The 105,488-nt window shown below is 41.2% G+C and overlaps 4 protein-coding genes across 7 annotated transcripts; 2 read left to right on the top strand and 2 right to left on the bottom strand.

Annotated features, from left to right (window-relative positions):
• Positions 1 to 2,365: 2,365 nt before the first annotated feature.
• hip1 (huntingtin interacting protein 1) lies at positions 2,366 to 43,320 on the bottom strand. 3 transcript variants are annotated; one of them, XM_026319840.1, is made up of 32 exons: positions 43,188 to 43,320; positions 42,967 to 43,089; positions 25,623 to 25,686; positions 24,901 to 25,043; positions 24,645 to 24,701; positions 22,764 to 22,844; positions 21,512 to 21,588; positions 20,646 to 20,707; positions 19,371 to 19,511; positions 18,308 to 18,365; positions 18,013 to 18,088; positions 17,029 to 17,172; positions 16,387 to 16,484; positions 15,665 to 15,737; positions 15,391 to 15,574; positions 14,974 to 15,083; positions 14,680 to 14,796; positions 14,207 to 14,308; positions 12,216 to 12,410; positions 11,892 to 12,039; positions 11,507 to 11,593; positions 10,899 to 11,006; positions 9,780 to 9,916; positions 9,447 to 9,557; positions 9,233 to 9,291; positions 7,683 to 7,776; positions 6,907 to 7,007; positions 6,553 to 6,658; positions 6,202 to 6,325; positions 5,993 to 6,054; positions 5,197 to 5,314; positions 2,366 to 5,095 (listed from the first exon to the last, which is right to left on the bottom strand). In XM_026319840.1, exons 2-32 carry the CDS (start codon positions 43,081 to 43,083, stop codon positions 5,085 to 5,087), a joined length of 3,165 nt encoding a protein of 1,054 aa, XP_026175625.1. In that variant the 5' UTR covers positions 43,084 to 43,089; positions 43,188 to 43,320; the 3' UTR covers positions 2,366 to 5,084. The 3 variants fall into 3 exon arrangements, with proteins under 3 accessions (XP_026175625.1, XP_026175634.1, XP_026175644.1); XM_026319849.1 differs by having other exon boundaries at positions 14,974 to 15,062; XM_026319859.1 differs by lacking the exons at positions 42,967 to 43,089; positions 43,188 to 43,320 and adding an exon at positions 35,457 to 35,975.
• Positions 43,321 to 45,068: 1,748 nt separating this feature from the next.
• Positions 45,069 to 47,477, top strand: bcl7bb (BAF chromatin remodeling complex subunit BCL7B b). The gene is made up of 6 exons (XM_026292523.1): positions 45,069 to 45,218; positions 45,695 to 45,770; positions 45,862 to 45,949; positions 46,111 to 46,269; positions 46,624 to 46,727; positions 46,852 to 47,477. Exons 1-6 carry the CDS (start codon positions 45,106 to 45,108, stop codon positions 46,921 to 46,923), a joined length of 612 nt encoding a protein of 203 aa, XP_026148308.1. The 5' UTR covers positions 45,069 to 45,105; the 3' UTR covers positions 46,924 to 47,477.
• A 1,090-nt stretch (positions 47,478 to 48,567) lies between these two features.
• baz1b (bromodomain adjacent to zinc finger domain, 1B) lies at positions 48,568 to 61,741 on the top strand. 2 transcript variants are annotated; one of them, XM_026327420.1, is made up of 21 exons: positions 48,568 to 48,686; positions 49,854 to 49,970; positions 50,973 to 51,117; positions 51,400 to 51,592; positions 51,705 to 51,826; positions 52,036 to 52,233; positions 52,313 to 52,501; positions 52,612 to 53,932; positions 54,203 to 54,364; positions 54,522 to 54,660; positions 54,759 to 54,886; positions 55,097 to 55,208; positions 55,332 to 55,430; positions 55,682 to 55,859; positions 56,073 to 56,258; positions 56,367 to 56,514; positions 57,191 to 57,338; positions 57,637 to 57,752; positions 58,504 to 58,643; positions 58,808 to 58,914; positions 59,182 to 61,741. In XM_026327420.1, exons 1-21 carry the CDS (start codon positions 48,568 to 48,570, stop codon positions 59,888 to 59,890), a joined length of 4,776 nt encoding a protein of 1,591 aa, XP_026183205.1. In that variant the 3' UTR covers positions 59,891 to 61,741. The 2 variants fall into 2 exon arrangements, with proteins under 2 accessions (XP_026183205.1, XP_026183196.1); XM_026327411.1 differs by having other exon boundaries at positions 54,759 to 54,916.
• A 16,456-nt stretch (positions 61,742 to 78,197) lies between these two features.
• fzd9b (frizzled class receptor 9b) lies at positions 78,198 to 80,923 on the bottom strand. The gene has a single exon (XM_026299216.1). The coding sequence runs from the start codon at positions 80,484 to 80,486 to the stop codon at positions 78,729 to 78,731; it is 1,758 nt and encodes a 585-aa protein (XP_026155001.1). The 5' UTR covers positions 80,487 to 80,923; the 3' UTR covers positions 78,198 to 78,728.
• Positions 80,924 to 105,488: the final 24,565 nt, after the last annotated feature.

The raw sequence follows: 105,488 nt of genomic DNA, 5'->3' as shown, positions 1-105,488 counted from the left end.
CGCATTACCCATATGAGAGAACAGCAGCAGGGAGCAAAACAACTCAGCACCACTGCATAGTGGGCCAAATTTAAATCAGACCAGAGGTAAACGCTTCACTGCTCAACAAAGAGATACCAAGAAACTGACAAAAATGCAGGGGACAAGAAATAACTTTGGAGGGTTCTGCCTGTGAAAGTCACAGAAATCTGTTGGTCAGTTTTAGGGTAAATATGAGTTAGACAATAACAATAGGTCCAATAAACTATAGACACTATTTTTAAATGTAACATGCTCTCAATCAAACAAGCAAAACTTTTTTTTTTGATAACCAATTAATAATTTGTCATAATTTAAGCAAAAAGTAGTCAAAAGTTTGATGATTACTAGGAAGAGTTTTTCAGTTTTTAGTCTTGTTTTAAACTATTTTTAGTCTGGACTACTGATCAAATACAAAACAAGTGAAAGACATCTGAAGACAGGGCCTGCATATACATGGCACACCCACATGGGTCCTTTCACTTAACTTGCCTGATTACATCTCTTGTGTGGGTGTAGAGACGGACTTCTCCCTCATGCTTTGTTGCACCTGTTATTATTCTTATTGGTTCAATGAAATTCAGCTCAGCTCTGTCCACCTTCAGCTGCAGCAGCCAACGTAGCTGAAAACCAATGATTTATATCAGGGGCCGTTTTTAGCAACTGAGAAGTCAAAAGACCATTAAAATATCTGGCACAGTCAAAATTCAGTTGTGGGTATCTTAAAGGAGTTTCCCCTTTCAAGTCAATGAACAATTCCTACTAGTCAAAATGTCACTGCAGAAATAATTGTCTGTCCATCCTTCATAGCCACACAATAATTTACAAATAGTTTCACTGTTAACCATCCTGTTGTCATCAGGTCAATTTAACCCATTTTCAGAAGTTAGTATGTGATAACTTTGGTTTTCTTCCATATAATGAACTAAAGATGACATGCATGGTTCCCTACTATAAGTGTAAAATATATGTTAATATGTTGGAAACAAGTTTCACTGAAAAGGTGAAACTAAAAAATTGGAAGAAAACCAAAATTATCACATATTAACTTTTGAAAAAGGGTCAAATTGACCCGAAGAAAACAGGAGGGTTAAGACTTTCAGCAGCGTGTGAACTTTTTAAAATTGTTTTTACCAAACAATTTAAGCCCCACAGTCAATTTGCATTTGGCAGAAAATCTTCTAACGAGTTTGAAACCAGACGTTGTGTCTGTAATATTTTCACCTTTTGGCTATAAACTTCTTGTCCTACACAGTTTAATATGCTACCTTTCTCATTTACCTTCATTTCTATCTTAGACTGGATGTTCCACCGCAGCGTTTCATGCTTCTTTGGCCGTAATGTGTGCACCTTCCTCCCGCTCCGTCCTTCATGTGCGTCGCTACATTACTGCTCCTCTCTCCGACGCTGTGATTAGTTCCGCTCTGCTCCAAGACCAGTCCATGACCTTAGAGTTGGAACTTAGTGTGAACCTTTGAATATCTGGCGCAGGCCTCAAAATATTTTGGGCCGAAGCTCTGAATGATTATGTCTAACCACTGGTTTATGTCAGTGACACCTGATTGTGGTTTCTGAGCCTGCTGTTGTTATTCAAAGCACTACTGCTCTTTTGGTCCAGAGTCCTGCAGATTTATGATTGTTGCTGACAGTTAACCAAATGACAGCCAGATGTGGATGTCAGGGGTAAACACCTGTCCAGTTTGAAATAAGATACATGACTTCATTCAGCAAAGGCCCCTTATGTGTATGTGTGTGTGTGTGTGTGTGTGTGTGTGTGTGTGTGTGTGTGTGTGATTTCATTTCTTTCCAGTGCAGGAGAAGCATTAGCAGTTAGCAGACTTTGTGAAAAGTTCATTTGCTTGTCTCTAATTTGAGTGTGATGCCAACAAAGCACTTTAAACTGCATGAGTCAGGGCTCTTACTGGAAAAGAATATACCTCCCAAAAATCAATTAGGTGCATTAGGATTTTAGCTGCGCTCCAATGAAGATGTGAGGTTATTGCTCTTGTAAAAGCTAACACACAGCCCACTTTTCTTCCACTCTCTCTCTCACACACAAGTATCCTATTGTTTGCACTGGAAACATTGATACAAATCTACATTATTATCTTCACCCAAAAAGGATGAAATTCAATTATTTAATGAATTTCCTCAAGTTTTTTTCCACGAATGTTGCATGAGCAGACAACTGGTTAACAAAATGGATGTCAGAGATCGTTGTTCTATATCCAATTTATCTAAGAGCAACGCTGGCTTATATAAAAAGTCAATGTGAAGTGTTTCATCGTCTACCACTTCATAATCACAACTGCTTCATGGAAGAAAAAAAAAAACAGTCAAGCTTTGGTCTGTATTAACGAGTTGAAATATTTATTTTAAAACTTGAAAAAATAAAAACAACCCACCAACATAGTTTTAGTATATCATACAAAGACATATTTCAATGTTGCTATGTGAGTATTCGTTTCTCTTTGACTACAGTGTGAGGCAGTTTGAAAGGCTGGCTGAGCTGGTAAGACAACAGACTCCAGAAAGGAGACAGACAGAGATAGAGAGGTTAATAAAACAATATTTGGGCAAAAACACAACCAAATATCACTCAAGGTGCATTCAACTTTCAAGACACTTGAAATACCATAAAGAGAGGCTTATCCAATCTTTCATGGCAGTATTTTTTATTTCATATTTATTATTCTAATGAGATCAGCTAATGTTTTGCCCAGGTTTTGAAGAAGTGACAGAATACAGCCAAAATCGGTATTACACAAAGACCCTATACAGCATACAGTACTGCAAATAATCCTTGTAGTTGTTTTCCACCTAGTTGGGACAGCAGAAGGGTTTTGTTATTTCCTCATCTGCTGCTCTAAGTTGTTCAAACACATTTTCTTTTTCTTTATTAAAGATTATTGGCAAATACTCTGACCAGCGTCTTCCCCAATGTCACAAGACTTTTGAGATACACAGCTGTAGCGGAGTGTCAAAACTGAGTATGTTAGGACACAAAGAAAAACAAACTCCAAGAGAAACATCCTCACCATCATCAAACATGAAGAAAAATAAGTTGTTGGGTTCAAAACAGATGCCTGTTTATCTCATAGGTAACACCAAGGCATGGTCAGTCTTCTCAGAGTCCACTGGCAACACGGTGAAAGTCAGTTCATCAATCTCAGTAATATGTTGTTAAATAACAACCTCTTACAGGAGGAAATGATTTATTATTAGTGATGTGTGGTTTCAATTCAATTAAAATGAATCTGTGCTTGGAAAGATGCAAAACCCAGCGCCACTAAATGCTTTTAGGTTGAAAGAGAGCAAAAGATTATTTCCAACAACAGAAGGCCTGTAGTTTATATACACAGCTACTTGGTCTTGAGGAAGCTTTTGAAAATACTGCAGTCTGTGTACTGCATACTTCAGAGTCTACTGTGGTCCTGGCAATACAAATCATTTGTGAAGGATTTATAAAACTGCACAAACATCAACTCTGCAGGGTATCTGAAGAGGCAGGATCATGTAATAAACAAGGGGAATCTAAAATATCATACTGACAAAAGGTTTGTGCAGTGGGTCGGCTGTGAAAATCTAACATCTAAGTTTGATTTGAAAATAGTAAATTCTGAAGAGTTTACATTTGCTTCTTCTGCAGATTTATCTGTTTAAGCAGCACCCTAAAAGGATTATCATCTTCACCAGGAGCCCGGCCGGTTTGCTGGCTGGGTCATTAAACTTCCAGGAGAAACAGATACACGGTGCGTGTCAGAAGACAACACCATCAAGGCGGTTTATTATGTGTCTGGATCCCAGCTCCACCTCAAAAGCTGCTGCTGCTTCTGTGACAGGTTTGTTTGTGGTGCTGCTGTACCACTGACAGACATTGCTAGACATGCTCACCAAAAATATGCACCAATGTAGGGTCTTCACCTTTATTAAACAACTTTGTATTTGTTGTCAGATTTAAACTGTTGTTGCAAATGAAAAAAAAAACGTATTACAGAAAAGACAATGTAGACAAACCCCAAAGATTTGTGCATTTGTCTACAGTAGAAACAGAGGGTAACCTCTCGCTATCCCCCTTTTCTAGTTTACCCATTAAAAAGGGGCTATCACAAAATATAAACCTCATGTTGTTAGTGTTTGGGCAACACTTCTCTACTCATCAGACCACCCCATGATGCACTGCTGCCTCTGACCTCTGACGATGTAGCGCGAGGTAGTCAGCAGTCTCAAAGCTCACGGGGAGAAGACTGTTTAGAGAAGAAAAACTGTGCTATTTTCACCTTGTGAAACTACCCTCCAACTGGAGCAGTTTTAAGTGTTTCCATTCAAGCGCCTGTTAAAATAAAAACTAAAATAAAAAAAGGGGGACTCGGCTCAAGTTAACAGTCACAGTCGTTACAATAGTGAGGAGGTGAAAGGCAGAAAGTCCAGTGAACCAGCTGGTGAAGCGGTACGGACTTAATAAGGTGAGAACTCACAGTGAGAAAAGAATAGGAAGAAACTAAGATGAAAGGGTGTCAAGCTGCACCGACACAGAGCCGCTTAAGCTCCCACAGCTCATAATGCAGAACAAAAACACTCAGTTTAGCAGGAGAACATGCATGCCATCTATGTTACACAGAAAGAGATGATTTTGGAGCTGGGATATTATTTCTGCTGAGAGTTTGACCCTTGTGCAGTGCATCCGTGGATGTCTTGAGTAGAACTTGTGCTCATAGTGTCCGTGCTGTGACTCCTCAACAGAGCACCGTTATTAAAAGCCAGGGAAGAGGAAGAAGAAGAAAACAATAAATACACTGCAAATCAAGAACTTCATTGCTGCTTTTCACCAACATAGTCCTGGGGAAGCAATTGGTCCAGTTCTTCTTTCCTCAGATGGCTCCCCCATCGTTGAGCCCTTGGTGCTTGGAGCTTCGGACACGAGTGGAGAAGCAGGTTTAGAAAAGAAGCACCTTTTCATTTGGCTTAGATAACAAACAAAGAAGAGAAGAGAAAAAGAGACTGAAAAGTGAGTGTATAAATAGAAAGCGGCAGACAGAAGACAGTCTTCTGGTGGGGGATGGGTCTCAACCTGTGCCTGTGGTGCAGGAGGAGAAGACAACTTTTAGTCATTGTTTACATTGTCTTTCCAATTCTTTTGGGTACATTCAATGTACAGTGACTGTCTTTAGTCCTCACCCTCCTCTTCCTCGCCCCAGCCTTCTGCTACACCAGCCAGCTCGTAATGCTTCTTCCTCAGCTCACCAAGCCGCTCTCGCTCCTTCTGAAGACGAGTCTCCAGCTCCAGAACCAGGACCTTAAAGAACACAGACATCAGGAGAGGAAAAACATACACTTGTTAATGATGGAAGTCAAACTAATTGGATTCAAACATGAGCTATTGATCACTTTGAGAAATAACTCTCATTAATTCCTTCTTGATCATATTCCGCATCAAGTTTGTGATTTCCCTGTGATTTATATCCGAAATGTAGTCCAGACTAGATCAAGTTAAATTACATTAGATGGACCAGCGGTAAATAACATTTTTGCCTGTTTTTTATTTCCTTGTATTTCCTTTCTATGTAAAACCAACTCAACAGTGGCTACTTACACAAATTTCAGTCAAACTCCTAAAAATACACTGAATCATATTCAAAGAGGAGCCCTCTCTTCATTTACAACAAAGGGCTGAGTGTATGAGCAAGTCCAGACCTTTCTGTGTTTTTCTTTGAGTGAGGAGGAAACAGACACAGAACACATTTCAAATGAGTTTCCTATAATTCAGTTTCTCAGTGGATGAAAAACAATGCACCTTCAGAGTCCATGGGCCAATGGAAAGTGAGTTCTTTCCCCTAATGAAAGCCACCTTGTCAGAAAACGTTTTGTGAATAAAGAATTTTGCTTAATTTGAAACATGATTTAAACTCACGACTCAGCTATGGGGCTTGTTGAGAATGAATGTTTTGTTTCTGTTCCGTATCGGGCTGCTTACCTGTGCATCCATTTCTTGTCGTTTGATCTGTGTGAGAGTCATGCTGGAGAAATCCATTGTATCTGTGCACAAACAACAATTCATGTTCAAACATACTGAGTTTTAATTAGAACTTTCAGCCCCCTCAAGACCTCTCTTACAGTCAGTGTCAGAAAAGATAACAACTGGATATTCTATATTATGATCACTCTAACTTTCCAGTCTCCCACCTTTCTCTTCAATCTGGGATTTCCCAGACTTGGTGGAGGCCACGACCGCTGCAGTCGCCTGGGTGACGCCCCGGGATGCCTGCTGGAGACGGTGCAGATTGGTGCTGTCTTTGTCTGCCTTTACCTGAACAAAAAAAAAAGAGATTACCTTTGACACTAGACCCCGAGTGTATTATCTCAGCAAATACCAAACAATCTGTGCAGTCATTGTTTTGCCATTTCGTTTATGAAAAACATGTGTACACATAAGATGTAATCACAAAAATCACAAAAGTCCCACTTTTTTGTGTGTGTGTGTGTGTGTGTGTGTGTTTGGGGGGGGGGGGGGGGGGCTGTATATTCGTTTCTCACCTTGGAAGCAGCCACTAGCTGTGCTGTACTGGCAGCTATTTCACGTGAACACACCATCAACTCCTCAAACTTCCCTTTACCCTGCACCACCAGATCAGCTGCATCTCTGGAACGAAACATGCAAAATAAACTCAGGAGATCACTAAGTTGTTGGCTGAAGACTTTGTGGTCTATGAACGACTTTCTATGCTTAAAAACTGATTTACTGTTTTCTTTGTTCTTTATGTATCTCTTTGAAAAGATTCAGTAACGCCAGCTGATTGCACTACACTCATCTTTAGCTACATCTATGAACAGAAGCACTTTCACGCTGTGTGGTGAGTAGGAAACACTCGCGGCAGGACTGGTACTTACACCATGACAGTGGCGCCCCAGCCCACTGCTTTGGAGGCAGAGATCAGTCCCTCGGTCCAGCGGGAGTTCTTGGCATAAAATTCCTTCATGGATGCTGCCCCCTGGTGGCAGAAAAGAGGAAATATATATAAAATTTGAAATACAGGTAAAACAAAGTCACAGGCATGCAACAAATTAATAATTATAAATGATACATTGATTAAATCGATTATTATTTTTATATATCACATTTGTATATATTACAATTATTATGCAAATTATTTTTTTCATTCAACAAACCAAGACCTTAAGCTGTCAGAAACAATGAAAAACGCTCATTACAGAGTCAAAGGAGACACATTCAGATGTCTTGTTTTGTCTACCTGCCAGTTTAAAACCAAAAGAGATGCAGTTTAATTTAAATGGAAAAGAACAAAATTCTCACAGCAGAGCAGCTGGACTAACCACTACCAACTACTCTATTGCACTGGGTTATTATACTGCAAGGAGCACCTAATAATAGATATCAAGGTATTTTTTCATAGCTGCAAATTCCGTATAGCTGCATATTCAGCATTTTAATTTGAAAAATAAAAAAATCAGTACAGATCTCCTGTGAAACATTACTGAATATGAAACTTAGCCATTATGATTCACCATAAAGTTGTAGATTTTAATCATTTTGCAGACGTTTGATGTTATAATTAAAGAAATGGTGCAAATTAGCCATAATCTAATGAGAAGTGTTTTGTCTCTGTTTGGACAGAAAGAAAAACGAAAACTGCAGTATATCTTACTCTGCCACTCTCCACAATGTCCCTTTGCAGATCTTTAGATGACAGAACGAGCTCCTTGATCGCCTGCATCAGCTCCGTGCAGGAGGCCAAGATCCTGCAGGGGGCAACAGAGCAGAGGACACGTACACTGACATACTGTACTTACGCACTGATCCCTCTATTATGTCGACAACATTATGAAGTCTGTTCAGTGATGAGCCTGCAAACCTAGTCTGCTCAGGTCATGAGATGTTCATTTAAAAAAAAAAAAAAAAAAAGTTCCCATAGCTGCTTTATTTTGAAAGCTGGAGCTCAAAAAAAAAAATCGGCCTACACAGTCTTAGGAAACAATTTTGCTGGGTTATTGCATGGCGGATGCACCACTGACCTAAATTCTAATACCGCATTTGCAGCTACAATATTTGTTTCTTTTCATAGTAATCTTGCACAACAGTGGTACGGCAGTTGGTGAGAAAACAACTCTTTCGACATTTACAATGAAGTGAGTAGGAGAAATGAGAGAACTAGCACTTTAACTGGCTTAATTTCTACACAAAGAGAATCTTTACAAACACTACAACATATCTCTTCACATTTCAAAATTAAAGTATACAAACCTAATTACTAGATGATATACACAGTCATATATATGAGGTGAAAGTAGCAGCACTGAATGAACATCTAAACCCTAAAGAGCTGGAGCAGTGTAGTGCAGTGAGTGTAGTGCAGATTTATGTGCATACAACAAATCACTGTGATGGTAACGTTTGGAGCAGAGATCCAAGCTTCTGTCCTGTAATGTAATACAGAGATTTTGGAACTTCCTGGAGCTGTTACAAGCTCAATGTAAATAAACCCTTTTAGTGTCAGAAGTCTAGAGTATGATATTTGATTGTGCTGCTGAGTGCAAAGGAATGACATTAACAATATTAAACCTAAAGATTCTATGGTGGAGAGACTCAGCAAAAAAAAAAAAAAAAAAGCCAAGCCAAACCAGATTCAAAGGTCAGTGTTTGTGCAGGCTTTGTGGCTGAACTGATCATTTGCACATCAGCCCTCAGTGTCTGACTGTACTGAAACACTGTGTGACTGTTGAAAAGCATCTGTTTCCTTCTCCACTGCACTGCCTTTTTTACATCAATTACATGTTGTGGTTATCTTATCCACAAACAAATAACTGGAAGCTTGGCTTACTGGTTTTTAAAATAACATCAGCTCCTCAATCAGCCACTTTCACAAATGGATGGTGCTGTTTTAACTGTAGCCACTGACAATTTTCCTTAAGTTACATTTTTTCCTTAATGCTAATACAATTTACTGCTATGAAGGTAGAGGAAAGACATAGACAAAGAAAGTTGAAATATTTGTTGGTCAACTCTATTTTGATTTCAGGAAAATGTAATATTCTTGTAAGAGTAATGTGGGAGATTTCTGCACTTCCCTTAATCATTTAGAGGTAAGAGGAGACCCATTCAAACCCATGACTAACTGTAAGTGACGCTACAGTAACAAAAAATGATTGTAATCTGTTTTTCTGCAACTCTTAAACCCAACATTAACCTGAGTTTTACCTCTCATTGACCTCCATCTTGATTCCTGTGTCAACTGCTCGGGACTTGTTGAGCATTTCCTGTTGGGATCCACAGAGACAGAATCACTTTGAAGTAAATACTGCTGAAAAGTGAAGCGGGGCAGTGTTTTCATGCAGCATGCCAAGAACTGCACACTAACACACATCTGCCGAGAGATGACCACTGCTAAACACACACACACACAGTTACGCACCTCTATCCTGGCAGCTGCTGACTCCACAGCAGCGGAAGTGGCAGCCATTTCCTGCTCCACAAGATCTCCCAGCTCTCCCTGCTGTAGCTCCAAACCCCGAGGACGCAGTTTCTGAAAAACAAAAAAAAAAGTGACTAAAGTCAGTAAAGATTTTTGTTTTTTACACACACAATAAGAAACTATTTTAACCTTTTACTAGAGTCTAGATCCTGTAAAAACATCATCACGTGGCAACTGTAGGGGCAGTGCGACTCGTTTTGTCTCTCAGTACCATAGTTCACAGCATCAGATTATAATGATATAATATAATAATATCAAGTATGAAGTGTGGACCTCTGCAGTGGCCAGGATGGCTTCCAGGGCTGCCTTCAGCTTGCTGTTGTCTGTTGCAGCCAAATTGTCCTGCTGCTTCATCTGCCCCAGCAGAGCCAGAGCTTCAGCCCCACACACCTTCACACACTCTGACAGGGCTGTTAGAGACAAAGACAAAGACAGGGAGGAAGCATCTGTTATCGCCCAAATAACAGTTTTGAAATTCTACAAACACATGCTGAAAACATCAAGTCACAAAACACAAAAATAACACATTTTTAAAGCTCTTATAATAACACAATCAATGATATTATGCACAGTCCATTTTCAAAATAAATCCCATATTTGCCTTCTGATCACTGATGTGTAACAGTGTCACTAGTGGCTGCAGCTGCACTGTTAATGAAATGCTCCCTCCAAGCAGAGTGCCAACTAAGAGCTGAAACAGGCACTCCAGTGCTCTCCATTGATTACAGCTACAGATGCAGCTGAAGTTGGACCCAGTTTCAAGTCTACATCTGTGTTTTTTGGGGGTTTTTTAGTTGCTGTAATAAGAACTCTGACCAGAGCTCCAGTCTATTTTGGCATGTTTAGACTTGCCCAGGCTGCTAACATCTCCCCAGAGAACAAATTCTTCAACCATTACTTATGTTTGAAGTCAGTAATTTTGTCCTATCTGCTACATATTTGGCTAAAATTCTGCACTGAAAACATGAGCTATTTCTTATCTCAATGCAAATACTGCAGCAGGACATTTCTGATACACAGACTGATACAAGATGTCAAGACAAACTCATGAGGACATTATTTTTAATGCTGCAATAAACATATATTGCACTTAAATATATAGACGTGAGATTTAAATTCTCATTGGGAACTATTACTGTTCACATGCAACACACTGGGTGACATGAGCTACTCACAGACATGTCAGAACATTTTCATGCCCAGGCTGACTGACTCACCCATAGAATAATAGCAAGAGAGAACTGGAGCATACAACCTATTCTGTTCTCTCGCTCTCTCTAACACACACACACACACACACACACACACACACACACACACACACACACACACACACACACACACACACACACACACACACACACACACACACACACACACACACAAACCTACCATCAGCTTGTTCCACAGGCACCATGTGGGAGGTAGCACTGCCCTGAACGATGGTGTCGGCCACCAGGTGGCCACACTGGGTCACTGCTCGTACCAGCTCAGACACACCTAGACACAGAGATTGTTACAAACAATTGCAAATCTATAGAAATGCACAGCCAACAGACACCTGCACACACAGCAGAAACACATACGCATATACAACTTTGGTCACCTTATTTCTATTGCTGTTTTGGAAAGTTGACATTTTACCTTACAACAACTGTTTTAGCATTTAAGACAGTTTGCTGAGAACAGTAGCTATGTTTTTACTAAAAAATGCAGAACTACAAGAACCCAAACTTGTTTTTCAGTTGAGAATTGCATTAAAATATTTAATTCATCACAGCCTGGTTCCTCATATCAGCCTTTACCCGCCACGTTTTCATGATTCATATTTATCATTAATATAGTTAAATTGAGTCCAGTAACAAGCCATCGTCAACTTGAGCAGTGACCCAATAAGACAAAATTGGCTGCAAATGCTCTTTAAAAATTTCAAAGTCTTTGGTTGTTAAGCAAAACCACATATAATGCATTGGTTACAAAGGTAGAATGAGTCATTTCACCTGTGCTGTCTGCTATGAAGGCCTCTCTGGCAGAATGGAGCCGGTCCAGACAGTCTAAAGAGGCCTGGCATCTGGATGCTAAGTAGTCTGTATAGATTTATTTAAACACACACACACACACACACACACACACACACACACCCACACCCACACCCACACCCACACCCACACCCACACCCACACCCACACACACACCACACACACACACACACACACACACACACACACACACACACACACACACAAAGACAAGGCAATGAGATGAGAGGTAAGGCATGCAAGCACACACAGTAGACTTACCAATACATGTTCCTTCACTGAATAACAGCAGCATAATCCTGTTTTATTACAGAGTTGTTATAGAATTAAAACATTAGCTCCTGACCTGCAGAGCTGGTGCAGCTGATGTGTGCCGGGTCGTCTATCTGAGACAGTGAGTCCTGGATGATTTTCTCTGCCTCTTCCACAGCTCCCTGCAGACTGGACCAGCGAGCTGCAACCAGCTGGCTCTCCAAAGCCTGCTCCCTGCTCTCCTGTGGACACAATTACACACGGACATGGTTGAGCTAAAAGGAAGAATTAAGATATTCATTGGACACACCAGGTTTCATTGGTTTTATCACTTGGTACTGAAAAGTCTGCTTGATGTATTACAGCTAATTAAAGGTGCTCATTAAGAAATCTAATTAAAGAAGTTACAGCCCTTCACCTTCTCATTAAGCTGATTCTGTAGGGCTTCTGCAGTCTTCACCCCGCTTTCTCTCTCTGTCGCCAGTGAGCTTTGGACTCTCTCTAACTCGTTCCCACGGGCCACCAGCTCTGCCTCCACCTTCGTCAAGGACTGCACCAGGTCGGCTTTCTCAGACGCCAGGGTGGCCAGCTGAGTGCTCAGCGCTGCACTCGACTGCATGGAGGAAAAAACAATTTGTAGCAATAAACAAACAAACAAAAAAGACAAAACAAAAGATGATGATTTCAAAGCACAATTAACAGGGCTGGATAATTTGAGGGTTTCAGGACATGTGAGGATGTGGAATGGAAAACACTATCTTCAAACATTATGGAGAGGCAGATGGCCTCCAGAGAGGTTTGGGTTGAGGTCAAGCTTATAATCAAAGTCATACTAAGAAGTTGTGGTCATGCAACTTGGCTGCAATGCAACAGTCATGAATTATGGTGAAACAGTGAAGTTACATCAGATCTTGCATACTGGATTATTGACTGTCCTCACTTTGTAAGCATGACTCAAACAATGAGGTGTGTGCACAAAAACATTTTGAAACTGCATGACAGGAGCTAGTGAGGGCTGGACACTGGAAGTATGTGACAAGTGCGATAAAATGTGAGCTGCTGTGTAAAATGGATGAAGGAGATTAGAGAGACGGAGGAGGACAGAAAGACTGACAGAGTTGATAAGTAGGAGCAACAAAAATATGACAACGGGAGTGGGAGGCTGAGTAACAGATGAGATGCTCAGGGAATGGTGAATGTATAGAGAAACATCTGAGATCAGGACCCTGGGGAGAGACAATCAGTCACTGGGGTTGGCAGGGTTAATAGCTACTGTCAGAAACACATTTTACCACAAAAAATAAATGAATAAACCTTATACTTAGGATGAGATGATCTACTAATGTACATTAACATCAGCGTTTATTCAAGCAGTTGTTTCAATGGGATTTTACTGCTTCCGTTTTCATTCTGGACTTTTTTTTTTAAAATAAATGGCTTCAGTCGACTATTATAAACATCAGCTTGGAACCTGTAAGCTCCAATTGGCTCAGTCGTGAAGAGATGACAAACACAGGAAGGAGACTGGATTAGGAAAAAAGTAGAGGAGGAACAGTTTTGCTTCTATTTTAACAATGTTCCCAACTATGAAAGCCAATTCATTCAATCACTGATGTCAAAGAAGTGTATTAGCATATCAATCCTGCCAGAAACTGGATGAGATAATGGTTTCTGTAGAAGAACAGTTGGTGACTAAGAGGGACGATAAATGGGGGGAGTGACTGTGTGAATGACAGACAGGGATTTTGAAGTGAAAAGAAGCACAGAAACAGTTTTCTAAGTGTTTTAAGGAGTGTGAGTGTGACAGAGAATGGAAAATGTTGTTCGATGATGATGTTTCACTGCAGAGACTCATTGATAGAAGCTCAGCTGCCAACATCATAGTCAGGATCCAGGATCTAGTGCTACCACTTAAAATCAGAATTTACAACAGTGTAAAAAAAATTGTCCTCGACATGTCTGATCCAGGATTCAGAATGATATTATCTGTGTCTTTTGTTCTGGGATTATTAATACGTTAAAAAAGCCACTTCTCAAAATTAAATGTGTTTCTGAGAACAAGTCTAAGGAAGAGTCAGTTAATGTGATCAACCTTTGAGAGTTGCTGGAGGCGTGCACCAAAGATGTAACTACCACTGTAAAAGTGGAGTGCAAGTGAAATAATCAAATAATTGATAACTAGAGTGAGCCTGATGTCAGCAGCCCATTAATAGATTTTATCTAGACTGTGCCCCTTTAGGATTGACCACATCTGTATGTTTCATGTCCTCCATGAAACTTTGGACCTATATATTTTTAAAGGCACACAATTTGGGTTTTGTGTTATCGATTGGTTCAGTAAATGTTCACAGTGATTCTGGGCTCTTTCGATCCTGCTGTGTAAGGAATAACATTTGAGAGGTGTGTGACCTGTTGTGATGAGGCCATGGTGGTCTTCAGGGAGTCCAGTTCCACCTGGCTGGACACCAGCTGCTTCTGGAGCTCCTGAAGCTCCTCCAGTTGTCCCCGCTCCTGAAGAACAAAAGTCAAAATCTCAGCTCACACCAGCTTCATCTCTCAACATTTCTCAGCTCTGACACACGACTGAAGTTTACAGCTTTGGACAGTTTTAAAATACATAACCAAATGAATCAATTTCTCTAAGCAAGTTGGTGTGTGAGTTATTCTGTAACCAGATGACGCCACTGGGCGGCTGCAAAAATCAAATTTTAAGTTAATTATTTTCCTCACTGTCAAAGCTCTGCATACATCCTACTGTAATATAGTTTGAATCTTCTGCCACATCACTGTTGGATGCCCAGTAAATTATTTGGCTTCCAAACACTGAGTTGAATGCATGTGGCTACATCACTGCAGAGTAATCAAGACATTTATTTCCTCACCTGTCTGTCTGCAGCTTCCTGGGCAGCCTTCACCTTCTCTTGCATCTCTCTCCTCACTGCTTCCACTTCATCCTGAGCCGCCCGAGCTACTGTCATCTGCCGGGTCACCTCTGCATTCTGCACACACAGAGACGCAGACACACAGAGAAACAGACCAAAATAATTAGAACAGAGGCTGGATCCTCAGATTGGGGGAAACAGAAGAGACAGTAAGAGCTAGCACTTCATTTAAATTTTATTGTTGGGTACAAGGGTGCAGAGAAGGATTTAAAAAACACTTTGTGTCTTGCTCACCTTCCGTAACAGGTCCGCATGACCTTGGACCAGCTCTGTGTACTTCTCCTTCAGTTTGGTGTACCGCTGCTCATTGGCCTGTGCTTTTCCTAGTGTCAAACACATAAAGCCAGAAACCAACAAAAACACTTCAGCAGATGAGGCAATACCATGAGGGGTACATGGATGTGCATGTAACAAATTTTATTTTTCAGTTTACTTGAGCTTTGACTCACTCTAAACAAATTTTGCAGGTTTTCTCTTGTGTTATTTTCATCATCCATTAGTTTTGGTAACTTAAGTAATTTGAATTTCCAGAGGAGATAACCTCTCCTTTAAAGCATCTTTAAATACAACTTATCATTTATTGTTTCACCTAAAAAACGTTTTCCAGTCTATATTTCTTAGTAAAGTCTTTATTGTGCATTATCGCATTACTTTCTATCTCTGTCAGACTCCGCTGCTCCTTTTCCGTGTCCTCCCTGGCCCTCCGCAGGTCGTCCAGCTCAGCCTTCAGGAACTCGCTCTCTCCCACCGCCTGCAGCCTCAGGTGGCTCTGCTCGGCGAGCTCTGCCTCCAGCTCGCTGACACGCCCCCTCAGCGCCTGACACAACCGACTGCTCTGGTGGTACATGGAGACAGCAAGGGAATGAAGCAAGGAAAAAAGTAGTAACGATGGAAAAAGATGAATATGGCCCCACCCTGCTGTTACCTCTAGTCTGAAAGACTCCAGCTCTTCTTTCAGGGCCTGGATCTCCCTTGTCAGCTGGTCAATCAGACGGTCTCTGGAGGAAATGAACAAAATATCCCTCATTAAACAAATAAAAAAATAAACAGTATTGTCACTCATGACTGTCATCACTGAGCTTCTGTTTGATGCACTCTTCAATATATACAACACAACTGTAATTAAAGCAAATAATCACATTTGTGCTGTGAATTTTAACTTGGAGCAGATTCAAGATTTAGCCATGTTTTGTAAATAAATAGTTCTCAGGCAAAAAACAGTCTTTTAATAAATTCATTCTTAAATGGCATCTGAAGGAGATTTAAGAAAATATGTGGCGTTCACCATTTCCTCTAACTTGGAATTATCTTTTAGGTACAAAGAAAATTCAAAAATTGAGTCACATATTAGTCACAGACCTCTTCACTTTAGAAACTTATCTTTTTTTAGCATCTAACTTTTTGTAGCCTGGACCTCTTACTCTCTGTCAGAGCACTATGCTGCTCACTGACTGATATATTAGCATTTTCTTATTATCCTGGCTTTTGGCTATAACTACTGACTGAGATCTATAACAAGTTTGTGCAGTTAAGAGAGTTTGTGAGTACGTGATGGTGTAATTGGATAAACAGTCAAGTGTATGGAGACTAATAATAGAATAACTTGGTGAATTTTAGATTATGACAGCTATAATCATACAGCCTTACTTGTCGTCCTTGCGCATGCCGTTCTGGCTGTTGAAGTTGAAGGGATCTACAGCAGCAGAGGTGCCAAACAAATCGTCAAACTTGGTCTCCACAGCGGCCTGTGTGTTTGAAACAAGAGCATTTACAAAAAATAAGAAAAAGAAGTATCATGGGAATTTTGAAGTTGGCAGCATCGTGATCTTATGAAACAGTCATAACTGTTTCAAATCTACTGTCTGGGATTTACAGCTAAAAAAAAAAAAACAAAAAAACTTTCCAATGCAGAATTTGTGATCCAGGTGTTTTGCAGCTGGACTGTTGGTCCATGATGCCATTCATTAGTCCATTATCTTGTGTTCACAAGTCATTGTTATTTTTTCCTCTTCCTTCAACAACCAGCTTTGTGAACGTTAATATCATTAACACCATGGCATGCCAGTACTAATATAAACCAGATGCTTGGAGTAATTTCCCCAAGAATGAGAAAAATATGTGGTTGTCATAGAAGAGTCTTCCAGTGAACCAGGCTATTTCCAGTTTCATCTCCTCTGGTTTTCCTTCTCCCACAAACACAACATCCTTAAAATTCTGATTGCCTATTACAGCAGCACACAGATGGATCACATTTAAGAAGATACCAGTCAGGGCTACTTGTTTATGTACCGGCAGCACAGGGATGTCTGTGTCCACCAGGTCGTCTGTCTCCACCACGTGCTCTGACTCCGGGGACGACGACTCTGCGGGGATCACGACTACAGGGCTGATGTGCTCTGACAGAGCTGATGCACGCAGGAAGTTCGGAGGGTTCTGAAAATTCAGAAAACACAAATTGAATCACATTATTTTAAAATAGTTTTTGTTTTGGGTTTTCACAGAATTAGGAGAAGGATGTGATCAAAGCAGCTAGAAATGTCCCAAAATGTCTTCACCCTTTGAAAATCACATTCTTTAGGTTTAAGCAACAAAAAGTACATAGATGTGTATTTTTCCTATTTAGGTCTAAATTAAATAAATATCTGGTGCCTACATCCCACATGAAAACCGGGTTAACCATTTGAGTTGTGTCAGGAATTTAGTGTCTATAGAAACTTGTCAGAGTGAGGTTTAACATGCTCAGTATGATTACATACAAGAATAAAGACAAAAGCTTTAAAGAGTGAAAAGAAAAAATGTCATTTGGAAACGTAAATTTGTTTAGTTAGAACAAAGAGCAGATGAGTGCAGATTCAAAGATGTGTAACATATGTTTTTATATGAGCTGTAGTGCAAAGAGATCCGAGCACATTTACTTTGAGCTGAAAGAGCAACATGTCTTATTTCTCATTTCTATTTTGTCTACATAATGAACATACAGTGTATATGCTGCTACAGCCTGAGCATGTCGGTTAAAACAAAGGAGGGTTGATCCAAGCTGAGAAGTTGATATAAAAAGAAAGAGAGATAAAAAGATGCTCTAAGATGCTGTCAATACTTGATCACCAATTAATAGCTGCTTTATAGTCTATAAAAAAACAAAACATCCCAAACATCTCTAGTGGAATTTAAAAATTGCTGGACAGAAACCTGAAACAACTGAGATGGATCAACTTGAGGCTTAGATGTGATTGAAATGTGGAAAATGTAGGAATTAGTGATGGCAGCCCTCACCTCAGGCAACTGTGGAATCTGAATCAGCCTCTTGAAATACTGCAAGTTACTGGAGCGATAAAACAGACTCTTTAACCTGAGAAAGAGAGATAAGGACAGGCAGAAGGAAGAGTAGAGAGATAAAAAAAAAATCAGAGTGAGAAAGTTCAGACAGAGAAGAAGTGTTTGACATTGAAAATCCATTCAACATGGTGCTAAGAGCTTAGTCATCGAGGTCACACTCAGTCAGAGGGTACAGTGAAGCTGTGACCGACAGTTTTCTGTCTGTGCGTGCGACTGCAAGTGAACTTCATACTTCTTAAATTGCTCCTGGAAGCGATCTCTGTGGCCCTGGAGAGTGTCTGCTGGAAGGCCTGCAGGAACACACAAAACACCAAGACTCATGACGAGAACACCAAACCTGTTCAGGTATATTATGGGATTTGTGCATGACTATATGAAAACTGGCAAGTTAAACCCTTAAAAATCTCCAAAGTCTGCACTTATCTAAAACTGAAAAAAGTCCTAAACCTGAACCACATGTATTTTGAGTTTAACCAGTCGGTCTTTGAAAGTCCAAGGATCTGGAAAAATTCTTTAACTCAGAAAAGAGCATGTTAGTTTTGAATCTTTAAAGAAAAGTGGGACCAATTTGATGTATCCGTGCACATTACATTTTTTTCAAATCTGAGGATACTTAGGATTAATATTTTCTATAATAACTCTTTCAGTTCCAGGAATACATATACTGACTGCAACTTCAGTAATGTTGTTGAATTAAAAGTTATATATAATAGATTCATCGCTTTTTAGTAAAAATGACAAATGTGTGTTTGCTGCTGATTTTGGTTGGATAAGAGAAGGAATTTAAGATTGTGACTGTGGGAAATTGTAGTGGGCATTTGTCACTATTTTTGACGTTGTACAGACTAAATAAATAACTCTGAATATAACCAGCAGATTCATAAATATAATTCATCAGCAGCTGCAGTCGCACTGCTGACCCTGCTAAATTTGTTGGACTTCATGGTCTCTGGTGTTTTTAATCTTGGGTCACACCTTGTAAATTCAATTTACACATACAAAGTCTTTTTAAACTGTTTAACAGGCTACTGACTGTCTTAATAACCAAATCACACAAATGTGCACCTCGCTCATTAATAGCTTTGAAATAGGTGATTTACAAGGAGCTTGTGCAATAAAGAGATTTTGTTAAAATAGGTGGCATTGCACTTACAAATCACTAGATCGCTAAAATTGAGGTTTTCCAATAAGCGCTGAAATGCAGAACATTTGCAACAAAAACAGTGAAGCTTGTAGTTGTGTAGTTTAACGAACAGGTGTGTGTGTGTGTGTGTGTGTGTGTGTGTGTCACTCACAAGAGTGCAGCTTAAACAGCAGCTTGACAGTGTAGTCATAGAGGTGACTGCAGTCCAGGATGACTTGGATGAGGGGGGCCAGGCGACACTGACCAGCCGCCGTCACTGACACCGACCGTGACATGTCCAGAGAGCTGAATACTGGGAGGGGGGCGAGAGAAGCACACACTGGATCAATAGATGTAATCACATGATCAGTGTATCGCACACACACAAACACACACATCAGTAACTATTTATGTAAACTCATTTCATTGCCTTGGCCACAAAAATGAATAAAAGTGCCTGAAAGCAGCACACAGCTCAGTCTTGTGAAGGCAAGGAACAGGTTGAAAGTAGAGTGGAGAGGGAGCAGCAACCTGAAACACTAACAGGATTGTCTGACTCCCTCTCTGCCGCCATCATTACGCCCCTCTTTCATTTCCCTGCCGCCCTGCTCACAAACATCCCCAAAGCCAGGCCCTGAGAGCCTCTGTGCACTGCAGAGGCGTGGTTTCCTGCACAGCAAGAAAACACACACAGAAAAATACACAAACAAACACACACCCCAGGACTGGCCTCTTTACCCCTTGATGACGTAATGCTTTTAAATAAGCCAGACCAAAAAAGGCTCTGACATTTGGGTGTGAGGTATCACAGATTAGTGTGTTGTGAGGTTTTTTGTATGTAAAATTGAATATCTGTTCAGAGAAAACACAAAGTTTATAAAAATATCAAGACTTAAGAGGAAAAGTTTGTCATTCTGCCCTGAACATTAATGTAAGGATATGGTTTTGACTGATGTCTTTATTTGTCTAGAAAGAAGAAAAGGAGGCATAGGGGAGAAAATACCATCACCAGGATGCAGAACAAAGTGCATGACAAATAGAAACCAGAATTTAATTTCCTCCTGTTCATTTATGAATGGGAGTGTGTGCACTTTTTCCAGTATCGTCTGAGCACATCCCACTTGTCTATTTTTAGCTAGGTCATACTTTAAGTGATATTAACCCAGGATGACTCACCCAGACAACAGCAGGGCTATGTTACAGTATGTAACTACTAACAGCCTCGCAGCAGGGGCAGAAGAGGTGTAGCTTTAATGACACTGTCGATATCATCAGTTCACATCTGTCTGCCAAAGTGTCTATTCCTGTACAGCACATAGATCAGCCCCACTGCGTCTTCCTGTCTGTTAGACCGTGAACCTGTGTGCATCAATCTGTGTGTGCGAGGGCTGGCTCTGATAAGCACAGCTGATTGCACATAAAATCCAGTCAGGCCAGAAACACTTACCGCCCAGGAAGAGGTTGAGCTCACACTCCAGGTAGTCAAACATCTCTACCGTCAGCTGGAAGCTAGAAGGGGCGAGACAGTAATTCCCATTTTACAGGCTTTTAGCAAATACACACAGATCAAATGTCAAGGGTACCAGGTGGTAATTTCCCTGTTTACGCACACTTTCTCTTTTTTAATTGCAGATGAGTGTTTTCCTGTTCCTGAGCACCAGGACGCTCACGCTTACACTAAAATAGTATTTATGACAAAGGAGAGATTTCCTTCCTGCATTGTGATTAGCCAAGTCATGTTTAAACCTGGACTAAAATATTAGATACTTTCATTGCTCCAGGCTTTGGAAAAATAGAAGATCTGAGAAAGAAAAATCACATGTTGATTTAACTCCACCCAATCCAAAAACACTGGAAAGCACTGGCACAGACGTGTTAAAGCAGGTATCTTGTTAAACAAATGAACAAAACTAAACAATTTACAGGGGAGTTTAAAAAACAGAATCATGTGTCAAACCCAGTACTGTGCTTTCATTATACTAGCATGTTATTCTTATTAATATTAATTCATGATTATTCTATATTAGATGTTTTGTCCAAACCTTTTAATTCCATGACAGCATGAAGGAAAGGCCTTATATGATTATTAAAATCATTTAAATCCAAAAACATCCCACTATGAATAGTTTCATTTGGCATCTTCATGTCACCACTGATTAAAATATTCATGCAGTATTTATTTATTCATTTATTTCACACTTATTTCCCATAGCTGAGACGTCACTGAAATACATTGACATGAATATCCTGGGGCCCAGACAGCACAGTGGCCCTGTGATAACAATAACAACAACAACAGCACGAAACACTCACAAGTTGTTAACGTCGTTCTCTCCGGCCTCCTCTAGCTGTCTATTGGACATCTGCAGGTTGCCAGGGAAACGAGGGTTCTGGAGAGAAAGTGACAGGAGGAAGGTTTAAATGTTCAGCCGTGTGTTGACGTGAGACGACGTGCAGGATCTGATGCTTATAACTAAAGATATGTTAATTAAATTGGTATTTAACCAATGCAAAAGTATGGTGACCTTATTCAAGTGCTGCATTGTCATAAATACTATTTTATATCCATCCATCCATTATCTACACCCACTTATTCCTTAACCAGGGTCACAGGGATCTGCTGGAGCCTATCCCAGGTAGTTCAGTGGGTTAGGACAGTGAATTGAATTGTTGCAGGATCTGATGCTTATAACTAAAGATATGTTAATTAAATTGGTATTTAACCAATGCAAAAGTATGGTGACCTTATTCAAGTGCTGCATTGTCATAAATACTATTTTATATCCATCCATCCATTATCTACACCCACTTATTCCTTAACCAGGGTCACAGGGATCTGCTGGAGCCTATCCCAGGTAGTTCAGTGGGTTAGGACAGTGAATTGAATTGTTATTTCAAATTTGAACATTTGCTTAAATGTGAAAAATTGTCAACTGGCTGCTGGATTTATCTAAAACTGTAGCATAACAACAGGTTCAAATTATTATTAACCTGTTTCTCTGCTTCCTGTGAGATTTACTGGCCAATGACAGGAGCTGATGTAATGACATTTCTTCTAATAGACGCCACAGAGGAAAAAAAAACAAAAAAAGAGCGACAAGTGAAAACACAATCTGGATCTTTAAACATACAAACTGATTTTGTTTCTGAAATAATGCTAAAATATTATTTATGTTACTGAAATATATTGTGTATATATAATATATATACTGTCTGAGTTTAACAGTTATTCTTATTAAAGTAGATGAAAGGTATTATATGTCAAAGTGTCACATTACTCCTCATTCTCAGGCTTCATCTTGCCAAACTGACTTCAGCCTTAAGCAACACAACAACTAACCACATCTTCCTGTGATAAGATCAACACCGCCTTTTGGTCTCTCCACAGCAGTCTCATAAAGAGACTACATTACAGATTCTTGAGAAGCCATTAGCGTAAAAGCCAGAATTCTCTATGAAGCCGGCCCCCCACAGAGACACACTGGCACTAAAAGGAGAGTCTGAGACAAAGATAATGAGTGATGAGGGAGACTGGTGCTGCATTTTATAGGCCAGGTCAACTCACTTTGATGTGAAACTCCATTTTGGTGATGAGCAGTTTGAGGTAGATGCTGCACAGCTTCCCATAGCCTTCACTCAGGTGGCCCTTGGGGACAGACAGCAGGGAAAAGAGGGTGAAAAGAGACATTAGGAGAGAGGAGGAGAGACATGACCAAAGGTAGAAAATTCACTTTAATCCTCTTGGAAGTCATGCTGGTCTGCTGGTTAAAGAAGACACAAATCATTTGGTATTCTGAGGGAATTCATTGTGGCTGAAAGCGTACAATAACATTTTCATACTGGAGAGCTAAACTGCACCACAGCAACCACAACACTCCAGGGTCCTGACTGAAAAACAATGGCTGAGTCTGAGTAGGTACAGTTCACTTCAGCCTGTGTGGAAACGTCCCTGTTCTCAGAGTGAGGACAATGTTGAATAGCTTTAGTAATTTGGCCAATCGTGTCTTATTTCCTTTTTCTTCAAGCCTGGGAGTGGAGCAGGTGATGACAAAACAGGAAACAAGGGCCACAGCCTCTGTCACACCAACCGAATTTCCTGTATCCTCCTGCCTGATGACTTCAGCAGAAAATGAGTAATAAAAAAAATAGAGGCATCCACCTGTCAGTGTCGCTTCAGACATAACTGAAGAGTGACTGTTCACAAGTTCTATTCATACAAGTTTACACAATAAACCTGGGAATTTCTTTTCTGCCTGCATCAGTGCTATGGAGAGACCTGGGCTCACCTAGATCAATGCATGTAATTACCAGTGAGACCTATCTATGCAGTAAGCATTTCTCCACTAATACTCACATTTCAGCTCAGGCACCTTAAACACAAGTGAGAGCAGGAAGCTACAGACCTGTTTAAGTAATATTACTGTCTCTTAGCCTCAGAGCTGACGTGTTGTGAACACTGACAATCACAGGTCACTCAGCCCCTTTACTCTCGACAACATCAGGCTGATCAGAAACAATCACATTTAAATGCCTGTGAACAAAATACAAGCTTCGTCTTATTCAGAATTACTATTAAATTTTAATGGTAAGTAACTAAAATTGCTGTTGTAATTATGGCCAAAACATTAATCATAGTGTCAGGAGTGGAGTTTGCCCTCTGCTGTCGAATGTCCCATTTGGACAGGGCTTTGGGGTGGTAATAAAAGTTGTTGTTATTGATTGACTCACTGGGGCTGGTTCTGAAGTGGTAATTATACAGCTGTAATTTAATTATTAACATGGATAGTTGCAAAACTACATCTTAAGTAGTGCTCAAGTGTTTCTTTCTGATGGTTGCTTGGGCTTACAGTTGATTTTACATTTACATGAAAATGATTAGTCCTTGCAGCAGTAGGTAACACATTTGGCAGAATTACCAACTGTGATATTACAATAGCACCAATCTATGAACTTGAAATGTTTACCTTTACTTGTACTTCCATTTAAGTTTACTTTTTAGTCCATCAGGTTATTTCTGTTTTTCTACATCTTCATAACCACAGGTCACTATAAGATTAGATACTTATTGATATCTGAATCTTATTTGTGCTGATAGAACATAGTACATGACTGTGCAGAGTGTGCCCTGCTTTAGCAGTGTATCATACACTGATGTTTTGACACCTGTGTGTAGGTTTGATTATTACGCATCAGATCTGCTGATGTAGACACATGTAAACATCTTGTGGTGCTGACATGAGTATCTCCTGTATTTACTGATTCACCTTTTAAAGATGAACATGTTTTACTGGGTGACATCAAATCACTGAATTGTGTTATATCATCACTGTGAAATACTGTGCAGCCACCAGTAAAGATGACTGGCTATGAAAAGATTCGATTTCTTGTGACCCGTGACTCCATGCTATGATATGAGTCCAAAATATAATAATCTCTATGTCCTTACCCACATTCTGCTCATATCAGTTAAATCAGCCTTGTTCCTCATGGAGTCCTTTATCACCTGGAGGGATGACATGAGAAATAGAAGAGGGAGACCAAGCAGGGAAGAGTGTTAATACAAAGATCAGGTGTAATACTAAAGTGGTGAGTTTCCTGTGGGTAACAAGTCTTCTGGATTCACTTGCTTTACAATGAATAGACTGAGACGACGCCATGGTGGACCTGCTAAGAAGCTGTGCAGCTGTGTCATCATTACGTACGTTTGGATGTCCGTCTCGCAGCAGCTTGTGGAAGACGTGGCAGAACTTCCAGCAGAGAACCGCATTGCTGGAGAGTGGAAGCCGGTTGACGGCTGCCCAGAAAGTGTGAGCACCTTTTTCATGATGGGTCCCCAAGATACAGGGTGACATGGACAGTCAAGGATCCCACTGTCATACTGCAGTGATACACATTATTCTGTGGCATTAGTCAGGCTTTTGACTAACATTACAATTTATTATCTCTTTATTTGTCTCTTACCTCTCACCCTTTCTTTCTGTACTTCTATTACTACTTGTCTGGACATCCATTATGTCACTCTGACTCTCACCCAAAGAACCTGATTTATTTAATATCAGTTTCAACTATTTAGTACTGAGATTTTATGCCCATACTGCCAAAGGTTTTTCTGCTTATTTTCTGCAAAAAAACAAACAACTCATGCAGTTTAAACCGAGTCGTCATGTTGGCAGCTCAGAGATTTTGGTAATTACTAATAAAAACAAGAACAAAACACAAAAGAGGTGTTGACTATGCACAGGGGTCCCTCTAAGTAAGCAAAGCAAAGTCACATGGAGATTGCAGAGCTATAAATTTGTTTTCATCTTGCACTAACATAACCCTCCAACTTGCACGCACACACACCACACACACACGGAAACAAGAATAAACACACTTTTCCTCCTCACGCAAACACACACACAGACCAACAATGTGAGGATATTCCTGGCATGCTTCTCTTTGACAGCGACCTCCTGTGTGTTGATGGCCTTATTGATGCTGACAGCCTGTGAAACAGAGGAAAGGAAGGGCAGAGGAGAACAGGGTAGAGAGAAAGAGAGAGAGAAAATAAAAATCAGCACCAGAACTTTGTTCCTACTTCTTACAGTTAAAAAAAAAAAAAAAACGTAAAACTTGGAGTGTCAAATGTTTTATTGTAAAAGTTGACACCCATTCACCTTTTAGAAAGTTGCTTCTCTCTTTTCTAACCCCCTGAGGGAGAGGAAGCAGGAATGTTCTTAGTAAAGGGTGACTGACCCATTTTCTGTAGAGTTGGTATTCAACACAGCAGCTAAGAGGTTGGAGCTCCTCTCTGCTTCTTAGGAGCTTGACGGCCTCAGAGGCAAACAACTGCCATCACATCTTTCTCTGTACAAGCCACACCGGCACAACCCTGTCACTCCAAATATGAAATAAGTTCTTGAGAGAACTGAGCATTTTCCAAGGGTAGAAGTTTGTACACACAGTCAGCATTATGTCTGTAAGCAGGTAGCCTAAATAAAAAAGCATGTGGATGACCAGGGGAATATCTGTCTGCGCTGTAAAATCTGTTGAGGAATTTTGGACAGTCTTAAACTAAACCCCTTCCAACTTCAGCTCAAAATATTATTACACAAGCACTAGGGATGTTACACGGGCTTTTCACTCATATAGACAAAAATACTGTGGACAGGCGCATTGTTGGATTCATAGAGATATGCCTATTCTACAATTTGGCTTTAACAGGCTAACATACATCCAGTTCTCGGTATCGGTTTTTACTTTTCAGCTTGTAGTAGCAGTCCCTTTCACTGCTCAGTTTATCATATTACAAATAGCTACAAGTGGAACCACAAAAGTCTTTATAACTTTTTCCATATATACATATGGACAAAGTCATTAAGATTCATGCTCTGCAGGGAAATGAATAACTCAATCAAAACAGGCGTTTAATATCTCAAAACCATTGTCAGACTCATGGTAGTCCTTGAATAAAAGTCAGCAGATCGATGTGTCCCCTGGAGATCATGAGCGTTTGTACGAAATTTCATAATAATTCACCCAGTAGTTGTTGAGATATTTCAATCTGGACCAAAGTTTTGAACTGGTCAGACAGAAAGATGTAGATGAGATAAATATGGAAACACGTTTAAGCCATTTCAGACGGTTTTCAAAACAAGGTGATCTGGGGCAGCATCTGGCTGACATATCACATTACATATGAGAAGGAAAAAAAATTCATATGTCTAAATCCCTGAGCTCAAAAAAAGGACCTGAAACACCAACAGTTTTAAAAAAATAAATGCAAGCATGCATTTTGTCACTTTCACTGGCAAGGGTGCCGTGGTGGCTGGGGTCAGGAGAGGACAGGAGGCCCGTTTCATAATCTCACTTCCCACAGATGTCCTGAGTCTCTCCTCCTCTTACAGTATGTCAGCCGTCGGTACTGGAAGTTGACTATGAGGAACCGCTGGAGGAAGAGGAGGAGCTGGGATGGGACAACTTGGGAGCGCAGGTCACTGAGACAAGACAAACCCAACACAGTCTACCCAACCTGATATGTCTAGGAACTAAATCCTGACAATATTTTATTTATAGGTGTGATCTCTTAAAACACACAGTCCAGAACAAAAAAGTTGGGATTAGACCATCTGGTTAAAAATGCCTCAACTAAACAACAGCAGACAACAGAATGCACCTTTCACACACCAGCCCTGTGTAATCTGAATGACATGTCATCACCAGTTCGAACAAACTGGCAAACACGAGTTTTGTGTTCACAAAAATCTAATTTGCAAGTGAGGTTTGGATTAAGCCACAGGAGTAATTCACTGAAGCACACAGGGTGTGAGAAAAGGAGAAAGCAGATCCGGAGGGGCGCAAAGGTTTCAGCAGTCGAAACATGTCTGACTCTAAATTTAACATTATCCACTGGTCTGTGCTCAGGTTGTTATCCTGCAGATGACAAGGACACACCACAGCGTGTGGTAAAGATAATGCCTGGCCGTGCCTTTGCTCCTGTCATTAAACATGCACGATGTTGATTAAACTGGAGCTACGAGTCCAACACCTGTCCTGCTGCATCAACAGCACAACCTGAGCCAAGACTCTGCTGTATGTGTGTATGTGTGTGTGTGTGTGTGTGTGTGTGTGTGTGTGTGTGTGTGTGTGTGTCAGTGCTATAAAGGTCAAACACAGCAAGACTGTGCTCTCCGGGCTGAGCAGAAGAGACCTTAAGTAAGTCAAGCCTGCGGTTTTTCCCCTGATGAAGACCACAATGGAAAGTTCACTGAATTAAATTTAAGCATCTGCTTAGTAAGACCTCACACCTTTATTTAGCAATAATGTCCAGGGTTTGTCAACAGAATAAACTATTTTGATAAAATGTCATTCAGCCACTCTGGAGATATGAGTTGTAGCAAGATGCCTGTAAGCACAGGTACAGTTGTGCTCGTGAGTTTGGCACAATATGAGAAATATTGGCCATTTTTTGCAAAATGTGTCTGCCTATTAAAAATCATAAAGACAGCTGCAATTACTGACGCTACTATCTGTCTATCTGCATAACTTGCGCACAGCTTTGTAAATTTATAAAACCAAGGCCAGAGTTTGAATAAAGTTCTTAAAATGTATATGAACAAGCTTAATTTTCATCTCTAGCACATAAAGCATGGCAGGACTTTTCATTACAACGGTTGTCCTTTCTAACAAAATAAATACTTTGTTCTCCCAACACAGATGTTTTTATAAAAGAGGTTCAGTCTGAATATAAGATTCAGTGTGTAGCTTAGCCCAAACATTTTGTTTACACTCCGGCCACAGCTGCCTTGCATTAGCAAATAAGGCAGTGGCTTTTTGTCATTTCCTGTTACTGTCCTGGTTGTTGACATGATCTTGTGCTATCAGTACAAGTGCCACTACAGCAAAGATGATACTTGAACTTTAACTGAAGCAATGCTTCAGCTTTGATATCAGGTGGTGTTACATTTAGATCAGTTGCGTGGATCTCGTCATTTTGCTTCTCCCTTTCTCTCTGTCACTCACACAAAAATCAAGGGATGATTGAGAAAGTCCTAATGCAACTGGTTCCCACATGAGGATGACCCAATTAGCCCACAGGGAGACTTTGTACTTTGTGTGCTTCAGTTGAATGAAAGTGCCAGCTGCCTGGGTCTCCTGGCACCGGTGACTTGCTGGCATCAATGCATCAATGGCCTATTGGCTCCTTGTAGAGCGGACCAGCTGACGAAGTCAAATGATGAGAAATTAAATCTGAGGTGAGAAGTGAATGATTGTGAGGATAAAGAGCAAAGATCAGGGAGGAGGGAGTCCTCATTAGATTGGTTAATGTGGACAGAAACCTACGTCACTGTGTCCACAGGGGGGTAACCTCAACTCCCTTCCTCTGCAATTCCTCCCTCATACTTTCCTTTCATCCTCCCCTCATTTAGAATAAAACTATATTTAAGTTATAATAAGAAATCACTCAATTACTAACCAGCTGAAGATAAAACTACTATTTTCATCTTGGTATCTAAAGAAACATCTTTTTTTTCCCAGAGCTATGCTTTTGAACAAAGTGTTATTGATATAGTGTTGAAAGCATGTTAAGTTAGGCTTGGCAGCCCCACATGGGGGCTTCTGTGGAAAGCAGGGCATTGATATGCTGATCGTAGCCTTGCTGTGTCCACTGAAGGCCCAGTGCACAGCGCCCTAGGAGAGAGAGAGAGAGAGGGAGAGGAAGCATCTTCTGCCTGCTAAATGAAACAGCCTTCACCTATTGACTCACTTCCCCATCTTTTGCCTCACTTCTCTGAGCAACTTCTCTGACCGATTCGCAAGAGCCAGTGACTAACGCATGCCTTCGCAATTCGATTTCCACGTTAGTCCCGGAAATATGTCATCACATCACTGTCACTCAGTGATGGCAGCAGAGACAAAACGACGCTCGTGAATATTTTTTGATTCTGCTGTGGCGCATTTTATGCGAACATCAATAACCAGCAGCCAGTAGTTTTCAATCATGAGAAAATGAAAACCTCAGTAGAGTCAAATGAAAGGGTGCAGAGAAACACTTGTTCTCACCGGATTTAAATTCTCATGCTTGATGAAATGCAGGAAGTATCCTTGTGTGACCCTGATGGTTTAGTACGGCAGTGGACTGATGAATCTTAGTTACAGTGCTATGATTATCTAACCCCAGTCATTTAGGTCTAGAAGGGCAGAGCTGGGAGCAGCCATGATAGACTGAGCAGATTCTCACATTTATCAGATTATCGTTTCTGCTCTTCACACAATAGCCCAAAGTATCCAAGCCTCTTTATCAGGCAACACACTTATGAGCATGAAACAAGCAGAGGTCAATAATGTACAAGCCACGTGGCCTTCAAATGTATTTGGACCAGAGCTAAAACAATTCTACTATTAAACAATCAGTTAGGTGATAGAAAATAAAAGGGTTTTGGTAATAGACTGATCATTTCTGCTGTAATCCAAGCAAAACCATTTAAATGTGGGGATTTAACAGTTTTAGCTGATAAATTGTTATAAAGTTATCGCCCTCAGTAATGAGAAATTCTGATATCAAAAAAAGGAAAAAAATAAAATAAAAATACAAAAATACAATATGGAACAAGTAAGGTAATGGACTTTCAAAGTTCTTGAGCGCCCAAGTTCACATCCTCATTTAGATGATTTAAAAATGGCCCCCAGTATTTTAACATTAGAGCTTTTTGTTGGGCTTTTTTGAGTCATTTATAATGACTCACATAAAAGACACCGGTGTCCACAATATAAAAATGCAGTCCTTCTCAGTAAACTCTCTATATAACAGAAGTCTAAACAGGATAGAGAGCCCAGTCGGTGTATCCAGTGCTGATTCACTGTTGTCAAACATTTCACCCCATGAAAACCAGGATGCTGCAAGCTTATTAGCATTTAGCACTATGAATGGATCCAAGTGTTTTTGCCTTTTAAAACCTGAGAGTTATGTTGTGAGTGCCGTGACTTTAATCAAACACGTCTCTCTCATCAGACCACCTATTGCCTTTGAAAAGTCACCAAATGGGAACAAGAAAATTGCATTTTCTCTTAAGTGTTCTTCACAGTCATATCTGACTCCATCTGTCGATAAATAATTCTAGTTTCCAAAGCTACAGAGAACACATAAAAATCCTTCACACTTTTTCTTCTGATTCTGTGTGAATGAATGGTGGGTCATAACGGAGGCAGGTGGCTGTTGCTGAGACTTGTCTATCTGCTGTAGGGGAGGGGGGGAGGGGGCACACAAACAGAAAACATGACTGTCTGTGAATGCGGTGGAGGTTTGGTCATCTTGGCTGATGCACTGAGGGAGTGGAGGTGGTGTTGATGGGAAGGGAAGGGTTACAGAACCCAGTCAGGATTCCTGTCTTGGCACACCCTGTACTGCCCATTTCCTGCCTGCCTGCAGAAAAATGCCAAGCTCCCTCACTACCAGCTAAAGACCTTGCTTGATCAACCCAGTCAGTCAGACTGAACGCTTCATTGGTTCTACCACTCTCACATTTCCTGCCAGATGTTTCTAGGTGTCTTTCAAGAAAAATTCCTCTTTATAACAACATAGGTCTTACTTTCACATCTCTAAGAAAAAAGTGTACTTGAAAAAGTACCTGCTGAGATCTGTAAAACACTTGAAATGTGAGACAATGAAGATGAGCAGTCAGATAATCATATACTGTATACTGTAAATAAGCCAAAGTTTACCCAAATTACCTAGAACACTTCACTTGGATGTTAAACTGGATATAAAACAGTTAATTTTATTTAAGGCACAAGCCACGAGAAACCAAAGGGCCACCACAACAATAAAATGAAAGCACAGAATTTGAACCCACTATGAATGTAATAACAGATATGAAGTAAACAACTCATTAAATAGGTTCTTAAATTTGCATTCAATTGAACTTGTTAGACAATTCATTCATGACATGAGACAATAAATGTAGATCTAACATTCACTTCCTTTTAGCCTGTTTTTGGTCTCTACCAATTCGTGAAGGAAATGTTGGCCTTTTAAGCTGCTAAATGCTGCACTATGTTCGCCAGCTAGTTACACACTGTGTTATTGACTGTGCTGGACAGACACTATACAGTATCTTTGTCAGAGTGTTTTTGCTGAAAGCAGCTTCCTGCTGTTGAAACAATGCTAATGGTATCCAAACAGCAAAGTTGCAGCACAGAAAACCAAAACAACGAGCTGAAAGAAGCTAAAATTCTACAAAGAGCTGAAGAGAACTGCAGGGTCAGGTGACAAGCAATCTCTTGCACATCCACACAACAATTTGGTCCATTTGTTAACATAAAAATATAAATGATCACAGCTTTAATGTTTTCTGACTAAGGTCAAGGTTTACACAGTCGAACACAACCAAGGGCTTCTATGATTTCAGTATTACTTGTATTATTCTAAAGGAAAGTCTGCCTGGCTAAAAATACATGACCATTTCTGTGAAAATACACAACCTTCTCATGGTTCAATTTTCATGGCCAAAAATAAACACTTGAAACCAAAAGCTCGTTTACCAGAGTGCATTTCACAGAAGTACACACACTACCTCACCATAGATTACAACAGCATGAAAAGGCAGTTTATTTTTTTTACCAACACATTCAAAAATCAGATAAGTGGAAAAATATTTTGGGTCCACACAGTTTTCCAAAAGTAACTCCACCCAATTCAAAAGGTCACTCTTCTGAACAGAGTCCTCTGTGCTGCTTGTTTAAGGACTGTTTTATGTGTTTCATCTGACATGAACATCCGCTCCCATACAACAGTCACTCCACACCTCTTGAAAAGGAGACTGGCTGGCACTGACAAGAGGAAGGTAGTGAAAATGCTGGTCTTTTTTAGAACAGCTATTTTTCCTGCACACAGGCAAAGACCAAGCTGTGAGGACAAAATTTAGAAGCTCACAAGCTGTAGAGGCTTCAGTGGAGGGAATTGAGGCAGTCTACATTTTCACTGCACCATTACCAGCACAATATTCAGAATTCTATGCAGAAGTGACATTAAGACCCCCATCAATGTTGCCTCAGCATAGTCAGCCTAATGCCAATCAACAGAATGAAGACTGATGGGCTGAAATACCTTGTCTGTAACATACAAACCTTTCAGGCTGTGACTGGCTGCTTGTTTTCTGCAAAATGCACTGAGCATCTTCTATCCTATTAATAACAGGTCATTTGCAGGTGCTATTAGCCCAGTAGGAGGCCTATTAAAAAGCATGAAAACATAGACCTTCAGTATATTTAGTGTGCCCCCTCTGAGCACCAGGCTTCTGTTACTGAGGGCAGAGGTGGAAGGTGGCATTCAGTTAAAGACACACACATACATATATATGCTGAAGGCTGGGCTCCAGCATAATTAAACTCTGCATTCCCATGGCAGGTTTATGGGCCTCTCCTAATAAATCAGTTTTCTGCAGCCTGGTGTGAAGGAACCTCAGACCTGAAGCTGAACGTCCTGCAGGACCTGTGATGTCATGAAGACACATAAAAGAAACATCTGCAGAGCTCAGCGAGGGTCCTCAGCCCACTTGCTCATTACTCCTCAACACTGAACATGCGTGAACATCAGAGTTTGTATGTGTGTGTTTTCCTGAAGGACTTCAGGAAGCCCTATGCAATGATCTGACACCAACTAATCCACCCCACAAAACTCTTGTAGTAAAACCACCAAACTTTGTTCAGGAAATCATTTGGTGTGCATGCGAGTCTCCTTAAAGACATTAATGAAGTTATGTGGGGGCAAAAATAGGCATGTTGTTAGGGGATGACACAGTCCTCCATACATGTATGTGCTTTGAGGTTTAGAAACAGTTTGGCACTTAATCCCATAACAAACATTAATACCTGCTATTTTTAGATATGTGGAAGATGCAAATCAGTGGACATTTTCATATATTTTAGCCATAATAATGCATTTCTATTTGTTTCATGTAGAGCTGCATAAAAATTATGGTTCAAATGAACCTGCTGATCATTTTCTCTATAAACTGATCAATTATTTGGTTTAAATAGCTTAAATAACAGTCCACCACTTACACGTTTCATTCACTTCAAGATTTTTGTGTTTTAGCTTAAAAAATGACTAAAATAATTATCTGACCTTTAAAACAATTGTTGATTTATTGACTTATCATTTAAACTTTAGTTATATGCCAGTTTTTAATGATAGTATTCAACGCTTTGCTTGTTTCTACAACTTTTCTGAGAAAAACCATAACAGCCAGTTTAATTGTAGAAATGCAAGCAAGGCGCCAGAGACAGTGACCTGAAGTGCACAACATGTAATGTCCTTGGTTTAATTCTGGCTGGTGAAATTTCTTGCATTTATGCCCTTCACTTATCTCATATTTCTAAAAGTGTCAACATCATTATGGATCTTGCACAGTCAGTCCAAATGGGTCCATTAAGCTCAACTGTGCATCACCAACTTTTATACAGTGTGGGAATTTAGGCTGCTTCCTGGGAATCTCTCTGCACTTTGTTTTCATACCACTGTCTCACTAGATGCCAAAAAACCAAAACATGGTGGTTAAAAAAAAAAAAAAGGAAGGAATCAGCCCATGAGAAGAGGCATCAAGAGGAGTGCAACTGAATGGAGATCCACTGCAGGAGTATTTTCATCACTACACCTACGCCATGTCTGTGCTATGTGCCCCGACTGACTTCATGTGGGCTGCTGAGATTTATTTCAGAGATGAGAATGACTTTCCTCTTTCAGCATCTGAAAAATTGCCCGGATCCGGCGCCTCTTCACATATACGTGTATCATTATTTTCTTTATAAAATCCTCAAAGTATTTCCTCCACAAACTTCTCTTCTTTTTGCTGAAGATCTTTGAGAAAAAGGGCTCTGGGTTTGTTTTCACCCACCATCCCCCACGCCTACACAAGGGCTAAAAGTATACCCATCCATCCATGTTGGCACTCAAAGGCCGGTCTTGTTGCTTTGGCTTATGTGCACCTGCTCCAGTAGACTCTGGACACATAGACTGTCTGTTAGCCTCTATCAGACTCTGAGTCAAAGGAAAACAAATGCACACAAGATATGTGAAAGTTTCTTTGCCTTTCAAATGTGTAATAAAGTCCATGCTGTTCAGTTATTTGTTACTGGCTGCCTGAATCTGTGTAATTCAATGGTACTGGCACATCAACACGTTGAGTGCCTTTAGGTTAGTCTCCAACAGACATCAAGACAGTGTGTAATTGACATGCATGGCACATTTTAGCTGTGCTCTGCTGAACCTTTTCCACCAACCTGCAGCTGAAGACCCAAACGTGATCCAAAAGCCAAAAACAGACCCGATGAAAGCCACAAAACCAGATGTGTTACTTTTCTGTCCTTAGTCAACAGCTGGTTTAATACACCAGTGTGACTGAGGGGACACCTGTGAGTCTTTCCCTGATTATTTCCACTAAACGTACATGACTTTAAACTGATCTTCCTCTTCCTGTGTCTCTGTCTGCAAAACGCTGGAATAAAGCCTGACTGCTCAGAACCTTCATGCCTTCTTCCTCACAGCAAAAAAAAACAAACTTCCCACGGACCCATGTATCTGCAGTATCGGCACAACAACAAGTCCCTGCTTGCATTAAGCACAACTTGCATGTATTCGCGCAAACAGCCCTGGTGTATGTGTTTTGGACACCACCACCCCCCCATCTACAAAAAACAGCATGCAAACCCCTCGGTCTGTCTGTTGCTGTTATGTTTTATTTACATAAAGAAAACAAAGCAGTTCTTCAGCACTTACAATTTTACTTAGATCCATGATCGTCCAAACAAAACCGCTGCGTGAGGGTCCTCGGAGCCGGAGAGGAGATCCGCTGCTTTTATCCCAGCGCGGAGTAATTAGTGACGGGAAAACGACTGAGGAAACAAATGCATTTGGGAGGAGAAGGAGAGGTGGAGCGGTCCGTTAGCTCAACATTTGTCCCGATTTGGTATTAAAAGCTCCCCTATCCCTCCTTCCTTCCTTCCGCGTCCCTTCTCCTGTCTCTGCGATCCCTACGTGTTCCCTTATCGGCGAGGACTTCCAGCATCCGAGCGCCGAGAACCGAGGCAGTCTGTGGGGAGAGCCCGGGCTGGACTACCGCTGGGCATACACGCTCATTCCGCCTCACAGTGAAATCCCTGGCTTACATATGGATGTATCAGCCCACATAGTGGCTAAAGACCAAGACAGTGGGCTACCTTTATTTTGCAAATAGCCCGCTCTCTTGGTAGACAATGGTAGCATGGAGCCTGCAGAGTGGGATGGCTCAAACCCAGTGGTTCTCAAGATGGGGTCCGGGGACCGCCAGGGGTCCTGTATGAGGGGAGGTGGAGGGGTGTTCAGGAAATGAGAAAACAAATCAATCTCCACTAATGCTCATTTCATTAGAGGTTAGCAGAGATAGAGAGATGCAGAGCTGCAACCTCGGATTAAATTCATCATAGATTTGTTTGTTTTTTTAAATTAAATACATTATTTTAAAAAAGAAACTCGCAAACTCCAAGGTGACACCTTCAAATATGCTGTTTTGTCTGAGCAACAGTCTAAAAACTCAAATATACTGAGTTTTCTATGGTCTAAAACAGACAAGCAACAAATTAGTACACTGGACAGGCTGAAATCAGAATATTTGCCAGCTCTTTCTTGAAAAATGCCTAAAACTCACAATTAACTGACAATCACCTGGTCCACCTGACCAGGAGAAAATCAAGTCTTCAGCTCAGGGTGATGATTTCAGTGTTGTACCTGATTAAAAGGTGAGTGTGGGAGCCCCCTACACCCCCTTTGAATCCTGCTCAGTGCTCCTTCAGATACCACATACACAACATGTGATCCTGACCACATGCACCCACTGTACAACACCATTAAAAACACTAAACACATTCATTTAACACAACTTTCTAAACCATGGTTCAGTGATTTTGTAAACATACATGTTAAAGGATGAGGCCTATTTCAGAGGTGAATTATCTTATTATCTTATTCTCCATTCTGTCTGCAGTGATAATGTGATTTTGGAAAACAAACAAAGCCTTGGAAAAAAAGTTTCTAAGGTGAAAAAAGGAAAAAGCTTCTTCCACAAGAGCAATTCTAGGTAACTGATGCCCCCATCTGGTTTCTCTGAGACTCTCAGCTACAGTCATTTCCATTCAAGGCAATACAATTGTGCTAATGTTTGGCATTAACCTGCTGCATAGAAAGGACAAGATTTAAAGTTTAAAAGTTTTAAGATTAAACATTTTCTCAGAAGACATTCTGACATTACACGTAAGGGGAAGCACGTGTAAATAATTGTTTTGGTTAGTGTTGGATAAAATCTTACATGTTGGTTCACAGTAAAGTGTTTTCTGGCAGACAGGTCTATGGGTTCAGTTGTTTTATGTTGCACCATGTTGTTTCGCTTCATTACGCACTGTATTCACTATACATGGTTGACACCACAATAAAATGCCCTTGAACCCTTAAACAAATAAATAGGCCCAATTTGTCACTGTTATATTTAAGTTTAAAACTGATCACAACACATTTAATTAGAAAGAAATGTACTTAATGTCTACAATGTTACTTAAATATATACATTTTTTTATATTAATTAGTGTAATGAATAAATACACCAGCCACTGTTGTTTACATGTCCTGGCATTTTTGTTTTCCAGTGTCATTACAATCTATGATGACACTTAATTATTCCTTGACTTATTTAGTTGAAACAGGCAGTGAATGTGGACACAGCCACAGACAAAGAGGTGCCTCACATTTTTCTCCCACCTCCTCAAAACCCTTGAAGGGGTGGAAAGTTTGTAATCATCACCCACATCATCAATGCTTTCTCTAGCATGAAAGAAACAGTGGATGCCTTCATCTACAAGATACACAGAAGACTGACGTCAATATACATATTCCAGGCCTATTTTTAAAAAAAAGATACTGCATGAAGGTTGGTGTGGAGGAGAACATGAACAGTACAGATCAGGGGTTGACTGACACTGCTATAACAAACTTTCACAAACTTTATTTCACAAATCCATTAAAACAGATTAATACCAATGAATACAATAATCTTATCCATCATCTATGAAAAGGGACTCCCCAGAAGCTTTATGCCAGTAAAGATTGTGTCTGTGTGAATCAACTGTAAAATGCCCAAATATCTTCATATGTTTCTTATGTAAATTGGTGTATCTCAGGGTAGTAATGCTGCTGTTGTCATGTACATCTTATCTGAAACAATAAACCCACATGATCCAATTTTTTAAATCTGGGCCACAGTTTTAAAAAGGCATTTCTATATACTGAAAGGACAACAGCTGACCAACTGAGGCCAGGCCAGCCACAATAATCAATATTCTTCTCATTATACCACTGGGACTGCACATTATACCTCTAGGCTGCTCAACATAAACAGTCTGTCTCCAGACAATGCCAGCTCTTTTCTAACAAGTCTCTTCACTTCCTGGTACGGCATGGGCCCTTTGCCAAGGGCAGCCTAACAGAGCATTTCACATACAACACTCCGTCTCTGTCAGCTTTGTGATTCAGCCACTCTTCATAAAGTTTATCCACCTGGAATAAAGGACATTTCTGAGTTCTTGTTTTAAACAAGAAGTATACAATTGTTGTTTTGTCAAAATACACAAAGAGGTGAAAATGAACACTGTGATTCTTCTAATCCTCTACAAAGAGCAAAGTGCAATATAATATGAGCAGGTTGTTGTGTCTAGTATGACCTCCTCTACACAATGTTTTCATTTCACTGAGTATCTTCAAGCCTCAAGTATTACACAACTTTAAGTCTATCAATAGCTCAGAGATCTGTTATAAAACAAAAATATGACTCTAATCCTAAATTCACAGACTTTTAAGTGCAGGATTACTGACCACTGATATCATAAACTACATTTTGGTATTAGGTATAACTGCAAAAAAGGTATTTTCAGTAAAAACCAACAAAGTCTTTTGAATCATTTCCGTTGAGTTGCAAGGTCTAAACATGGCCTGTGTTGAGCAAACAGGGTGAAACATGGAGGTTAAAGTCTAACCTAGATGTGTCTTCCTCTGCCTCAAGACTGAGTCCGAAGTTACAACATGTACTAAAATTACTGTCTCCCACCACATATAGCATGTTGTTCTAAGCTTGGAGTTTAGGGTGTGTACATAACTGTGTGAGAGGTGACAGAGGGTACTATCATCTGGCCCAGGCTTGCAGAGAAAGTTTAGGCTCTGACATATATCAGACTACAATATTATAAAAGGTGAGCTACTGTTTGTCCCATTTGTGCTTATTATAGCTATGAATAAGCTTTCACTTTCATTCTGAATTGGTGTATTTAGTATGTGGGTGTATAACTCAGACCTGTTGGTTATACATTTTTTGTTAAGTTGATGTGACTATGTCATGTTAATTGTTTTGCAAGTGTGTCTTAGCAATTAATCATTTTAAGGAAGTAATCAGAAACTAACAAAATAAACTACTATTGTCTTTTACACTGTAGATCAGAAGCAGTTTAATGAAGTGATTATCAGTTTGATTATTGTGTCTAACTTTATTGACTACTAATATAATTGGTATAACAAAATATGTGTAGAATGTAACAGCTGAGGACTGTATTGTATGTGGATGATTATTTTAAAAGAGGCATGAGGCTCTTCCTGCTGAAACAGGCTCATTAGCATACCACATGCTAACACCGATGATGTAGGTTTCAGTTTGACTTTTGACCTCTGCATGAGAAACAAAAAGCAACACTCCGTCTCTGTCTCTCTCCCCTTCCGCTTTACTGTGCTGTAAAACACAGTAGAGGACTCCGAAACAATCTGTAAATCAGAGCCATTGTTATTGCCACCAGGAACTCATCGGTGCACTTTGTTCCACTTACTGACCTGTCATTCATGTCCAGCTTTATTATTCTACAGCCAGTCGGTGCAATGAGGCCACAAACCACCGCCTGCTGTTTCTGCTGCCTCAGTGCTTTTAATAGTCTCGCTTTCATGCTTGCATGCTGGTCTGTGTGTGCAGATGTATGCGGATAAATCCCTCCATAATTTCCCGGAGTTTTGAATTGTAGGATGTAAAAAAAGCCAAAGCAGACTCAAGACAATGAGCAAGGAGGAGAAAACAACAAGGCAAAGAGAAAGACCAAGGACAAAGAAGAAAGAAAGGCAGGGTGATTGAAAAATGCCCTGCTAAGTGCTGCTGGTGCCCGAGGGCCATGGCCACACTCCTCCTTTAAATTCCACAGCACTAAAACAGGGTGCAGGAGGACAAGGGGTGTCCTTCAGTGCATGTCACACATACTGTACAACACTAATTCACAAACAGGGGCACATATACCCGGGGACTATGTCTGAAGTGGTCAGTATGTGGAAAAATTAAGAGTAGCTTGATTTCATTGCTGAAAGTAATAGAAATCAATAAAGAAAACTGTGATTAAATAATTGAAATAGCTAAGAACAAAGAATAACAGTTGAAGGAGCTACAAGTGAAGGACAAACCTTTGAAATTGTTGGCAGCATTAACGTTATCCATTAATGTAATGGATAAACAGAAAAACAGCCAGAAATAATGGATAAAAAGTTGAAAATGATGGGGGTGGGTGATGGACAAACTGAACTAAGTAAAAATTAATGATCCATCTTCCCCAGGTGGCAGAAGAACCAAACTTGACCAATCCAACCACAATATTGACAGTTGGTTTAAATAAATAGGGCTGTTACAGACTGCTTTATGCAGAGACACTGACATGCACTCAAAATACAGATACAAAACATGAGTGACCTCATTGTGGACAAAAAAACGAGGAATGGAGGTGTAGGCTGGCAGGCAGTCTAATTTTAAGGCCTTAATTATGTAACACACTATGCGGTGTCACTCAAAGCCCCAGAAGGTTTCCAGAAACACTAATTATGGTTCATATCGCTCCACAGATTACTATATACATCAGCTTTCAAATGAAAAACCTCTTCTGGCCTCTAACAGCTCGGAGACTGTTTTGTAATCCAGGAGAGAATGGGCACCTCTGACATTTTGGAGTCTTAAGATTACAAAATATGTAATGTTGAGTACTAACTTGTTATTTACTTGTTGGCTTTCTTGCTGCTGTTGTAAACACAACGAAAACACCAAACCGTGCAATGATGTTTGAGACAAACACACTATAGATTAAATTCCCCTCTAAACACTAAATTAAAGAGCCAGCTGCTATTATGAGACTAAACATGTCATTAAAAGCAGGCGCTGTGTGCGATCTGGCTGCCCTGGCTCATTCTTTTTATAACCTAGTGCTGATACTATGACAGAGAGGATTTTGAACACACCCTGTTGTTTACCCAACTCAAAAGAGAGAGATAGGCCAGCACTTCTCAGAATCAACGTTTTCCACAACTATGGCTTTAAAGACAAGGCAGGAAACCCTGCGGTCTGCAGTGCACAGTCCTCATATTCATATGAATGAAACAGTGGAATACAGAAATAAGGTTTCATGCTGAATGTATGTGGGATGACATATAAGATAATCTATAGCGTGTTTATGATGGGAAAAGACAGACAGTTTTCTGTAGAAGAGGTGAAAGCCAGGCACCCAGCATATTTAGGCAGCTTTAGAGCACAACAGATCAGATCAGATTATCTCTCACTGATCTCCTGTAAAGCAGACAGCACATTCATTGATTCCTGCGCTGCCTGCCACAGCTCTGGCTCCTCAGTTAAAAACCAACCAAAAAAAGAAAAAAAAAGAAAAAGACCCATGTGGCATGTCAACAAAGGTAACAAACCCCCATTAATGACTTAAGAACTTCATAAACCCCTGAGGAACTGCTTTACACAGGAAAAACTGGCACCATTACTGAAAAAGATATGAAAAACGAAAACAGTTTGATGTGTCATGTTGGAGTCTAGTCATGTTGGAACACTGATAACTAATAGCAAATCAAACTTGGGTTTGTTCTGTCTTGCATGAATATTTTCACCCTCCTTAATGACAGCAGGGAGGTGATCATCCACAAAGCTTTGTTTACATGATCTGAGATAATCGACGACTTTAACAAGGTAGATGCATAAAAGTGCCAAAACACTGCATTCAAACACATTCCTTTTTACTCTAAATGCCACAACACATGATATCTGGACTCCATGCCATGACAAGGCATGGGAAGAAAATATGTGCATGTATTATGTTATGACGTTGGAGGCCATTTTGCCTTGACACATTTCCAGAGGGTGTGTTCTCAGGAGCCTGACAGTGACCTAGTGACCAGACTTGGTTCAGGATACATAAAGCACGCCCACACAGAGCGTCTAATCCATGCTGCTACTGTCCCAGAGTGACAGGAGCGCAAACTGTACGCAACACTCTGGACGCACAATCACCAAATAACCGACGTGTACATTTAACCTTACTGTCCAGTGCATCAGTTGCTGTAAATGGGAGACGCACTTTGCAGGACTACCATGACAGTTGAGCTGCCTTGATTCATCTGACCTACTTTCTCCCCCCTTCCCTCCTCTGTGCCTGGTGTGGGGAGAGGGGAGGGAAGACCACCAGGCAGGAAGCAGAGGGTTTCACAGCGTAACAGCAGCCTACATACATATGATCACTGGGAGAGCACTTTCTACAAAGTCAGATGAAGCTACGCAGCATCAAAACTAAGCAAACAAAACCTACACAGTCCTTGTCTGCTTTTCCTTAAAATAATGCAGGACTCAATTATCAGATCTAATCAAACCATCATCATCATCATTAGCAGCTGCAGCAGCACTGATTCCGCTCAGTCTACAGGCCCAGAGAGACTCTGGCAGTCTGTCATACAGCACTTCACCCTCCCTCATCTCTGGCTTGTCCTGCAGATAGGCTAAACAGCACAGTTATCTGAATTCAAAAGGCCATTGACCTACATTTCAACAGCTCTTTTGTTGTACGTGGTATCTGCTGATCACAGACAAAAATTAGGGAAAGTATAACATAAAACAACCCATAGTCTAAATCAAGTAAATACACGGTGTGATTGGAGTACCAACCAAGATTTACCAAAAAATAATAAATACATAAAAACATTCAAATATGTGGTTGTTTGTCATTTGTATGGATCCTGGGTGTCCACCTTCACTTCAGTCAAAATCTCACAATGCACTGTTTCATTTAGGAGCTGACAGGGAACAGCCTGTGTTGCCTATTATCCTCCCACGTTACAAAGCGGCTCTCAGCCAGGACCTTCATCCCACGCTTTTATTAAACTAATGTTATTTCATCAATGTGACCCTCTGTCTTAGTACCTGCCCTCTCTCGAATGTTTCCCTCTCCAGCTCCAGGCTGTTGGCACCTCCGGTCCGTCGGATCACTTTGGGAATAGCGTTGGGTACTTGCTGCATGGAGCTTTTCACTCGGTCCATTGTCGTCTGTGACAGAAACACACACAGCAGCGAAAGAAAAAGCAAAGTTTCAGCCGATAACCAGGCCAGGCTGTAAAAAACATAAGAACAGAAGCTGCACTAACTATGGCGGGCAGCAGTCCATGCTGTGCTGGACTCGTCGCCCCCTTCACTGGATCATTTGGCCTTTCTGTGCAACAGCCCAGTTCCTGACAGCAGCAGCCTGAACGGCACCAGTGTGCAGGCAGCTGGGCTTAGAGGAAGGGGCGACTTCCGCTTTCAAAATAAAGCGAGCTATGTGCTGCGTTATGTAGGCTTAAATGATACATTTATTGACGGACCTGACTGCGCGTTTTCAAGACCTCAGAGCTCACACCGCCAGCATCACTTCTATAGTCCTACATAGGCCTGGTTTATATTAACTCCCAAATTAATTTGCAGAGGACGTGATGCTTTGCCCGTTTCCTTTTTGGTTCTAGTGCATTTGATCTACAAACAATTTACACAACTCACACTGTTTGTCTATAAACTACTACGATGCATTGCTGCACAAAACGCACGCTCTCTGTGGAAAACCTTTATGCATTGACCTCGGAAGAACACCAAGATGCCATGAATATGAAGACACTGGTCTGCAGGATGCTGGTATGTGTTGCTGTGATTTGGATATTTTCCCTGGCAGCTTCCCTCCCACTCCTCTCAGCGATGTCAGCCACTGGCTGAAGCTGCAGCAGAGCCCGCCCACACCAACAGCAATGCTCTGATTCTGATTTTACAGCCTTCTCCAAAAACTATACCAGTCTCACTATCCTCTTATCAACCAATGTGAAATACAGGAGTGTTACTGCCACTTGAGCTGCACTGGTCAATGGGGCAATGCAGCCAAAATAATGCTCAGTCTCTCATGAAGAACATAATTTCAAAAATTAGGTAAATATTGTCGTTTAAAGTTTAAATCAATTTAATATCATTTATTGTAATTGGGAGCTTCAGAAAAATCCATGCAGTCAGATTGCAGGAATGTAGGAACGAGGACCCCTTCTTGTCAACCTGATCACTACCAGCATCACTTGTCCAGGTCTGATCAATAGTACATATGTTATAAAGTATTGATTATAAAGTATTGATTTCCATGGCAAATCAGTCATATCATGCAACGTCTTTGTTCCCTTTATTACACCACACACAAGGGTTTTGTCAACTACACACTCCACCTGGATCAGTTTCGGTAGAGTGGGCAGTGAAGTGAGCTGACGGGATTATTGCTATCACACTAGTAATTACTGCTATCACACTAATAAATCAGTATCGCAATAGGCTGCGCTCTTTGGTCACTAGGCACAGGAGGAAGCTTTTCGCACTGCATGGCTCATGGCTACCCTCTGCTGGTCAAACATGGCCTCCAGAAATCAAAACTACTATACATCTAATCAAACTGTCAGTACAACATAAAATTTTAGTTAAAAGTTTAGCACTGAAAAGCACGAGAACTAATTGAAGGTTTTCACTGTAGTAACGCACAATAAAAAAACGAAACACAGTCATAAACTTCAATCTGTTTTTATAACCCTGATATATCTTTAAATCCAGTTTATGATTACAGTTAAACAAATACACTGACACTATTTTACCATTGTAGTTGGTTGGGGGTGGAGCTAGCCTATTGCTTTACATGCAGATAGGTAATGCAGTGGTTCTCAACCTGAGGGATCAGGCCCTCATGAAAATCTCAAGATAAATCAGGTGTGGGTGAAAGATGATTATTTTGTAGAGAGGGAGAAACGTAAAAGTTCAGATTCAAAAATTTGCATTAATTTCCCACCCATATGGGTATAGGTATGTATAGGTATGCAGGTATGCATACCTATACAACGCACCTGACCGTGTATATATATTATATATATATATATATATAATGCGTCAACGTATTATTAAGGGTGAAGCAAAAAATCAAAAAGAAAAAAAAAGGATTGTGAAGTCTCGCGAGATTCACTGCAACGGAGGACTAGAGCTTGGGCTTGAAGTTTTCAGATGCATCTGTAGATGAATCATAACAGCATCAAGATGTCGGGACGATCAGGCCGAGCTGAGACCCGAAGTCGGGCTAAAGATGACATTAAAAAGGTCCTGGCGGCCATCGAGAAAGTGCGGAAATGGTATGTAGTTCCCTCTGGGGGACAATATGGAGGATAATGTAGTAGAAGACCGTAGCGTGAAATCTGCTGCGTCGCTCAACAAACTTCAGTCGGAAAAGTTAGATGATTGACGGGGCTGCTGACCAATCATTGCTCAGGATTGACAGGCGAGGCGGGGCTAGCCGACTTTTTCCGCCGAGAGCAGTCAATATGGCTACAGTCTCACATGAAGCGCGCTCGGTTGTGGACGACTGTCTTGTTGGTCCTTGTTAGGGGCAAAAATAAACACCCTGGCAACTATTCTCGTTTCTTACATGCCTGTGTAATGTTAACAATACTCATATGTTTGATTAGCTTTCAAATCCACTGTGTACATGGAAGACATGAGCCTGAATACTGTGTACATGCTACATGATTTGTGCTATTAAAGCAGATAATATGGTGTTATAACTGAACTGTGCTCTTTTCTAAAAGTAGTCTAATTCATTTATTCCCAGGGAGAAGAAATGGGTCACAGTTGGAGACACATCTTTACGTATATTCAAATGGGTGCCAGTAACAGAAACAAAGCAGGTGGGGTCCTGTATCATGTGAAAATTCAATATTGTTGTTTATTTTTTACTTGTCTGAATCCCCTGTGTGACTCTCCACTTTCTGTTATCAGATCTATCGCACCAAATCCACAGGTGGAGACGTTAGAGGACTGAAAGATGTGGTCTTGGAAAACACAAATTCTTTACTGGATTTCACTGGTAAGTTGTGTGGCTACTTTTACTATAACCACTAAGCATAATAGGCACAACGATGTGTATATGTCAAAAAGCCAGGATACAAAATATTATGGGAATAAAAACAAAATGATGCAAGTGGTGTCATCTGATGTTCTGTATAACTCCTGTACCTCTCTGTACAGATGAAAACAGCAACCAGAGCTTTCTGTCAGATGTTTATCAGCCTAAACTGGATAACAGTAGCAGCACCTCCAGCTCGCAGCAGGTCAGCCCTCCACATACCTCAAGCCTCCGTACTGAAGACTCTCAGCCTCCAATGCTCGGCCAGGAGATTGTTGATGGTATGTGGGCTGTTCTTTTTTCAGTCATTACACATTATCACAGTAATTTTTTATGACTCAATTACACACATTATTGCAGTGAGTCTGCAAATAGATACTGTATTTATGGATACAGAGGTATCAATCCTAGAGATGAACAATGAGTTAATTATGGCCACAGCTGCAATTATTAATGGACCAATCAAATAAACAAGGATTGAGGGATTTACTGTGTGTGCACCCTCTTTTTCTGTACTTCAATGATGGTAATGGTAATTAATTACAAACATTATCTTCTTTGAATAGTTTTGTTTTGTGCTTTACTGTATATACCGGTTAATAACAACATAATGTCAAATCTTTCTTGTAATGCAGAACCAGTTCATTCAGGACAGGAGGGGGCCGATGAGCCTCCCACTCTCATCAAAGAGGACCTTCTTTCATCAGGAACTGTCAGGCGAAGCACTCCAGACACACAGGTTCACTTATAAAAATGTTTTCAAGAACAAGACATTTCCCTTGATTAATAAGGAATTTAATTAATCTCTCTGTAATATTGAAATGCATTTAAACCTATTAATAGGTTCTTTTTTTATTCAACAGGAGGAATTGGATGAAACAGGAGCTCCTCCTTTAAAGAAGATTTGCACAGGAGAAAATGCTGTTCTGAGATAGCTTATTTAAAGTTGTTTTTTGTCAAAATACTTGTCCTCAGTTGCTGTCAGATCAGCTTCCAAAATAATTCCGAAGTTCTGTTGGCATATGTACGCAAATATTGCTCATAACATTTCTGCAAATGACAAAAAGTGTTTATTGCAAAATCTTTGTTCATTTTTAAGGGCCTTTAAAGTCTTGTTGTTTTAAGTGATTTCTGAAATGAATGGAGACAATTTTCCAAACTTTGGTGTTGCAAGTTACAGCTGTTATATCCTATATATGCTATAAATATGTAGTTTTCTGGCAACTATTTCTGATTTACTCTTTATGCGTGGAAAATTAGGCTTATGCATGTTTTGTTATCTTATTTCTTAATTTTTTGAAGTGTACAGGCCAATGTGTAGTTTTATGCAGACTGGTGTTTAGATGTATGGAACATAATGCCCTTTCTGGAAAAGATCTTTTGGCTTACATGCAAGAATACATGCCTTTTTTATTTATATAATTTGCTGATGTTTATAACTGAAGGCATTTTGTAAACCATAATAAATGCTACTTTCCATTTCAATGAATTGATGTTGCGAGGTTGGTGCTTATTTAATCACTATTCTACATCATGAAGGCAGGTCCATATGGTAACCTATTGTTTAATCAGACCAGTTCAAAATGGAGCCCAGACAATAGGTTTAGAAATTAATATGATGATATTCAAAGAGGGAGGAATGCAGCATCCGTTTTCAGTGGCTACATTATAATACAAAATATTTTATATTATTTTAATGAATTCAATCAATCGTACAACCTTTATTGTGGTCAGCTGACCTCTACTCAGTTTATTTTACATGGGGCGTAGTTTATTTGAAGTGTTGTCCTGGGCTGACAATAGACAGGTCAAATCAGCCAATCAGAGGTCAGGTTCAGGCGAGCGCTTCACTGGGGGAGCCAATGAACGCAGAGATAGGGCGGGACGTACGTCCGACGCCTCTTGCTGCCGGGGAAACGGGGCGCTGAGGGTGTGCGGAATTGTGCCGGTGGACTAGAAACTCCCGCCATTTCGAAAAGGAATTAACCTCTTGGTTGATCCAGGTTAGGTTTTCCTAACACTCGATAACGGTGGTATCTGATAGCAAGAAGCTTAGCGAGTACGAAAATGCAGCGAAGCCAGCTGATTAAACGAGCATAGGCCTAGTTACAAAGACTTGGGATTGTACAGCGCGCCAGACCTCCTGCCGAACTGAGCTTTGGCTGTTGCCGCGAGTTTGATTTCGGTGTGGTTTCCATCCTTTCATGTTCTTCCGGAGGAGCTGAAAGTTTACCAACTATCCAAAAAGACAAGTTCAGCAACCTGTTTGACATCTGAGGCATTGTGTAAAAGCAGCATAACGCCGACACAAGCGGAGAGAAGAAAGATGAGATGAGGCGGGCGGCAAGAAGCGCACTGTTATTGTTTTGCACCGAGATAGCGATCCAGCCTACTAGCTAGCCAGCTAGTTAGCTACTACACGTTGAGAGCCGGGCCTGCCGGCGGTAACGTAAGACGTGCTCAGATATTTCGAGACACTTGGATACATGCTAAGGATATATTATTGTTTTCTATTGTACTAGTTTGTATCTAGAGGATATAATTTTATCATTGGCATCCGTGCCATCTGTGGATTTGAAATGGCACCGCTTTTGGGCCGGAAACCTTACCCACTGGCTAAGCCGCTAGCCGAGCCACCAGGCCCGGGAGAAGAGGTCTACATAATCGAGCACACCAAGGAGGCCTTCAGGAACAAAGAGTATCCTTTAACATGACACTGATGTTCAGTCTCGACTAACAGAGCCAGCCGGCATGCAGTACTAACCTTACCCCGTCTGTCTACCTATCTCAGTTTATAGCCACACGATTATAAACACCATGGTGTAAATCCTGGCAAACGGAGCTAATTTAATGTTACCTCATATTTTTCCTTTCATTTAGTGTTTACCCGCATGTACACAGCTTACACAAGGTTACTAGCTAATCAACTCGTTGTAGCTAAGCTAGCTGAATATTTATCGAAGCTAGTAAAATATACGTTTTGGACTGAATATTGTCATTTAAGCGCAGGAAGCTGTTCAAATGCTTTAATTTTCACTGTCTGCTCCGACGGCTGTCAGTTAGTCGACGCTAGCAAAGCTAACTAGCTCGCTGCTAATGTTGAGTATACAATAGCCCGTCGTCTGCTAACACAGCTAGCCTCTTTAGTTAGCCTGATTTAGCTTGCGCTGCCGGTACTTTTTGTGTTTTCTGAGTTTGTCAACGGTAGACTAACATCTCTTCACTGATTTAAGCTTTTTTGATAGATATGCTGGTTCCGGTGTGATAATAAAAGCAGTCATTTCACTTTTTTATGTCGTGTTTATATGAAAACATAAGACGTCAGAGGGAAAGTGTCAACCGGATTATGATGCCAGTTCTGACAAGTCACGTAGTGCTAAAAGAAGTCTGATTTTTTTTTAAACGAAGTTATTTCACGTTGTACAAAGACCTGTAGTGAAACTACGATTTTATTCACTTAATTTTGTATCAGCATTTAACATCGGAATCTGCTGTCAATGTTCAAAGTTGTGTGAAACATGGGCCTCTCTCCAGCTTTTGAAACCATAGGAAACCTGAAATGTTATCTTTGGTTTTGAAAAATTGTTCTAAAACTATTCTATAAAAAACAGTCTTTTTTCATTAAATCACAGGCCCGTTTTCAGCTTTTCTGTTGTGAGAGTAACAACCCTGAGTTAAGTTTTGTTACGAAATCATGTCTGTATGCTGGTTACCTCTTGGTCCCATCTTTTAAATGACAAAACACCTGGCACACATTTGTCAACAATGAACCATGTATGTCTTACATGTATTTAGTAAGCAAATGGATAAAATGGAATTTTGTTTACATGTGAGAATGGTGATTTCCTTGACAAAAGGTTTGCAGAGAGTATGAAGCACGATTGCAGAGGTATAATGAGCGCATCTGGACATGCAAGAGCACTGGAAGCAGCCAGCTAACACACAAAGAGGCATGGGAGGAGGAACAAGAAGTCACAGAACTGTTAGTATTACATGTTTGCATGCGTGTGTTCATGATTTCCACCCAGCTTGAGAAATAAGAGCAGTTAGTTTACTCTTTGCTGGTTATAGTCTCGTCTTATGTGCCAAGCATACATGTATTCAGATTTTCAACAAAGCCTGGTTCCCATCCCAAATATAAACTACTACTGGTTATGAAAATGGATTTGCCCAAAAAATGCAGATTAACTTCTCTAATAGAAGCTCAGTGCTGTCACAAAAGAGCCATACTATCCTAGTGAAGGTCACAAGGCTTGCTGCTTTGCTATGATTGGATGAAGCTTTTGCTCCTCCCCTCATTCTATTTAGAGGGTGTGTGATTGAGTCATTCCTGAATCTGCAATGGCATAGTGAGAGTTCCCTTATCCTGATCAGCAAAAGGGAAGAACATAGACAAAAAAATCATAAAGTAGTTCAGATGAGATCTTTCAATTCACTTACTACCAACCCGGTGTGTATGTACACTGTATGCTTTTGTGCTGTCAGCCAGGCAAAAGGTGACCTAAACTGCATTTCTAGGCCAAAGAGATGTGACAGCAAAGACGTGGCAAAGCAGTGCTGAGCTACCCACAGCTCAGGGCACTGAAGATTACAAGCTGTATTTAAGCTCTGTCTTTTTTTTCTTTTTTTAATCAGCCAAGACATTTTCCTCCCCCTACTGGCCAGTCTCAGCTCTTTGTTGTCTTGTTATGTAATGCTGTAGTCCATGGGCTGAATGCATCACAGAAATCCAAATGATGTGAAAGGAATCATGCTAAGAATATAGTGCATCCTACCTATGAATAAATTAAATTAATGACTGAAATGGCAATAGTCTTGTTTGTTAAGCTGGTTTTGAAATTCTGCCAGAACATTAAAACAATGTTTATACAGAATAAAGTGGACCACAAAATGATGGAGATGCAAGACACAAACTACCTTTGTGTTTGTGTCTTGCATTGTTTGTTTTGTACTAATTATTGCTTATACTCACCTTACACTGCAGGCTTCAGGAAGAGTATCCCCAGTGGTTTGAAAAGCCAGTCCTTGAGATGGTCCACCACAACACAGTGTCTTTAGACAAACTGGTTGAAATGGCCTGGGTGGAAATCCTTACCAAGTATGCTGTGGGTGAAGAGTGTGACTTCATGGTCAGTTTGACTTCTTAAATCTCTAACCTTGTGTGTTATGTCTGTTATTAGCAGTGCTATGCTTCTTTAGCTGTTACCACATTTAACAAAACACGACTCAACTTTTTTCAAACACGAATTTTTAACTAACAAAATGATACATACTTTAACTTGATGCCAACCATTTACCAAAGCACTTGTTTTGAAATTGATAATCTCATCCTTGTATGGGTGGCTGTAAACTCAGTTGAAAATTTATTGTTGGTGTATTGTACACTGCTCTGAAATGTTTTGATTCTTTAGGTGGGAAAGGACAAAAGTCTGCGAGTGAAGGTGGTAAAGATTCATCCCCTAGAAAACCCAGAGGGTGAAACAGGGGAGAAGAAGCTTGAAGGTGCCTGTGACTCACCATCCAGCGACAAGGAAAATGCGAGTCAGGAGAACCAGAGGAAGGAGCCTCCTCCCAGACCAGAGGAAAATAGGAGGGATAGCCTCAGTGAGTACCACTCAGTACATAAAGAGAAGAATATCAAAATGCAGGTTTCTCTGTATGGGCTTTTACTTGCATTGGATGTTTAATTTTTTCTTTACATATTTTTTCCTATCAGGTGACAGAGCACGACGTTCACCAAGGAAACTTCCGACTGCCATGAAAGAAGAGAAGAAGAAATGGGCAATGCCCAAATTCCTACCCCATAAGTATGACGTGAAGCTCATAAATGAAGATAAGGTTTGTATCATGTCATCATCAGTCAACGAATAGTGTCTAAAAGTCCTTTTCCTGTTTGTCCCTGTTTGATTGATAATTGTTTTGCACTACAATTAATAACTTATTAGTTGCTACTGGTAGTTTTGTTAACTGGTTTCTTAAAATACATGGCTCATAATGTGTTAAGATATATGCAGACACTGATTGTGTTGAATTGACTTCTGTTATAGGTGATCAGTGATGTCCCAGCAGATAGTCTTTTCAGAACAGAGCGCCCTCCAACCAAGGAGATTATGCGTTATTTCATTAGACACTATGCTCTGAGGCTAGGCATGGGTGAGAGTGCTCCCTGGGTGGTTGAGGATGAGCTAGTGAAGAAGTTTAACCTGCCCAGCAAGTTCAATGACTTCCTACTTGATCCACACAAGGTAATTTACATGGTAAATTCCCACATATTACTTCATTTGTAACGTCGCTTGTTACTGGCTTACACTCTTCTGTCTAAAGTTTTTAGCAGAGAATCCCTCCACAAAGCGTAAGAGTTTGACCTCTCCAGACGGTAAACCCAACAAGAAACTCAAGATCTCTGACACACCGGGAGAAGATTCAGGTAATGAGAAGGGAGAGAAGAAAAGGAAAAAGAAGAAAGATGCTTTAGGCATGCCCCTCAGTCCCACCATCTGGGGCCACATGCAGGTTAGCTGGCTTGTATGCACATTATCACCTCTTAAGATATTACTTGACAGTTTTGTGCTGTCTCTTAAAAGTCAACTTTTTTTAATGCACTCATGTTATCTGTATTTCAGAAAATAAAAATGAATGGTTCTCCACTGAAGGTGAAAAACTCGGGAACCCCAAAGAAAGGGGAAGGCAAAGGTTTGATGCCTTCAACTCCAAAATCAGGTAAAAAGTCTGGGGAGAAGAAAGAAGGAAAGAAAACTGGAAAGAGTGGTGATAAGAAGCTCAATGTGCTCAAAGCTTCTAAAAAGGACACTAAAACTGCTGCTAAGACACCGAAGATGAAGCAGATGACTCTGCTGCATTTGGCGAAGAGCACCCCTGCTGGGAGCCCTAAGAAGAGAGCCCGTAGTTCTAGCATTGGTACACCTAAACTGGGGAAACCACTGCACCCCATGGCTCTCCATCTTCTTCGTTACTATAAAGAGAACAAGGGTAAAGAGGACAAAAAGAACTCCCTCTCCTCCCTCATCTCCAAGGCTGCCAAAACCTTGTCCTCAGATGATCGTAGTCGCCTGCCGGAAGAGCTCAGGGAGCTGGTGCAGAAACGTTGGGAACTTCTGGAGCAAAAGAAACGCTGGGCAGCCATGAGCGAAGAGGAAAGGCAGGAAGAGATGAAGAAGAGGCGTGAGGAACTCAAAGAGAAACTGCGAGAAAAAGCCAAGGAGAGACGCGAGAAGGAGATGCTGGTCCGCCGTGAACAGTCACGTAGATACGAGGATCAGGAAATCAAAGGTGGCAAGCTCCTGCCGACCTTCAAGCTCGTAGATATGCCTGAGGGCTTGCCCAACACCCTGTTTGGTAATGTGGCCATGGTTGTAGATTTTCTTCACTGCTATGCAGGGCTGCTGATGCCAGAGGACCAGTATCCCATCACAGCAGTGGCTCTGATGGAAGCGCTGGCCGGGGAGCGTTCCGGTTTTCTCTACTTGAACCGTGTGCTGGTGGTTCTGCTTCAGACGCTGCTGCAGGATGAGCTGGCAGAAGGCTACAGTGAGCTTGATATGCCCTTATCTGAGATCCCCCTAACCATGCACTCGGCGTCAGAACTGGCACGGTTGTGTCTGCGTCCATGTGATGCTCACAGTGAGGAGAGTGGCCAGGGCTCAGAGGACTCAGGGCCCATGGGAAACTTTGATGATGTGGTGACCAGTGAGTTCCTGGAGAAACTTGAGACAGTCGAGGTGTTCGAGCTTAGCCCTGAGGAGAAGGTTAACCTGCTGGTGGCACTGTGCCACCGCATCCTCATGACCTACTCAGTGGAAGACCATGTCGACGCAATGCAGCAACGGTCAGCTGAGCTCTGGAAGGAGCGCTTGGCAATGCTGAAAGAGGTCAATGACCGCAAGAAGGCTGAGAGAAAGAAGCGGAAGGAAATGGAGGGCAAAGGTAGGCACAGATCATCATATAGGTCTACCTGAAGTTGTAATTTATCAGTGTATCAAATACTACTAGCAAAAGATTTGACTATTTATTCTTTTCCTACTCATTTGTCTGTACTTAAAAGCTTGTATAATACTCACAAAATCTGAAAACTTGGCTTAATGTCAATACATTTTGGAAAATGATTTAATTTTTGTTGGCCTTTATTAAAGACCGTCAAATGTAAAAACACGTTGATAGCAATATATTGATCTCTCTTTTTTGCTGGGCTCAAAGGTGAGAAGAAAAAAGAGGGGGGCGCAAAGAAGGAGACCAAAAAAGATGTTAAGGTAGAGCCAGAGCCGGAGCCAGAGGACATGATCAGTTCAGTAAAGAGCCGGCGACTGATGGCCATGCAGGCCAAGAAGGAGAAGGAGGAGATGGACAGACAGAACAAAGGTAAACCTCAGGAAGATATGGAGCAGCTTAAAGTATTTGTAGTTTTTGTGGCATTGGGATTATTCAGTAATATGTGCCATTAAGAGCAAAGACAGATTATCATTAACTATTTAAGTCAGCATACCTGTCTCTTGTTTGTTGCCATTATGATCCATAGAGCGCATGGAGAAAGAGGCTGAAGAGGAACGGATGCGTAAACAGAGGGCTGCTGCAGAGAGGGCCTTCCAGGATGGAATAACTAAAGCCAGACTTGTGATGCGCAGGACCCCGCTGGGAACCGACAGAAATCATAACAGGTTAGTACTGCACAGAAAGGTAGAAAACAATAATGAATCAACACAATTACACCTGTGGTTACTCTTGTGTTGTTCTTGTTTGTTTTTTTTTTGTCTAGATACTGGCTGTTCTCTGATGTGGTTCCTGGTCTGTACATTGAGAAAGGCTGGGTGAATGAAAGCATTGACTACAACTTCACACCTCCTCCAGAGGACAAACCGGCCGAGCCCGAGGTGGAAGAGGATGGTGAGTCGGCCAATACGAATGATCCACAAGGTACAATATTTAAACTTGTTATTGTTATTTAAAAATGTTATATGTTCAATTAAATGCTGAGTCTTGCTTATGTAATGAACATATGTGCTAATGTGTATATCACACAGTATAGTATGAATTTCTAGCTTTTCAGTTTTAAAAGTATGTTTTTGTTTTTTTTTGTTTTTTTGTTTGTTTTAGGAGCTGAAAAGGATGATGGCAGTGTAGATGGTGCTATTAGTGAGAGTGCCCAGCAGGGAGCAGCAGATGTCTGTATAGAAACTACTGCTCCCAAACAGGGACAGAACCTCTGGTAAGAGCTTTGCTTCTTTTCTTTTTTTTCTCCCTTATCTATTTGTTAATTTATTTGATTCCAGCAACTTTTGAATACACAGTATTCCCCATATTCTAATTGTTTTCCTGCCTTTGAATACAGGTTTATATGTGACAACCCTGCTGACCTGGAGGAGCTGGTGGAAAGTCTTCATCCTCAGGGTGTTAGAGAGAGTGAATTGAAGGCAAAGATACAAAGCAGGTGAGGCTGCTTATTAAGTGAGATAATTGCTTAAATGAACTTAGCAAAGTAATTATCATCTCCATAAAGATGCTAATTCCTAGTTTGTCATCGTCTTAAAAAAGCACATAAGCATTGCTGGACAATATCGTAGCAAAAACTTATTAAAAACAACAAACACGAGGTGCTGCCCCACAGACCACATTTCAGAATTTGGACATTAAGATTAAAAATGTGCAATTGAATTGAAACCAGTCCCTTCCCTGTTTCAGGTACCAGGACATTCTCCACTCCATCCATCTGGCCCGTAAGGGCAAAATGGGCCTCAGGATGTGTGATGGCTACGCAGAGCTGCTCAAATACCTTCGCAGTGACATCCAGGAGGTAGCATCACGACTCCAGAAGGGAGGCCTCGGATACCTGGATGACAACATAGACATTGAAGATCAGGTGATTTGTTTCTCATTTATATAAAGCATATTTCTACATACCGTGAAGTTTGAGAGACATATAAAATATTTATCAATGGTGTACAACCTTTTTTAGAGCAGTAATCAAGATGTATGTGTATATAACTGGCACGTGATACATTAATCGTTTTCAGGGTGTACATGAAACTTAGACTTGTAATTCATAACTGTTCATTTCATCTTCTGCATGCAGTTAAAAGACATGGGGAGCTTGAAGGACTTTGGCGAGTGCATCATCACCATTCAGGCCTGTGTAATCAAAAAGTTCCTTCAGGGATTCATGGCACCCAAGCAGAAAAAGAAGAAAAAGCAAGGAGGGGAAGAAAGCAGCAAAACTGAAGAGGTGGATGAGGAGAAGAGACTGGCAGAGGAGGCCAGGGTAAGAATGAGCTGACATGTGCTTCTAAAACAAGATTCACATCTGCTCTACATAGAGCTACCACCATTGCTCTTTCTTCATATACAGTTGAAATACTTTTCCTCTTAGGTAGCAACAGCGGTAGAGAAGTGGAAGACGGCTATCCGAGAGGCTCAGACCTTTTCTCGCATGCATGTCCTGCTAGGAATGTTGGACGCTTGCATAAAGTGGGACATGTCTGCTGAAAACGCTCGCTGCAAAGTCTGTCGCAGGAAAGGTAAAAACTGTCTGTTTGGTCTTGGTCAGAAATTCGAAGAAAATGTGGGTTGTAGTCTATTTGTAGCTGATGAAATCACTGTGCCTTTTGCTACATAGGAAAGTTTGGTTTTCATCCTTCTCAGACACCTCACAGAACTATAACCCCACAGCTGACAAAAATCTGGTTGTCCGTTTGTGTTCCTTTAATACTGAGGAGTCTCTTTTATAATGGAATAGCTGGATCATTTTGCTGTAGCATTCATGTCCAAACATGTCCATGTCCGTGGTCATTCAGTCTTCTGCTCCCTGTTTAGTGCTCAGGCAAGGCCCATCTGTGCTGAAGCTGATGGAGTCTAGGCCCAGATCCAGACAGGGCAGCAGCAGGCACAGAGCAGAACAGACTAGTAGTGTCAGGCAGGTCTACATACAGAGCCAGCAGCTCCACAGGCCCACAGGTGAACCTGTAGTGATAAGGCGATAATACAAACTTGGTCATTTCCACAGCAACACAGACATATGTGGAAAATGTGCAAAGTTTGTCCGCATTTTTAGGGACTGAGGAGCAGACACGGTCAAACAGGGAGAAACAAAATGTGGGCATACCAAATGTATTTATTTGATAAAGGCAGAAAATTGATTTAAAAACAAAATGTCTTCCTTAGCTCAAACTTATTATTTATTCTGACCTCCTCCAGGAGATGATGAGAAACTTATCCTTTGTGATGAGTGCAACAAGGCCTTCCACCTGTTCTGCCTGCGGCCAGCCCTGTACCGCATCCCGGCTGGAGAGTGGTTGTGTCCGGCCTGCCAGCCCACTGTGGCCAGACGTGGCTCCCGGTCCAGGTGAGTGTTAGTCACACACTGAGTTGCGTTTCATCTAATGTGCCAGTCACTGCCCACTATCACCTGATAACATACAGCATCAGTTTCCTGGGAACACCAGTAGATTACACTTGTGGCTATTATTGGTTTATAAAGAAAGCGCTCCCTGCAAGTAATTCCTGTAGCTGTAAATTAGAATATTAGTTATTACAGTGTTAAATTGTCAACAGTAAAATCTGCCCTCTGACTAATTACAGACCATATTCTGTCTTTATGAGATCTATTAAGGTGTTCTGACTGATATTCCTCTCTACTGCAGGAACTACAACCAAGACACCGATGAAGAAGAGAATGCGGAGGAATCTGACGAAGACGACTCTGAGGAAGATGAAGAGGACGGGGAAGAAAATGACTACAAAGCTATGGGGCACAGCTGTGAGTATCAGTGAAACAACAAAACCGAGGCTTCACAGAAATGCCTCAGCCCAATGATAATTTGTCATTAGGGACTTAACAGGTTTAGCTGTCAGTATGTATTTCTCTACCATTACAAATTCCTGCATACATCAGTAAACAGGTCATAAATATCACCATATGTTCCAGCCTTTCCTGGTTATCATTGACATTTTATCTACTAAAACCCTAAGCCACTACATGCAAATACAGCAAAAGAAGACAAATTGGAGAAAAAGACGAGTCACTAACTTTAAGACCTGATATGAGTTTGGAAATGGTAGTCCTTAGTGCTGAGGGAATGAGAGGAATGCTGACGGGGAATTTCATTCCCTTTCTCTGTTGTCTGTACATTGTAATTTAGCACAGCTCAGGTCTGGACTTCTGCTTTGAAGCTGCATCTCACTCTGGCTTCACTTAAAGTATGTGGCAGGATGATCCCCTCTGTCAGTTCAGACCTGCATGTCAGTGTAACAGTGCATCGACGCGAATAGCTCAACAGAGGATCGCAGAGCAACTGAGAGCTGATTATTTTTCTCGTTTCTAGCGTGGGAATGTGCGAGTCCACTGACAGCTTAGTTTTCCTGAAGTCCATGGTGGCCAGGGATCGATTTGGTCAAAATGTCAACAGCATAACTAACAATAAAGAATTAGTGAAGGTGATATTTTAGATGGCATTAGCAGAACTGGAGCCTGTTCATTTTTCTATTCTGAACACATCTTGTTTTTACAGTGAGACCCAGGAAGAAAAATAAGCAGACGTTGTCTCGGCAGAAAAGTTCAAAAAGCAAATCCAAAAAGTCGTCATCTTCTAGCAGTCAGAGCAGCAAACCGAGGGCTGTCCCCACGAGCCCTGCAGACATCGATGAACTGGTAAGAAAACCACCAGGACATCCACATACAAACGACACTTCAAATACCCTTCAAGTAGGGCAGGAACTATATTTCACAAACCCACAGTAATTTGTGACAAACAACCTAAATACATAGTGCGTTATAGTTTCAAACTAATTCTTGCTTGCATGTGTTTTCTGCAGGTCCGGCAGAGTTCGCAAACAGGACTGCGCAGGCAGGCGCTAGAGCTCGAGAAGTGCGAGGAAATCCTCAAGAAACTGATGAAATTCCGTTACAGCTGGCCTTTTAGGTGAGGCAATAATGTGATCTGGGTTTGAATGTGCACACAGTGTTCAGTGTACTGAGTACATGTCAAACAGGATCCCTTCGTCTCCAGAATACAACATGTAGAGTAGCTTACATTAGCTGTAAACCAGGTATGAAAGTCCTTGGTGAAGGAGATCAAAGGTTTGAATATTAATTGGTTAATTTAGGAGGAGGTGTTTCAGACGTAATGAATTGACAGTCTGTGTTTAATTCAACATGGACACATTCTCATGCTCTGCTCCTGTTTCAGGGAGCCTGTTTCTCAAGAGGAGGCAGAGGATTACCTGGACATCATCTCCCAGCCCATGGATTTCCAGACGATGCTGGGAAAGTTCAGCCAGGGCTCATATCGTCACGCCCAGGACTTCCTGGAAGACATAAAGCTGGTCTTTGCCAACGCAGAGGAGTACAACCAGCAGGGCAGCACCGTGCTCTCCTGCATGGTCAAGACAGAGCAGACCTTCACCGAGCTGCTCCAGAAACTGCTGCCTGGCCTCAGCTACATCCGACGGCGATCACGCAAGCGCATCAGCCAAGCCCCTGCGACATCTGAGGAAGACGAGGAGGAAGACGACGATGATGAGGAGGAGGATGATGAGGAACCTAAGAAAAAGATGCAGAATGGTAAATCGAACAGGAAGAAAACCAGAACTGGACGGAGACGCAGGGATGATGAGAGTGAGAGTGAGGAGGAGGAGGAAGAAGAAGAGGACGAAGACGATGAGGAGGTGGAGGAGGAAGAGGACGACGATGACGAGGAGCAGCAGGAGGATGATGGCAGGAGAAGAAGTAAGCGGACTTCTGCCACCTCAGGCAGGAAGGATTATAGGGAGCAGGATAGTGATGGTGAGCAGGACACACGGAGAACTCGTCAGCGGGGGGGCCGGGGCAACATTGGGGCGAGCTGTGACGAGGACCGATCCAGCCAGCAGCGACATTCCAAGAGACAGAAACGCTAATGAAGTCCAGGGTGCTCTTTGTTTTTTGTCTTTGCTTTAAAAATTTCTGTCCCGCTCTTCTTAGGAAAAAAAAAAAAGACAAAAAAAAAAAAGATCGAGAGCCCTCCATCTCCTCCAGCGGGACTTAAACCTCAGAAGGACTTTTTTTTTGTGTTAATAAATTTATGTTCATATTTTGAAAAAAGAAAACTGATTTATATTTGTAACATGCTCAATATTGATGTTTTTTCAATCTAGAAAATTGAGACACTTAACATGATGGAGAGGTTTTCATAGCTCTTAAAACTCTGGTTTGATTTTCATTTCCAGTCCCATTGACAACCTCACACTAACAAGTGTAATTTGACCCAAATGTCGTACTGTGCGCTGCTTTTCTTACATTTGTGCCCCCCAAGCACGATTAGTGTGATCTGAGGTCTGTCTTCGTTCATTATCCACCCACCACTTATTTGGGATTTTTCAGGATAAGTAAATCTACCTGTAAAATGTTTTTCCCCACTCATCTCTGTTATAAATCATGTTTTCACTGTACATGTTAAAGAGACGGTGTCCACATAGCTGAAATCCCCTGTAAAATCTTTCTTCTCTTAAAACATTACATTTTTCTGTCCCTGTAAATTATTATTACAACTCAGTGTCCTGCCACCAAGATTATCTTTGTTCAAATGCAGGGACCCAACTTGGAGTCTCCTCCTTGTCGTGTGGAGCTGACCAGCCTTTCCTCCTCCTCTGTAGTGCCCTGCCACTTTAAAAAGAACCGGTACCTCAATGCGCTGTGAGTTTGCACTCTTGTGTAAAGTGCACCTATTATGCCAGCAGCTGCAGGACCATACTTTATTGAAATTATGTGCGTAAACATTTGTAAACAGTATTTAAAACAACAAATGTGACATTTGTTAAGAAAATGGGCATTTTTGAATATTTGATATCTTTTGCACTTTTTATTCGGTAATGTAAACAATGCGTTGATCTTAATCACATCCAGTAAATTGCAAGGTTTAACCAGGGCTGTCCTACTCATTACAGTGAAATGTTTGCATTATTTGCTTTTTGAAATTGTAGCGCTTGTACATTTTGTAAGAAACACTCCCCTGTTGTTCATTTAAGTAAAATTAGTGACTAACATGAGAGAATCAGATTCTCAGAGTTAACAGAAGGTGTCCCACCATGTCCTGGTTCAGTCACCAGGTGGTGCTCTACTTCTGCGCTTTGAATTTTCTCATCTCAGCATTTTCAGAGCAATACAGTGACACTGCTGAGTTCAGTGGGCTGTTGTAACACCTGACCTCTTGTGCTGTTGCTGTTCATTGACAGACGGGAGTTTCATAGTGCTGGTATCGAGACACTGCTGCAGAAAAATAGATTTCATTTTGAAATTGGGTACAACGCCCGCTAAATGAAAAATCTGAATGTTCAGAAGTTTCTGTAGTTTGTAGTAAAGTTGCCAGGAGTGTGTACATGTGTATATTCATATACTGTATATGCATACTGATAAAGCAGTGGTTGGTTTGCCCTTTTCTGTCTGTGCTGTTCTGTGGTTTTTCTAGTGCTGTTAGCAAGATTTTACTGATTTGATTTGGCCACTGATTGTTTTCCCCTCGCCATATTCTCTGTTGCTGACATGATTAACAATTAGAATCACTGTTATTGTTTTAACATTTCAAACAAGCAAAAGGTTACTGCCCCTCTTAAAATGAGAACTGTCTGTAAATGCTTTCTTTATTCTTGGAGGAACTGCAAAAGTCTTTTACACTTTTTTATATATATATTTATAGTCTCTAAAGTTGGGTTTGGGCAGGTTTGGAGGATTCACATGTAAAGAATTTCCAATAAAGGCTATGAATGAATGTTCTCCCTGTTCTGTTTGTGTTGAGGTCGTGAACGAGAAGGAAAACAGGCTGGCTGTGACATTGACCGATGTACAATTTTGCTTTTCATTAAAATAAATAATATGGAACAGTAAACAAGCCAAATTAGCTGCAAAAATTAGATAACGTGTTTACTTATTCAGAGAGAAAGATGAGCTGATCTGTGAAAGCATTTTGTGGGAAAAGGTAAAGCTGGTGATTTCTGGATGCACGTACTCAACCTGGACTCTAAACTGGAAGCAACGATCTGAACCAACTGGAAAACAATATGAAGTATGTTTCTGGGATGTATGGAGCAGAGGGGAGTGGAAGAAGCATAGCAACATCTTATGAAATATCTAACAGTGAGGTGCTGACAGCCTGGCAGCCATCTGTAATTTGGCAGCAGGTGTAGAGGCTAAGATGGATCACAGTAAAGGTCAGAGATGTGAAACATCAGGGGAAGCGTAGCACTTGATTAGGGACAGTTCAAGCGCTGCGGCAGCTGCAACCAGCTATAACAAACCTAAAATGATGTTTCACTTTCGTAGTCGCTTGTCTTATATTACATTTTGAATTTTTCTATGTATAAAAGGGAATTTTAACAAAAATAAAAACAGTAACCTATGTTTTATTTCTTTACCTGTCTTTAATTTCCTTTCCAAAATAAAAGTGTTAGAATTCACTTTGTCTGCCTAACTAGCCTGAGATCTTTGCAACATGCAGAGGCAGGTTACAGGTCCAAGATCTTGACCCACAAGAAAAGACGTTAATGGCAGATTGAGGACATTATGAGTTACAAGCCCCGAGGCACTCGAGGGAAATCGCAGCTTCTAGTCTGTTTTGTTATTTCTGAGACTTGATGCTGAATGAATCGCTGTGACAGCCAGTTTTGGTGGCTGACTTTTCTTGGAAAATGGAGCCAAAACCAACTGAACATTGCTACATACCAAAATGAACTGTACAAGATTTGAATGAACTTCCAGTGAACTCAAGAGTAGATGACTTTACTCGTCTATTCAGCCCTAAAGAATTTGTTGTTAACCTGAAAAAAATGCAATGATATATTAACTTTTTGAAGTTTGGTAGGTCTGTCAGGGTCTTTCCAAACTCCTGAAATGTGAAGTATTGTTCATTCCTCACATGGTGCATCCTACGCAGAAGCTAAGACGTGCATTAATCACCAAACCGTTACTCCTTGTTGAGGTTGAAGGAATCAGTGACTGCTGCATGTAGCATGACAGAGCTGCAGAGGTTTTACTGAAATGTCCAGATGTTCAAATATCTTTACATAATGTGAAAGAATCCTGTGCAGTGAGTTCTAGTATTGTCTGTGTTTTACTGTGTTAGAATCTGATGGTCAATTTAGGTTCAGTGTTATTGTTTATATGTCTGGACACATTAACTTCCACTGAATTCTTTAGAAACATCATAAAGGTTTCAGGCTTTATGGTTCCAACACTATTATGTCATAGCCTAACGTGATAGGTCAAAGCAACGACAGCAGGTGCTCTCACTCTCTGACAAGCAAACACGGGCCATGCGCAGAATAATCTTTGAACCCTGTGTAAACTGACAGCAGCATAGTATGGCCGAGCCATCCGCACACTGCGTGTACGTGTAAGAGGCGAGCGGGGCAGCCCGGCCTGCAAATATTTACCTCAAATCCAGGTCAGTGCAGAGGGCATCTGGCAAAGAGGGAACAAGTGTGTTTCTCCATGTCCCTCCAGGAGACGTGATGTTCTGCAGGGCTGCAAAGTGGAACAGACATTATTGTACATTACAGAGCGCCAGTGTAATATGCATAGATATTTATGAACTTGCTTTTTAAATTCTTCCCATACAAACATACATTCATGCTTCTGTGCTGAGTTAAGTGTTCAATGTCAGTGTTCATTGTCAGTGTCAGTGTCAGTGTCACTCTTATTTGTTATTAGCAGCATTATGGGAAGCTGACGGGGAACCAATAAACAATAACACATTTGCTGTCCCAAGTCCTGCTTCCTTCTGTCTTCCTTAAACTTTAATTAAAAAACATGATTGTTGTTGTTTTTATAGCTGCTGTAGCTGTAACACAATTTGTTTGCTTAAATAGAAATTCAACACCAGGAATTTTATTTGTGTAATGCATTTCATTTCAGGAAAAAACAATGACTTCACCAAAAAAGTGTTTAGAGGTCTGAAAACAGTGATTTTGAGTCTGCCATTAATTTACTTGTAAATTAAAGGAAATTCCCTAATACACAAGTGCCGAAATGTAAAAAATGTGATAAGTATAAAAACATTGTAAATATTTTGGAAGAATGGTGTTTTATCTCTCCAGCAAAGTCCAGCTACTTGCAGAGTTTATGTTAAGGTGGTTCTGGAGGCTTGTGGCACCTCAGTAAGACATTTATTTTATACATTTAATCACTTTATAGATACCTCCAGATCAAATCTTTACAGGCATCTTTCTACAGCTTGAGCAGGTCTTCAGCTTGGGATGAGGTTATACTGAGGTCTGCTTTTGACACCTGTCCCACCGGTGCCATCACACAACCTGACACGGTGAGTCAAGCTCTCCTGCCTGCGTTGGTGTTGTGGCAAATAAAGGGAATTTCTAAGCTTTAAGCATAAACGCGATTTGTGTCATAGCATGGAACACTTCACAGTGCACTCTGTCAGTCTATCACCCAGCAAGCTGCAGGAACACACACAAAGAAACAAGGGACAAGTGGGGAAAGACAGAAAAATCATGACAGTCTGCCAGAAAAAAAACAAGGAACATAATCATTCCCAGAACTTCAACATGACCTAAAAATTGAGTGCCAAAACCAACTTATATGACCGTGGCTGAAACATGCCCTACATTTCTCTCTCCTTTCTCCTTTAAGTGCAACTACAAATGATTATTAATGTATTATTCACAAAACAGAACCTTCTCCCCAATTTCCTCCACTGATGTGCGTCCTCTCCTTTGATGATATAAGCAAAGTAAGAGGGGGGAAAAGCGAGGGAGTGCAGAAACAGAGGAGTTCAGAGGATGGCTTTTCCCTGGGGAATGTGGAGCTCTCATCCCAAAGGGCATCCTGCACTCTTCTGAAACAGTCTGAATCTTCCTGTAGACCAGGCTCCAAACAGCAACATTTACATATCAGTCATACATCCTCTCTGCCGTGACGGCAACCAGGCACATCTGCGCCAAAATACACACCTGGCCTGCTTACAGTGTTTATATCCTGAGGCTGGCTTTTCATCAAACAGGTAAACGTGGGGTATTCCTGTACATGTTGCTTCCATCTTTATCAATAATATTTTAATTTAAGATTCATATGAAGGCACAAATCTGAAAAATGTAAAAGGTAATCTGAAAAACGACCAGGGAGAATAACCTCAGAATCACCCAGAGATTTCTTTGAAGTCAGGGATCCAGATATGGCAGCGGCAACAATAGGATGAGCGTGCAACAGTGAAGATGAAAGGCAGCCAGACTTGTAGACGTAATAAGTGGGCTGAGGCCTTTCATGATTCATTCTGAGGCTTCATCTCACCATTCAGTCAAGCTAGTGATCCCAATTGTTGAGTAGACTTTTATATATATATATATGTATGTGTGTGTGTATGAATGTATGTATCTCACCACCTTTCTATATATAGAATGCCAATTAACTTCCTGACTTCCTCCCACCATCTCCAGTAGGCAGATGTTTGTTACAATATCAAAATAATAATTCTCTCATTACACATTCACCTGAGAGCTTCATTCAGCCTAATTCAGTTTAACCCTTAGTTCTCTTTGACACTGACAGAAAATACATTACAGTGATTGTTCTTAGTGGTGGTCATTTTCTTACCAGGACCCAGATGATAAGACTGATAACTCTCACATATCTGTGGTAAATATGAAGCTGCATTCAGCAGCAGGTTAGCTTAGCCTAGAGAATGGAAACAGAGGAAAGCAGTTGACTCTGCAGAAAAGTAAAATGATTTATGGGGATTGTAGTCTAAATGATTTCTGTCTGGCAAACACCTTTAAAGGTGCAGATAATTGAATTTTGTCATTTTTGGATCATTAGACAAAGCCAAGCTATTTTTAAAGACATATACTGACATTTTGGGAAATACCATTATTAAGCATAAGGGCAAATAGGCAAAAAGAGCAATACTACTCTTCTGCATAAATATGTCCAATATAAGAGTCCACAGCTTGTTATGTTAGCATAAACACTAGAGACATCCTGAGTGTGTTACTGCGACTGGTTGATAAATATCCATCCATCCTATAACCACTTGTGAGAACCTTACCATGTTGTTCTTACACTTTTTTCTTGGTTTTTATACAAATTAAATCAGAAGTAACTTGTAAACAAGTCAACTTTCAAGAGACTGGTTGGCAAATCTTGTCCCCCATGGGTAGAGATGGCTTAGCCCTTTCCCGCTGTTTCCAGCCTTTGTGCATGTCCAAATGTACAGACACCATAAAATGTAAAAAAAGATCAAGTAACAGTTTTACAGGCGATTATGTGGATTAGTTTTTTATATGGATTAAAAAGACTGATACAGCATGCTAATTAGTGAACTTTAGATGTGCCAGTAGGGGGATTTTGTTAGATTTGGCCAAAGCCAGGATAGGACAACAGGCTGCAGGTGGTAACGTAATGTTTACATTTCTGACATGACAGTGGTATGGGGCTTTCAATCTAACACTAGGCAAGAAAGTAAATGAGATTCAAAATGTCTATTGCTTTAAATAAATGAAGTTTCAATGTCTTCGATAGAATTTTTTTAAAAAGCTGAGCTGGAGAATCTGTTATTCCTCCCTGCAAAGATGTTTAAAATCGTAATTTAATAGTAAAAGTTCTTGTTATAACAGACTAGATCATTTTCCCTAGAAGCAGAATTTGCAGAATTAAGACGATCACTCGACGCTGATCACAGCTTATGGTGTCTCTCACTTCAGATCACATCCATCTAAAGTTACATGATGGCCTTGCTGCTGTCACAGCTCATGTTTCTCTGGAGTGTGCATATGCCCAGTGAGAGGGATGTCAGCAATAAATAGATTAAAGTGTGTAATGGGCCAATAACCACCCCTGCACCGCTCCACCATACACCAGCGATTCACTAAAAAAAGTGGGGGACTGCAGCTGTTCAGGCTGATTTAAGTTCAAATAGTTGTGTATTCTGGAGGTGTGTATATACATGTATTGTGTATGTGTGCATCTAAATATAAGGGAAAGAAAAAAAAAACTATAAAAAGACAACACATTATGAAAAGAAATATTTAAATGCAGCCATGGATGTGAATGTGTGCATGAATACAAACCTGTGTGCTCTTTATGTATGTGTGTATGTGCCAAGGTGTGCATGTGTCTTAATAGGAAGCAGTCACAGGGCTCCATAAAGGAGCCTTTGAATGGCTTGGCTCTGGTAAATTCATAGCAGATGTTAGGGAAAGAATATCCACCCAGGCTGAGTGGCCCTTCACTGTGAAGGCGACAGGAGTCCAATCCAGGGGAGGCAGACGGACGGCAGACAGGAGCCAGGAGAGACACGCACACACATACACACACATGCTGGGTGAACTCCAATCAGCCAGAAGGGAACTCTGCACGGCACTAAGCAGGAGACAGGAGTTTTTCTTTGAGCCACTCTGGCTTTTAAATGGAAAATAATTTTCCATTTTATTCCTGAAAGAAAACGTTGAGTTCCCTCTGTTGCTCTCTGGGCAAGTTTTCCATTCAAGTGTATAAGTTCAGGCCAGGTGCATACTTTAGGGATGGCCCCCACACACTTGATCATGCCTTCTAGTTCCCTTTGGACCCAGGGAGTCTGGAGCACTCCAGGGCCAGGCTTCATGCCACCTTTCCTGGCTCGGAATGACGCCAAAGGAGGGGTAGTGAGAGACTGGCGCCTCAGCACCAATTAGCATCCTCTCACAGTGAGAGAAAGGCCAGGTAACATATGATATGCCACCGTCTTTCTAGCACAGAGCCTGACAGACAGCAAGGTGGAGTGAGGCTCATTAACTTATCCAAGCGCTAGACATCTGTCAGCGATACGACCCGAGACAAGTGCTTTTCAAATGGAGAACCAATAGTGTGTCAGAGAAACAAAACAAGCCTCAAGATTATCCCACTATATATGATTATTTGATGTTGTTACATATGTAAGGAGGAATAAAATATATGTATCTAAAACTGTAAGGACCCTAAAAGTGCCACACAAATAAAAGAGAGGGGCTGCTCATAAAATAAATCTTAAACTTTAATTTGGCCTTACATTCAAGTAACCCTTTAAATATAAAACCATAAGTTACCAATAACGTGTATTATGCTAATTAGGAATCAAACTCTCCAAACTCAGCAAGAAAATGACAAAGCTGCTAAACTACTGCTTTTAAGCACTATATCCCCAGCCAGTGAGTATGACAGCTAATTATTACAATATTTAGAGACTATCTAATTAGGTTTTTCATCTGAACTACATGTAGAAACCTACAGTTGCAGTTATTTTAAAATAAACTTGACAAATGTGTAGAAGTTTCCTGTTCTGTGTCAGGAAAACCAGCCCAGGCTTTAATTAAAACTAGTCTGGAACATTTATCATGTGGGGGCAGCGAAGCTTATTCACACACTTTCTGCCTCTTAGAGGCAATTACAACTGATAGATTTAAGGTTCAACTTTATTACCTGTGTTGCTATAAACAAGGTGTATGTACAATGAGCTTTTTTTAGTTTAAGGTGATGAGGGAATCCATGTGCCAGCTCATAAAATAAAGCCCCACCACTTTGTATCCGGAGGCAATTGGTAAACACAACATGAGCTCATTCCCTCTCATAAAGCTCTGCTCTGGCTGTGACAACAATAGCGAAACTGCAGCACTGTCAGGATTTACTTTAATAAAAACATCTTTATGTTTCTGGAGAGGACCACTTAAGACACTTCTCAAAAAACATGAAAACCAAACCAAGATAAGGATGATAGGAACTTCCTTCCAGTTTCCAGGATTCTTTTTGCTCTAAGCCAGTTAACAAAGGTGATCTTGCATGCAAGGGTGCTCTTGGAAAAGGACCCTCTGGAGAGTAAGCAGATTTTTCTGTAAGCAATACACCCTCCTCGGTGTGTGGGGGCAACAGGCACTTTGTCTGTAACTCGGGCTGTTCCATCTGACTGCAACTGAAAACAAGCATTAAGAAGGGAAATTTCACACCCTGAGCACCTCCTGAGCAGACAAATTACTCTGTATCTTCTGCCTTATTGCTTTTTCTACATGTCTCTGCATTTGTTTGTCTGTTTTCGTCTTTTATTCTGCCATCTGTCACTCTCTTCTTCTGTAGTTATGCTTTTCTCTCGTCATTCTCTGCTCAGGGGATAGACAAAGCTGCGATGGTGGTGGGGGGGGGGGGGTGGTTGGCTGGCAGGCATCACTTTCACTTTTAATTAAAACTTCACACTCAAATAAATGTAGCTGAGTATCACACCCACTCATATCGCCCTATGAAAAGAGCCCGCCGGGGCCAGATGTTTGCTTTAGTGAGGATAAATATCTAAGTGGCAGCTTTCTCTGTAAGGGAATCTGCTCCCTCTGTCGTTTTGTCGGATTAGCTGGGGTAAGGAAAACACGGGGATCGTGTTCTGTGCGTTTCCCACTCTCTGGCCGTTCAGTATAAACACCATGAGTTCTTGGCCTCCCTAACATCCGCCTCCTCAGCTCCTCCGCTACCCTCCTCAGCTTGTGGGGTTTGTTTTAGTAGCATAGCCTCAGAAGAGTGTTTGGTTGTGTTGTGTGTCACACTGGGTGAGTGTTTGATTATGTTGAGTGTTACATGGAGCGGGTGTGCATGAGCAGAAAGGCGGGAGACACTAATCCCTCTCTGCTTTGTCCTCTGCTGCACGCTTTAGTCTTTGCAGGACACTTCTCACTGGAACTGCAGCGGAATTCATGTAGCTGCCGCTCTGAGAGAGGGGCCTATTGGCTGTGAGGGTCTCATGGTTGTACACACACAAAAATGAATGGGGAACGCTACAGACATGAATAAATGGAAAGAAAGGATGAATCAAGGACACTTGAGTGTGCCCTAATCGTTTTCAGTCTTATTCCTGGCTTGGTCTGTATGTAGCATCCATGCTCACACGCTGTAACAAACTACCTCTTAAAGGATAATGCTGGTGATATTCTCTTTTCCTACTCATCAAAAGCCCAAACCCAACAAACATGTGTTGTTTGTGCATGCAAATCCTGATATCTTATCCTTCCATCATGCAGTTCCACTATTGCACAAAAACAACCAATGAGTCACACTGACCATGATCGTGTTCCTTCATTATGATGAATGTGGGAATTGTAGTTTGAGTCATTTCCACATGCACACAGAGTTGGTGCTGTAAATACTCACTAGAACACCAAAATGTGTGTTAATCTGCAGCTGATAATAGTCCCCAGCAACGACACAATTTACTCCTTTTTGGGTAATGTTAACAGAAAACTACAGTGCCCACATTATTTAACTTTTCATAAAATCACCAACATTATTCTTTTATTCAGTCTTAAACTAACAAGTCAAGAGGATGATAAAAGACAAAGGGGCATTTTTGTTGGAAATTAATGGTGCACACTTTTCTGATGAGTAAGCCCTGTTTTTCCCTGTTTGGCTGTGCTGTGGAAACCAGGCTGTAGCAGAGAGCACCTGGCCCAGTTGGGTTCTGGTTTGGGGCTACACACTGGCCACACTAATAGGCACTTTAGCCCCCCCCCCCACCCCCCACCGACAAACACGCACATCCGCCTAGTACCATGTTCCACTTAATGAGGCTCTATCCTGGGCTGTAAACAAGCCCAGATGCAACCCCAAAACACACACAGGAAATGTCTCATGACCATAACAACACAAGGATCCTGCCAGCTCATGCATGATGGGGTGTGAACAGGAAGGCTGATCCTTGCAGGTTTTCTCCCTCTTTGCTCTACAAGCAGTTATTATCCTGAGGGAAAGGGATGCATGTGGTACTGCTGCTCTAGCTCTTGCTCTGCATGCCAAATCCTCACAAGCCGCCAAGATCATCACAGACTGCTGCCTTATTCCTTTTCCACAGCCTACAGTTACAGTATGTACACAAACCACAGTTTATTCAGCACTGTGTTGGACCTGGCATGTCAGCTTTCACGCGCCACAATAGGAACAATGTCTGCTTCTGCACAGAGAAGATCTCTCATGCAACAAGATTTTTATTTTACTTGAGGGGGGCTGAGCATGACAAAAGGTTCAGTGTTAGGGCGAGTGTGGCCCCAGCTGGTTCGCTTTATTACACTGACTGGCTAATGTACAGCGATCAGCCAGTCAACAGTCCTGCCCTCAAAGAGGACTTAATTGATGATTGGATTTTTGTTTTTTTGTCCAAGTCTATTTGAAGTGCCCCAAAATGTCCTGTTGAATTTTCTGTCTCATTTTGTTCGCAAAACCCTGGACAGCCTCAGCAGCTGCTTACATAATGTGCAAACAGGACAAATTTAAGGTAATTAACATGTTAATCTGAAGACACCAAGAACAGAAACCAGGACTAGAGAACACACGCACACACACACACACACACACACACACACACACACACACACGCACAGCTTACCCTTAATTAACCAATTATATCCCTCCATACAAACTTTTGAGCTCATTCACAAAGGACTTTTATACCTTTAGACTGTGGTTGAGTAAAATCACTGCTTTGTTTGTGACGTCGCTCTAACAGACTCAATTATTTGTCTACCATATGTAAACACAAATGTTTCGTGTAATGGAATAGGTCGACGTTTCAGGATATAAACGTAATTGCTTTCTTTCTCAGCTAGATAAGAAAATATGAAGACCCAGCCAAAAGCTGGTATCTTAGCTTCACACAAAGACCGATGGCCTAGTACTGTCTAAAGGTGACAAAATCTGCCAAGCAGCAGCTCTAAGACTCACCAAGTAACATAATACATATATTTCAATGGTACATGAGGTTTCCAAGGGTTAGAAAAAAGATGGGTATCACATTGATATCTGTTTCCTAAAGTGGAAGCTTAGCTCATCACAGCATGGCACTATCAGCAGCTCTAAGGCAACTTTTGTTTTTACACTTCAGCTTTTGGATTAAACAAACCAAATATGTGTGTGAATTAGAGAGATGCTAGACAGATTTTGTCATCTTTAGACAGAGCCAGGCTGGTTGCTTCCTTTTTCATGTTTGTTGCACCAATACAAGTGTGGTATCAATCGTTTAATCTAACTCTTAGCATGAAAGTGAATAATTGCATTTCACAAAATGTCCCAAAACAAGACTAATAATATCTTTCCTTTACATGCATGTATCGGTTGTCTCTGTATTTGCGAATGCTGAATGATTAAAAGCTGTTAAAAGCTGTGATTATAGACAACATCAGAGTCAGCAGCGTTAACATGGCCAAGCACACATCATCTGGAAACGTCTTAAGAGTCAATATCAAGACAGTCAAAAATAAAACCCAACCGCAAAAGAAGAAAAGAGGCAGACAAGAATAAACTTCAAAACTTCAAATCAAAGAGTGTGAAATGCAACGGAGAATAGCAGATCCTTACCGAGCCCCGGGCCGGGGTGGGAGGGAGGGGATCAGTGCGTTGGGTGGGGGGCTCTCAGAACACAGAGCCAAGGGGTGAGCCTTTGATGGGGGAGCGTGACATGAGCACATTTAGGACGGGGGTGCAGTGGCAGTGTGACAGCACACACATTTGCCAGACGGCCTGAATCTGAGTGGTTCTGATCCATTTCCGTACCTGCTGACAGATAATTTGGTGCCAAAATTATGACTCACATCAACTGTCCTGCTTTCACTGAACCACTGGACCAAGACGTTAGACTCAAGAGTTAAAAGTTGCTACGTTTTTGTACCCTCACACTAAAACAATGATTCCTCACACAGATTTGGATGTTGAATCTTCTCTGCTGTTGTGATTGGTTGATCATCCTTAAGTTATTCCATCAGTGGCACAAAAAAAAGCACAGGGGTTTAAGATGTTCAGGAGGGCCAGAGCAGGTTTCAGGGTTGCACTTAGACTCCCACATCCTGTCCTTTTCCACTCCCTCCCTTTAGAGAGTTTTTGAAAGCAGTCCTTGCTTGGGTTTGTCTTCTTTGTTGATGCTGTTTTCACATTTTTTTCATCCTTTGTAACTCCTGCTCCCTCTCTTTTTCTCTGGGGAGAGACTCTTTGGTACAAGAGATTAGAGCGGGTGCTGCCTAGCAACTGAATAAAAATGGCAGTTACAAAAGGGGCGCTCTCACTCTCCAACGTCTGACCTACATAATCCCAAGCCTCTGATCATGCAACATAACAACATGATGAAAGGCCTGCTGTGATTTAACCCTCAAACAAATACTTGCCATCACTGACCCCCGAGCTCAAAGACCAATCTCGCCTGCCGCAGAACACCAAAGGGTGACTTCTGAAATCTTGACAATGCCCAATTAGAAAGGAAGAAGAGGCCGTGAACACTTTTGGAAATGAGATGAATGTATTTGAGGAGATGGCAGCAGAGTGGCAAAGGAGATTAACAGTGATCACAGCAATGCTGTTGTCTTCAGAGAGCGCGAGTGAGCGGTGGAACCTCCCTCTGTTCACTGATTCATCTCTGCTTCAGCCACAGGCAGAGCACGGGAATAAGTACAGAGGGATGAAAAAGCTTTACTTCTCTGTCTTCTGCTTATTGATCAAAGGACATGAAAAAATGCTGAAAAAAAGATACTGCAAAAAGCTGAAAGCTTTTTCTTGAAACTTTTTCCTCCTGTATCTGCAGCCTTTAGTTCTTCTAGTTACCACTTTGTGCAGTGTCACACAAACCTCTGACCTGTCTGCACCGTTGACATTACGTTACTAAACTTTGTGCGAGTAACTTACAAAAACTGCATTCAGTCTTTGTAGGAACGAGATCTAGATGTTACCCAAGATTGCACATCCCTTCAAAATAACACTGAAACGTCAGGTTACTGGTGTCAAGACACAGTGCTGAAAAGAGACAGTCACCCTACTGTTCTGACAGCACATAGAGCCTTTGGTGGCTTTCGGAGAAACACACTATTTGTTATGATTTTGACAAAAACAAGTTTTTTTAAAAAAAAAATTGTCAGCTTGAACTCTGCTCAGGGGCAGAAAAAAAAAGTCTGTTGAATAGAAGCTCTCTTTGCAATATGTTTTTCTAATTTGTATGTGGACACAAACCATAGAGTTCTTGTTGAGTAGATGAAACAAAATGTCATTCAATCTGCCACTTTGACTGAGTTCACAGATACAGGACAGATACTGTTTATAAGCTCTGGTGCCTTTTAATTTGAAATTTAAATACCTTTGCATTCAAAATTGTGTTTGCGCTTTAGTAACTTTATTCAAATGTTTGACCTTCATTGTGCAGAACGTGCAGAGTTTGATACAAGAGGACTGTTTTCACATTCACCTGCTGAAATGGGAAAATTTTTATGTTTTTGATGTGTATGTATGTACATGTTTGTAAGATATTTAAATAAATATTCAAAAGAAGGAGTACTTACACATTAAACATCTTTTAACAAAAAAACCTTTCAGTAGGAAAAATCAGACACAATTTATTAATCTAAGTACAATATTTTTGTGTCTTTGTCTTGTATGTCCTTAAACATGTCAGAATAGGATCTTTAAGTTTTTGTTAGCTGAAGTTTAAGTGGATTTGAGTCAAGTGGAGTCTTTTTTGTTTAAATTCTAAGGCCCTTCATTCAACTTCATGCCTGTAATCTGTTTTAGATGAAGATGAAAACATTACGTCTAAAACTGAGACTGAAGATTTATGTCCTTCAGCTCCCATTATATAAATTTACAAATGAAACTACCATTCATTCACTGCCAAAAAAAAAAATATCTAATGCAGTGACCAAGTGATGGGACCTAATGTCTTTTTATGTTTAAGCAAAAGGTCAATATCTGTAAAATATATTTGACAGCCATGTTAAACAGCCAGTATACTTGAAATGAAATTTAAAATTGTACCAGGAACTATTTCAAGATGATAAATGAGTCCTGACAGATAGCTCTTAGACAAATGGAGAGGGAATAATAAGAGTTTTGGTTTAACTAATTATATATAAATTCCTGATAAGTGTGTTGTCATTATTACATAACATTTTATTTTGAATAGAATAGAAAACCTTGGAGTATTTCCTTTGTGGTGCTTCTGAAATTCCAAGACAGTGAACAATTCTCTGTGCTCAAACACAGACTTTTAATCTCAGCTTGTGTGCTGACGTGATAAATGCTGCAGAAAACTTTCAGCTGCTCTGTCTCTTCAGCTACTTCAGACACTTGACACTGTATCCTCATTTGAACACAAAGTCATTGCAAAACCAAATTCTCAGACTCAGCCTGTGGGATGGATTTTTTTCAGCTCTGGAGTGGATTCCTCTCAGAGGTCACCATATAAATGTTTATGTCTGTATAATGATATGAGTCAGCGTGCGTCTGTGTGATTTTATGTGTTTGTGTCTTGCACTAACAGGCAAGACAGCAGCAGCGTACTGGGTGTCTGATTGTTGTCCGGCTGCGATGAGTGGTGAGCTGTGTGAACTCTGGTGCTCTCTGACTGCTGCATTTTCATGGAAAGCATCTCTTTGGGGGCCTGCAGGTTTTCAATACACTCATTTACACATCAAAACAGTGCAGGAAAGGGATAGTGCTCAAGGGGGGCGAGGGACTGCAGAAGGAGGGAGGGCAGGGCAATGAAGGATGCTTTATTTTCTCTTTTTTTCCCCTCAGGGGTGGGCAGGGGTTTAAGTTTATGAGGGAGGCACACTGATGCCATAATGAACGCCTTTAATCAGACCCATGACCAGATGGAGGGATTTCTCCTCAGCAGACAAAAACATGGTGTCAGCAGCTAAAGTGGAATAACCGCTGAGGTGTTTTCACACAAACAAATTGTACAAATCCTGGATAAACACAATTGTACTGTCTTACTTTAGAATCAATAAATACACTGTTAGGCTCACAGGCAACTCAATTAAATATTCCTGAGAAACCTGTAAGGAAAAGTGTTGCCTTTTCTGGGAGTAGTCTCACTTTTGGCCCAGACAAACTTGCTGCTCAGTGCGACTGACTGACACTATTTAACCTCCTGAGCCAGAAGAGAAGAAAAACAGAGTGGAGACGCGGCCAAACTAAATCTTTCGAGCGAGACTGAGCTTACTTACTCCTGAAATTGGACATTACTGGAAGATGGGGTGGGGGCTTCTTCAGAACAATCTTGGTGTTGATTGGCTGGCACTGCTCCAGTACTGCAGACCTCAGGTGTGTGTGTGTGTGTGTGTGTGTGTGTGTGTGAAGGGAAGGTGTTCCTGGCAGCCACATCTCTGGCGCCAAAGGAACCACAGCTCAAACAAACTGTTTTTTGGAATGAACCTTTCTTTCTTGCCTCTATCTGAAGTACTGTGCTGTGTGATTCCTCCGCTCTGCAAAAAGAGCTAAAAATAGCTGTCAGTGACCTGGAAATGGAGCGACAGAATTCATTTTTGTGGGAAAAGAAACGGAGCAAACACATCCTGTTGCTGCTGTAATAAGTCATTTCTGTTGACCTTTGTAATTTTTTTAAAACATGACTTAGTCGGGGGGGTGGGGGGGTTACAAATAAATGGAAAATTTTAAAAAGAAATGCAGAAGGAGCAAGAAAATGAAAAAAGAAATGCTGAAAAGGGGACGTTCTTCTCAACAAAGCTTTGCTGTAAAAGACAAACTTGCCCTCAGTATTACCCCTGTGTCCTCAACCGTCTGCTCCTACCTCCTTCCTATCTAATCAGTGCAGCTCAGCGCAGGTGGGACAAGCTGGTTTGTGTCTCACACAGCAAGTGTTTGGCCTCTCTGGATCATGTCACTGGAGTGTAAACCGGGGAGAAAGCACGCGCCCCCGTTCAGGCGCCCATGAACTGGAACATGCGGCTGAAACACCACCAGCCGAGTCTGTGCTGCGAGCGTGCTCCAACCAAAACAGGCCTTTTTAATAGTTAAATGTGATCCACACGGTGTCAGAGTCCAGGACTCGCCTGCCAAGCCATGGACAACGTCTACAATGGCTGAGTAATGAAAACAAAAAAAGAGGAGGATGTTGGTAGTTCACCCACATCTTGCTCTGCAGAAGGAAGGAATAAGTAATTTAAGTTAACTCAGGCATTGCACCGATCCACAGAACGTTGCATCCAGTGGAAATGTGGTTAATTTACTACAGAAACATGATGCATCTTTGATTTAAGCTGGTGTGTGTTTAGTAAATGGATACTAACGTGCACGGAACAAGCTGAAGTACATGGACCTTATTTTAACTGCTGGAATGCAAACAGTGGAAAAATGAAAACAAAACAACTTTTAACCTCTGGAGATGTCAGTGAGCACACGCCTGGTTCACACTGCGGAGGTTCCAGTAATGTAATGAAAACAGCTCCTGGTCATCACAGTTTTTCCATGCTATCAGTCCCATGTGCTGCTGCTGGTGACACAGCACACAATTACACACAGACATAATAAACAATCAGCTCCTACGCTGTCAAACACTGTAATTTCCACAGTTTTGCAGTCAAATGGCATGCTGTGTGTGGCTGCAATTTACTCTGGCACTTAAATTGTTAAAGTCCTGTAAAGTAAAAGCTCTTTATTTTCACTTTTTATGCACCGTCTGAGAACACTGTGGCTCTTGTGCTTAATAAAATGGACTTTATTACAGAAATGCTAGTTGCAAGACCCAACATACAGCATTTATTTGAGGACAATAATGCTGTGCATACTACATCTGTAAACCAGTCAGATGATTTTTACCCCATGGTATTTTCCGAAGGTATTAAAAGGTGCATTGTTAATTTAGCCAAACAAAATAATTTGCAGTATATCAAATTCAAAATTTAAATACAGACGTTTGGATCTTTTGTGTACTGGAGTTTCCTTAATTCAAACCCAAATACAGCTTCCAGGAGCCACAAACCACATAGAAATTTATGTATTAAGTTAATAATCCATCTACTCAATGAACAACCACAATTTTGACAGCCTGTGCTAAACTTTAAATCTGCCAGTGAAACCATGCAATAAGGTTGAAATCCACTACAGATTTGCCCTCTCAGATCAAAGCGCTGAGTATTTGCTCAGGGATCAAATGAAGCAGCGAGAGGGCAACAACAGTGATTCTGTGGAAGGATTAAAAGGCCATTAATTAATTATATTCCTCCACAAACTGCTCTGCATTTTTAAGACCATGATGCAAACATTAACACTTGCCATGGTTTGTCACTATTCATCAGCGATTCTCTTTGAGGATTACTGCTGGGGACGCCTCTAGGATGTAGGATGCACAACCCATGAAGAGTGACAGGCAAATCAGGGACAAGAAGACTGAGATGAGGAATTTTTTGGGACTATTAAATCTCCAACTGTTAAAGACGACAATAACACCAGGCAGACAGGACGTTGAACAGGAATTTCACAAGTTTATTAACCTCCAAAAGGCCAGAACCAGAGTTCTTATAAAAGGCACTTACTTTCCCTTGGCCTTTAATAAATGCATCTAAACAACAAATCTGGTAAGAGCCAAGGTGAACTTTAAATTAAATATATTTACAATAAATAAAACATTTATACAGATTTATACAGTTAATCATGCCACTTTCAGGAGGAGAACAGATTAATATTTCCCAAGATGCCTCCAATAACAGTCTTTTTTTGCTTTGCAACACTGGGCATGTCTACTGCACAGAACAATATGAAGAGAAAGATATGGGTAACAATACTGAACATTTCCCTTTATGCGCTGAATACTGTTTACTGATAGCTTTTCATAGTGATGCCTGTACCTGTGTCCCTTGGCAGCAGCAGATTCAATTCAACCAATCATCTTCTTATAAAGTTTTTAGCAGCTCCTTACACAGGGCAAAGGTGTGTGTGTGTGTGTGATTGCATTTAGCAGTGTGAGTGCATGTGTGTGTTGATGCATTCTCCCGTTCAGACATGTGTGGGGTTGTCTGAGTGCAGGTCAGTCTTGGCCATGTGCAGAACCACAGCAGGAGATTTGTAGTGGCAGTGTGTGCTGCCGCAGCTGACGCCGCTGCAGGGTTTCCTACTACTAGTCCTGTCCGCCAGCTTCCTGCTGCACAGGCCCTGCCAGGTCTGCAGGGTCTTAGAGCTCCACACCCACACCCCGCTGGTGATGCCCACCACTAGCGACATGAAGATCTTCAGCATGAACACGGCCACGGTGGGCACGGACGTCTGCAGCGAGCAGTCGCTGCTGTGGCCACTGAAGGAGCCGCACTTCATCTGCAGGCCCCTCAGCTTCCAGTAGTCCATGTTGAGTCTCTCGTAGAAATAGCAGACTATGACGCAGGTGGCCGGCACCGTGTAGAGGATGGAGTAGATGCCAATTTTCACCATGAGCTTCTCCAGCTTCTCAGTGTTGGTGCCCTCCGTCTTCATCACTTTCCGGATGTGGAAGAGAGCCACGAAGCCTGTGAGGATGAAAGAGGTGCCGATGATCAGGTAGCAAGACAGGGGGATGAGGACAAAGCCGGTGAGCGCCCCAGAGTCCATGCTGCCTACATAGCACAGCCCCGTCAGCTCGTCTCCAGCCACCTTCCTCATTGTGAGGATGATGATGGTCTTCAGAGCAGGGATGCCCCAAGCTGCCATGTGGAAGTAGTTGCTGTGGGCTTCAATGGCCTCATGGCCCCACTTCTTCCCTGCAGCCAGGAACCAGGTGAGGGTGAGGATGACCCACCAGATAGAAGAGGCCATGCCAAAGTAGTAGAGGATGAGGAAGACGATGGTGCAGCCAGTGGACTCCAGTCCTTCCTGGATGATGTAAAGTTCGCCATGCTCACGGTCACAGGCAATGTTCTCTGCCCCGGCCACCGAGCGGATGATGAACGCCAAAGAGTAGACGCTGTAGCACATGGAGAGGAAGATGATGGGCCGCTCAGGGTACTGGAAGCGGTGAGGCTCCAAGAGGAAGGTCAGGACGGTGAAGGCAGTGGAGACAAAGCACAGGATGGACCACACTGTCATCCAAATGAAGGCAAAGTCCTTGTCTTGTCTGGACCAGAAGACGTCTACAGCTGGAGAGCAGCGCGGTGCACACGACTGGCTCTTCTCCACAAACTGGAACTTGTCTGGATTCTCACAGGAGCCCATGCTGCCTGGCGATCGGCCGCCGCTGGTGCCCGGCTGCCTGGGGCGAGGGGGCACCGGAAGCATGCCTTCCCCTTTTTTACCCTCCGTCCTGGTTTCATTCTCGGGGGCCTCCATGCACAGAGCGTTGGGGTCGTTTCTGGTGGGCAGCCTGGAGCAGTCCAGCGAGTCTGGCCAGGTGTAGCTGAACTTCTTCATGATGGGGGCACACCTCTCCCTGGCCTGCTCACACATGGGTCTGCAGGCGGGTATGGAGGTCGACACTTTGTCCGTGCACATGGGGGCGTAGAGGGAGCAGAGGAAGAACCGGAGGTGCACGTCACAGCCGTAAGCCACGAGCGGGGCAAACTCGTTCAGCTTGATGGCAGCCTCGTTCTGGTTGTCGTGGTCCATGAAGTTAGGCATCCGGGTCAGGTTGTAGCCGATGCCCTCGCACATGGGGATCACGATGGGCTCGCACTTGGCCGGTCTGCCTCGCTCCAGGTCGTAGGAGCCGATCTCAAAGCTGGAGCCAGAAATCACCAGCAGGCACCAGAGAAAAATCACCACCTTCAACGGGCAACCATCCATGCTCATTTTTGTAGTCAAACCGAGCTCTGTCTGTTAGAAATGATCATGGAAAAAGTAAAAAAGCAAACACGGGGTCGGTTAAAGACAGACACAGCTCCCCATGGCGAAGGTCGGTCCAAAACCCGCTGCGCACACAAAGTAGCTGCTTAATTATTTAGCGCTGCATTAAAAAGGAGTAATCCCACAGACAGCTGCGATAAAGGTCCGTTAACTACAACGTGACAGTCGGAAACTTCGACACACAACCGAGGAAAACCTTAAAACGAGACGCCCGGGAGCTGAGAGGAAATCCTCACACCGAGATGCGTAAAAACGCGGATGAAAAGCGGGTATGAAAGCGGCTGTCGGTGCCGTTTGTAGCGGGTCTGCCCGTGTCTCGGCTCCGGCTCTTCGTCCTCCGCTTTCAGGCTCGACACTGGAAGTTTGAGAGCCGCTCGCTGGGACTTGAGTCAGGGAGAGGAGGGGGAGGGCGCTCCGTGACGCTCACATTTCACCCGGAGCGCCACACAAGGAAAATTATCAGACAGATGCTGGAGGACGGAAACATACTTCCACATTTCTGCTCCGAACAGTCCTCTCAGCCCCCTTACTGCAGCAAAATACTCTGGTACAAAGTCAAGTTTTACGCTCATAATATGGAGTAAAACTACCAAGTATCAGAAGTAGACCACACTGAACAGTACTCTTTATTAGTATTTACTACATAATGCAAGAAAATGTTGCGGCTACTTTTTCTCTGTTTTTAACTTAAGATTCTAGACACAAAAACCCATTTGACTCATAAAATAGTATAAACTAGCTCAGTATTTCACCCAAATACAACAGAAAACTGGTATTTACATCTTGATGCATCTGTAGTACTAGTCCAGTTTTATGGTCTAATAGTGGAACACCTTCTCTGCAGGATGAGGTTTAACATTTGCTGCTTTTTGCTAATAAATCTTCACTTAAATAACATTTGAAATACTATTAATGGTGCGTTACTATCATTTTTACTGAAGCTAATGAACAGACAGCTTCCTCCACTTTTGCACAATGCCCCATTGCTTTACTGAAGTGTCATGTGTTTTGCTTAAGTAAAGTAGAAATAATAATGCAAGTCAAAGCTCTGCATTAGACATGACTTTTAAGTTTAAGCAGGGCTGCATTAACCTGCTATGAGGCCTTGGGGCAAAAACAAGCTGCAGGGTCCAAGTCATCCTTCACACCATGAATTTCCAGCCTTTAAAGTGAAAATGTCATGAAGAATTTACATCATCAACAACATCAACCAAAGCACTAATGTTAAAGCTACTGAAGGTCTTCATCAGAGATGAATGTACAGTCACATTGATTATGTATGTAAGGTATTAACAGTGAAATACTGCAGCAACATGCCCCTGTCATTGTTGTATCTATGCTATCAGTGGATTATTATTATATAGTTTCCTCTCTGCATGCACATAGTAACAACTTCATCATTACTGTCAAACATTCAAACATCCATGCATCCATTATCTATTCCTATTTAGGGTCACAGGGATCTGTTGGAGCCTATCCCAGCTCTCTTTGGGTGAAAGGCAGGGGTCCACCCTGGACAGGTCACCAGTCCATCACAGGGCCTGAGTCAAACACTGAGTAGTTAATCCTTTAGTACTACACATTAGTAGTAATGTGTTCCTCTGTGAACACGATGCTCCGAATGGCATTTCACTGTTGTCCTTGTCACCATTTCTGCTAATCCTGTCCTTTCATTTGTATACATATATAATGTGAAACTTTCAGGCCCCTTGTCTTAAAAACAAAGCACACCTGCAGCTGCCTAAAGGACACTTCAGACAGGGCAGGTGCTTGAATGAGGACCAGATGAAAAATGGTAACGAAACATGACATAGTGAATCCATAAATAGGATGGTTTGAAGTGGCAAGACAGAGAAATACAACGCAGCGCACAAAATCAAGCACAAGAAACAAATGAATGCAGAAGTGATTGTGATGAGCAGAGGGCTATTGTTTCCATCTAGTGGCTGAATGGAGTGAGTCTGCCGCTCCTCAGCTGTTGCACTAAGCATTTGATCTTTTCTCCAACAGGGTGGAACTCAAAGATTTTGGCCTCTGGCCCTGCAGGACTGAGATGGCTGTCATCTGTGTAGTGTCTCTATTAGTCCCTGTGTTAAAACAGTCTATTTAAAGCAGTTTTACATTGTCTGGCCTGAGAACAACTTGTCATATGAAACATTTACATGATTTGATCATTGCTAATGTAGAAGAATATTTTAAAAATAAGCTTGATGCTAAAGGCTCTTGCATATGACCTAACCCAGAGAAAAGGCTTTGTCACTGTTTGCTATTTTTTGAAATTCTTTTTCTGCTGATCTAACCAGCTGCTGGCCCCAGCTTCAGATTTTCAATGTGAAATTGATATCAACACTATCATCTAACGCTCAGCAAGGGAGTGAATGTTTTTCCTCAAGTGACAAACTATTCCTCTTAGATGGCTGTAGCCCACAATATTTTGATCTTGTCCAATGAGGTGTGAAAATACTGCTGCTTAAATACTGCACTTTGTATTATCACACTGGAAATTTACCTTTGCCTTATGAAAGGAAATCTTCTCTTCTTATGCTTTCTAGATGACAAATTGAGCTAGATGAAGGCTGTGTGCAGTTTTATCAGATCTGGCGTCAGGTAAAAAAAAAAAAAAAAAAAAAAAAAAAAGCCCTCCAACTTCAAATTAAGGCTGATCAAGCAGGGGAGGAAATGCATTCCAGACTCTGAGATGATATCTTATTGTACGTCAGTGCTGAGGCTTTTGGTGAATTAAACAGAAATGCTTTGACTGAAGTTCCATTACTACTCAGCAGCCTCTCCGCTTTAACATTTCCAAGTTCACACTTCAAAGACAAGGGGTCATCGAAGAGGGCCTGGAGAAGCCTGAGTGTGCCCTTAGAAGGCCTCCGATCTTTATCAGAGATATCGCTCTCCAAGGTAAGCAGCACATATCAGGCTGCATTAGTATCCAAGTTACAAAGCCTCTTACTGTGGGAGCACTGGTGGATCAAGGTTTGACTGTCAGAGCAGTTAGGATTAACGTTAATTGACCCTCAAGCTGTATCAGTGAGGGTTGAGCAAAGAACAGTAGCCCCATAAAACAGACAAATCTAATGATGCATTTCCTCAAAAATCCCTTTTATTTTCTGTATGGATTATATAATCAAGACATAAGACCTAAGTGACAGAGCTTTAGAGGAGCTGGTAGGTAGATTTTGTTGACAGAATCCATTTACACTAAAGCTGGTGGCTCATATATATAATGGACAGTGTCAGACTGTATTGGCTGTATTCTCATTTTACTCTGACAAGAAAGGAAATGAGTATTTTCCATAATGTGACCTTTTATTAAGAAGTTGGGAACTGGTGTAAACAGCTAGCCTGGCTCTGTCTAACAGGCCAAAGGTATCAAAATCCATCAGCCGGCAACCTCAAAAATATAAATATTATATCTCAGAAAGTTTCTGTGCCAGTCCAAGACACATAACCACACATAACCCCCTGTAAATTTAGCTAATTTTGTTACTTTTGGACAGTACCAGACTAGCTGTTTCCCCCCTTTTCCAGTCTGTATGCCAAGCTAAGCCAAGCTGTGGGTGGCTGCAGCTTCATATTTACAAGTATTTATTCTCATCCAACAACTGGAAAAAAGGCAAATAAGTATAGATTTCAAAATGTCAGAATATAAATTTATTCCATTGTGATACCATTTAATGACCTAATGTTTTTAGTAACATGAGCACAAAAACAATTTTTGTTTTTTGATTCTTCTCTGTGACGTCCAAATAAATGGCACCATGCCGCTGATTAGTTTAGGAGACACAGGGTCTGACCACACCGCTGCACTGTGTCCTGGGCCTTACAATAGGATATCATTGGGCTTTCTGTGTGTTTTTATTTCACCTAATTGTATTATTTCTTCTTGACCTATAACAGAGAGTAGGGAACGAGTAGACTTTGTGCAACTGAGTATTTTGATTTGGACACTCAACTTTACAGCTGATTTGTTTTAAGGTCAGGGCTATTTTCTTTGCCATTTTGTGGAGGAAATAGATATATGCTATTTATTTCTCCCTCTGTACAGCTGTATGTCAGGTCTCTGTATGTCTTTGTAATAACTGGCCTCTGCAAAGAACCCCCCATCTTCTATTTCACACATTCATCAGGTGATGGAGTGTAGCGGTGGAGTGTGGGCCTTGTAATTACAACCTCTTACTTATTGGTTATCATATATCAGGCACAAGGCTATAAACATCCAGTGGAGAACAATGGGAGAGCCTTGCCACAGGCAGGCATGGCATTACTATCCCAGAGACACGGGTTGTCTGAGGTTGTTATAGGTGTAATAAGAGACACCTCACACTTAAAGCAATACATCTGGACCAGCAGACTGCCTTTGACAGGGAGTATAATAGAGAATTGTTGGGGCTCGTATCATGTAATTATCTCTTTGTTCATATTGTGCAGCAATAATCTGTAATTTATGCAGCACTCGGGGAATGAGCAGACACAGGAGACGACTGAAAGTTAGCAGCAGCTGTAGTTTTCTTGTACTTTAATCATGACTGCAGAGTTATGATGTCTGTTTAAGTGACACTGGTCACCTCTTTCCAAATCTACAATTTGTTATTTGGTGTAATGAGAGGACAGCGTGCACAAAATGTCTCAGTTTCACTGTTATGCAATTTTATGTAGTACTATTAGATGACTGAAATGATTGGGTCTGATTCATCACCTCAGTCCATCTGTGTTTCTCATTCTCCGGTGTTTTGAAACTAGATAATGTCCTTTGCAGCCTGTGGCAGGTAGCTAGAATGATGTTGCTGTCATATCCTCAAATGTCAGGATTGCAAAAATTAACCAAGTCTACACTGTTGCTGATTCGTTATCACAACAATTTAAAAATGATCCAGGTTATATTGAAATAAGTTATTTCTTATAGCTAAATACTGATAACACAGCTTGGTATCCAATGCAGACAAGCCGTTTGACATGTTTCCCTCTTTGGTTGTGAGACGACAAATAACTAATAATAGTGGTAGAGATACTACAATCATTTGATTTATGATTGTGCAGTTGACAGTGCCACAGCGCACTGCACAGCGGAAATGGGGGAAGCTGCTCACAGCTGGGAAAAAAATGAAATAATTTTGAATGGATGTGTGATGGCTTCAGCAGCTCAAAACACAGGAATCGAAGTAATAAATCTTCAGATAACCTATTTTACAGTTATTTATGAAATCTGATTTTAATTTAGTGTTGATATTCAATCTACATATGTAAATCAGTGCAGGTCTCTTCTTGATCGTAAAACATTTGGACAGTGAAACGTCTTGATCTTCTACTGCCAAACAGTACAGTGTGAACTACAATACATAATAGTATAAACACATATTCACTGTTATTTCCTGCAGCTGTTTTAAACTTATCATCCTACACTGTCATATTCATAAACTAGTGTTCAGAACTTAGGTGTGGAAATGAATGCGAACTAAACACTGATTTTAGGAAGATGGTTGAAGTTAGAAATTGTCTTTATGGGCTGGATAGAGGAAATATTTTAACAGCATTGCCAGCTGTTACTAAAAGGTTTCAACAAGTTGCCAGATGATTTAAAATAAATAAGATTGCTTTTTTTTTTGTTTAGAATGAAAGAGGTGTTGCACTGGACTCGTGAGATTTAAAAGGGACCAGACCAAATGCAAATGAGTATGATCTCAGCTGAGTTTTAACCAGTGGAAGACCTGCAAACTGAAAGCCTTGGTTTAGACACACAGCCAGTTATGTTTAGAAATAAGCCTTGAAAAGCTGAAAGTGTTAGGCTTTTGTTAGAGATAGTGGGGGCTGTGGCATGAATTTGAAACTGCACATTCTCCAGTCACATGATCATCACCTGATTATACACCTGCCCCTTATTCGCCTGATCATTTATGTGTACAGTACGGGGCCACCAGACCATCAACTGTGCTCATCAGCTATAGAATGCAGCTGTAATTTTCTCTTTGTCTGATTATCACTTGCCTATCTGCTCTCTTTTTTGGTCCATTGGCCTTTCTTGACAGCTTTCCCTGTAGCCGACATTGTGTTTTAATCATAATCATGTAAACTGTTTCTAAACTTCATCTGCAAGTAAATATATCTATTATAAGAGACTAAAAACGACATTTTGTTAGGAAATAAGAGTTGAACAGTTGGTACACAAAGCTGACCTAACTCTGAACTATCCCACCCTGAGTGTGACATAAATTCAAAATGGCCCCTGTGGGATAGAGGACTATAGAGTTTCAGTCCTGCAGCTGAATCACCAAGGGAAAAAAAACAAACTATGAAATGCAAAAATAGAGCTCCAGATGTTTACAACAGCACTAAATAGTAAATGACTACTACTACAAATACATGACATGATTTTTTTCTTCACAGTATGTCAGACATAGGTAAGTAACCATATTTAATTTCAATCAGTTGACAGTATAAGTTCGTTTTAACTACAGGATGTTTACCCATACTTTTGAGACACCATGAGGGCCGAATGTCAACACTCTCCTTGGCTCAGTTCATTCACCGCTGATATGTTCTGAATTTCAGGTGCCAACCAGAGCAAAATACTTTCGAAACATTTTCTAAAATAAAGGTCTTTCTGTTCACATGAGAGGGATTTGTGATGTTATCAACACTGTCCTGAAAGATTATTAGTAAGTGTGCAATAAATAAGATTATAGACTTCACTCCTTTACCAATGTCTAAAACATGTAATAAACTAACGGTGTATTGGTGTGTTTATTTTAGGCTTCACACTGTTAGTATGAGTGTGTGTGCACTGATGCTGAGTGGCTCAGTTTGTAACATTTAAACGTCTCTTGCTTTTGTTTTAAAAGGGTGAAGTTTCTGGGCACACTCAGGTCCACTCTCCTCTGTCCTTGCTGAGAATGCAGCTGAAAGCAATACGACTGCACGGCCATGCAGCTGTAGTGGAGAGGGGTGGGGTGTGTTTTGAATGGCTGGAGCTTTGCACAGAGGAAAAGTGGGGTCAGAGGATTTAGAAATATTTTTAAAGATAGATTTTAGGAATGGAAGCCTAAACAATGATATTTGTTTGAATTTCTGTGGGAAGATATGAGCATAAACAGTTCCAATGTTGTATAACATAACATATTCTTTTCACAACAAATATGAATATGCACAGTGCTAAGTGCTGGGACTGATTGGAGTGCAGCTAGTGAACAACTTTAGCTTCTTGGCAATTGCTTTCTGGAAGGACTAAAAATGGACTGAGGGAGGTGGTGGAGTGAGCAAGGTTAAAGGAACAAGTAGCATATCTGACTTGAAATAACACATGCAGTTGTTGTTTATTTTGTCAAGGCCTGTCAATCAGCTTTAAAAAGCATATTCACCAAAAAAAAACCTAAGTTCAATTCAGTTTTAACTATGCTCATTAAACCTTCCACTTTCTTCACTTCATATTGTAGTGAGATATACAGAACCATTTCAACATACTGTCAAATACACTTATTCGCTTTCTTTCCAAGAGATAGATAACATGACTGATACACTCTCATGTCAGTATGATAAGCTTAAAGAATGGAAACAGCTCTCCTGACTGAAGGTAACAAAATCCACCTACCAATGCCTCTGCAGCTCACATAATATTTAGTTTGTTTAATCTGTCCAAAGTTCTAAAAACACCTTGCAATGTGTGGCAGACTGTTTCTTGGCTGGGTGCAGCGCTATCACTTCGAGCATGCTAGGCAATCACTTTCAAAATATTCTGACAAGTAGCTCCCGAACTGCAATGTGCTGTTTTTCCACTACAGTTTTAGTATGTATTATACAAACAGGATATAATCTGTTAATTACTGAGCTTTACAGGGAGTTTCTTACCTTTGCACAGAGCCAGGCTAGCGCTCACCATTTTACCCTCCCTTTATGCTAAGCTCAGCTAACCAGTAACTAGCAGTAGATTTTAAAATTTACTTTATTTCTAAAAATGTCAAATGTTAATGTGTTGAAACTTCACACATGAAAAGCAGAACAAACTTTTACGTTGTTGTTTAATTTAAATAAAATCCAAACAAACGTTTGAAAATCTATTCAACTTACAGAACTCCTTCATTATAAACAGAGCTGTACATGTTTAATGACTGTTGGTTTAACTAGTGGACCAGTCTGGAAAACCCTCCACACAGCACAGGTTCAAATCTCAGCCCTTGCCAGGCCTTCACATTTCTCCTTCCTTGCTCTCCCTTCTCTCGATACTGTCGGAAAAACTAATAAAATACTGAAAGATGGCAGGTTGCCTGCTCTTTTTGAAAAAAAAAAAAAAAAAAAGAAGGCAGAGGATTACTCCTCACAGCTGTGCAGTCCTGATGCCATATCTAAGGAGCCGCCACCAGAGAGGTCAGCCCTGTCATAGCCTCGCACTAGCCTTTAAATCAATCACATGTCAAGGCTGTGAATAGCAGACCAATAAGCTCAATTAACACCAAAATACTCTGAATCCGTGCCCTTCTGCTGCCCATCACCACCTCCTGGGAGAGGCCCCTCAGATCTCAGGACATGAGACGAAACCGACAGCCCTGACCCACCATAGCTGCCCACCCAGCCACGGCCTCACAGCCACATACAGTCCCTATCAAGCTATAGTCACATAACTTAAGCCTGCACTCACAGACAAACAGCCTGGTGCCTATTTATATATCACATCCTGGCAGGGCACATGGGAAAACAAGACCCCAGCACTATCAGTATATCCAGTGTTGTCTGCCTCTCACTGTTCTGTCCCTGTCTGATGTCGGAGGGGACAGAGACATAAGATGCTTAGGATAGCTGAAAGATGGCTGCTTTAGATAGCTGGAGATACCAAAACAACCTGATTATGCATTTGGCAGCACAGAGCAGTCGCTGATATTCCAGATGCTGCATTCCCTGCTGGCATTCCTGTGCTTGTAATTGTCCGTAGTGTCGTGTTATCAAATCATTATCAACATGAGCCAGCAACAATAAAACAGCAGGGCAGTGTGATTTACCTCTGCCTGCAGTGCTTTGCGCTCTGCTATGGAATAAAGGCTTAAACAACTCTTTATTTGGATCCTGAGTCAACTGATACCGTAATCAGAAAAAGACAACACGAATAGAAAGAAACACCTCACAATATTATGTTGCAACACATTACTGTTTCCTTCCTCACCTACAGGAAAAACCTTTAGACACTATTAGGAAAAGAAGACGGGTCTGTCCACGGATGACTCGCGAGGGTGGGGTCCTGTTACATGAGGACATCTGTGTAATTTCTTTCTCATGTTTCTTTTACTCATTTATCTCAAAACAATCTTGTGACCCTGAGGTAACTAATAAATTATGAGTTACAGAGTTAATGACACAATTATCAATAAAACATGCCTAAAATGGACACAGAAGATCAGAATCCAAATAAATATACACTTTGGGCTATATGGTTTTCATTTAGAGAAGATAACCCATGTATTTTACATTAAACTCATTCCCTTACTGTATCTATACACTTTCAGTAGTATATTGCACCTACCAGCAGGAAACGAGAAGTATTTTATTACTACCTGACTTATACAACCACATTGCACTATAATGATGGGATGTATTGTAAAGTTGCCACTATTTTGATGTGTGTGCCTGGATAAAAAAACAAAACAAACTCCCTTATAAACACAGGACTGTCAGCACTGACTGTTGGTGATCAAACCCAGGTCAGCAGTCCAGCATGGTTCCTCCTGTCTTATCCTGATTACTGTTTTATCTCTGTTTTCTTAACAAGACAAGCCTCCTGCATGGCACCAGGAAGTTTGATCCTCCAGGCTTGATTAGTTTGCAGCTCTCCAGAAGTGGATCAGCAGTCATCACACGATGTGAGCCAAAAATGATATCCTCAGACTCAAGATGGGTTTAAAATCAATTTGTTGTTCACCACTTACTCAGACACCACATTTAATGTAAATGATCTTTAATCTTGTTAATCTGTATATCCCGTTTCCCAGGAACTCTCTGTTGGGAAACGCAACAAGTGCAGGCCAAAGAACTGTAATTCATATTTTAACACGTTGACTCATTGTGTTGTGCAGCCAAGTGTGCAAATACACTCAGAGTTGGGAGGAGGGTTCATCATAATTATGATGATGAAGCACAAATATACAAATATATCCTACCATTTGCCATGTGTCTGAGCAGTTCGACTACTAGCTGTCAGAAGAGCTCCAGCTGAAGGGAGAGAGACAGACTGTAATAATGATGATGAAGCACAAACACCTCTTGCCATTTGTCATGTTTTCATGTCTTTGACCATTTCAATTACATGCTGTCAGCTGGGGAGAGAGAAACCGAGAGAATGCATGAGAGACAGAGTACATGCCAGAGAGAGTGCCAGTGACACATGTTACACAGAGTGAGTGAGGGGGGACACATGGTGGGCCAACACTCAGCTAAGGAAAAGAAAGGCAGCGAGCGAGGACAGAGTTGCATGTGAGAGAGGGCTGGCAGCAAAGAGAAGGGAGGGGGTTATGTTGAAAGTGAGAGCGCTTAGAGGACGAGCACTGGGATATCAACTGTCTTTGACCCTCCATCGCCTCCGAACAAACCCCTCCCCACCCAATCTGTCCAGCCTTAAGCCTCAGCACTGGTACTAGTCCTATTTATAATCTGTGGATGGATGGGGGAATCAGGTGGACTCTCCGCTGGAAAGAGTCCACATCTGAAGGGTGTGTGTATGTGTTAAAGTAGAGATGTGTGTGGAGGGGTGGGATGTGGGCATATGCACATTTGTCCTTATGAATGTGCACAGGAATGTATCCCATGACTTACTGATTTGCTGTGCTAATGTGTTACGCTGCTAGAGTTAGTATAGTAAGTCCACGTGTTGCAAAAGTACAGAGGGAACTGTGTCACTTTACGTTGCTACTTTCTTCTTTTTGGTTAGTTTTTGGTGAATCCTTCCTTCATTGCTCTTCCTGAGGTTTCTTCTGTTTTCCCAGTTAAAGGAGTCTTCCCTTTCAAACTAATGCATCAAGACAGTAGACTACACAAGCATATAAATCCCTTTACGACATGTGTGTGATTTGTGATTATAAGCTGTATAAATGAAATGCACTTGGCTTATTATGAAGAATTTGTGGTTTGAAGTTAAACAACTTGTCTGGGATATTTACATTGCAGAAACACAAACCATCAGATATAAAAGCCTAGTTAGCTTTTAGCAGGCCTTTGCTTTACTTCATTATGATTGGATCTTGCTACTGTCTTATATAGTGGTAGAAAAAATTGAATTACTAGCATATGGGATATATCATAGTATAATCCACAATTCTGTCCTAATATTTTGTCATGAAGACCTTGTCATATGACAAATAACCATGATAGAGAATAAGTGATTGATGAACAGTGTAATTTGTAACTAGGGAAACTTTTTTCTGAAGCATGCAAATGCATTTCGTTCTGTGAAATCTGATCTAACTCCTATATTCAGGTGCAAGGCCCTGAAATGCTGAACGACAAGAAAATATATTTTGATTTTTTTGTCTTGTTATAGTTACTGCTGTTAGACATTAAATGTTAGTACATTAAAAAAAAGAAAATAGTCATCTCCTGCACTCAACTGATACTTGCAGTAACTGTATTGACTAATTATGCTTTGGTGAAGTGATCTGTTTTAAAGAAATTATGACTAATCTGCACATTAGCAAAAACAACAATAAGCACCAAACAATCAACCATCCATAAAAAAAAAATATCTGTGGTTGGCTGATTGTGCCATCCTTGTGGGATTGGCTGTTAGTGGCAATATGTCTATGCATGTATCAACAAAGTGCATGTGCATCTTGTCATCAAATCTTCAGCAGTTCCTCTAATCAGCTGTGGCGTGTGGCCTCGAGGCCGAGGTGTAAGGCTAAACCTGTGCCAACACTGGACAGTTAATAGGCTCATCCATCATGGAGGAAATGAGACAAGTTCTCCCCCACTCTCTCCTCTCTTGGCTCAGTCTCGGTCAGCTCAGACATACTCACACACACTTACAGGCAAAATTACTGCAACGCTCTCTACCAGGGCTTTCTTTCTTTATTATTCTAAGTGAACAAGAGGGCCCTTCATAGTCAACGTAATTTATCCAGTGTCTCGTTTCGGAATTAAAAAAAGTCCAAAAATGAAGCAAAAGGAGCGAGAAGGTCGTTGTGGTTTGAAACCTCCAAACCTCAAGCCTCAGGAACTGAGACCAAAGGGTCATGAGGAGGCTCATTCAGTCCTGGCTCCATTTTGACATGGGCAAAAACACAGATCCATCAGTATGACCATTTACAAACCTTTGGATTCCTACACTTTGTTCCCTTCTCAGTAATTTGCTGGCTTGTAGTTTCAGTATTTTCAGTTTCAGTATGGCAATAAGACACTAAAAACGTCTGGAAGATCTTATGTTCTCAACACAATCTCATTTCCGTAAAGGAAATGATAATAAAATGTGCTGAATATTTTGAGGGTTGCTTAATGCTTCTTCATTGCAGCTGATACTAAAAGTTTTCCTAGAGCACCAGAGGTAATCCAAACTCACTTTAAAACAGAGCCTTTCTAAACACTATAGCATATGTGTATTTGATATTTATGTGTTTCTTTGCAGCCTTTAATGAACAACATTTCCCATTAGCCTCAGATGCTTGCAGGCTAACACATTGAGAGAGGGACATGGTTAATTCAGAGACTTGTCTACCAGGACACTGCAGAAGCTTTTAGACAGTAGAGATTATGACTATAAAGCTAAAGTTATGATGAAACCAAGTTATTATGACCCCAGTAACTACATTTTTAGTGTCTTTCTCTCATTTCCCATAAAGTCATCCATCCATACATTTTCTATACTGCTTAGTCCAATACAAGGGGGTCATGTGGGACTGGGATTGCTGTGGTACACCCTGGACAGATGACCAGTCTATCACAGGGCTGACACATAGAGACAGACGCGTACACTCACACCTAATTTAGAGTCACCAATTAACTTAACCACAGCCTTCAAGTGTCTCAACACAGAAAGATCCCAGTGTTGAATGGGATTCAAACCGGGAACCTCTTTGCGTTGAAGTGATGATGCTAAAAACAGCACTACTGGGTCACCTCATACAGTCGTATTGCACAAAAGCATAGAAGCAGCATTGGGTTACAGAAACTAGATCGGCATCCCTCTACATGATAAGCGGTCTAGATGATGATGCTGGCTTATCTCACTGTTGCCATGGAAAATGTCCTCTCAGAAGCCTGAAGGTTACACATTGTGTACACAAATATGCCCAAAAATATATTTGCTTTTCAGAATTAGAATATGTGCATGCCACCTGCAGGACCAATACAATTTCTATTTCCTTACAGAAGAAGTGATGCTGTTTAGCATTTGGTATTACTTTGTAGTTATTGCTCGTGCAAACATGTGATGGACAGATACACATACACGCACGCACACACACACACACACACACCTTTTGATGGTACAAGACGTCTTTGATTTGGTCCCAAGTGCTACCCAAAAGTCTGTATGTTTTCCCAAAAGCAGGAAAATCATAAAAAGTCCAGGTTCCTAAATTACTGTCACTCAAAGAGTTTCTTTCTCCTCTCTCCCTCCCCATCTCCATTCACCTCTCCTCCCGCCAGCCCAGCAGGCTCCGACCCTTTCCTGCTTCCACCAGCAGCAATGGGGGCTTTCTCTTGTTTCCTGGTACTGGCACTGCTGGATAAACACACAACCTCCCCCTCGTATAAAGGCTCAATTCTTTTCCATCTTGTTTTAAATATGGATACAAAGAGAAACTTGTATGATAATTTTTGGCATATGGTGTTGGGGGTCAGTGGGTGGGGTGTGTGTGTGTGTGTGTGTGTGTGTACAAGAAGGGGGGTGCTGGCTAGACAGAGTTCTGCCTTGTTCTGATACTTGTCTAAGATTTCGAGGTTTTGTTTTATGCAAGACCAGACCAATGCCATTTGACTGAGTGAGTGAGTGAGCTGCAGTTTGTGTTCGAGCGTGCCTGAAAATGTGAGCTTTAACAAACGCTTGGCTCCCTACAGTCGTACGCTGATAAATGCTGGCAGGGTTTGCCGTAGCATAAAGCAGCACTCTTATGGAATATGGGTGACATGTGGAAACACACTGAGCAGCCAGAGGTTAAACAAAGACTTAATTGCAACACTCAAATGAGGGAGATTATTTCTGCTCTCGGATGGTGGGCTGTCTGGTTCTGGGCACACAGCAATCTTTTTCATCTTTGATTTTGTGATAGAGTAATGGAAATGGAGATAGAATCTGGCCCCTGGGTTAGAACATGCCAGAGATGACACAGATACCCTGGATGATACTGATGGCCTGCTGATAGCCTGTAGATCACCTTACTGCCCCTGTGCCAGCAGCACTACAGCGAGGCAAGTAGAGACCTCTGAGGAGAGTGATGTTACTTTCCCTGGATGCTTCAGAGGCTACAAGCGCTCCCAGTAACACAGCAAAGAAGCTCCAAGCTTTAAAAATACACAAGCTGCTGGTTGTAAATCTTTTTTGTAAGTTATATTTGGCATCACTTTCTAATAAGGCATACTTCATGAAGAGTAAAAGTTAGAACTACTGATTGCTTTAATAATAAACCGATTGAACTGAGTCATCAGTTTTTAGGTAAAAAAATAAAAAAATAATCTTTTAGCTTTTTGCTATTAGTTTAATTCATCCAGTTTGCTTATTATAAAACACCAAACTCATGGCCATTTATTTATGACATACAGTACATTGAAGAGTTATTAGGAAAGAATGGAAAATTAGTTGATTTATAATAAATGCCTGTACTTATATAATAAACATTTAAGTTGTACAAAAAACTGTGGCCTGAAATTTAGTATTTAAACAAATATGCAGCTTCTTTTTCCCCCATTACTCAAGTTAGCAAACCAACTGTATTGGTAAGTGGTCTTACACTTATATAACACTTTTCTGCAAGTGCACTCACAACGCTTTACACTATTTGCCCAATCAACCACTCACGCACACAATCACTCACCAATGGAAGGGCCACCAGGAGAAATGTGGGATTTAGTGTCTTGCCCAAGGACACTTCAACATGTGGACTAGAGAAGCCAGGATCAAACTACTGACCCTTCAGTTTGTGGATGACCTGCTCTACCTCCTAAGCCTCAGCCACCACATATAATCAAACAAGAAGGATTATTCTACAAAACACTGAATTAATGCCTACATACCCAATAGCAACATTCTCTCATTATTGCCCACTTTGCACAACATCTGCACAGCTACTATGGTATGATTAAGATCTAATCTATTGGTTAGGGTTAGCAAACAAAAACTCTGCTTTCATCCCGCCTTGGTTCATGAAAGACGTAGTATTTCCTGTGCTACCAATGAATGGTTGCAATGGATGTAATTACTGAGGTGCATAATTGCCCCAAATGGGTGTAATTCTTAGGCAAAATGGGCTGAGCCATGGAGGCACAGGAGGCTTTTACAAACATAACAGGACAAGTAAATAAGTATACCATGTGCTTCAAAATGAAAACTCTTGTTTGCACACATCTTGAACCAGTCAAAGTCATATCTACAGAAGTGGAAACAGCTTTAGCCATATACAGCAAAGCCTCATTAAGGGCAAGGTGGATGATTGGCTGGACAAATAGAGTTTCATTGAGACAGGGGACCTATGTCTTCGAGCTCACTAATACTCCACCTCAGCCAATTAGTTTGATGTGTTGGTCTCACATGTATTAAGCACAACAGTTAATTCTTGAAATCTTTTCTGGTACATACACAGACCTCAGGATGGGACTATTTTCTCAGAATAGATCTGAAGGGATAAATTTACTTATTTTGCATTTCAATGACAGTCTAAATTGCTGTGTAGGTATAGGGCGGATATACTGTACTACCTGATGTTTATTTGAAGCTAACACTGAAAAAGAAACAGGAAAACCAGTGACCAACAGCTTCAGATACGAGCTGACTCCAGGATTCTCTCTGGTGATAAAACAGGATCAGCTGGGATTTGGGCTGGACTGGGCTGCTTGAACTCCCACTAAAGAGGTGGAAAAGATCGAAGGATGAGGATTTGATAAGAGATACAATGAGAGCGGTGCAGATTTTACAAAATCCTCTATCTGTCTAGTTTTTTAATCCACTGCCGCAATACTGTATGCACTGCAGGTTGTAATATTAAGAAGACAATGAACATCTGTGCACAGGGACCTCTATATCTTCATAAAATATAGTCTTACTGTTTTTGCAGTGTGAAGGACACCTATGATGATTGGCAGCCCAGCACAGAGCTAATAAAGCAGTTATTCATTCTTCTGTCAGAACATAGAGCACCCATTCACCAGCCGCCAATGGAGACAGCCTACTCAGGTTTGCTGAAGAGGACATATGAAAATCCTGTTTCTTTTGTAATCATCCCAAAAACCTATTTGATATTTTAATCCCATCTCACCCTACCCCCATGTCTCAAAAAAGAAAACTCCAAATATCTGGAAAAACATCACATTAAGTTTACATTTGGTTAAACTCTTTCCATTTTGACTTGTTTCAATGAGAGTGCTCTGGTGGAACAAGTAAAAGGTCTACATTAAATGATGTATGCTGATTCATGCCCAGCTCAAAGGGAACTGTTGACAATCACAGTTGGATCCATGTTGTCAATGTCCAATCAGATAAACTACAAAAACAGGACGTTTGTTTCCATGCATTTACTGGTCTGGATTATAAAAACTCCCAAATCTGCCAGTGACTCTGCTTCATTAATCTTCCATGCTTGTGGAACAAATAACACCTCAACTCCAAACCATCCCATTAAACAAGGAGAAGCTGTGTGTGTGTGCTGACACACGCTGAGTTTTGTTCTGTAAACATGTCCTAAGTATACGAGCAATGACTCTTTGCAGCATTTCCAATTCATTCACATTTAATCTGGTTGTAATTACATCAGTGCTACGAAGAAGAAAAAAAGAGACCTATGAGAAAACACTCTCACACATTTGTGAGTTTGTTGGGTAACCTCGTGCCCTCATCTAACGCTGAGGCATGGGGGAGATTAGCAGACATACTATAGGGAGGATGATGTGAGATAAAGAGCCCCTATGCCAAACTGTACCAGAAAACTGATCTCAGAGATAATAAAGATCTAAAACACTGGCGTTCAGGTTTCAAGATGGTAACTCTGACTCATAACAGGCTCCTCAGTGCAGCGGGCATGAAAGAAAAACCGTCAATGAATATGACGTGTGGAGGAGTGAGAGATATGGTCAGTGAAAAAGGCAGGAGGAAAGCAGACAAGGCTTTTAGTGTTCCCAGTGGGACTCATCAGGAATGTTATATCTGTTTGATAGGGAGGGCTGTGTGCATAAATGTATTCATGACACACTAATCTTAGTCGTGTTTTTGTTGTTCTGGTACCTTGACAGTTACAAAAAGTCCTGTTATCATGAGAGGATAGTTCAAGATTTTTGGAAATGCTTTCTGTCCTGTCAAGAACTCTCTGCTTCTTTTAAGTATTTAGGCCAAGATGTAACTTGTATTATATTTAGCATATGTGTAGGGCTAACACTGTTATCATCTAAATGTTTGTTAGGAAACAACAAGAAGAAGGTTTTGGGTTCACATCCTGTTTGACCCTGAGCTCTTCTTGTGTGGAGTTTGCACTTTCTCCCCATGTCTCTGTTTTTTTTTTCCAGGTGCTCTGGCTTCCTCCCACAGTCAAAAGACATGGAGTTTGGGGTTAGGATAACTGCTGCCTCTAAATTGGCTGTAAGTGTTTGTCTGTCTCCGTGATAGACTGGTGACATGTCCAGGGGGGACACCACCTATTTGCCAATGTCAGCTGTCTTGAAGAGCAATCTGTGCAACAATTGTATTTTTCAATTACCATTAAAGTTACAGGCCAAACCACAATTTCATTTCTTCATTTTCTGGTTTCTGATGCTCTAAACGTGTTAATACTCACTAAACCTGACTGAGTTAACTCAGGTCAGAGCATTAAAACATCTGCGCTGAGATCTCCCTTAAGCACATAGTTGAATATATTCTGTTTCTCTCTGCACATACGTTTTCTCAGATATGATTTTAGGAGATCTGCCACTGCGTAGGTCAGTAATCAGCTACAGCTTAGTCTGTCAACATTCAATAATGTACTTTAGTGGGTTCTTGATCCTGTAAAGCTCCAGTCAGAATAATGAACTCTCTCAGTTTCAACAGCAGAAGGGAGGATGAGCTAAAATATTGATAGCTCTCGCTTCTACACATAAATCCTGTTAACAAGAATGCTTCATCTATCACAGCTGGTGGATGTGTCTCCAGAATGGAGAAAAACATTAATATTGCATCTGAATTTCTGATGGATAGCGATGAATTCTGTAAGCAACATTTTTCATATTGCAGGGGGAGAGACAGAGGGGTCATAAAAATCTGAGTTAGTGCATATAAGGTAATGCAACTTTTCAATTTGGCTGAACATTTTCATCCGTGATTTGAGCGCTCACTCCCCTTCACATCAACTCTTTCTCTCTCCAGGTTAAGCAGACATGATTTATGAAGCGTATTCACCGTCAGGAGAGTTTTAGCTTCCTAGGGGTGTCATTGTTCTGGCCTGTTGATTTACAGCACGTGCCTGAAATGTTTGGCCTGCTGATTTACTGTATGTGTCTGAACCATTTCCCCTGGTGTGAAAGAGCCCTGGCCCATGGTTTGAGCAGGGGCGGCTCCGGGCCAATCTTGAGCCAAAAGTCTGGACAACATGGTTCTACAGGGAGGAATGCTGAAGTCTATTACAGCTCCATCATGTTTAAGAGCAGAGAGGTCCCAATCCATAGGGGGACTCAATCTGTCAGGACACATTCATGAAGCCCCAAAGCACAGTGATGGCTCTATTCCTCTGATTGGTGCAGCATTTGTTACTGAGCAGACTTGAGCTGCTGCTGCTGCCTCTGTTGCTCTTTCCACTCCACAGTGCAATCCATAAACACTGGATATTGAGATGCAGCAAAGACTAATGGCCCAGTTTGATGCAGGTCAATGTAGATTAGCCCTAAACTGTATGAGACAAGTGATGTTGACTGAATTGTAGCTTGTAGGCCACAGCAAAAAGAAGCCACAGAGCCTGAACTGAACACAGTGCTGTTGATGCAGAGAATTATTTTCCTAAATAAGACAAGAAATTGTTATGATTTATATTTTTATGAAATTACTGTAACTTTCACAAATTTCTGTTGCCAATTTTTGTTTGCATCTCTATAAAAATGTGTGTGACATAATGCATAGGGTCAGGGTACCTGTGTTGGACCCATTAAAGGTCACTGGGAATTTTCAGTAGTTTATTCTATAGTGAGGCTACAACTCATAGTCAAATAGTTTGCAGATGCAGATGCAGATGGAGATGTTGATGTTAGTTGATCCTCCTCAGAGTGAGCTGCATTGTGTATGCCTGGCCTTTAAGACAATTTTACTGTGAAAATGAAATTCTATGGGTGGTTTGCATCACCTTCAAGGAACCCTGATGATGTGTTTCAACAGTCAAGAAACCCACCATCCCTTCTCATACAAGTGTCTGAAGTTCCCAGAGCCCTGCAGCCCTGAAACATGCTTCATTTAAAGGAACACCTGACAGCTATCAAACTTCTTTCCATTAAGGTCTGCATTACCTACCATATCTGCCAGTGCTCTCAGCAGCTACCTGAAGCATCTGGGTTTCTTCTGTCATCTCCTACTGTGTCCTGACATCAGTGGACAGTAGAAGAAAGATGAAGTGAAAGTGACCCATACTCGGAATTTGTGCAAGGGCCTCACCTCAGTCGTGGTATAGAAGGTGGAGAGGGCGCTGGCTATTCACTCCACCCTACCGACAATTCCTGCCAGTCCTGAGACTCGAACTTTCGGGTTACAAGTCCGACTCCCTATCCATTAGGCCACGACTGCCCCAGTTACTGCCTGAGATATGTGTGTTTTCCTCTGCCTCAGCTGAGCTGAAAATTGAATTTTGCCCACAGAACATTATGGATTACATCACATTTTTTATCATGTCAGGGTCAGGGTATATGTGTTTGTGCTACAGCCCAGTGTTGAGGTCATGCAGAATAGAGACAGACTGTCACAGATTTTTTTGGCAGAGGAACAGGATGATATGAGCCTCCAGGAGCTGACAGGTAGTGTTTGTGCTCCAGCTGCTCAGCAGTGCCAACTTAAACCAAGTCACTGCAGGTTCACAGGAGCCAACAAAAACTAGAGGGCAGCTAGTCAATTAAATATTTCTATTGCCTAAAGCTACATTTCTATATCTAATGCATTTGTGTTTTTGTTCCCATCTTAATTATCTAAGTGTGTTTTTTTTAAATTCTAAAGCACATTGGTCAATGTTAGTTTTTTTTAATGTGCTCTACAATAATAAATTCTTTTCACATCACATGCTATACTGTTAATGCTGTATGTGGTTGTGTGCACGTTTGCTGTGCATAACTTCAGAAATACTTTTATTCTGTTTATACTTACTCTGTTTTCTCCACATTATACTACTGCTACTGCTCTACTCTGTATACAGTAAATCTACTCAATGTCTTTATCAGTTAAAAGTTATTTGCTGAATTTCTCCTTGGGCTATATGACTAAAACTGACTTGTCTCAGTTTTAACAGTCTCCATAGTCCACTATACATGCACATGTGTTCGTACACAATTTCCTACAACTGCTTTCAGCATTTACTCTTGAACTGGCACCAACTTCCACTTCATCTGACACTTCCAGGTCAAATTTCACTTACACTGCGACTGACATTTCAACTGTTCTCAATACTTAAACTTTAGCTCTGCTTCAGCAACTTCACTCAGCAGTCACACACTATTCGTCACTCCGACGTTCCCCAGGATGTCATCTAGACTGAAACTTCTAATATTTCAATTATTTCAGATGTTTGAATCGCCACTTTCATTCAGCTTCTTTCAATTTTGAATTCTTTAGTTTTTTCAAATGTCATGTTTCATGTAAAAGTAAAAAAGGATTAACATAAAATATTTCAGCAGCAATATTTAAACCACTCATCACACAGAACATCACATTTAAGGATATTATACTATCATTATACTGATGGATTATATTTATTGATGTATTAATATGTTCATCACTTTACAGCTTCAACATTGTGATGCTGAAATTGATTAGGGTGGAACTATTTTTAATTGCTTTACTTACTGCTCTAGCTTTTGAAATCACAAAGGTTTTATCTTAACCAAAATAATCCATCATTTTTCTGATTACATTTGCTGTTATTTATCTTTAACTATAAGGTTAAATGGAGGCAGATGATTCGCTGTGGCGACCCCTGAAGCGAGCAGCTGAAAGGAAAAGAAGATTTGCTGTTGTTTATCTCAAAGTAACAAAAGTTCTAAAATCATCACAGTGAAATAAAAATAGAAAGTATAGTGCAAGTACAGCAAAACTGTACTTAAGTATAGTACTTTCTACAACTGCTGGCATGTATTAACAATGGATTCATGAAAACATACAACAAATCAATTTAAGGTTGGTCCTACTGGCTTTTAATTTTAAGTTCACTTTAAGGAGGATTTCTTTCTTTCCTCATATTTAAGTGCAGCTGATAGTGAGCTGACAGACACATCTCACCCTGCTCACTGCTGTCTACTATGATTTTGAGATGTATACAGGAATACCAGCTCGACTCACCCAGATCTCACAGAGGTCTTCCCCTCTGGTCATAAAAGCCACTTTACGCAACTGTTCATCTGTCACCAAGCCTGTGGAAATGCCTGTGGAAATGTCACAGCCAGGCCTGTTTGTGGCTTCTGTGCTCTTCCTGAGGGGCACTTGCATCACTCTGTTACACCCTCTCACCCACAGAAGCAAGTCATGGAGGCCTCACTAATATATGCTAATGCATTCACAGTGGAACATATCCTGTTAACCGCACATTTCTTATACTGAACATCAATACTTGTGTTTCAAATGTTTAACCTCTGTGTCTTGATATCAATGTGAAACAAAACCAGGTCAATCTGGCTTCAGTCATTGTGACTGGTTCAGCAATGAGACCCCCTGCAGCACATGTGCACAGCACCATCACAGGCTGTATTTGCAAGGGATTACCTCGATGATTTGTGATAAAGTGCTCAACTGTTTTCCACCCACTGCTCTCATGGTCACAAGGGCATTACAGACGGATAGAAAGAGAGAGCAAGTGAAAGAGGGAGGGAGACAGAAATAGTACTCGATCTAGATGAACACATAGACAAAGAGTGACAGAGAGCCATTGAGAGGTAGAAACAGAGGAAGACAGAAGGCTGGGCAGAGGGAGAAATGAGCAGTGGCAGAAGCGACAGACTGTGAGTATGGGATGGCAGAGAGCGAGAGTGAGAGAAAGAGGGGAACAAAGAGCATATTGTCAGTGTTAGGCGCTAATCGTCTCCTCATAGGCTGCCAGAGACAACAGGTGAGAGCAGTTTGACTCCCTGCAGGCTCCATGGAGCTTTCAGACAGTGTGTGTGTGTGTGCGTGTGTGTGTGTGTGCGTGCAGTGGCCAGTGGACCTCGGGAGAACTCTGCCAATGCCAACTCAAACAGCAAATGAAGAGTGAGGGCCACACCATCAAAGAGTTCTTTTTCAGACATACCAGGGCCTTGGCTGTGCACATATACAGTATCAGTGTATGCGAATGTAAGCACATATAGTGGGTGTGTGAGTGTGTGTCTGGTAGTGCATGTGTATTAAGTGTGGAAGATACAGTATTTACACATCTTCCAAGAAACACTCCATCTCCTCACAGCAGCAGTGATAATGGTAAGGGTTCAAAGCAACAACAGAAAGGACATTGTGTCGGCTGAAAAAAGATGCTCTTTTGATGTTTACAAGTGTGGGCTTATGTGTTAACAATCTGACAAAGCACGTGACCCAGAGCAGCTGTTTGAAAAGTCTCACCTATAGGACCACAGAAGGGGGTGCAGAATTTCAAGCAGGGGAGATTCGGAAAGAAGCGTGAGAGCAGTTGTTTCCAACCGATTTGACTGTTTGTTGTTTCTGATATATGTTTAATGGTAAAAGACATTTAGATCAGAGTGCACCACAAACACAAGGGGGCGGTTGTGGCCTAATGTATGGGAGTCGGACTTGTAACCTTGAAAATTTTAGGTTCGAGTCTCAGGTCCGGCAGGTGTCGGTGGGACGCCCTGTCCACCCTCAATCAACCACGATTGTGTGTGTGTTCACTGCTGTGTGTGTGCACTTTGGGTGGTAATGGAATTTCCCCATTGTGGGATTAATAAGGGTACTAACTTAACAAGTAGTCAGATCATCACATGGGCTGACGGTTTCTCAGTTTGGTTACTTAGTGATCGGAAGCTACAAGTGGAAGTGAAGTCCATTAATGCTTATTTGACATTTTCAATGGACAGTTATGCTTCACGATCAGCACAGTTTTGATTAGACAATAAATCTCAAGTTGTAATAATACACACTTTTTATACAGCTTAACAGCAAATCATAGACTGGTTAAAGCCTCTACACAGCTGCAAATGTATGTGGAGAGCATGACATATTCAGATCCAGTTGCAAATGATCTGCATTATTCACTTCAGTGTTCAGTCTTACTGAACTTTCATCCATCATCTATACCTGCTTATTCCTTAACCAGGGTCACAGGGACCTGCTGGAGCCTATCCCAGCTCTCTTTGGGTGGAAGGCAGGGGTCCACCCTGGACAGGTTACAAGTCCATCACAGGGTCACATAGAGACACACAAAGACAAACAACCACTCACACTCACTCCTATGGACAATTTAGAGTCACCAATCAACCTGACATACATGTTTTTGGACTGTGGGAGGAAACCAGAGTACCTGGAGAAAACCCACACAAGCACAGGGAGAACATGCAAACTCCACACAGAAAGGCCTCTGCTTGGTTTCAAATCAAGAACCTTCTTGCTTTGAGGCAACAGTGCTAACCACTCATCCACCATGCTGCCGTCTAACTGAACTTTGATACATAAAATTGTTAAGCTCTCCATTGTCCAACTGGGTGAGAGACATTGTTTATTGTCTTGTTTTGTAACTGCTCAGCAAAATGATACAAGAACCAAAAACAAGTTGCTGTCTTTGCTCAGTCCAGTGACACAGGTTAGTAAATTTGATAATATTGTGAAAAAGCAGCATAAACTAAACATTATAGCCATCTGATAGACTACCAGCCATTAGAGCCATTAGCCACTGCTGGCTTATGCAGAATACTTTTACAACCCAAGGCACAGTATTTTCTCTCTGTCCCTTCTTGGTAAAACCACCAAACTTCAAACTGACTTTGGGTTTAATTACTCTGTCACTGAAAAGAGTTGCGTGGATGAACAAGGCCTTTAACTGAGTTTGTCAAAATCAGCTAACAGCAGAAATTGCAGAAAGTTGGCATGAATAAATAAACTATAAAGTAAGCAAATAATGAATAAAGTTTTCAGCCTGATTTGTCACTAAACTTCATCCGGAGTAAAATACATCTCCCCATTCACAATACTTGCTCATTTGGCACTTTTGGGACACCTGCCATGGCATGTCTGGTAATACAGTCAGAAAAATATGTGTTGGTTTGCTGGCTGTGCTTCATGCCAGAGAGCAGATGTGTGACAGGCACAGTGGTATCTCTTAGCAAAGAACTGGCCTTTGTGATGAACATTCCTATTTGCAGTGTGATGCTGTGTTCCCTACTGACACAATGACCATTTTATGCTCGACAAATAATCACTATTATTTTAGGTGTACTAATGAATACTGTATTTCTAACCTCGCTACTGGGTTTCTGTAATGGCTCAAAAAGGTGTTTGAACGAGTGAGTTTTAAAGAGTTCCAGTGGAAAAGTGCAGAGCTCTGTTTGTGCAGGGCATGGAGAGTTAACTATGCATGCAGGAATAAATGAACTGGAGTCACAGCAGACCGTATCAAGAAACATCTGGGG

Source organism: Mastacembelus armatus, chromosome 13 (assembly GCF_900324485.2).
Source record: "Mastacembelus armatus chromosome 13, fMasArm1.2, whole genome shotgun sequence".
NCBI classification, from domain to species: domain Eukaryota; kingdom Metazoa; phylum Chordata; class Actinopteri; order Synbranchiformes; family Mastacembelidae; genus Mastacembelus; species Mastacembelus armatus.
Note: the sequence above shows the minus strand (reverse complement) of the source record. Positions and strands in the feature narration are given on the sequence as shown.

What these genes read in the sequence shown, in the direction of transcription:
- bcl7bb (XM_026292523.1), top strand. Translation starts at nt 45,106, where the DNA reads ATGAATCATAACAGCATCAAGATGTCGGGACGATCAGGCCGAGCTGAG. An exon ending in TTCTTTACTGGATTTCACTG is followed by an intron (nt 45,950 to 46,110) that starts GTAAGTTGTGTG and finishes CTCTCTGTACAG; the next exon opens with ATGAAAACAGCAACCAGAGC. An exon ending in GAAGCACTCCAGACACACAG is followed by an intron (nt 46,728 to 46,851) that starts GTTCACTTATAA and finishes TTTATTCAACAG; the next exon opens with GAGGAATTGGATGAAACAGG.
- fzd9b (XM_026299216.1), bottom strand. Translation starts at nt 80,486, where the DNA reads ATGAGCATGGATGGTTGCCCGTTGAAGGTGGTGATTTTTCTCTGGTGC.
- baz1b (XM_026327411.1), top strand. Translation starts at nt 48,568, where the DNA reads ATGGCACCGCTTTTGGGCCGGAAACCTTACCCACTGGCTAAGCCGCTA. An exon ending in TCCTACTTGATCCACACAAG is followed by an intron (nt 52,234 to 52,312) that starts GTAATTTACATG and finishes TTCTGTCTAAAG; the next exon opens with TTTTTAGCAGAGAATCCCTC. An exon ending in ACATAGACATTGAAGATCAG is followed by an intron (nt 55,860 to 56,072) that starts GTGATTTGTTTC and finishes TTCTGCATGCAG; the next exon opens with TTAAAAGACATGGGGAGCTT.
- hip1 (XM_026319840.1), bottom strand. Translation starts at nt 43,083, where the DNA reads ATGGACCGAGTGAAAAGCTCCATGCAGCAAGTACCCAACGCTATTCCC. An exon ending in GCTCAACCTCTTCCTGGGCG is followed by an intron (nt 19,512 to 20,645) that starts GTAAGTGTTTCT and finishes CCCCCCTCCCAG; the next exon opens with TATTCAGCTCTCTGGACATG. An exon ending in ATGCGGACCTGTTACGGAAG is followed by an intron (nt 14,797 to 14,973) that starts GTGAGCAAGACA and finishes CTGTGTGTGCAG; the next exon opens with AATGCAGAGGTGACCCGGCA.